General features: G+C 41.5%; 8 protein-coding genes across 15 annotated transcripts; 6 read left to right on the forward strand and 2 right to left on the reverse strand.

Moving 5' to 3' along the window:
* Positions 1-1089: 1089 nt before the first annotated feature.
* On the forward strand, positions 1090-6799 carry map2k2b (mitogen-activated protein kinase kinase 2b). Its single transcript, XM_046409427.1, has 11 exons — positions 1090-1923; positions 2040-2250; positions 2377-2523; positions 3462-3539; positions 3705-3756; positions 4053-4177; positions 4466-4679; positions 5006-5058; positions 5197-5258; positions 5408-5453; positions 5752-6799. Exons 1-11 carry the CDS (start codon positions 1835-1837, stop codon positions 5860-5862), a joined length of 1188 nt encoding a protein of 395 aa, XP_046265383.1. The 5' UTR covers positions 1090-1834; the 3' UTR covers positions 5863-6799.
* A 3921-nt stretch (positions 6800-10720) lies between these two features.
* Positions 10721-35147, forward strand: tcf3a (transcription factor 3a). Of its 6 annotated transcripts, none has more exons than XM_046409422.1 (20): positions 10721-11038; positions 15951-16047; positions 16654-16726; positions 21414-21487; positions 22275-22350; positions 23013-23053; positions 23247-23379; positions 23763-23812; positions 25200-25299; positions 25696-25829; positions 25963-26113; positions 26231-26289; positions 26393-26471; positions 27933-28009; positions 28154-28321; positions 28500-28599; positions 28749-28881; positions 29801-30036; positions 32250-32381; positions 32494-35147. In XM_046409422.1, the coding sequence occupies exons 2-19, from the start codon at positions 15994-15996 to the stop codon at positions 32372-32374; spliced, it is 1863 nt and encodes a 620-aa protein (XP_046265378.1). In that variant the 5' UTR covers positions 10721-11038; positions 15951-15993; the 3' UTR covers positions 32375-32381; positions 32494-35147. The 6 variants fall into 6 exon arrangements, with proteins under 6 accessions (XP_046265378.1, XP_046265380.1, XP_046265375.1 ...); XM_046409419.1 differs by lacking the exon at positions 29801-30036 and adding an exon at positions 31562-31797 and having other exon boundaries at positions 10722-11038; positions 25693-25829; XM_046409423.1 differs by having other exon boundaries at positions 10722-11038; positions 23250-23379; positions 25693-25829.
* Positions 35148-35398: 251 nt separating this feature from the next.
* LOC124069914 (cytochrome b-c1 complex subunit 10) lies at positions 35399-39565 on the forward strand. Its single transcript, XM_046409429.1, has 3 exons — positions 35399-35525; positions 36216-36346; positions 38927-39565. The coding sequence occupies exons 1-2, from the start codon at positions 35476-35478 to the stop codon at positions 36334-36336; spliced, it is 171 nt and encodes a 56-aa protein (XP_046265385.1). The 5' UTR covers positions 35399-35475; the 3' UTR covers positions 36337-36346; positions 38927-39565.
* A 630-nt stretch (positions 39566-40195) lies between these two features.
* Positions 40196-46396, forward strand: mbd3a (methyl-CpG binding domain protein 3a). The gene is made up of 7 exons (XM_046409428.1): positions 40196-40374; positions 41768-41942; positions 43186-43323; positions 43980-44070; positions 44168-44345; positions 45350-45502; positions 45615-46396. The coding sequence occupies exons 1-6, from the start codon at positions 40361-40363 to the stop codon at positions 45495-45497; spliced, it is 744 nt and encodes a 247-aa protein (XP_046265384.1). The 5' UTR covers positions 40196-40360; the 3' UTR covers positions 45498-45502; positions 45615-46396.
* Positions 46397-47048: 652 nt separating this feature from the next.
* Positions 47049-55630, forward strand: LOC124069615 (RNA-binding protein MEX3B-like). Of its 2 annotated transcripts, none has more exons than XM_046408906.1 (4): positions 47049-47617; positions 48168-48740; positions 50397-50638; positions 50803-55630. In XM_046408906.1, the coding sequence occupies exons 2-4, from the start codon at positions 48230-48232 to the stop codon at positions 52018-52020; spliced, it is 1971 nt and encodes a 656-aa protein (XP_046264862.1). In that variant the 5' UTR covers positions 47049-47617; positions 48168-48229; the 3' UTR covers positions 52021-55630. The 2 variants fall into 2 exon arrangements, with proteins under 2 accessions (XP_046264862.1, XP_046264861.1); XM_046408905.1 differs by having other exon boundaries at positions 47050-47617; positions 48165-48740.
* Positions 55631-58115: 2485 nt separating this feature from the next.
* LOC124069813 (protein unc-13 homolog A-like) lies at positions 58116-89435 on the reverse strand. 2 transcript variants are annotated; one of them, XM_046409274.1, is made up of 42 exons: positions 89309-89435; positions 85185-85214; positions 84821-84920; positions 82706-82823; positions 82416-82539; positions 81710-81780; positions 81478-81532; positions 80999-81028; positions 79527-79740; positions 76648-77754; positions 76426-76528; positions 75104-75147; positions 73758-73836; positions 73306-73311; positions 73134-73208; positions 72827-73046; positions 71920-72147; positions 71498-71639; positions 71140-71309; positions 70858-70973; positions 69716-69879; positions 69378-69531; positions 68996-69064; positions 68676-68765; positions 68203-68337; positions 67902-68029; positions 67205-67290; positions 66756-66882; positions 66562-66658; positions 65135-65278; positions 64951-65028; positions 64374-64451; positions 64203-64291; positions 63947-64090; positions 63534-63657; positions 62859-62915; positions 62652-62732; positions 61753-61900; positions 61214-61270; positions 60424-60510; positions 60144-60300; positions 58116-59922 (listed from the first exon to the last, which is right to left on the reverse strand). In XM_046409274.1, the coding sequence occupies exons 1-42, from the start codon at positions 89328-89330 to the stop codon at positions 59634-59636; spliced, it is 5637 nt and encodes a 1878-aa protein (XP_046265230.1). In that variant the 5' UTR covers positions 89331-89435; the 3' UTR covers positions 58116-59633. The 2 variants fall into 2 exon arrangements, with proteins under 2 accessions (XP_046265230.1, XP_046265231.1); XM_046409275.1 differs by lacking the exons at positions 76648-77754; positions 79527-79740; positions 80999-81028; ... (5 more) ...; positions 85185-85214; positions 89309-89435 and adding an exon at positions 75724-75790 and having other exon boundaries at positions 76426-76453.
* Positions 89436-90782: 1347 nt separating this feature from the next.
* Positions 90783-95602, forward strand: LOC124069552 (BTB/POZ domain-containing protein 2-like). The gene is made up of 9 exons (XM_046408793.1): positions 90783-91342; positions 91460-91579; positions 91735-91891; positions 92340-92445; positions 92543-92740; positions 92868-93060; positions 93751-93838; positions 93937-94083; positions 94543-95602. Exons 1-9 carry the CDS (start codon positions 90822-90824, stop codon positions 94702-94704), a joined length of 1692 nt encoding a protein of 563 aa, XP_046264749.1. The 5' UTR covers positions 90783-90821; the 3' UTR covers positions 94705-95602.
* Positions 95603-95994: 392 nt separating this feature from the next.
* On the reverse strand, positions 95995-103004 carry LOC124069551 (elongation factor 2). The gene is made up of 14 exons (XM_046408791.1): positions 102823-103004; positions 101261-101475; positions 100757-100938; positions 100453-100664; positions 100156-100331; positions 99862-99967; positions 99382-99634; positions 99050-99245; positions 98816-98939; positions 98431-98673; positions 97860-98213; positions 97508-97690; positions 97142-97274; positions 95995-96662 (listed from the first exon to the last, which is right to left on the reverse strand). Exons 1-14 carry the CDS (start codon positions 102823-102825, stop codon positions 96469-96471), a joined length of 2574 nt encoding a protein of 857 aa, XP_046264747.1. The 5' UTR covers positions 102826-103004; the 3' UTR covers positions 95995-96468.
* Positions 103005-107402: the final 4398 nt, after the last annotated feature.

Consider the following 107402-nt stretch of genomic DNA (forward strand, 5'->3'; position numbering starts at 1 on the left):
AAATAGAAACCATGTTGCAAATCTGCAGCGTTTCTACAGTTTTGATGCCATCCCTCTCTCTCTTAGTACTTTGGGTTCATTAGAGTACACAAATATAACTACAAAAAAACAGAAAAAAGATACTTGCCCAAATAGATCACGTAGGGACAGATGATACTGCCTATGCATCCAGCTGTAGCGGTGATCCCTAAGCCCATGTTCCTGACCACAGACTGGAACCAGCTGGAGGACCAGGAGTGTGACGCCACAGAGCATCAGTGTGCAGAAGAGGAGACTGGGTCGAGGCACAGTGCCGACCAGCAGCCAAGTGGCTACGTACTATACTTTTCCATATAATTCTCCATATAATTGTATACCATATAACTCATTTGGGCTGCATAATAGTACTCGGAAGTTTGGCAGAGTCAGGCTTCCATTTTCTTCGCCAATTTCAAGAATTTTAAATCTCCCCCTTGGCCTTGGTCCTTCCCAGAAAAAATTACATTTTTCTGACCTATTTTTATAGAGTCATGTATTAAACTGTTGTTGTAATGTCATTGTTACTTTAATTAATATTGTTCATGATGCATATTTACAAGTTTTTAAAGTGTTTTTTTTTTTCAATAAAATAAAAAACTGACAGACACAGAGAAAATATTATTCTGGAATGGAAGCCCTGGTTGATCAAGCATGCCATGAATGTGTGAACTGCAGTCTGCCTGATGGGAAATTGGATGACAGGGTATGTTTACAAAGCAGTGAGCACCACAAGGGCAGTAGATGGGTGTCACTGTCTACACAGGCCGTGACCGCAAATATTGCAAAGATGACCTAATAAATGCTTGGAAGATAAACACACGTGTTGTTTCTGTGGTTAACTTTAAGCAAATAACATAAAAGTAAGTAAATAAAAGTGAGGAGAGTTTAATAATTTTGTAATCCCGTTTACATACCGTTACTTCAACGCAGCTGACTGTCAACATCTCAAAATATCGCGGGACTGATTCTGCAGTTACGCCGGACAGTGCGGAGTGCTCCTGGGCCCCTGTATTGCGCCGCCTCCCCACCTGTGCCGCTCGTACTGGAACCCGGTGTCTGTCTGCAGTACAACATACCTGCCATCGGAAAGACGGACACGGATTTAAAGACACTGCGGCCCCATTAGGCTAGTGTTTCTAGCATAAACAATTGGGTGTGGAACAGTAGTGAGTGCGTTTGCGAAGTCAAACAGTCGCTTGATCTGAGCTAGCGTGGTACTATAGCGCAACAGGAAGCAGCAGATGAAGTTAGCTAGCTAGCTAGCTGAGGTGCTCCTAGTGATGGCTCTGGTTTTGAAAATATTCTGTTTACCGTTACGTTGTAGCTAGCCAGTTCGTCATATATGAAGTATATATATATATATATATATATCTATATTATGAATGTCAGTTATCGTCCTGGCAAGTTTAAGAATCGCCACGTCTCGTCATTTAAAAGAACTAATTTAGCTGATGTCAACTTAACATTAGCTAACTAGCTAACGTTAGCGTTATAATGCCCAACTCCTTTTAAATAATTTGTAGTTATATTCGTTGGACTGTGAAAGAGAGAAGGATCATTTATGCCTGGGTTATATTTACCTACGTTAACTTTTCAACCTAATGACTGTCAGTGACGTAAACTGACAGGAAACGTAAAGTTCATTGATCATTAGTCCTGGTAGCATTTACGGCTAATCATAAATAACTTTACATTTTCAGTCGTTTCCCAGTCCGAAGCATCTACGCTGAGAAAGGCTAAGCTTAATAAATAGTAATTTGTTTTCTGGAGTAAACTGTCTTTTGAAACCCAGCGCGTAGGTTATCCACAAGTTAGCATGGCTCCTAAAAAGAGACCAGTACCCTTAAACATTGCTCCTACCGGCGATGGGTTATCCACTTCTGTCAACTGTGATGTTGCATCTGAGTAAGTCATTATACTAATCACATGAATGTTCCAGCAGACTGTATAGGCAATAAATATGGAAGTAATTTTTCTCATTTGAAAGATGCCTTATCCCTGTTCTATATCCATTTTCTCAGGGCCAATTTAGAAGCACTTAAAAAAATATTAGAAGAATTGGACCTTGATGAACAACAAAAGAAAAGGTTAGAGGCTTTCCTTACCCAGAAGGCCAAGGTGGGCGAGATGAGAGATGATGACTTCCAGCGTATCTGTGAGCTGGGTGCAGGCAATGGAGGCGTCGTCAATAAGGAATGCCACAAACCTTCAGGAATAATCATGGCCAGAAAAGTGAGCTACAAAATTTACACTACTATGTTATTGATGTGAATATGATCAACCTGATTTCATCATGTAGAGTCTGTAATAAGTGGTCATACCATTATACACATATAACAATTCTTTTTTTCTGTTCAGCTAATTCATCTTGAAATCAAACCTGCTATAAGAAACCAGATCATCCGAGAGCTTCAGGTGCTGCATGAGTGTAACTCTCCTTACATTGTGGGCTTCTATGGAGCATTTTACAGTGATGGAGAGATCAGCATCTGTATGGAGCACATGGTGAGAGAATTGGGACGGGCTGATTTTGTGTGTGTGGATGTCTGGTTGTGTTACCAGGTATTTCAGTATTGATCGATTTATCCCCACAGTGAGATTATCTTTTTTGCATATTTCTATCTTGTATGCCCATGCTGGGTAAAAAAGCCTTTAACTGAGTCAGAGTCTTAGTTTGTTTGTTTGTTTTTTTTTACTTTATTTAACATTGAATCAAGGATAAAATCTACATTCTCTGTGGTCTTTCTGTGCGTATGCGTGTCAGTACCATGTTTAATTTAGCTTTTTATAGTAAAGAAGGTTATTGTCAAGCATTATTTGTATGTTATTCTGATTTTTTTGTGTACATTCAAATTAACTGGATTGTGATTGGGTGGCACGGTGGTGCAGTGGTTAGCACTGTCACTTCATAGCAAGAGGACTGCATCCCAGTCTGGGCCCTTCTGTGTGGCGTTTGCATGTTCTCCCTGTGCCTGCGTGGGTTTTCTCCGGGTACTCTGGCTTCCTCCCACAATCCCAAAACGTTAGGTTAATTGGCTACTTTAAATTGCCGCTAGGTGTGCGTGAGAGTGTGTGGTTGTCTGTCTTTGTGTGTTAGCCCTGCGATTGGCTAGTGACCAGTCCAGGGTGTACCCCGCCTCTTGCCCATAGTTAGCTGGGATAGGCTCCAGCTCCCCGCGACCCTGACGGATAAGCGGTATAGAAAATGGATGGATGGATGGATTGTGATTTTATAGTACAATGTAAAGAAAATTCATTGTGGTAATCAGTGATAATCAGACATGTTCTTGAAAAATGTTCCATAAAGGAACCACTTTACTTGCGGAGTAAATATACTCATTGGACATTACAGTAACGGGAAACATGTGATCCTTAGAAAATCTGTTTTACACAGTATGTGCTTTTATGGCTTGTATTCTTTATTGTGTCTTTTTATTATTCAGGATGGTGGATCTCTGGATCAGGTTCTGAAAGAAGCAAAGAGGATCCCTGAAGAGATTCTGGGCAAAGTCAGCATTGCTGTAAGTGTGGTTATTTTCTATATTCTAATATTATCAAACAATGGATTTAATATATACACACACGCCATGGGTCTGGATGGGTTACATGGTTGTTTCTGACTGTTGTTTTCACATCAAGATTATTATAATTATTATTGACGTGTAATTATACCTCTTTTGAAACAGGTTTTGAGAGGCCTTGCCTACCTTAGAGATAAACATCAAATCATGCATAGAGGTACTCATTTCATTAGTTAATTACTGAGTTTTCTATTTCATAACATGGAAATTCATCTTTGTGGCATTAAGAACAATACCAAGGTGCATTGTTGTGTTAGCTTAATTTCTTAAAAAGTGTTTTAACCTCTTCAATGGTCACATTGCCAAAGCTAATAAAAATCTAAATGGTAATCTTTATGTTAATATTAGGGTTGTAGTCAGTACAGTATTTGGATAAAATAGTCCATTTTGACTGTTGCTGTTATTGGTGTCCAGTCAGGTAAAGTTTTTGGGCCATATCCTTTTCACCTGCAGATGTGAAGCCTTCAAACATACTTGTGAACTCGCGTGGAGAGATCAAGTTGTGTGACTTTGGTGTAAGCGGGCAGCTCATAGACTCTATGGCCAATTCCTTTGTTGGGACAAGATCTTATATGTCGGTATGTTGGTCTTCCTTTAAGTATACCACGAAAAAAAAATCAGTTTAGTTCCTCCACATTACTCAAATCTTTTGCCTTTTAGTCTAACTCGACTTGTTTGTTGTGACTATTTAGGTAAAACTTTGATTCATCATTCATTGTAATGTGTAGGCCACAAAGCTTCATTAAATTATTATTAACCCTGACTGCGGCCATTGGATCTTAATCATTTAATTTCAGATTTCATTGAGACAGTTCCGTATTTAAGTTAACGTTAATAGTTGTCTGTTGTGAATGTTTGCTGTGTAGCCTGAGAGACTGCAGGGAACCCATTATTCGGTGCAGTCAGACGTGTGGAGTATGGGATTGTCCCTAGTAGAGCTGTCAATTGGACGCTTCCCCATCCCTCCACCAGACGCTAAAGAACTGGAAGCCATATTTGGATGTCCTATCTTGGATGGTAGTGAGAGAGAGATGCAGAGCACTTCACCCAGACCCAGACCACCGGGAAGACCAGTTAGTGGTGAGAAATTCACTCTTTTTTAACAGTCTTGTTGGATATGAATGGCAGAATTCCACAAAATATTACCTGGGATACCTTTGCTTTGTATCCTGGGTAATAATAAGGGGTAGATTAGTTTCCACTGACTTCTCACTTGAGGAGACTGTTTGCATCAGTTTGTTGGTAGAAATTATATACCTGCCACTGGAATATAATTTGTTGCAAAATAAAATAAATCTCCCATGTGGTCATCAGTGTAATTCAGACTAATATAATTATTACCTGTGTGAAAGTCTTTTCCTTCAAATGTTGCATATAAAACACATTTACCTTGGCTTCTTTTCAAGGTCATGGCCCTGCAATGGCCATCTTTGAACTACTAGACTACATAGTAAATGAGGTAAGAATCTCAGAATTTGTCCAAAGAACTGCTAAAAATTGTAGTATTTACTATAATTCTTGAAAAATCAGACAGGTGTCCCTCTTTGCTGTTGGTGATGTGATCAGATGTTCATTCTGTTGCGTTTTCGTATTTCAGCCCCCTCCCAAACTACCACATGGCATCTTCACCTCTGATTTCCAGGACTTTGTGACAAAGTGGTGAGATAACATTTTAGCCTGAAAACACTACTCAGTTGTCCTTCTCTTTTGTCCTGTCAGATGATATCATAAACATGTAATCCAATGTTTTGTGACCAACCTGATGTACGATAAGCGGTCTCTGAAAGGTTCCACTCTCTTATTTCCAGTCTCATCAAAAATCCAGCAGACAGAGCTGACTTGAAAATGTTGATGGTGAGTGTCCTCAAATAGACTATGTTTTTAATTAACTTTCCACTTTTTTCTTTCAGTGGAAACATGTGCATTATCTGACAGGTTGAAGGTCTAGACCCAAAAGTAGTTTTTGAACAGAAAGAAAAAAAAAACGGCACTGAGATTAAACTCATTTTGTAAGGGCAAGTGTTAAACTTGTACATCCTGTAAAGTCAAAGTCAAGCAGCAGAAAAGTCTCCTCAATTAAATTATTGATTTTTTTCTTTTTTTAATATCCAGTATGTTACCAATATGTGATTGATTGATTGTTTTGTTGCAGAACCACACATTTATCAAGCGGTCTGAGGCAGAGGAAGTAGACTTTGCTGGCTGGCTCTGTAAAACGATGGGACTGAACCAACCTAAAACTCCCACCCGCGCTACAGACTGAAGACACACACTCACACACACAGTATGTACATGTGAAAACATGGAGAAGCTGCTGCCTAGACACTTTGTTTGCCACATCTTCCCTCAGGTGAACTTCTGAAGACTCCATCAATCAATGGGACTCTACAGACATCACATGCTAGGAAAGATACTAAGATACTGTGTATACAGTCTGGCCCTTCTGTGGAAAGTCAGTACACAGGCATTCTGTTATGCATAAATATTCTCTTAAATCAATTACAACTTAGTTTCTGAGAATGTGTATTGGCAATGTAGAGAACATTGGTCATCAATAATTTGTGTTAATTTCAGTTCAGGTTTTGGGGCCATTAAATCTCTTACTGGGAGACTTAACAAAGCTGTAGTTGCTAGATTGGAATCCTGTCATAAATGCTATGAAAGCGATTATGCTTTTGTTCAGTCTCATCCACTATCCTGTAGTTCTACAGAGTACATGCTGTGTCAAAACTGGAAAAGATATCCCTTGAAAGAGAATGAAAAGGAATATAATAGCAGTGTAATTTTATAACACGTCTTTTTGAACTCTGTTTTTCAGTTTTCTTGTCTGAACTTTTCACAAGTGTTCTGACACTCACAGCACGAGTGTGTCAATCTCAGTTATTACAATCATGGTTAAGCATCTGTACGCATGTACAGACAGATACATGTATGAATTTGTTTTTACATGTGTTATGCAAGCACATTGAGAAATGTTAGAATAAGATTATTTTACCAAACGGGTTGGGTTATGTCTGTATGTTAGCAAGAGAATAATTGATGACACTAGGAGGATTTTTTTTTTTTTTTTTTTGAATTTATTGACATGGCTGGTTTCTACAAAATTTGAGATGTCTTGAGGTGAAGCACAATGTTTAAACATTTTAGCATGACCCTCATGTGTAAGCCAAAAATAATAAAAAGTTGCAACCTTTAATGCACCCTCTGCTCTGCTCCCTCTGTATTTTAGGGTTGCTAATTTAAAGCAGCATTCTCAACTTGTTCTGGTACCAATAGCTTCAGGTTAGCTACACTGGGGGAGAGGCTACCTTTATTGGACATACTTGTACTTGAAATTGATCCCTGGACAATACCTGCTGTAACAAGACTGCTTTTATCTCTTGAGCAAGCTGCATCACGACTCATTGAGCAGTCTCATTGCAACCAAATGGTTATTTTTTGGTATTTGCTGCAAACAACAGGACATGGATTTTCCATTTAAATGCATCCTTAATTATGGCCGAATTAGGGCATTTGTCTACTTTCTCTTTAAGTAACAGTTTTAGATGTTTAATGTGGCAACACCATCAAAGGCTTTTCAAACATTGAATGACTGATTCAATGTTTTGCAACATGCAAACCTGATGTCTTCATTTGCCAAAATATCACTTCACTGTCTTTCACTCATTTCACCAGAAGAGGGAAGCATATCAAATGCAATGCACTGAGAACTTGTACAATTACTAAATGAAGTGTGGTACCAGAAATATCAAAACATGTAAACTGCTGAATGTGTGGTGCATTGTGTGCACATTGCTGTGGTCAAGTAATTCATTCTAATACTAACTGAAAGCAAGGACAGAACAGTAAATTCTGAAGTACACACATTTAATTTACAAGCACAATGATTCGTCTGTTTGGCTCATGTGTGGATTGTTAATGAAATGTCTTCCCTTGAATGTCTGTCAACTTCAGGCTGAAAATGTGAGGCCTTGAGCACAGAGAAAGGCGTAGTGTTGCAGCATGTGGGGTGGCTAAGTCTGAGCAATGTCGATGGGAGGGAGACTACTGCAGCAGAAAAACAGCAAAGTCTGCAGTCATTAATATGCAAATATGCAAATGAGAGGGTAATTAAGATTGGGCGTTTGTCAGTGGCTCTTTGATTGCTAATGAATTCAAATCTGCAAGAAAGGAGAAGAGGATGATGAGCTAAAAATGAGGAAAACGAACAGAATGGCATTGTGCTTTTTCTTTCAAAAAATGTGAATGAGCGGTCTGCAGAATGTAAAGGCCATGTTGAACAGAAGAAAACTGAACTTTTCTGTTTTTTAAACTGACATCAAATAAAAAAAATATCAAGGCCCATCAAAACTGCTAAAAAGAAATGCATGAAAATTGCACAAAGCGAGCATGTTAATTCTATTTAAGCGACAACAGAAAGCACAGTATAAAACAGGGGAAACCAGGGCTGTAAGTTTGTGCCAAGACAATTAACCATGTAATTGTCTGAGCATTCAGCGTGGCATTCTGGAGCCACCACAGGAAGGTAGAGAGATTTCTGCTCATTAAAAGTGATGTGACTGACCCCTGTTGAGAGAGAAGCTCAGGTATCTTGGCAGGGTGTGTGTATATGTGTGTGTGTGTGTGGTGGCAGCATGCTTTGCATCACAAGCTGTGTTATTTTCATATTTTTGTCAAACGGGGGGCCTACAGTTCACACACGAGCACACACTGCTGTTATTGCTGTTTCAGTGGTCCCTTGACACTTGTACATCTTCCTCCCTGGCATTTGAAATGAGGATATGTATACAAGGAAAAAAACAAATTAAATGCTAGGAAGAAGTGGGGGAAAGACAGCTGTTCTTGTCACCTTATAGCATAATGACTTTCTCACAGTGCTGCAGTATATTTCACATATTTCAACACTGACCACAACAATCACGTTCTGTGATTCTCCTATCAAAAATACAGATATATTGGATTGATCCTTGTCGGTAGTAATATGAAAAGAGAAAACCCACCACTCTTTTGTTAAATGAGCCCAAGTGGCAGTATAACATCTATACTGAAAGAATTTGGACTGTAAGTACAAACTAATATATTTGGAATGTGGTGTTTGCAGCTGATCCCAGCCCTGCTCTGTTTGGTGTGTGATGAGCGATGGAGTTCATGAGTGTGTTTGTGTGTGAGAGAGGGGGCTGTATTTTTCACAGGAAACAGGAAACCAGAAGTCATAACAGGATGCCCCAGGTTTTCATACTGTACCTGATGCGTGGGTGGCTGCATGGGGGTAACCCATTTACAAAGCAGTACCGTGCTTGTCTAGAAGAAGAAGAGAGAGCCCAGGAAAGAGTGGGTGGAGAGGAGGGTACGCACTTGGGGGTTAGGAAAATGGAGTTCCACTCTAAATATAGATTTTTTAGTGTGTGTGTGTCTCATGCCTTGCCATACAACCTTGATGTTGTTTTACCTCCATGATGTTCGTCCTACTTTTTAAAAGGCAACAAACCAAACATTGTTTGATGTTTCATGTAGAGATGTGATATGATCACTTCCATGGCAAATACGTACGCTTTCTTTCCCAGGTGTGCTGTGGGACCTTCACAAGTGAATCTGTGACACAAGACCAGTTTTGTCATGATGAGGTTGATCTGTTCACACTGACTGAATGCTTCTTGCCCTGTTGAAAAAAAAACAAAACAAAGAGCTGACATTTTCTCTTAGTGCCAAACTCATTTAACTGTGCCTGTCTTTAACAATGTATAGCCTGTGGCACATTATTTTATGCATTTATTTAGTTCTAAAAGGATGAGTTGATAACCAGACTTCAGCCCCACTGTTAATGGCATACAGGTTTGTATTTGAGTTGCATGAGCAATGCATGCTGAGTGTGTGTGTGTGTGTGTGTTTGCCAACCACAAAGTAGATGGCTGAGTTTTCTCGTAAAAGGCCAGCACAGATGTTATTTAGGTTGTTTCCCCTCAAACCAATTGAGATTTTCTTGAGAAAGTCTCAAAACAAGCACTCACATTAACTGCAGTCTTGTTTACATAACCATAAAGGTACAACTCATGCAAAACAGCAGCCAGTCCCTTTTTTGTGAATAACATGCTGGCTCATGCTGTAAACTCAAGTCTTTTCAGGGTTGACAAAAGGAAGTAACTGTAACATTCCATTTTCTGCCACTTTCTTTCTCTCTTCCATACACGGATAAGAAACCCACTTCTGCATTTACATATTTAAAACTATAGGACAAGTTGTGAATACCTAAATATATATCACAGAAGTTAAAATGTCATCATACAAAGAGGTTACTGTGATGGATGTCATGGATGCATTCATTTTAACTATTGGTTGCTTCTTTCTCTTCAAATACACGACAGATTATATTGTAAGACTGCAAATATCATTATACACAAAGGGCATTTTCGAACTACACACGTTTTTCCTCCCTTAACACTAAATTGAAACAGGACAAAATTGTATTGTGAACATGTACATATTATCATACTACATGGATCGTTGTACTTAAGGATTTATTCATAGCAAGGTCATCCCATAAAACGAATGTATTTGGCCATTAGTTTAGACAACATGGCAAATTACAATCCACCTTCAGAGAAACTTTATCACAATGTCTTTGTCATAATTTTCTCCTGTTTACCCATCTCTTTCTCTCTCTCTCTCTCTCACACACACACACACACACACACACACACCACAACATTTTTCGTAGCACAAGCACAAAAACTTATGTGCAAGCAAGCCGTAGGCAAAATGAGGCTACCCTAAAGGTTGATGATGAAACATATTTGGGCGCTCCACTTGCCAATCAAATTTTCGTCGTATCCAATTGGTCCTCCCTCTGATATTATCATTCCATCCTTTACTGGCGTAGTCCCTAGTCTGTTGAGCTTTCCGCTGTCCTCATCCGCTAGTCGACATAGATCCCCGCGAATCGGTACTCCGATTATTTTATGTCTTTTTGACAGTAACAAAACAGTGACATTTGTCGTGTTTAAGATAATCGTCGCCTCAATACAAAGAGCGAAAGCTGTTACGTTCGGTTATTTCGTTTCAATTCAGATTGGACACCGTTGATGTTTCAGCGTCCATGTCCTCCAGTAGGCTCGGGCTGTGCTGCGGAGTGATATTTTGAGTGAACCGACAATGTGGAGGTTGTTAAAATGTCTACTTGGAAAATGAAATGGTTACAATTTCTCTAACGTTAAGAAAACGGGGTAACACAAGAGTTATGGTTTGTGTTAAAAACGCGTTTTTACTCTCGTGACGAAGACAACAACGAGACGAGGCGGCGGAGGAGTGGTTCATATCGCCTTTCCTCATTTTCATCAAGCCCACAGCCCGGACCACGGGGAAGGATCCTATCCCTAACTTTGTTTTTCTCTTTACTCCAGCCGTTGATTACTCCCTGTTGGATGCTACATAATTGAATCCAGGTAAATATGTGGACAAAAACAGATTCATAGCGGGCATATGCATGTCAAACAGAAGTTGTCTGCAACGTTGTTACCGGAGTAACGTTAATGATCAAGTTTTAAGCGCATCGTTTAAGTTGTACCGAGTGCCACAGCCGGGAAAAGCGGGGTCTCAGGTTTTCGTCCCTTCGGCCTGAGCGAGCTTACTGTGTTACGGCTGTGCATTACTACCTCATGTGTGGTAGAAAAGACTCCTTTGTTCACTTCAGTGGGCTATAATGTTACAGCACATTAGCATATTATCAGACCGAGTTAGCCCCCCCCCGGGATTTTGCTGTCTGTCGCACTAATATGCACGGTTTCGAGGTAGTAATGCATGAACGTTAGCCGTTTAAGGCGAACGTAGGCAGCAGTTGTTGATTCGTTTTAGCGTTTGCAAAGTTAACTATAACATTCGAGGTTGTGGCTAATGCTGCAATGTCTTGCGAATGTAATCAAAATATTAGAGTTGCATTAATGTAGCCGAAGCCACTGTACTCAAAAGTCTTAAGCACAAAATTGTGTAATGAAAATACAATTCTAGTTAAAAATTATAACGGGGATAGTACTTTTACGCCCCTCCACCTCTATGATCGACACAAAACACTGTAACAAGCAACAAGACTGCATATGCAACCTTATTTACGCCACCCAGTAATAATGCTAGATATATTTTGAACGACTCTTTGAAGAAGTTTTGGATTTTTGTTCTTCTTTTTTTATTGCGTTATGAACACTAACTGGAACTTTCATGGCCAGAGTCTTTGTGTTCATCAGTGTCCCATTCTCCTGGTCGACCAGAGGGCAGGCAACAGGTTTTCAGGTCCTTTTAAACATCCCGCAGGGTTTTACCCTTCACATGAGGCCTGAAAACACAGGCAGTTGATAACCGATTGTCACTTATTTGACGCCTGGTATGAAAGGTTGTGTGACTATTTCTGCCGTAAAACTTTTCGCCAAATGGTCATGTCGAAGGTGGGGGTGCTCAAGAGAAGCGTATACAACTTCCATTTGTTAGGAGGGGCTAAAACACTTATCCCCCATTTTGACCTCAGCTCAATGATACTGAAATTGCTAGATGAGGTACTTTCATTAGTCGTTACTCTTTGATTGTGTGATATATATATTTTTGAATTATTATTTGTTACCTCTACCGTTACATTGGTTTTCCCCCTTAGACTTGATCTAGTGGTTGCATCATTGCATGCCTTAAGGATCAGATACAGTTTTCACTTTATACATATTGTTGATTTTTGGTGTTGTCTTTATTATGTTGTCACGATTTTACTTGATTATAAAATAAAGCAGTATGCTTACTCATAATATTTCCAGGAGCATATAAATCCTGTGTAAAATAGTATCAATGTTAACATAAACTGTAAATACATTTTAGTTTGATGAATAATGCTTTTGAAGTTGAATAGGTCAATCAACTGAAACGAATTGGCTTTTCCTGTTTTAGTGTATTATTTTAGACTGAAAGTGAATCCTCAGTCATGTCCTGAACAGGATATGGAGTTATTCATGTGGTAGGAGTGAAATCACCTGAGTAAGTAAGTAAAATGTTATTTATATAGCACCTTTTAAAAACCTAGGTTTTGTAAAAGTTTACAAATTCCTTTACAAAAGATTGAGATTAAGAGAACAAAAAGCCAGTACAACACAAACATTACAACAGGCGAACTTAGCATAATAGAAACATAATAGAAGCATCTCAAAATAGTGTACATGACTCAAGCACAAAAACACAAAAAGTCTGGTCTTCAGCTGTGACTTAAAGCACCCAAGAGAGTTTGCTGACCTGGGAGACTTTTCTCCAGCCTGGGATCCAGAACAGCAAACATGCAGTCCCCTTGTGTTTTCAGTCTTGAACATGGAACACCTCGCAGGCCTTGTTTAGAGGACCAAGGGTCGACACAGGTAGCCATTAGTAGACATTTAATATACTCTGGAGCAAGAATATTAAAAGTAATGAATAAGAGCATCTTGAATTGTATCCTGAATCGAATCAGAAGGCTCTTGATGTTGGAACAGTTAGCCTTTCTTCTGTATGTACCTGAAGAATTTGGAACCAGCAACATCAGAAGCCAAAATAACTGAAGGCTGACAGGGTAGAGTGATACTACTGGATTTTACACATGTACAAGTATGGATAGTTTTATCAGCAGTGAACACACTGTCAGAAAGTTTTAGTTTTGCTGGATTACTGCCAGCATTTTCAGCCCATATAAATTGTTTGCTAAGTGTTTTGAATGTGGCATATGTGTGTAATTGGATAAAATGTTGTTGGTTTCATGATTTAGGCTAAATTGCACATCTGTATACATTGAACAGTACAGTCTTACAAGCTAGCTCAGATAAGTTTGCAAGGCTGCAAACTTTCAAGGCATACTTGGTATGAGGTTGACAAAGACTGACCAAACTTTTGTGGCATGAATGTATTTATTTGGATGTTAGCCTGAGGTGGAACTGAGCTTGGATGACTTTTGGCATTAGGAAAAACTACAAAACTTTATGAAACAGGGATGATAAGTTTACAGTCTAGTTCCTTTAGTGTGGTTAAGCGTTACGCCCTTCTCACGGGAGATTGTACCCGCTCGGCCCACGTTACATAGTTCAAGATGAACAGGCTTTCGGGGTGGGGAGTGCAACTTAAAAGGGCTTCTTTTTCCGTATTACAAGTCTGTGTACCATCAAAATAATTTTGAAGCTGATATTTTCAGGCAAAATAGTTGCATAATATTGCTTTAAAGTAATTTTATATTTGTGACAGAGCTCTGCACTCAGTGTTCTCATTTGCCATCACAGCTTCCTAATGTTTTTATTTTGATGTTGAAAATAATTTTACAGTTTTAGCAGTTGATGCACCAGTAATTCAGATAATATTGCAAAAACATTCTATGACAGCCCATTTTCATGGCAATTAACAGAGGGTATAGGGTATGCAAAAGTATTTAAAGTGGAAAAATCTAAAAAATAATGACAACATTTTAAAATCAGAAACTCAAAACTGAGCTCAAAAATGCAGTCTGATTTTCACCTGCTGGTATTTACTGTAGTGATTTTGTACTGCAAAGTGACCATGCTGGTTTGCTTACCACTTGTAAAAATGGTAGTTATTTTGATGATATAAACAAATGGCCTGCATTGAACACTGTCTGTTCGAGAGTCCAGCATGTCATGAAAATACACCTGTGCCAAATCAACTGGCATTATGGACGAATAGTCCTGATGGTGTTGCTACTGCAGTCATCTAAAGTTTAAAACTTTGAAGATTCGTAAGAAATATCCATTTTACCTAACTGTTGGCCCAATTGAGTTGCTGTAAGAAATTATGATGTCCTTCACTCAGCAGATCCTCCAAATTTCAGCTTAATAAATCTCCAGTGTTCATTGACTTTAAGAAAAACAAAAACAAGCTGACGTCACGGTAGAAGAAGTGTGGCAAATTTCAGAATTGTATCTCAGAAACAAAATTTTGACAATATATTCAATTGTATACTCATGTAAACTATTCCAGTCAGTGGAGCAACTTTGAACTTCAGTCTGTCACATGTGGAACTTTGTAAAACTAAATTTTAGACATCTCTGGGTGTTGAATTTTTGGTAGATTGCAGGTCACAGTTTGAAGCCACCTCCATTTGTCCTGTCTCTCTGGATAGCTCAACAAAACTTAACCTTAGTGTCTAAGGATGTGGGTTTGAGCCCTGGGTCATGCAGATTGAAAATCCTGTATCTACTCAGGTGTTGTGCTATGTGAAATTAAGATACTTGAGTTCAGAGTTTAGTTATTTTGGTCTGGGCAGTTCCACCTATGGACGTCAGTTTCACAAAACAGCTGTTTGAACAGGTTGGTTTTTGAGGTAGAGGAAGCTGCCTGTCAGGGTCCTGTCTTAATAATGAGAGCAGTGTGGCCTGTGGCTGAAACATAGTTACCAATGTAAGATGTGGGCTACCAGGGAAGTTTTTAGAGCTGGCTGGATTTTTCAGGACTTGTTCAATACTCAATGTCCTTGAAGTAACGTGCTACTAGAGTTGTAAATTTTATGATGCAGGGGCATTAGTTTTTCAGATTTAAATGTATCATTGAAATATTGAGTGCTTTTGAGTCATCTACCTGAATCATTATCTCCAGTGTAAAAAATGGGAGAACCTGATATTACATTGACTTTGTGGTATTAGTCTAGACTTTTTCTGGAAATGTGTTTATTGTAATACTTCCTGTTTGTAAAAAACAGATTTTTACAGTTCCAGTCTTACTTTCATAGTTTTTGCCATCATGCCTGTTGGTTGTGATAACATTTTATCAGTGTTATTGAAGAGATACGGGGACACAACGCCAACCTCTATAGTAGAAAAGGCATCAAAGGGGTTTAAACAAGTCTCCATTTTAAATAAATTTGAACCATAAATTACTTTGAACTACTTATTTGTAAGTGAAAAAGAAGATTCTTTTAATGTCTAATGGGTCAGAATTTCAATGTTAGCCTTAATTTTAATTTGAACTTGAAAGTGGTTTAGATCATATGTTAAACTGAGCTTGTTACAGCAGCTGGTGAATAACATGTTTTGACAATTAATAGGAATGATAAACAATATGATGAAAAGTAATACAATTTCCTATACTTTATGTGGGCTGTCTCCACTTAGTGACATTAAAGTAAATGCATTGAATTGCATGGGTTATACTGTATATCTACATTTTATCCAAATCCGTGTCACTCTGTCTTTGTTTTGAATTTCGTCAAAACTTTGAATCGTCATTCCAACGATATCGTCACCCTAGACTTTGGTACTATCTGGCGCTTCTCTAGTGTTCCTTTGCTGGTCTGAATAGCTAACGATGTTGCAAATTGGCAAAATATACTCATGTCCTCCTTACCTCTGCTTGTAGTTGCTTGCTGAGACTCACCGGGCCAAGTGAACAGCAGCAGAGAATGGCTGCAGTGGAAACAGACAAGGAACTCAACGACTTGCTGGATTTCAGTGCGGTAAGGTCTCCCTGACATATTACTTCAACATCATAATTGGTTGTTAACAGTTTTCATGTAAGTTCAAATGTGAATGGAAATCAGTGAATGGGTCGGTGGGTCAGGATTTCAGGAATGTAGTTCATTTACATCAGCCACCTTTTACAAGACTGGTTGTGTCAGTTTAATTTTAGCAGAACTCTGTCAAAGCTGGAATTTGTAGATCAGCATGCCAAAACTTTTTTCGTTTGATTGGCCATGACATTTAATGGTGGGCAATGGGCCAAAAGCAAACACTTATTGTCTTAAATTGTTAAAATGCAAAATGGTACAAGGATCTCAAGTTTCCTTATCTGACTGACTTCCTGTGCAAAATATTGCTCTCGCCATCATGCGCAGGTTATAAGAAATAATTAGAGATCTTTTTTTAAAAAAAAACAAACAAACAAACAAAAAAAAGAAAGGGCAATTTATGTTCTAAGCAGCCCTGGTGTAGATTGTTTCATATACATTGTACCTGTTGGCTGGATACAGGATAGAATGGTTTAGATTATAACCTAATGGACCTGAGTAAAGTATAAATGCCCTTGCAGTGGTGTGTTAACAGTTAAATTTCTCCTATTTCAGATGTTTGAGCCTCCAGTTTCAAATGGCAAGAATCGACCGACTACTCTTGCCAGCAGTCAGTTTGGAGGTTCAGGTAAGATGAGAACAAATGTACTTTTTCTCAGTTTTTTTTTATATCTGGCTTTCTGTTCCTTTGCTTCTCAAATATCTGATTCTGTCGATTTAAAATGTTATGACAAAGAAAAGTAGTTTTCACCTTCTCTTTGTTCCTCTCACCTATTGTTGAAATGTCCTTGTTGGTGTATAATGCTCCCTAGTACATCTCCTAACAGTAAAGCATGGCAGTAATGGATTGTTAGAGCTCCTTATCATTTCATTACTCCGCCCCCATCCATTCATGGTGTTCTGAATGGTGACAGAAAAGAAAATTGTTCCTGTTCTCCACTTTTTCTCTAGAACTGGGTTTCAGACCTTAAGTCATTGTAAGCCTGTAGATTGTAGAAATCTTTCCCACATGTTGGGACAGATTGCTAGGTTATTTTATGTCATGTAGATCAGATGTCATCTCATCTGCATTTCTTCACACTGGCCTTGCAAGTGTCCCTTCTCTCGCCTTATCAGCTGTTGCCATTCAGTCACTTAAGGACAATATTAATAATATGTTCTGTTATTTACAGAGTCATATAAGCTCACTACTATGCTCATCTTTGTGTTAACTATAAAGCTGGAGTCAGGAACCTAGTAGCTTAGCTAGCATCAAGACCAGGACCTGAAGGAAATGGCATTCCAAATGCCTTTCCAAATTTCAAAAATATGCGTACCAGCATCTCTAAACCTCAGCAACTTTTATTTCGCATATAACTTTCTAATTCTTTCAGTTTTCACATTTCTGGGTGTATGTCTCATCTCAATCTCAGCCAGAAAACGTATTTCTCAAAATAATATTCCATGTAGCATAAAACCAAACATGTTGTATGAGGATTTCTGAAAAAGACACCTCCACCATGGTTCACATCATTTATGTGTAGTAGTGTTGTGAACAATTTTTTTTTTTGTTTTTCTGGTTATTGAAAGCTGCATAAGAATAGTTTCAAAGAACCTGACTTGGTCAAACTGTATCCCTGCTTTTTTTCCTTTTTTTTGTGGAGCAGCTGCCACGTGTTTTCCTTATAGAGTCAGTTGAATGTCTTTTTTCCCCAGTATGGTTAAGGTTTGGGATATATGGAGTTTAACATATGTGCCTATGGGGAACCTCCCTTTTAAAGCCTTCAGTGATGATAATATCTCTGCTCTGATGGTACAGTATGTGCCTGTTCAATCTCTTTCACTAACTAGTTAAAGTAATTTTCAGTTTACTTTCATTTTTTGGGTCACTGGAAACCGAGAATGCTGCAATCTATTTTTAAAGTTTGGTATGCGCTGAAATGCAGAAGAGGAGGAGTTTCAAATTTGCATTAAATGTGCCATATTCTCACAGATGTGTTAGTCAATTAAAAAAAAAAACAACATCATAAGTAGATTGTTGTTAAATTCACAAGTGGAATTCCAGGCACATGTGGCTGTGTAAATAAATGTATGTAACACATACACACACTGAACTAGTGCATTCACAGCTGTATGTGAACAGCACGCTTGTGTTTGAGAAGTCTCTGGTGACTCACAGGTTAAAACAGCCTGGTCTGTGTTATTGTACATTGTGCAGTATTTCATTAACAGTGTTCACTCTCTTGGGATTTGATCTGACATCATGCTTTGTGTCTGTGTGAGTCACTTTGCCAAGGGAAGGAAGAAGGTGTGTAGACAAAACGACACACTCTCTTATAGGTGCCTGGGGCGGTGTGCCTGTAAAAACCAAGACATGTCTGCAAGTTTGGTCAATGTATGCGGTGGAGTTTTGCTCATGAAGCCAGTGACTCAGGCTGCCTGTCTGTTCCCAGTATCTTTTCCTGTGTAATTATAGACTAGCCATGCTTAAAGGGGCGTCGCATGCTGGGAGGAGAAGTGCATTGGGGTTCACCAGAGAATTTGTCTGATGTTACTCACCCTTTTCTTCATTTTATTTCTTACCAGTCCCGGTAGTCTGTCTGAGAAGTGCACTACTCATGGTTTCCTCATGGTTTTGGCACTTCACAAAGGACCAAAGAGTAATGCAGTGAAAGAAAAAGCAACACATTGCGAACTGAACAAGCTTCAAAGAAAAAAAATGCAATAAGTAGACCTAAGTGGCATCAAGGGTAGGTGGGTATGGGTCCCTTTTCAGGCCTTATTTCTTTATTGTAAAGATTAAAGACAGGTGTTAAAACATCTTGTCTGCATTTTTAATAAGACTGTTTACGGGTATTATAATTATGAAGACAATAGTCTTTGTATGCGTGCATTCTTTTCTGTTAAGTGGGAAAATTAAATTAAAAGTTGGTCACAGAAAAAATCACTGTTGCACTCATACTGAAAAAAATGTTCACATTCTGTGGTCTGTTTTATGTTTAAAGATGATGAAGACTCTTTAAAGGGTTTATATTTCAAGCACAGTAAGGTTACATATTTATCCAACCACAACAAGGTTAACACAAGCAAGACTCAAGACTCAACTACAAATCTGCAAAACAAGAAAACTGTAGGATATTGTTCATTTCAACAACATGTCACTCAGATAAGGTTAAAACATTACAGAAAAATATTAAACTTAGTGTGTCTAGGTGATCCAGATTTAGTATGTTCATAGTCATAGTCATTTTGTTCCTCTGTTTATCATCACATTCCTTAATTAGAAAGACTATGTGTGTCAGTTTACATTAGTTTACTCTTTAATCCCTCTTTGTTCATTGTATGTCCACTCACCCATGTCTTAGACATTTATCCCATATTGTCATTCTTTCAGGTGTGAATATTCACATTAATCCTCCCATTATTTCCTTCACACAGTCCCTTTATTCCTTTAAATTTGTATCCAAATGAGAACCTGAGCACTCAAAAACACCACAGAAAACACTCTCAACAAAACGTATATAACCAGAAAAAATGAGTGATGCACTTAAGGCAGCACAGCAAATACCTCATATTTTTGTGACCAAAATCTTACAGTTAACTCTCATGAGCTGAAAACACTCTGTGAAAGGGTCAGAGTTCCAAGATGAAAATATGGGCAACATTCGAAAACAAGTTCATGGCATTTAACTGTACACAGTGCCATGGATGCAAATTGCTGCATCTTTATCCTGACTGACAGGCACCCGTGGTAGCAACCTGTCAGTTACAATGTAGCCACTCCCTAAAGCATTCCCTGCCCCTGTCGTCTGTTTTACTCTAAAAGGGACCGTAATTTCCAAAACGAACATTATGCTGTCTTGAAGAAGACTTGGATCTCCTGATTGAGAACATAATATCATTAGGAAAATATTTACTGAGGCAATAAATCATTTGAGAAGTAAGCTCTCATAATCTTATATAGAATCAGAAGTAATGCAAGTTACAGGCAGTTGTGCATGGGCTTCACTTTTCAGACCAGGGGGGTTACTTGAATTTCTTGTATACAGTCAATACAATTTATAGCCTTACTGTCCTGCGAAATAGGGGAAGAAATACCACATGTTACTAAATAGCATGGAGTCTTTTTTTTCAGTCATTCTGATATGCTACATGGTTCTGAATCCCATAATGATGTAGGTGTGTGACAGATGAAATGCGACAACTTTGTTTCAGTCGCCCAAAAAATTAATGTACGAATAACGGAATCTAAAATAGACTCTGAATACACAGCTTTTGTGCTTTTCTGTCACTTTCATCATCAAAAAAATATATACTTGTGGCAGTCCACATCCCAACAAAATGTAACGCTGTCATGAACACAAAATATTGAGCTGGAGCTTTTCCTTGTCTGAAACTTGGGAACTGATGACTTACAGCAGAAACAAATGGCTCATGCATTTTCTTTATTGTCTTTGATTGACGTGGAGAGTGACAGTCAGCCATAGAGAGGGGACAAGACATTGTCTCCTTCATCTCTTATTCTGCTGGTGTCGTGCATATAGATCACAGTTGTCACGGCAATCTAGCAGCTCTCGGTGCGCCGGACTCATCATTCTGTTATACTGCTGATCCTGTCATGATTCTAGCCCGCCTATACCCCCTCCCCTCTCCACTCTCCGCTTTTTAATTAGACAACAAAACAAAAAATATGAATATTCATAGAGTCGGGTCTTCATTAATATGCACAATTATGCAAATCAGGACACAATTAAGCTTCAGCTTTCCCCAAGAGATGCTGTGTTGCAGTACGAGAGGAGATTGCGAGAAAGGGGACGGGCAGGAATTTCTGCTTCACCAATCTTTAAAATCACTCCATTCAAACACATTCACCTCTCTGAAAGCTGGTGTGCTCTGGCCTCGGATAACGTGTGTCAGCTATGTAAGATTGAGACCTTGTGTTTGTGTTAAGGCGCATGTGTAGGCTAAATGTGAGAGAATGGATGGAAGATGAATGACTGTTGCCATGGAAAATGTAAAGGAGTGGAGTGGGAGAATGAAGAATGTCGAGGATGATTCTGGGAGCCTCATACTGGGTGTTAATTATTCAAACTTCCTACAGCTCATATCCACACTATGTGACAGCGTTGTCACTATGCTGTCTCTGTGTGAGCTGTGAAGTGAAGTTCTTCAATAGAGGTTACTTCAAGCAGCCTGAAAAACCTGTACCAAAGCAGGTCAATTTCATCATCCTCTGAAGATAGACTTAGTTTTGCAAAGCCTAAGCATAAATCCTTTTTAAAGAGTGTCTCTGCCTTTAATGGTTAACAGGCCTAACTCAGTTCTTTGTCTTCCAGGTATAGATGAGAGGAGTGGGTCCAGTCCCTGGGGTCCAGGAAACCAGAACAGTCCATCTTTCAACCAGGGCAGGGTACGGCTAATCCTCACTTAATAACACGTTGAATCTGACCATGTAAATGCCATGCTATTAAGACGGAATGAAACACAAAATAAGTTCTGGTGATCATGTTATCTATGCACCATTCACACGCAAAGATGATGTATGATATAATAAATTTTTCAACCTGTATTTGTCCACTGACAAGGCACCATTCACTGTCCATTCAGAGGTGAATAGCAAGTTGCCACTTGGATCCATGCCCTTAGTTTAATACATTTGAGTGTTAAGACCAGCTTCAGATTTTAGTGGATTTCCCAAAATAGAGATGGATTACACACTTAAGGAGATGCTTTACAGGTGATCTCTAAGCAGCAGCAATTGTTAGTTTCCATTCACTGATGTTAGTTGTTGGTACTAAACCTCTAGTTTTTGACTTTGTTTTTTAATTTCCTGCATTTCTGGTCAGGTTATATTATTGGCAAAACCCAAGTAAAAACATATGGATGGAAACATACTTATTTTTCCTGTCTGTAAGATGCAAAATATCAGTATATGTGATATGTGGATGTCTAGTTTTTCTGGAGTAACCTGTAGCTGAAGAAACCCAAATTCAACCTTTCATCCCAAAACGGAGCAGTGTCACACCTACTTAAAAACAAGACCTGGCACCAAATTGGATAATCTTGATTGACCCATTCACATGAACAAGGGTTTCTTACTTAACTGGTTAGTTGTGGAAAGGGTGTTAATAATGGTATTTATTTATTTTTATTAGTGTAACTGTGTTTTCCTGATGCCTCTACTGCCTTTCCCTCAGGGTTATGGAGAGGAAGGCCTTTACAATGAACAAGAGGGCATTGCCTCTGCCCCCATGTTTGGACCTGGGATTGTTGGTAAGAGGGTTTACATAGAACTGTACTATTGAAGCATAGACACCACAACTTTCACATCACATTTTTATAAAACAAATGTGTTGCTAATAATAGGACATAATGACAAAACAATGCATTGATTGAAATACACAAGTTTGTATCCGTGGTCTGTGTGACTGAACCAAAACAGTGACTTGTTTGTTTGATAGGACAGTCGTTCACAGGTTAGACATTAATGTATCATTTTAGGGCAAACCATGTTTATGCTTAGGTAGCAATTCGTGAAGGAAGCAGAGCGATCATGGAGAATGTGGAGGAGGGGTTTGTTTGCGTGTTGCATTTTGCCTGTTCAGTGTCGCAGGGGGTTGGGGGGAATGTAAAGGGCACCCATGCACAAACAAAACTCTCCCTTGGGACTATGGTAGCCTATAACCCTCCTCTGTTTAACTGTCATGGGAGGGGACAGAGGTTGGGCACAATTGCTCCTGAACCATTTAAAATGGGCCAATTTGTTGTTGTTTTGCTGTCCGGAGCCATAAATACCAGACATCATCATATACACTCCAACAGCAGATGGGAGGTACCCAAAAGTAGAGGGGAGAATGGACAGATTGTGATTTAACATTGACATAAATGCCAGTTTATTTCAATCATGACCTGCTTTATTTTCCTTTATTTTACAGGAAAGGCTGAACAAGGACAATACTCATCATTTGCAACACAGGTAAATCAGACAGAAAGTCAGGTGTTACAGTATCAGACCTCTCCTCATTCTCTTATGGAGACATTCTGTGTCTGTTTTCTTTTCCTGTTTGTTTTTCAATTGACTTCCTTAATTATTGCTTTTTGGATGTCTTTTCATGCTTTGTGAGTTTGTGCTTTCTCTTTTCGTGCTTTCTTTCTTGTACTGTCTTTAGCAGGGCTTTATGCCCAGTGAGATGCCTATGCCCAGTCCCAGTGCCCTGTCCCCATCTGGCCTGAAGTCCAGCTCCCAGTTTTACCCTTATGAGGGAAGCAACTCTCGCAGGAGACCCGCACAGGATCCCATTGGTAAGATTGTAAAGGAACACAATGTTGAACACAGATTTTGTTTCAGTTCTCTTCTTAGTTCTCTGTATACATTTATCTAAGCCTGTGTACATCATAAATTTTCCTACTGAATTAAAAAAAAAATCATTTCTGTTAAGTTAAAGAGAGTGACGTCTGAGAGCTTTCAATGAGCAAAACCACTGAATAACATCAGACTAAAATACCTTTTGATTAGGCATTAATGATTAGTCACAAAACAGATGGATAGATTGGTTCTGCAGGACTTCAGAAGAACGGGATCTCCATAAATGAATCCTTTCACTGGTGGATTTACTCTGCAATAAGTTAACATCTTTGTGTGTGTACACATGCTTAGTGATCTCACTTTGTCTTCCTTCCCTCAGAATCGCAGCCAAAAAAGATCAGGAAGGTGCCCCCTGGCTTGCCCTCCTCGGTGAGTGTTAGCATCCAGAAACGTTGCAGCCCTGAACCATATCTCAACCCTCGCAGTCTGTCCATGGGAGCCCATGTTTTTGTGTTTCACGGCCCATTTTCACATTCCATTTGGCATCTTAAGCCTCTCCTTGGATTGCAGAGCTGTAGAATAGCTGCAGAACAGGACATCCAGCTCTTACAGCTGTGTATCTGCACCACCGAAATAAAAAAAAGGAAAAAGGGGGGGTAAAAACCACTTATTCACCCAGTCACTCATTTGCAGCATGTATTTATAGTGTGTTGTGTTTGTAGGCCCTTTACTTTATGACCACATTTCTTCCCCTCTGCCAAGTGTACTCGTTAGATCACTGAAGGGAATTCATCCCGGGGTTTGATGGTTCTTACTCCACCTCATTTTTTCCCCTCCTACTCTCGCTCTCTGGGCACCCTATTTCCTCCTCTTCTCTGTTTCTTCCTTTCCCCCCTCCTCTCTACCCCACATCCAACCCCCCGCCTCCTCCCTCTCCTTCCCGCCGCCTCCCTCCCTTTTCTCCTTCTCTCCCTCCCCCATCCCTCTATCCCAGCTGCCAGCGGAGTTGGCTGCCGTCCAGGATTCGGCAGATGGTTCAGTAATTAGGAGTGCATCTCTCCATTCCCTTCTCTCCTCTCCCCTCTTTTCCTCGCGTTTTTCTCTCTGTTTAATCAAATTACAGAAGAAAACTTCAGTCCATTTGGATTTGGAGTTTTGCAGACACAGTTTGATACTTGCTTTTTTGTTTATAATAATTTTGATTGAGAATGATATGGTGTTTCAGAACATTGGTTCCTTTATATCCATTCATGCACCAAATCCAACTGCATCTCCCATTGTGTGGCCAAGTCTCACTGTGGTTAAGTAAAGTAGAGTTTGAATTATGTATCTGTAAAGCATTCTCAATGTGTTCCTGTTTAACGGTAGTATGTAAAATCCCTACAGAGATTGAAGACGGAGCCCAATAAAATCACTGACACTGCGCATTCAATACATAACGCTCAGTGCTTTAGTGTGATGAAATGTTGCAACAGCCTGTTTATTGAATTAAGTAGTAAAACCAGCTAGTAAAAATAGATTCTACATAGACAAGAAAGAAACATATACTTTTAAGAGCTGTGTTTAATCAGGGATTTCATGCATGTACCTTAACTTGGGTCCTATTACTAACATAATTTTCTGCTCACCTTCCTAGTTAAGCACAAGGAAGTTCCCAGAGAATTTCTTTGTATCTCAAAAGCAAAATGCCATATATATTGTATACTTTGTGTCATTCATGCAACAAGTTACATACACAATGCTGTTTGTTTACATTAACACAGCAGTTTCTTTACAAGCACTGAGATGAACTGTTTTGCTCCTTTTTCCTCTCTAGGTATTTCCACCAGTCTCAGGAGAGGGTTTTAACGGGGACAATGCAGGCTACCCAGCCTCCAAGGCAGGAAATGTCTACCCACCTCCATTCTACATGCAGGGTCAGTGAGTTGAAACAAGACTTCAGAACCTCTCCATGTCCATTGTGATGAGTTGAAAAGTTCAGCCTGACTGATAGACTTGCTGTTAAATGTAGGTAAATTTATCACACATACAGATGATAATTACCTGCAGTATTCTTTTATTGCCCATGTGGTTGTGAAATTAGCACCCCACAATATCTTTATGGACGTGTGGATGAACCTGGGTGCTGTAAGCTTATGCCAGTGAACATCCTGTGGTGCCTGGGTGCTGAATAGTGCATTACAGTTGAATGAAGTCATCACAGTAATGTGACGTGTTTCATATGTGGCCTTTATTGTCTTCTCATCATCTCCTGCTGCTGGTTATCAACCACCCCTCCCACTCACCTCTGCCCGGATGCCCCCTGACAGAAGGTCTCCACCCGCCCTCCGATCCATGGGGCTCTGCTAGGTCGATGGTTCAGCCTGGTTATTCTGCCATGCTGGGCAACTCCCCCCATCTGAGCCAGCATGGTCCCTTTTCTGCCATCAACCCCCAAGACAGACTGGTAAGCTTTGCCTTAACACTTTAGATTTTTTATGAAGGCATGATGAGGTCTTTGACACTTTTTGAGTAAGCATCACTGAAGGCTTTACTCTGGTTGTGCATTTAAACCATTGGTCTTGGCCTTTACTTCCAAGAAACGGCAGCCGCTGCCTCTCTCCCCCCAAAACTACCCCCTGCATGGCAGTGAGGTGAATGGGGCTCATCCCGCTGGCCTACACTCTGGCTCCAGCAGCTTCGGAGTCCCCAGCCACACACCCCCTATCGCTGGCACTGACACCATTATGGGTAAATCTTTTATTGTGTTATCTTTCATGTTTCATGTTTTCATGCCATGTTGTCACATAACACAAATGTTAACAAGCATAGGATCTAATTGAAATGATTTCTTTCTTCCCCAAAAAGCCAATCGTGGAGCGGTACCTGGAAGTTCAGGTGATGAGATTGGAAAAGCCCTGGCATCTGTAAGTAGTAATAAAATGCATGACTTCAGATGTTATGTTCTCATTTTTCTGTAGTATAAACATTGCATTTCATTAAATTAAAAACATAAACCTGTGTGTGTAGATCTATCCTTCAGACCCGAACAGTAACGCCTTCCCTCCATCCCCGTCTACTCCCTCTGGCTCTCCGCAAGCTGTGTCAGGTGAGGGAATAGTCTTTTAGTCTGTTTTTTTCCAGGTCAACTGACTGTTTTGTAGTTTTGTTTGTTCTACAAGGGGTCATTGTTGTGTAAGGGGATGATAACATCCTCTCACTAAGACAGAATGGTTCTTTGTGACAGCGTAGCACCATCTATTGGGTTAAAAATGGAAATAAAACATTATGTAAAAAAAAAATCTTTCTTTTTAGTTGGACTGAGTTATCATGACTTCAATATTGTCGGTCAAACATGTTACTTAACATACATTTCATAAATGAGTGTACACAGACTTGTATTTGTCTTCCCATCAGTTGCACTCAGTTTATAATTAGTTAATAATTTCTGTTAATTCAAAGCAAAATTGTATATAAGACTGGGAACAAGCTGCGTATTCATGCAAAAATGTCTCTTATATGAAATATGAGCACAGTTTAAAGTCACCCTTGAAAAATCTGATTTGTGTGAAGAATTTTGAATAACCCAGATTGTTTTGTTTTCCACAAATGTGTCAGAGAATTCACTTGGATCTTTGTCTTATACTGGCACTTAACAAACATAGAACAGAGATCAGGTTGGCTTGCAAGACTATCTTGACATTATGGTCATCTGATTTTGCTGTTAAGCTAGATGTAAGAAATTTCTCCCATACTTGGGAGTACATGTCCGTACTATTCTTGAAATTTCTTTCATTTAACTTACGGTACCCCATCCACAGCTTAACCTCATCGCCTTGATCTTTCAGACACCTCCCCACACATATCATCCAAATATAACTCATGAGAGAGGAAGGGAAAATACAGTAAAAATAAAAAGAGGGTGGGGTCACTTCCCCATTTGTCTCTTCACCACAAATGAGCTCATCACACACTACATACAACAAATACTACTGCTGGCACAAGATGAGTCAAGAAAAAAGGGGGTATAGTCATGAACCCCCCCCCAAAAAAATGACACAAGGAAATGCCTCGTATCAGAAATTCTGGATTTGATTCATGCTTAATATACAAATATACAAATGTATATTTAGATCTACTGTGTCTACATTATGTTGCACATTTGTTTCATATCCGCTGTCACATTAGTTTCACGTCTTTAAAGCACTAAGTGTTTTTCGTTCATAACATTCACGTAATTGTGAATAATGTAAGCATAATTGATAGAGACAATAAAAGCTTCCACTGTGAACAGAAATGACTTCTACATGTGATTGGAGTAAAACAGCAAAAAGTGAGCTTTAATATTATAGTGCCTTTGACTGGGTGTAGACCATATATAGCATTTGACCAAAGTAACTCACAAAATTCAAGAGGAAAGAAGAAGAAGGCCTGAGCTCAAACCCCAGTTGCATCAGTCATCTGCTCCGTAGTGTTTATGAGTAATACATGAAATGCTCATTTCCAGGAGTGCTTCTTACTGACAAACCCAACAGTCACCTCTCCCTGAATGCTTTTTTTTTTTTTTTAGGCTCTGCATCCCAGTGGACTCGGTCTTCTGGCCAGGCCACACCTTCACCCAACTTTGAGGGTGGAATTCAGTCCATGGTGAGTCAGCATGTCTATTTTATTGTTCTTCATGTGAGAGAGGTAACAACAGATTGTTGAAGTAGATCACAGAGGTAAATATAGGAGGCCACAGCTCTTCATAGTTCTTCTGTTATCTCATCATATATTGTTGTTGTCTTTTAGTCAAATAAAATGGAGGACCATCTGGATGAAGCCATCAATGTTCTACAGCGTCATGCCAGTGGACAAGGAAGCCTGGCTGAAATGCACGGTCTGCTCTCCTCTGCCATAGGTTTACCCCCAGGTTTTGCTGGTGCAGCACTTGGAGGGGCCAGTCGCCTGCCAGGACTGGTGAGATTTAAGACAAAGAGCACAGGATATCTGTCCATAAATAACTAGACAGTTTATACATCAAACTGGAAGCTAGACAGTGGTATACAGTGGTATACCCTTTTTATTGCTCATACACTAATACTGCATACTTTGTACATAATTAATAATTGATCATGTTTAATTTGTTGTCATGAAGATCTCCAGTCACCATGAAGACTCTAGTCTGCCCTCTAGTGGAGGACTTTTGCATGGTCATCATGGCCCTGCATCTGTCCAGCCGGGCTCTCAGCCTGCCGGTGAGACTTTCTGTTGCTTTGTACTCCTCTGTTTATTTTTCATGTGAGACAGGGGGCATATACTTTGTCATTATAGGACTATTAAATAACATGCTTTGGCTCTTAATGTATCTTTCAGTATCTTATTTATTCTGTACTCCTCTGTCCAGGCCTGCCCGGTAGCCTAAATCGTTCCAGCATTGTTCATATAAAACGAGAGGAAAAGGAAGATGATGAGAACTGCTCCGTCACCGACAGATCAGAGGATGAGAAAAAAGACATGAAGGCCCGCATTGGAACAAGGTGTCTACCCCCCCCCCCCCCCCCCCCCCCAAAATCCTGTGAAATTTCTACTTAATCTGTGAATGCATGAAATAACATGGTGTATAGTCCTACAGTGATTTAAGTATAATATATGTAAAGAAATACTTATTCATCCTTTCTAGATATGATTCTTTGTTTGTTTCAACAAAAGGCGTACATAAACAAGTCCATTAAGGTCTTAACAGGTAATACTTAATTTTGGAAGATCTTTAATCATATGTTGTTCCTCAGTTTTTTCTTGCTTGGTAAGAGATACTAACCATTTATAAAACTATCCTTTCAGTATCTTCATTGATATCCCATCACCGCATTAAATTGAGAAAGAATTCATTCTGTTATTTAGCCACACCTTTATTTAAATTTATTAATCTGTTTTTACTGAGTTGTTGTAAATGATTGAAGTTGGAGCAGCTTTTGCTTTGTGTTACTCTGTTAGCTTTTAGTCAGATACACATCCAAAGATGATTTGGCTTGGAGAAGTTAGTGCTTCTTGTTTTGGTAGAACTTGAAACATCTTCAGTCATGCTAAAATTCCCTCTTTTCCACCACAAAACCTTTTTCTAGGAATCAAGGATGCTCTTAAACAACTCATGGTTTTTAATCAGTTTCATTTACATAATCTTCATATGTGGTGGAAACAGAACAGAGTTTTAGTTCCTATCTTCCTGGGGATAATGGAGCATTATTCTTGATAGGATTTGGTCAATAACTGACAACTTGCTGGGGCCAAACCCTAATGTAACCCACCCTTTAGTAGTGTATGTAATTGTCAGAGAGTTGCTCCTTTCCATGTGGTGTTAAAATTAGAAGGGAAATTTATAGCACACTGTAATTGGCAAGCATTTTTCAGTAAACTGTACCCATATTGTTGTTTCATTTGCCATTGGCTGTTCACTAGTCTGGACGATGAGGATGACGAAGATCTGCCAGTGGAGATAAAGGCTGAGCGAGAGAAAGTACGGAGGTTGGCAAACAACACCCGCGAGCGGCTACGTGTGCGGGACATCAACGAGGCTTTTAAGGAGCTGGGCCGCATGTGTCAGCTCCATCTGAGCAATGAGAAACCACAGACCAAATTGATCATACTGCAACAGGCCGTTAACGTTATACTGAACCTGGAGCAGCAAGTTCGAGGTCAGTGGGTGTCCAGGGAGGAAGGAAGAGGAGGGGAAGGGCTTTTACAAAATCAATCTCCCAAACGGCTTCACTTCCCAACATCCTGACATGTCCTGCTAGCCATTTAAAATTGCTTTGGGTCGTTTACTCCACATATGGTGGTTGAAGAAATTATGCATGCTTAACACTACTGAATTAAAGTATCATACTTGATGCAGGAGGACACAGGATTAGGAAATGAAGCTGTGTGACTGTTTTTAAGACATGCCCATTCTCCTGTTCAACTTCTCAGGTTTCCGTCCTCTTGTAACACATACAGGACTTGTTCTGATGCAGTATGTGTTGCATTGTCTTACAATTGGCTGTGTGTAAAAATGCTTACATGTCTCTCTGCCTCACTCTTAAATCGGACTAACACATCTTTTTGTGTACTCTCACTTTGCTTTTTTCCACTGTTGCCCCATCATTATTATTATTATGCTTATATTAAACTGTGAAGTCATTTTTAATTTCACATATGTTATTATACTGTAATGTCTCCCACTCATAGTATAATTGTCTGTTCACTGGCACCTTGCATTGGCATGAAAGCAGGGCTGTCTGTTATCAAGAATATTAGTATAAATGTTTTAGCCTTGTTGCACTGTCTTTGTGCTGCATGCCCCAAGCCTTTCAAGCATTAACCTTTTAATTATACCACCCTTTCCATCTCTCCACTCACTTCCCCGTCCTCTGTCATTTTCTTTTTACAGATGGCAGCAGTGACCGCTTCTTCCTCATGTTCTGATAAATACATCTCCTTCTATGATGTATTTAACATGATATGCTCAGTCTCTTCCCTTGGCTTTTTTTTTTTTTTTTTTTTCCTGTGGCTCTTTCTATTTCGGCAGAGGGCGTTGCTTCCTCTCTCCCTTTCTCTATCCCTCCTCATTACTTCTCATCTTGCTGGACAGTCACCATATTCCCTACAACTTCCATCCTGGACCCCAGTGATCCAAAAAAAAAAAAAAGAAAAAGAAAAGGGATAAAAAGTTTGGGTCGGTTAGACTTCAGGACAGATTTATTAGACCTTGTCACTCAGGTCGGCTGTTGTAGCTTAGGCTCCAATATGTTTGTTCTTGGCTCGAAAACATTTCCTCTCACTCTTGCTCACACCCACAACAATTCAATTTTTGACTGACTGAAAATATATCCATTCATTTTTGCAAAGATGTACCATTTTTCATTTAAATTACTTAAAATCTAAGAAAAAAGAACACCTCTCTACTTACTCTCCTGCAACAAAAGCCCCGCTCCACTGGGATCATCTTCAACAATTTCACTGGCCTCATCTTTGGCTAAGAGCTTGAAGTTACCGTCATGCATAAACATACATAAAGGATCAAATATCCAGTCACAGAACACCAGGTTTAACAGAGCATTACAGGTTTAAACCAGTACAATTACAGTGTTAGTGAGAACATGCAGCTTAGGTTCACCAAGGGTTGTGATTTGGGTTTGTTAACCAGCCCCTCCAACCCTCGTCTTCTCCTCCTGGCTGCAGTGTTGTCTCGGTGACTGATGAGAACCTGACTGCCGAGGAGAAGGAGCAGAGGGAGCGTGAGCGCCGACTTGCTAACAACGCTAGGGAGAGGGTACGCGTGCGCGACATTAACGAAGCCTTCAGAGAGCTGGGCAGGATGTGTCAGGTCCACCTGCAGAGTGACAAGGCCCAGACCAAGCTTATCATCCTGCAACAGGCTGTCCAGGTCATACTGGGCCTGGAGAAGCAGGTGCGAGGTAGGTCAGCCAACACAGGAAGGTCTGATCCACATAGACAGCCAACCACTTCTTATCACAGCTTGACAAATGCTGTCAGTCATTCACCTGTAGGAAAGTCTCTTTAATTTTTGTTCTCACTTACTGTGCCTGCCACTATGCCGCTGTGACTTTCTCTTTGCTGTTTGCCTGTCTCGCATTGAGAAATGAAAAAAGGAGAAGAAAGGGAGAATTTGAGGAAGTATATCACTGCTTTTCTGCCAAACGCCTGCAGTTCTCATCCTACTTTTCATTTTCCTGCTTTTCCTGCATTCTCCCCCTCTGTCTATTATTGACCTTTTGTTTGTCCAATAGTCTGCTTTGATGTCTTAAAAGACTTGATGGCAAAGCATAAAGAGGTAATCTCATGAATTTCCTCACTTTCTTCTTTACGGTTTTTAATCTGTGGATATGTCTTTTTTTTTCCCCCAAAGAGCGCAATTTGAACCCAAAGGCTGCCTGCCTCAAGAGGAGAGAGGAGGAAAAAGTTTCAGGTGTGGACCCCCAGATGCAGCTTGGTGGGGGTCACCATGGTCTAGGAGGAGATGGACATATGTAATTCTCAGGTCAGTGCACAAAGTCATTGGGGTTTGTGGTGCTTACACGATAATACAATAAATGCAGATCTTAAGCTTCTTTATGGAAAGATGTTCATTCATTTTCTCCTTTCTTTTCCAGTTCCTGTTGATTGTACAGCCCTTAGAACAAGTGGCCTTAATCTATCAATGTCATGCATCTCAGTGTGTGTTAATCAACTTTTGGAAAGCACACACACACACACACACACACACACCCACACCTACACCTCATTACTGACAAGGCAGGTGGCCACATTCCTGACGATGAATCACAAAATTAACAAGCACACTCTGACAGAACGAGGAAACATTTATTGGTCTTTATATGACAGTACTTTGAACCGAGAACACTGGTTTGGAGACGGAGGACGAGGACGTTCTTATGATCGTGTTTTTGTAAGACATTTTGAAAAATTGCATTACAAGTTGGGAGCAAAACTTGTTTGGATCAAATAAAACATTATGGATCAATTGCTCATATGAGCAGGGTTAAGATTTATATTGTTGGTAATTATTGGCATTCCCGTCTGAAAAGGAGGTCTTACATTCTTCAAAAGCAAAGAGGGACGCCCTGGTTTACATCCTACAATTGAACAAAACTTGTTAAAGCACATGCTTCAAAGAGGCCCAATGCATAGTGTTTGATTGGATAAAAATGTTCTTTATCCTCTCATGTGATGACTGAATTACAGACATGGGGTTTGAAGACATCCAGCCTCTGGCTGTCCAATCAGAGCGCCTACTTCTCTTTTTGATAAGCTGTTAACCCTGGCTGGCTGTAGTTTTTAATTTCTTGTTTTGGCTGTAAAGGTGCCGCAGTCGCCGACTCACACGTGTGGTGGTGTTTGTTTTTTGGTTTTGTTTTTTTTTTTTTTTTGTTAATCTTATCTCTTTTGTGCATCTGTTATTGTCATGGCCATGCAAGTGGAATAGAAAGACTGCCTGAGAGAGACCCAACCACCGACAAAAGTGTGAGCACAGACTCAATACGATACAAATCCAGGATCAACGCGTTGAATCAAATCCCTGCCTTCCCTCCGTGAGGCTGCCGTTGGACTGGAGCTTACAAGTGTGACTTGCACTGCTTGCATCCTTTGCCATCATAAAGTCAGTCGCTCTCAGCCTCAGACTCAACCATGTGGTCAGTTTGTATCTTCTTAACTCAAATACAGCCAGTGTCACATCAGCCATCAAATTACACCTAAGGACAGATACAGCACGGCGAACTCCCCTAACGCAAGCCTCAGAGCAATTTGTGTTGTTGTAAATGACATTTTGCTAGAAGTCAGAAATAACTGAGTATTGAAAGGGATCATGAGTGTTACTGCTACCTTGTGGAGAATTTACTCAATTGCCATTGACTGACTTGTTGTGGTTGTTATTCTGTATTGAACTTTTTTTTGTCCTTTTGAACAATTTGCAAAGCCTGTTGTAAGGATCTTCCTTTTGTAGAATTGATTTATCTTTTTTTTTTTTTTTAACTTTGTAAGATAGTTGTATGAGTTTTGTTTTTATCATTTGGAATGTTTTCTTTCTTTTTTGTTTACATTGTTTAAATGTAAGAGGACTCTCAATTTAGATTCCAGGAACAAAGTGAGGTGTTTTCTTTTGTGCCAGGTGCTTAGAAATGTTAGAAATGACAAAATTATCTGGCTGTAACATCACATGTTGTGATATTGCTCTCTCGTTGTTTTTGAATGCTTGTTTCAACACAATCCTGTCAGGCCAGTTGGAATTGGATCGTTCTGGTGTTTGCAACAGTTTTTCTTAAAATGAAACACAATATTGTTTTCTTTAGCACGGCCCCCCTCCTCCCCCCGATGTCCAGCTCGCTGATGAGCTTGTTGATTAGTTTGAGAAAGGGGCAGCAGGGGTGGTCTGCACTATCTGCAACATAATTCACTGTTTCATTATGATGTGAAGCATATAATTAACGAAAAAGGGTGGCCTTAGTCATTTTCCTGACTTTGGGAGTTTTGATAACGGTTACTCACCAGTGCCTGAATACTTCTCTGCTACATGGTGGACGGTGTTGCATTTGAGGATTTTTAGGTTGTACCTTTTTATAATACAGATGTATATAACATAAATACTTCAGTATCATCTGACAATATAGTTGGACTCATTGACGCTGACCACTGCTGTGTCTGCGTGTCATTAAATTTAAGATGACTAAGTAATAACCTTGTCTACAACTTTGACGCTGAAAATTGTACTTAAAATTTCTCATCATTTGAACTGATTCTGTTAAATATAATTTTGTCCTTGACTGGCATGTGCATTGATATGTATGTACAGCTGTATATGTCCTCATCAGCTTTATCCTTGTAGGCTAATACTGATATGTAACAGTATTGGTTTACCTGTCATTTTGTCGCAAGTCTTGCCCTATGGACTAGCCATAAACATTGTTTTCTTTGTCAGTTACTCTTGCCTTTCTGCAGATGAAACTGGTGTTGTTAAGACATGATAGGTTGCTACTGAAGACTTTAATTTCTGAACATTATAAATATGTCTGCAGTATCCAAGTATCAAAACACGCACCTGATGTTCTTCGTTCAGACCCTTTCTGTCCTCCACAACAGACCTGCTACAGATCTCTCTGTCTTCAATCATGTTTGAGGACAACATCTATGTAGGCTATGTCCTCAAAGTGCCTCCTGTTTCCTATTTTTTATATATAAAGTAGATATTGAGAACTGTTGTGTATATAACAGTAATGTAGCAATAAATGTGCCATTTTTAATAACAAAACCTACGTTTTTCTGTGTCTTTTTTAAAAACTCATAAATGATATCCTTTCTGCATTGCATAGCTGTGAAGGAAATAGTGGTCGATCTTTACAATGTTTAATTATGTGAAATTAAGTTTACCCAGTTAGGACAGATTAAGCCAGTAGTGATAACTTATACTGGCCGGTATGACTGTGCCATAAATGTGTCGCTATGATTCGCTAGGGGGCAGAAAAGAGCAACCGGAAGTACTCTGCGAAGTACCCTTATAGGCAGACAACCAGAAGCGGAAGTCATTCACAGGTTTTAAAGCGGCACGTCTTGTGTTGGCAGCATATATTTCAAATAAGATGATCAGTAAAATAATCGGTGCGAAGTACGTGGCCATTGCCAAATCATGGTAAGATTTTTTTAAATATCGCACTGGTGGTAAAATGCGGCAGTAATTCAGATTTAAAGGTAACAGAATCTTGGTGTGTCCTTAGCTAACATTAGCTGTTAGCTGTAGCCTTGCCGAGGTCATTGCATGGGGACATGCTGACTTTAGCTAGGTTACCTGTCATTTAAACTCCGGTTGATGATGTTAATGTGACAATTTTGAAGAAGTAAACTAAGTAACTATTACTGTTTCCTTAAGACGTTTGTTTCACCATGATAACATAGAAAAATGTGAATATCGCACCCAGTTTTAATGCCTTTAGCCAACTAGCTAGCTGACTGATCTAACTTGTAAGGCTGGAGAAGCAGTTTTCATCTTAGGTTAGGCAGAAAGACATTTAATCCATTAATCATGTAGTCTACGAGAGTCAGGAATAATATCAAATTAATATTCTTAAATATTTACTTGGGCTCACTAACTAACTGACGTTAGCTGATGTTGCTGAACAGGTGATATTTAATGTACATAGACTAATCTCTAACAGTATCAGGATTTGTGTTTAAATTCACTGATATACCGATTTTAGAGTGGATATTTGCTTTGACAGAATCTGTGGGTTGAAAGCCTTTATTAAATCATTTTCATTAAGAGTATATCCACTTTCAATGGAAGAACAATCAGTAAATGTTGACAATATTCTCTACTCCACAGGGTCCCAATTCTGACCGTGTGGGGCGCAACCGGAGGCGTAGCTCTGGTCCACTTCACAGACTGGAGATTGTTTTTAGATTACGTTCCCTACATTAACGGCAAATTCAAGAAGGACGAGTAATGACACTCAGGTTAGTCCAAGAGATGACTACGGAAGTAATAGTGGAGTAGGTGTAGCAGTACTTGATGAATGAGGACAACTGAAGCATTATCACATTTTTTGTTGAGGCCTTTGGCATAGTGATCATAATCACCCTTATTTCCGAGTGTGAACAACACTGCTGTCTATGAAAATGTGGGACTGGCCTGCTCGCTTCCAACCTTTACATGCGTTATATTCTTTCAGTTATCTATTTGTATTAATCAGTCAGATTTGTATTAGTCTATGTCAGATTATCACAAAACAAGATGTTAGTTCCTGAATGACAGACCTCCCTCTAATACTGCAAATTGATTAGATTATGCATTTTTTCCACTGAATGTGATGTAAACTGCTCACCTCAGTCTACCTGCAGTTGTGCATATATGTAAGGCAATGCTTCTGGCTTAACAGCTGAGGACTCATTTGGACTAATTTCTTAGATTTTACTTGATCTTAAGAACATTTCTGTTGGTGAGTTCAATTCAATTCAATTTATAAAAGATGCTGAGCATAACAAACCTTGCTTAAGCAGGTTCTAACTATCCCATTTGTCAGTTACACTCCTTTGATTCATAAATCTCAAATCATCTTAAAATGATGGCACCTACCTTGTGATTTCCCTTTGTGGGGTTTAGTCTGGAACAGCTGTGGACTGAGAGAAAATAAAACTTCAAGGAAGACAAGATCATGATGAAGGAGATTGAAGACAGACAACAGGTATTGCTCAGTGGACTAGATAGGTAGATACTTTATTGATCCCGGGGGAAATTCAAGACTAAAAAATCCAGCTTTGGAGTGTGTCCACGCAGCAGTGAAAAGAAATGGTTTGGAAATTAATTGCTCACACCTTTTAATTGACAATTCCTATTGCATTGTTCATAGATATCTTTCAAAGTTCACCACAGGCTTGTACATATGTGTCCCAAACTGCAATACCCCACATGACCAGCAGGAAAATCACTGATATCAACGCTCCACTGATGTGCATACTATGGTGGCAGTACTGCGAGAGAACATTTGGCAAAATGACACCAAAGAGCAGCTTTCTCACGCAGGCTGTCAAAATAATGGAAACAGGGGCATCCACGGGCAACATTGGATGGAGGTTTTCTATCAGCGATGTATACTGTGAACAAGTATTGTAAAGGCATGACCTGATATTAGCTAATTCATCTGCAGCTGCATTGTTGTACAACAGTTCTTAAACGCACATCACAGCTGCATCATTCCAGGGGATGACATGTTCCTTTATTTCAGTGATCACATCCAGTGTAGGTGTGTTATTCTGAAAGAACTCTGAGACTGTGGACATCACCACACGCACAGTGGTGCTCTGTAAGTTTGTTTTATCCACACTGGATCTGCGGTGAAGAAGACAGATTTGTCTAAAGTAGGACATTTTCCAGAGCATTTTTTTGTAAAACTACACCTAACATTGTAATGAAACGAAAGGTAAAAGGGGTTACAATGAAGTCCATGTGTGTCTTGATCTTGAGACAGCCTGACCTGGTTGATCTTAGCATACAAAAGTGCACTACATGAATAACTCTGATCCGACACTAAAATAATTTCCTTTGCCTGAAAGTGCTGCTTCTGGTAAAGATAGGTAATTCTCTTCACCTGGCTAATAAATGAAATTTTATGTTGGTGTTGTCGGCACACAGCAGGAGACTGGGAAACTGTCAGGACTGAGGAAGATGTTCAGCAATGAAATTCAGAGACAATATGCCAGGTGGTTTCAGGGTGGCCTATTTTAAGACCACATGTAGCAGCCTCTTATAAGACAGGAATGCCTGAAAAACCTCTGACTGCTGTTACTGCATCAGATTTGTCTCCAGTGTTATAAAACATGCCCACGGTGCTCTGACGGGTAACTCTGAGTTCTCCTCATGCGAATCAGCCTGACTTTTTAAAATTTACAAGCAAGTGTATTGAGTAAGGGGAGGGTTGAGCTTCATGCCAAGCGATACATCAAAGATTTGCTTCACACTGACTCAAGCAAACAACACCAGGGCTCTCATTTATAAAACAGACTCAGTCAGTTTTGATCTTGGATGTGACTTGAACCATGTGATAGGAATTATCAATTAAAAGTGTTCACTCGCAGTTATTATTTATGGACACTCTGCATTAATTTGAGACATTAATTTGTGTGCGTGACCCACACACACTCACAAACTGCGTGTCTGGCTTTGTTAATAAACTGTTTAGACCACCCAAAAATATGTGTTTTCTGGCTTCAATCTGACTAAATTTTATTTTGTGTTAGCATTATGTAAGGGGAAGGAAGGTGCCATCAGTCTGAGTTGATTTGAGATTTATAGACCACAGGTGTGGAGGTTAGAAATGGGATTTTAAGGACTATTAGCCCACAATGCCATTTGGCAAAGTTTAGCATTGAACTGAACCCATGTGCAAAGTTTTGTTTGTTTTACATGCTTTCAGGTGAAAAGCTGAAAGATAACATTTTCCCACAGAACTTACTGGCTTTTCATCCAGCTTTGATTTGTTTGTCACAGCAAACCATTTTCTGCTGTCTAACTGATCAACTTTTGCTCTCTCCTGTCAGGTTCGTGTGGTTTTTGTACACAAAGACTTAAATAATGAAAAGGAAGTGCTGCAGCTTGTACCTTGCACTCCGCTTCATCTCCATGCCAGACCACTGGAAGACATCATCTTCATCCTGCAGTCCACATTTAACTGTTCACCATCAGCAGCCTCTTTAAATGAATTGGAGTTTGGCATTTCAGCGTTCCTCAACAAGTGATAATCTGAATGGAAGAAACACGGAAACAGTCGATGAATGGACTTTTCCTTTCACTTTTAGTCTGAGGCCAGATGTTTGTTTTAATCATCAAGTCTCCTGTGTGATGCAGATCAAACCTGATTTTGGAAATGGAAAAATCTGCCCTTCGTGTCATGCTGTAATTGTTTGGAGGAAAATGAGTAAAGTATGTGAGATATATTGAGCTTGTGTGCTATTATTTCACTTGTGGGGTTTAAATGCTGTCTTCCTGCTTACCATATAAAGTCACATTTAAAGTGTATTTGAACCTTGAACGCATACCCATCAGAGGAGTTTGGCTGCAGTTTGCTTGGACTTTATACTTGTTAGATTATTGAGGGACATATTGGTAAAGAACCCTGAATTGTCCCTCATGTGTTGGTATATCATGACTGATAATAAACAAATATATATATATATTGACTGTTTTACTTTCATGTCAAACAACATCAGTGATGAAAACAAACCCTTAAAAGCATCAGAACACAAAATGTATCAACAGAGCAGCCAGACAATTTGAGAGGGATTACAGAGTTTTGTTATAGATATGTGGCTGTTTATTTTGAATTGTGTTTCTGTTACACTTTTTCAAGTGTAACTATAGGCTATGGAGAGCATTGGCACACATCTCATACTTGGTGTAGTTGTAGAAGGATCCCGTAAAATAAAAGTTGTGAGGCAATAATGTAAAGGGACTCATTTAACTTAAGTCCTGGAATAAAATTGTATAAAAAGTACATAGGTCAGTTATAAGCTGTGGTATCTCAAGAAAACGTACTGATGATGCAGAATGGCCTTTAGGCTGATGTTTTAGCTGGTCCAGGTGGTGCTGAGTCAAACTGCAGTGGGCTGATGGCTCTATTGTACTTTTTTTTTATTTACTTCAGTACACGTGCGGACCTTTAGCAAATATACTTTATTCAGACTACTCGTTAAAGTTCCGTTACTCCCGACAACGAGCACAATACAGACCACATAAAACCTGAAGCTTTATCTCCGAACTAGTTTACGGGATTTTGGCGGATGTATTCCCCTAATTACGTTACAAGGCTGGCGGAGTGATTTACAGTCGGAAAGGTCCTAACTAGAGACAGGCAGAAGGGATCGATAACAAACCAGAACAGGCGAAGTATTATGACTGTTGTAATAGGCGGTTAGCTGGCCTCTTAACTTCTACAAGCCGGAACCACAGGCACGAAAATCAAGACATCCAAGACAATGGAAAGAAAAAGGTGGGACTTTTAAATTGTACGTCCGAGGAGTTGTTAAATTGAAAGTTTCTCTGCAGGAAATGCATGCATGCATGCATGCATACGTGCGTGTACAGATGGGAACATTTAGGTAATGAACTTGTCTTGGTTATTTAAACTTAGTTTAATTTTAGCCAAGTGTTGACTTTAGATGGCTTTTAGTTCATTAAGTAGGAAATGTGCAGCCTTGGATAACATTAATTACGCCAGTTGCTGGTACATTGACGCTCCTAGCTCTGCTAGCTTGATTAGCTAGCTAAGTTTCATTGTTTACACACGCTTGACTTACGGTGCGTTGGGCCGGGGCACATTTGCGCCTGTGTAAAAATCTCAGCTGCGGCACAGTAATCTTGTTAAAACTACTGGGTGAATAATATACTGCTTCACGTGTAGCTCACTTATATATCCTCTTGCAAGACCGTGCAGTGATTATTTACATCTATCTCAACATCTCGGTGTGCTTGCAAAGGCAGTCAGTCTGTCATATTAATGTTAGGAAACTGCTGCTCAGAGTGAACAGATAACCACACAGGTGTTTACACTCACTGTGGTTGATTATACCTCTTCTAAAGATTGTGTGGACATGTGCAGATGTGCTGGATTTACATTAGCTCACTGCTTGTCATCACACCTGTTAGGGCGCACAGCTGACACCTTTTGGTGTCTTTTTAAAGTTGACATTTGGCACATGCAGTCAGGTGACCGAAGAAATAGTGATGGAGATCCCGGCTTTTTAAATTGTTTGTTTGTTTATTTATTTTCTGAGGCAGGTCATTTGGCTCAGCTCAGCATCCAAACGGCTCTTCATTTAATACTACTGCTTTGTCTTCTGTTTTCTGGTCTAATTTAGCCAAATTTAGTTTTGACGCATGATTGATGTGTGCATATCACATAAGTTGTTAAATGTAATCATACTAAACCGTATGATTTCCCTGCTATCATAGTTTACTTTATGCTTGATTTAAAAACCTTAAATAATTTGAAACTTCAAACACTATCACACATGTGTATTCAACATTTTAGTCGTACTGACCTATGTTTTGTATTTACTAGCACAGCATGCAGAAGTCTCACCATGTGTAAGTTGTGTCTGGATAATTATAAACACACGTTATAGGATCGTCTTGCTCTTGTAGACAAAGCGAAAAATAAGTTCTCTCTCAGGCTGGAGTCGCTACCCATTGTTCACTTAAAGGAAGAGAGCTTACTTTGCTGATGAACAACACGTCACTACACAGAAAGCCTATCCATCTTTTGAAGAGGTCCAGTTGTTTAGAGAAGCTGTGTTTGGGTGGCCAGAGCCATTACTGCATTAATGGCTCATTTACTGAAGAGATCCAACTTGTGATGATGAGTTTTCTGTTCTTCTTTCCAGTGTAACGTTACCTGTAAAGCGCATTCTCAACAAGCCCCAGATAGTCCGCAGCCTGGGCAGCAGCCTTCACACAAACATGAATCCCAGCCACGGCGCAGCTGGACGCTCTCTCCTGACCAAAGTGCAGCAGCGCAGCAGGCACAAGCATCTCTACGACATCAACCACCAAATCAGGGTGAGACTTTGTCTAGTATTGGTATTTATGAGGTGTACATGACTGTGTGTTGCTGCTTGAAGAAAACAAACCCTAAATAAGATGTACATGGTGCTCCTTCTGTGATCTCTGGATGCTCAAAGATCAGCACACACATTACCGCCCTTGGACTTTGTGTTACTCATGTTCATGTTTGACATCATTGAATCACAGTGGTTTTATTTAGACTTTTTGACCAACAGAACTACTTTGTTTGCCACGTTCCTTTGGGCAAACACTAAATTATGTGTCATGAGACTTTTTTAACAGTGGCTTTCTTTCCCATGTTGTCAAAAAGCTGCAGCTGATGAACTGTCCTGGCAACAGTTTGTTGTGTCTGCAATCACCACTATTAACTCCTGTGACCTACATAGATAATAAACATTTAATAGTTTATCTTAGTGAATTCTAAATGTTGCTTTATGACTCTAGTATATATATAGGCTGTCAGAATATCAGATTTTCACTACTGAATTAATGTGCCCAAGCAAATTCATGATAATGGCATTTTCACAACGTCTGTAGAAAAATAGAAGAATGCTATGTGTGAGATTCATCTCTTCCTTTTATTGCGTGTCTAAGTACGACTGTAGAGAGGTGAAGAGGGAGTCTGTACACTTTCAGTTTTTGCCTAACATTACTACTTACCGCCTAACATCTGCGCAGGATTGTTTACACAATATCATCATATGTGCACTATTAACATGTTATCAGGATTTTATTTTTTTGATATCACAGTTGAAGTCAATACTGATTATGGGACGGCACACCTAATATGCATATATGCATATTACATTCTGCCTGCAACTACATTATAACATATTGTCAGTGAAACTCTGTAGTTACCAAAGAGTTGCCATAGACAAGCTAGTGTAGCATAGCTTTGTTCGTCTCCCACAGACTTCATATGATTGACTGGAAGGCAGTATTTAGTGCCTTTATCAATTTGACATCATTAAAGCCTTTTATCTCTGCTGTTCATCCTAAGGAGAGATTTTTCCCTTCAAGCCATTATTGAATCATAATCATCATTCCACTTCATTATAATGTTTACAATTGTTCCTTCACACTCCATAGATATACATAAGGGCAACAGTACCCCTTGTTTATCCCAGCAACACTAATGATGGAGCAGTCATAAAACTCTGTAGACCTGTACAGTAACTTGTCACAAATGTCATCGGCAAAAAAGTTCAAATCACTCATGTCGTTGTCTCTCTGAAAGGCAAAGCCTGATTTAAACACAACGCTGCCGGTTCGGCAGACAGCATCCATCTTCAAACAACCAGTGACCAAGGTAACAAATCACCCCAACAACAAGGTGAAGACAGACCCGCAGAAGGCCGTGGACCAACCGAAACAAGTAAGTGAGAGGGGAGAAAAAAATGTTCATTTTGTGTTTTAAGGAAACAATAATGTCACCATTCCACCAACTTCATGATGTAGATAATTCAGTAATTTTTAAACACTTTCCCTTATTCAACACCGTAACTCAGGAACACAGAGAGAGAGCGATTGTGAGCATATTTCACATTTTGTCAGATACTGATTTGGTGACACTAATCTTGGGTGTCCACCTGATTGTATAGGCCTTCAGATGTAGATGTAGATAGATAGATGTAGATATATGTATGTTTAGTGCCTACATTTTAGAATTTGTGGCGTGTTTGTTGTCAGAATCAACTTTATTGACAAAGCATGTGAACACATAATCAGGAATTCAACCCTGTTTTTTGTTTCTTTCGATGAACTTACACACTAGTAGACATACAGCAGGAGTCCAGCTCCAGCATATTGGTTTTGTTGATATATTCAGCTTCAGATGATTGTTGCTGCACTGTGAAAATAAAAACTCCTTTGTAAAAATATGTTCCTCAGTGCAAATTTTTGACTGGAAACCATGTCAGGGATATCTATCATTTTGTTCTTTGAAAAAAAAAACACAATTGTAAGCTGCAGCTTGGTTTTAGAGGCATACATCTGGTCTGATTCTAGTTTTTGGTTTCTTCAAATCCTCAGCTGTTCTGGGAGAGGAAGTTGAGCGGGTTAAATGCATTTGATATTGCAGAGGAGCTGGTGAAAACCATGGATCTTCCGAAAGGCTTACAAGGTGAGAGTAATCCAAAAAAATAAGAATGTAATATGATGCAGAGCTGTTATTCTTTTTTAGACGCTTGACTTGTACCTCCCTGTTGTCCTCTGCGTAGGTGTTGGGCCTGCGTGTTCAGATAAAACACTGCTTTCTGCCATCGCCAGTGCCCTGCACACCAGCCCTGCACCTGTCACCGGACAACTCACAGCTGCAGTGGAGAAAAATCCCGGAGTCTGGCTCAACACAGCACAACCTCTCTGCAAAGCCTTCGTAGTGACTGATGATGACATCAGGTAAGATGCTCACACAGCCGTAGTTTCCCCACTGTAGGGTTAATCGAAATAATTAATACCAAAAAGTAAGAAAACACTCACAGTCCAGATTGAGCACAATTTAATTTATTTGATTATTACATATATTATGAGAGCCATTTGAAATTATTATTATTACTATTATTCTTGAATAAGAACAGTTAACCAGAGATGTTAACATTGGTAAGTCTTTTTTTATATACAGCAACATTTGACTGCTAAGACGTGGCACTTCAGTGGAAATGCACTGTAATGGAGTACTGTGTACTGTACAGTCCGACTTCTCCTTTTGTGGAATATTTATCGCTCCCCGTTAATGTTCTTCAGTGTGTTACATGCAAGAATCCATAACCACTGTCCATAAATCTCAGTGCAGCCAGACATCTCACTAATACAACAGCAGCATCCACTTAGCTTAGAAGACATGAAGCTATGTGAAAGGTCCTACCTATATGTTAGTGACCAAAAGCACTAAGGTTGCACCAGAAGAAGAAGAAGAAAATTTTGTTTAATAACTGATTAATGAGCGTGTAATTTGCTCAAGGTGCTGACCCGTGCCGGAAGCGAAGTTTAAGTAAGTTGTGTCCTCTGTCTAAAAAAAGCAGCAAGCTTAAAATGTGCTGGAGTCAATTTGAATATCTACAAGGCTGGTGTTTTTGTCACTACCTCTACTGTAAACCTAACTTTTTTTCAGCAAATTACTGCATACTGTGCCTTTAACTGTAACCCTCCAAGGTGTACATAGTCTGACAAAATTGATTCTGTCTGTGGGTGATGAGCACAGAGACACCACTAAGATACAGAAATCTGCACAGGCACAGAACTTTAGTGGCTGTTAGATGACAATCACATGAAATCGCTGTACATGTTCCACTACTTGTAAGGATGCTTAAACTAAAGCCGTTTCATCATCGCCAAGTCTTAACCACGACAGGTTTGTTTTCATCAGTGTTGTCGTTTATTTTCTTCCCGTCTGCGTCCCTCAGGAAGCAGGAGGACCTGGTACAGAATGTGAGGAGGCGTCTCGAGGAAGCCCTTACAGCTGACATGTTGGCTCATATTGAGGACACCACGGCAGACACGGCAGCCAACAAAGTGGAGAAGGTTGAGCAGGTGGACAAGGAGGAATTATAGCCAAGGTTCATAAAAGTGCAGGACTGGTTCCAGTGTTGCTGAATCCCTTTCTGTTCATCCATTGCCACTGTTACACCCACAAATATGTAACATGTCTCTTTCCTATCTCTCCCACAGGCTTGTTCAACATGAAGTTTGTTGGTAGGCTTTCTTTTTCAAATAATTGGCTCCATAAATGTTTTTAACTTTTAACTGAAATAGATTGTAAAGGCAGACATTCTGCAGATTGTTGTTAATCGAAACAGAGATTGTTTTTTTTTTATACACATGTGACAGTGTAATCCTGTAAGGGTGCTTTGACTTTCAGGTCGTGTTTACATCTACTAATGTTTGGCAGTTACGCATGGTGCTCTATACAATGCAAAGTCAGATTTAACAAATAGCTGTTTGAGCTTAAAGCTAAAAACACAAACCTTATGTATGTGACTGATAAGTGTGTGTGTCTGAATGTATCACTTCATATTGAGAACTTCTTTAAGTGTATTTCTTATTAAATGTTCTACCAGAACATTGTTGCTCTTTTATATTTCATTCTGGCACTGTAGGTAGTTTGTTTATGTTTGGAAAAATAGAAAGGCTGCAGTATGTTTACATGAATATTAAAATTTAGCTTGTGTGATTAAGGGGTTTATAGTTATTTTTCACAATGACTTGAGTTTACATGAAGTTTAATTCATGGTATTTGTAGTGACAAAATGATCAGGATTGTTTTGCCAACTACATTTGAGTTTAGATGGGGAAAAAAGTGTGTACCTTCCAGGAAATACAAAACAAAACAATAACAACAACAACAACAACCCTGATGTACCTCATAACAAGATGTACTGTATGTCATGTACATGATTTGTTATTTGTCTTTGTACCTCTGTGTCTCAAATAAATGCAGCTCTTTTATGACAGGTTTAGAGTGTCATTTATCTTGTCTTTATCATTCATGAATTTAGAGGTTTTAGAAGGTGGATATTGTTTCATATGTTCTAATAGAAAATATGATGGTGATGTGTTTTTGTGGTCCTTCCTTCTTCAAAGGATGGAGGTCCCATTTTTCCAGTCTATCTTCAAACAATACTCGCGTTTCCATATCTGACATGAACTGAATTCTCCTTTTCAAAATCCACAGCATGTGTTGAGCCAAAATCAGTGAGGCTGAAGCTGAATGAAGGTCAGATGAAATTACTCTTCGACTTACTATCCTTTCACCCCAGCTCAGCACTTGAAGACAAAGGAGGGGCCACTGTGGACAGGAGGAACAGCTACAGTGAACAACACGCATCCAGTGTCCAATGTGATACTTTTAAAATTTTAAAGATATTTATATAATTTAAAATGACCCTACAAGTCCTCCATGAATTCTATCCTTTGTTCTTTTATGATTATTATTATTGCTTAAAGAACCCAAATAAATACATACACATACTGCATGCATGAGCATCATTCAACACTATTGGACCAAGCACAACACCTCATTGGTAGCCATGATGAACACACCCAACCGTAGCGCGTTTTTTCTAAAAACATGTATCAATGCGTTAAACAGCCAGGATGCAAAAAAAACAAGCATATACGAGAGGTTAAATAAAATGGTGCCCAGCAGACTAACAGACAATGGCAGTGACAGTAGCAGTGGCTTTGCGTTGATGCTCTCCTCCTGCTGCATGTGGCCTTTGAACCTATTGTTGTGTCGCGGGTGACGTCAGCGCCGTGTGCGGGAGACGGAGCGGCGTGCGCCTGGCGAGACAAAGGCGGCGGATCGACCGGGGTCAGGCAGCAGCGGAGAGCAGAGAATCACTATTTTTTTTAACTAAAAGGTAACTGCTAACCTTGGATTTCGGCTACGGTCTCCTTGACGAAGCGGAGAATGGAGACCTAGTGACACTCCCAGGAATATGCTTTGACTCTCCAGACTGAGAAAAAACAACAGTGCTCTCTTTTCGTTTAAAAACGTTTTTCTCCTACGCCCCCCATTTAGCGTGCTACTTAGCTAACCCGCTAGCTTCTAGCCTTGCACAGCACAGGTCTTCTTCTCCTCCTTCTCCTCCTCCTGCCTGCTTCTTATCTTTCCCCCAGAAAAACTGGGCGACAAGCGAAGAGAGGATCTCGTCGACAAAGACAAAGATAAAGTAAGTTCATGTGAATTTTCGCACTTGTTTAATTTTCAAAAAAAGACAACTCTGCTGTCTTGGAGAAAGAGCACAAGTTCGACTGTCAGAACTGGGCTAACCAGCTAGCTGTGGTGCTCCCAAACAAAGGGGTCGACAACGTGACTGAGTGCCGACTGTGTGGGACTAGCCTGTTAGCTTGGCTGTTGAAGCTAACAGCAGCTTATTTTCCTCTATTATCTACATTTTTTTTAATTCCATTAATACATACGCGAGTGCCAGGAGTTAGTGGCGCAAAGGTTGTTCATGTGCGAGCAGGGGAATACTTTGTTCAGTTGTGTTGAAGCGGGCATGCTTTATCCTGACAAAACAACCAGCCTCCTGGATGGTTTCAGTTGTCAGACAAGGAGCAACAACAGACAAAGCAAGGCGCCCAAATCAACAGTCTTCATGTATGTTGTTGTTTATGAATGAAGACGGTGACTTCATGGTATCAGTCGTCAGCATCGTTTTATGCCATTAATGATAAACTCGTACTTTTTTGTTTATTTTTCCATTTTTGTTTCAGAAGAGGGTGAGCTCACTCCCAACAAACAGGCATCCGTGATCTGATGTGAGATCCACGGAGCGACTATGCCTAGCCCTTTATTCCACCCCGAAATTATGGACCACGACGTGGTGATCAGCAGCCAGCACAGCGGGGTCGGTCTCCCCCGTGAGACAGACCAGGAGTCCCGGGAAGAGGACCACCAAGAGGCGCTTCGTTTCGCCCTGGACCAGCTGTCACTCATGGCCCTTGAGAAGGTGGACTGCGGGGGCGGCAGTGGTAGCGGAGGCGGCGGGCTGGTCGACACGCTGGATGGGACCCAGGGTCCTGGTTCTGAGAGCTGCAACGGTGTGGGCGGAGGGGGTTATGTGGATCTACAGATGCTGGAACATGCCAACGGCTCCCGGGACTCGCCGACTTCCTGCTCTCCATCCCCGGAGTACTACGGCTCGGGCGGGTACCACATGGCCGGCTCGCACGCCATGCTCCATGGGGAACAAAGCTCCGTCCTCTGTAGCAGGAAAAGAAGTGTCAACATGACTGAATGTGTGCCTGTCCCCAGCTCCGAACATGTGGCTGAAATAGTGGGAAGACAAGGTAAGAGCCGACGTTTGTTTGTGTTCCTCTTGTTGGTGAGGAGTTGTTTGGTGTTCATGTTTATGGACAGCTTGTTCAGGCAGCATGCAGCCTGTTGGTTCTTTGTTTGGGTGCCTGCCTGGTGAGAGGAGGGTCCCTGAACTTTTACAGCCTGAGCTTGGTGCTCTGGTTGGGCTGCATTCACAGTTTGCGTGTTCAATGGCAAAATAAGACTATTGCTCAAACTAAAAGCCTTACCTGTTCTGTTTACGTGTGATTTTTTTTTAAACAGTATTTAGACAATGCCTTGACAGAGTGGATAGTGTGGTTGATAAGTAGGAGGGAGGGGGAGGGGTGGGAGAGGGTCAGACAAAGCGGCAGATTGTCGGGAGTCTGGACATGTCTAGCAGCCTGCACCAAACAAAGGAAATATACCGAAATATGCCGCTTTTATGTATCGCACATCTCAACTGGCGGTTTTGAACACCGAGCTCACATTCCCAAGTCATGTACATGTTTATGATATATTATTGTTGGCTTTGCAGAGCAGATTTTAGGCTGAAACGGGGCAGTAGGCGCACAAACACGGGACTGGGCGGTGTTACGCCCTGCACCCATCTCCGTCTGCCGTTGCAGCCTGCTCCCGTATGAGCCGCTATATTTTACACATTTCTAATTTTTTCCTATTTGTATTTTTTTTACCAGTATATGTCTTTTACTTAAAATAGACTCATGTTGTGGGTTTGGTTTGCCCGTCGCAGTCGCGGTAGCGTTACGGCATTGTTCCCTTTGTTTGAAAAAGCCATGCTTTCTGCTTCCCAGAATGACATCACACTCAACGCCCCTGATTGGTCGGCGAAAACCAAGCGTCCGTATTTAAAGAAACAGTACAGAGTTTGACGCTGCCGGAGGAGCATGAATTAACACAGGCAGTGCAGCAGCTATCGGCTCTGTGTTTGGGCAGACCGGCACTTCATGCGTATCATGCATACCTTGTGCTTTTACATGTTATGTGATGTGAAAGAGGCCAGTTAGACAATTGAAGTGCATTAATAAGGCATGGCCTTGCTGTTGAAGATTTTTGAATGTTTTTTGAGGATTTAGTGCCCAACTACACACATGTTGACTCGTTATAAATCTACATATTGAAAAATCTGTTGGACCTGTTTGGCTAGGTAACATATATATTGGTTAATTAGGTAAGCCTGTTGTTGTTTAAATCAATCCTGTCTGATACAGAAGCCCTGCAAAGGTTATAATGGCTCATGCTTTTGTTTAAACTGCTTTTTGTGAGGTGCTGATTCAGGTTTATGACCATTGTAGAGGCTGCAGTTTGTGTTTATGTGTCCACCTCTTATGTCGATTAAGACAACTAATTACTGGAAACGGCAGCATCACAAACTACAGCAAGTTCTATGGACACATTGATTTTAACAGTGAACCATGTAACTTTTATGAAGGTGGGATTTATTACATTATGTGCATTGGTTTTAACAAAGTCTGCTTAATAAACTGTTAACTGAGCATACATTTCAAATGTTTTCATTAGTCTTCTTCTTTGTGTATACAACATAATCGCCGTTGTGTGAATGACTGTTACAAATAAATGTGTTTATATATGTGTTGGTGACATTCATACCATAACACTTAATTTTCATGTGGTTCTGTGTCTTCCAGGCTGTAAGATCAAGGCCTTGCGTGCCAAAACAAATACCTACATAAAGACTCCGGTCAGAGGCGAGGAGCCAGTGTTCATCGTGACAGGACGCAGGGAGGATGTAGAGATGGCCAAACGTGAAATTGTCTCTGCAGCTGAACATTTCTCTATGATCCGAGCATCCCGCTGCAAAGCTGGAGCGCCTGGAGGAGGAGGCTCTCTTCCTGGACCACCACACTTACCAGGACAGACCACCATACAGGTACAGAAACCCACGTGGCATAGTCATCATGCTGTTGTTTTACTCCGTCGGGTTACCATAGACTAAGTGGATGTTATATACATATATATCTGGAACTCTGTTTTCTTTCCTGTAGATTGAAGTCACCCATTTTCAGCCATTAAAACATTTCTCTTCTCATCCAGGTGAGGGTGCCCTACAGAGTAGTCGGTTTAGTTGTTGGACCAAAGGGAGCAACTATCAAGCGCATCCAGCAGCAGACTCATACCTACATCGTGACGCCCAGTCGAGAGAAAGACCCGGTGTTCGAGGTGACTGGCATGCCAGAGAACGTGGATCGAGCGAGAGAGGAGATCGAGACCCACATCACCCTGCGAACTGGAACCTTTGTAGACCTGCAGGGAGACAACGACTTCCACTCCAACGGCACTGATGTCAGTCTAGAAGGCCTGGGCTCCCTGAGCGGAGGGCTTGGGGCGTCTCTGTGGTCCAGGGCTACGGGCCACCACTCTGCACCCCCACCTCCACCGCCCTCCCCACCTCCTCCTATTCCCATGTCCATGCACCACTCCTCCAACCGGAAGATGTCTTCCTCAGTCGCCTATCACACGCACAATGGCGGTATGAGCGCAGACAGCTTCAGCACCACCCGTAAGGCCAACGAGGGAGGCAGCCCCACTAGCCCTTTTAGCACAGGCTCCAGCAGTGCTGGAGGAGGATTCACTTTTGGGGGTGACTCCACCCCAGGGCTACCCTCCTCAGAGGAACTGGGCTTTGAGTTCAGTGCTTCCAACATCTGGGCACCTTTTGTCAATGGTGGAACGGGCAATAAAACAGCCGGCTCCTCCCAGCAGCAGTCACTACGTCGCAACAGCAGTGGCCTCAGCGGTGGCGCCATCACTCCACGATTGTCTCCCACTCTGCCTCAGGACACAGGCGTGGGGCCTCTGGATCATCCACTAGCCCGTCGTGCCCAGAGCGACCCCCTCAGCACTCTCTCCTGGCTACAGTCTGGCAGTGCAGGAGGTGGCTCTTTCTCCGGAGCGTCTAGCTCCAGCTCCGGCGGCTCGTCAACAGGTTACTCCTCTTGCTCGGCCTCCTCCCTGCCCGGCGGCTCACCCACTGACTCTGAGGGGGGCGGCAGCAGCGTGGGCCTCAGCTCTGGGATGCTGAGCCGGCTGAAAGGCGGCTCTGGTCCTGGGGTCACGGGTCTGGTTGGCGTCAGCCCGGGGATCAACAGGGACTGCTTTGTGTGTTTTGAGAGCGAGGTGACAGCAGCCCTGGTGCCTTGTGGTCACAACCTGTTCTGCATGGAGTGCGCTGGGCAAATCTGCCAGTCAGCGGAGCCAGAGTGTCCCGTCTGCCACACCCCCACCACACAGTGCATCCGCATCTTCTCCTAATGCCCTGGCAGAGGGTTTGGAGCGCGAGGTGGATGTGGTGGGTGGTAAGAAGACGACTTGAGTGGGGCACCAGCTGTGGTGGAGGCGATGGAAGGATTCACACTAATAACCTTCACACACACAATGGACCATAATAAATGCATTAATAGAGATGATGATACTATATGGATGTTGATTTATTGCTGATAAAACTGTCAAGGTTAATAATAACAATAATAATAATGACTTATTTTCAGAGTGAAGTTAATTGAAACTGATCTGCAGACAGTTGGGGCTCAGACAGTCTCTCAGTTGTGAACTTATGGAAGGAAACTAGTGTCTTATCTCTCTTCAGGCCTTCATTTTGACCCGGAGCGGCCTGCACTGCTGGCCGCCGGTCTTGTCTCAACATTTCTTCATTCTGGCTTCTTCAGATCTCTGCCTGCTTTCTCTCTCACAGCCTTTCCTTTTGACACTTTTGTACTTAACAGATATTTTTTGATGAACCTGTCAATAAGGCCTGCACTTTTCTACTCCTTATTTTAATGTTCTTGACAGAACTGTTCAAACAAATCCCTCGCTTTATCCTCTACTCTCACTCATGCTGTTGTGACACAAAGCGGCAGGGTGACTATTTTTCTGTAAGCTTGGGATTTTTTTCTAAAGGTCGGCATGTAGTCAGGCACCTAGCGGAACAATACACCCAAGGGACCTCTTAATGATGAATTCCTGTCTCTCGTTGCCACACGAAAATTTGCCATCAGTATGCCAAATGAATGCTATTAATAGACGTCTCTTGATCAAACTCAATAACAAGTTGGATGAATTTGGATGAGCCTCTGCCACATTTCAGATGGGGCTGCTGCAGTGATTCCCATTATTTATCATTTAATAAGTGAGAAATGCACCATCAGTGATCCTGTAGGAATGTGTCTGTACGTTTGGGCTGCCTGACAATCCCTTTACATCTCTCTCTCTCTCTCTCGTGCGCAAGTATGTTTGTGTGTGAATATTGCCCACTGACGCTGTTTGTTACATTGGCGTCATCATGTGTCCTCGCCATGAGAAGGTTTGTGTCCTGCTGCCCCTTAACTCTCAGTCTTATAGGGAAGGCGATGCTCCGATCCATCCACCCACACCAGGACATTTCCCCCTCACGTCTTCTCGTCTGTTACACTTAGATCGTCTCATTTAGCGTTTTCTACTAGTTTTTTGACTGCTGACTGTCAAGTGTGTGGCTGACAGACATATTTTGAAACTCTAGGAAAAGATAGGGCTTTTCTGACGTCACACGTGAATGTTTTGTCCAATAAGGTTAAAGGAGAGATGGCTGCTCCTCCTACACGAAACAATAACAAGGGGCTTGACTTTTGGCCCCTCTAAAAAGGTAAAAAAAAAAAAAAAGAAACAGCTCTTACTGTTTTTTTTTTCTGTTTTGGTCGTTTTGGTCTTCCACCCCACGTTCACAGCAAAGCTGTATGGCACTCTCTCAGATGACACACTGTCATACCCATGTACCGCTGTACTCCTGGCTCAGTGTAGTGCACTATACGGTTAGTTGTTTGAGATTTGTCCGATGTTTCCTAGCATTACTGGGTGACTCTCGATGAGGCGGTTGCAGCCTGTTTTGTGTTAGTGTTTTTGATTTTTTTTTTTTTTAAATTCAATGTGAGTTTGCAGTAACTGCCTCCTTTAGTGTTAATACTCTACGTATGATTTGGGCGATGTCTGCGCGATGATGCGTGGTTGCCGCTGTTGGCCCCTTTTTGAACATACGCGGAATCAGCTCATAGAATGAGACAAGCCATGACAACAGAATTAAAATGACACAGCTAATTCTCAAAGGGCTTCCTCTGACTGCACAGGCACACAATCACATTTTCAGGCTCACACAGTAGGTAGAGTCAACTTATCCTTTATGGCAGCTAGTAGCTAGGTCATCCAGGGCTTCCAAGCACTCTTTTGTGTTCAAATCCCAGCAGCTGCAGAATGTTTTGCTTGTTTGTTTTTGTTTTTTTTTTAAGAAAAATTCCTATTGTTTTCTAATCATCCCTATACAGTCATCACGTGGATCCTGTTCGTCAGAGTGCAGGGTGTTGCAGTCGTAGATTGAACAGATTTAATATTAAGGGAAAAAGGGTAACTTGAGTAAACGGGCAGTTGTTGCTGTGCTTTGGTGCTCCAGCCAGTCTAATGTTAAACTTATTTGCTGTCTGACTGTTTGTTGGCTACTTAGTTGATGAGGACAGTTGCTGTTCTGGTTGAGCGCAGCAGTGCACTAATTCATGTGTCCACAGGGGCAGGAAAAACCTGCCCAGGAGCTGAACTGGTAGTCTTTGTGAAGACTGTCCCATGGTGCTTTGGTGCAACTCCCTACTGAAACACGGTGATGAACGAACCCAGTCGACAACAGGGAGGCCTTTTTTCAGCCCTCCGCTGTGCTGTAGACCTGACGGCTCTGTTCGCACGGTGGTCGAACCCGGCAGCCCATCCACCCCACCGGGCCTCAGTGTCAAACATTTCGTCTTGTACTCGTGCAACACTCAGAACAGACGCAGTCCGTCTGAGCGAACAGATCAGCCGTCACTGTTGTGAGTCTGTTGAGGCCAGTCTTTCAAGCCCTTCAAAGTGTCCCAAGTGGACGTAAAGGAATAAAATGTGTTGATTTGTCAGAGGGGTCTGATGTAAATCCCGGATGTTGCACCGGGATGTTTCTGGCCAATGAGAAAATGTTAGGGTTTAATGTACAGTAGTTTAATTGTTTAAAAAAAAAAGGTACAAATTTTTTTTCAGATTGACTGCTGATTTTTTTTTCTTTTTTTCTCTTTAGTCAAACTTACCCCCTTCCCCCATTTCCTTCCTAAAGGTTTGAAAACAGGGTTTCCTGAGGCATGCTAGCCAGTGACCTCTGACCTTTTTTGTGATTAGAGCGGGGGGATGCAAAGAGAGCCACGCCAGTAAGGGGTGACAGACACCCCTTAAGCCTCAGCTCTCCTACTTTTGCTTTAATTCTCTTTGTATGCAGAACCAAAATGTAAAACGTCAGCAAACTAGGTTTCAGGCCTGACTGCGTGTGTGTATGTGTGTGTGCGTGTGTGTATATACCCTGAATACAATCATTGGGATCTCATTTTCAAAAACGAAATGACTTAATTGAAGATAAGTGTAGTTTCTAAAGAACATGTATCATTATTTGTAAGTTAACCATCTGCATGTCTTCAAGCCACCTGGCATTAGCTAATAATTTTTAAGATTTAAAAACAAAAAAAAACTTTTTACACATTTTATTTTTTACAATTTATTTGCTTACCTAAATATCCCAGACAATAATGTGACCCTTTTTATTACTTCAAATTTATTTTTTATTTTCCATTTTTTTATTTTCCTTATTTCCTGTGTACTACATATAGGCAATTTATAACAAAATGAGAAAATTATTGAAGAAATTTTAAAATTGAAATATATTTTATTTGAAAGTTTATGGACCTTTTAACCGTGAGCCAGAAAAATTGTATAATCATATAATTTGAGCTGACTTGACGGTTATGAGAAATGTATCAAGAGTTTTATTTTTTATGCTTCTTTAATAAAGTCTTGTTTTTGGTTTCATTTTTTTACTGTAAAATAAGAACTTGCTTGCTGTGTCTTTATTTCTTTCCCCTTCGGAGTATGTTTGCAGCAGGCAGGAACAGCTGCATGTTCACCACACGGGGGCAGTATGGACTCACCTGCAGCCGATAAAACCATGAGTAAAGGTGGGGTGTGAAGTCTGCAGTTCACGCGTTTTTTTTTGTGAATTTGAGACCAGATATTAGAAAATTCACAGAACATTTTAATGGGCCTGTTTCTGACATTTGTATAGATTTAAGTTTGGTTTGAGAAGCAGGTAATGTCAGAAGTTCATGTAGCTAAAGTGCCTTTTTAAAAATGTTAAAGCGTCCTAAGTGTGAGTGTACTGCTTTTCTTTATGTGTCATTAAGTACCATTTAGGTGATAGTCTGGTATTATGACCAAACGAGCAGTTTAATGATTTCAGTTTGGATTCGGGGGAAACTGTGGTGGGTGTTTCTCACAATTTCTGATTCTTGTTTTGTTTGTTTTCCCTTTTTCTAAACTGTTGCTAGAACAGAACAATTAGTCTGGACAGCAAATTAACTGGCACCGATAATCATTTTCCAAATAAAACTTCCCAAATGCTGGGATTTGCTGCCTCTTTTGCTTTATAACACAGTTCATATTTATAATTTATATAGTCCAACTGTCTAAGAGAGCAAATAGTTGTTGGTTGCAGGCCCGAATCAAAAGTAGGATGAGCAGCAGCGTGTGCTGCACGCCGTTCTGTTCACCAGACTCGAATTCTTTCAAACTTGATACACCTTTAACAAAGACCCCCTCATTGTTCTGCTGATGCTTTTTTCCCCCTCCTCTGCACTGTCGAGAAGCAGCAAAAATATCTGGTTCAACTTGTGTAAAGCAGAGGAGGGTGATGCCGCCCTCCCCCTGACACAGAGAGGTCAGAGGTCACACAGACAACAGACTGATCTCTTACTGAGGTGGAAGGCCGACTGGTGTATCAATACGACACCCTGTTGGAGGAGCATCTGTTGAAACAACAGGGTTGAATGGGATTTTTTTTAATGAGTGAGCACAAGTTTTTGTAACTTGCTGACTGCAGTATGTTAGATTTATATATTTTGAGGTGTGGTAACTGACAAAAATCAAACTGTGGCAGGATGAGATTCTCAGGTACCACAGGAGGAATAAGAAAGCGGGCATTTAGACTGTGACACAAATGTCCCTTTAATAGGAAGCAGATCACAATCAGGCTGCATTCCAATTCCACTTCATCCTCATTAAAGAACAATCAATAATGATAAGAAACAAATTAGAAACATCCTTAGTAGAAAATTATTCTCTCATGCGAGTTGTGTGTTCACACTACATTCATAAGGGTTACAGATGACATATTCACAAGCCTTAAAAAAACACAGATGACTTATATAGCTTTAAAAAACAAAAACAACAACAAAAAAAGGAAAACAAAGTCACATCAGAGACACGTGCTCGCACGATTAAGTTTCCCATCATGCAATTGCAAGTTGATTCTATTCACAGGGTGGGCATCATTGGTCTCCACAGAGCCGTGTCGGCGTGGATGCATGCATGTGTGTCATCTTACATGTGCCCTTTTGTGCTTGAGCAGAGATGGGTGTGTAGACGTGCATGTAGGTGTTATCAGTGTGTGTGTGTGTGTGTGTGTGTGTGTGTGTGCAGTAGGTGTCTTGTGTGCATACATACATCAAGCAGCCAACTGGATTTTTTTTTTTTCTTTCTGTTGCTTTTCAGCTACAACCTGACATGTCCAGTTTTGTCTGGAGCCCTGGGTTTACTGAGACAACACATACATAAGAATGTAACTGCACTGTGTGTGTTAAATGTGGCAGAAAAGCTCCCTTTAAAAGGCAAGTGCATCCACAGATCAAACATGACCAAACTCATGATCCGTTTCAGGGAAAATTTGATTCCCTTTGATCACGGAAAGGAGAAGAAGAAGAAGACTCTGCCAAGGCTAAATAACATTCAGAAGCTTCGTTTTTGGTAGAATTCAGCAGTTTTCAGTACAGACAACACGTGACAGGCCAGCAGTGACGTCTGGTGTAGCTCCTCACAGCAACAGGAGCGCCCACTTCAGCGTTAATTCACTGTCACTGACATCACTAAGTTTCACAAAGAGACCACAACACAAGCCGGACTGTGACTGTGAGTGTCTGCTCAGCCTCCTTCTTTTTTCCTTTCTTTTTCCAGCGAAAGGTTCATTTACGGCACATGACGAGACTGAAACTAACACTCGACCAACATAAATGCTTGGCGGTGACTCTGATGGCTTCTTTTTTTTTTTTTGAATTAAATAAATAAATAATAATAAATTTGACCTCTCGTTCGTGCAAATTTGGTCCTATTAAAGGCAAAGCACTTTCCTTCTCTCTCATCCAGAATAAGAGAAAAAGCTTACACACTTCCAACAGGAATGAGCATTTTATGTAGTCCATAAATAAAATAAGTTAGTGACTTACACACACAAAAACAAAAAAAAGAAAGAATGAGAAGTTTCCCATCTGGATATTGCAGTTGGTGCTGCTGCACTTATATTGACAGCGCATACATTTTAGGTATGTAGATGCGATATATTGCTCACGATCTCAGAGCCCATTTTGCAGGTGCGACTGTCAGCACACACGCGCACGCACACACACAAAAACAAGAGACACAGCAGCGCTCACAGAGGGGTTTGTTCTTCATAGAAACCACGAGGTTCAGTGAAGACACAAACAAACCCCTATTGCCTTCAAGAGGTGAGTTTGGGTACGTGTGCGGCTCCCCTCGGCTTCACGTGGATTTTATTTTCAGACGTCGTGAACGGGAGCGCGTCTACAGCAGAGCAGGTAGACGAGGGGCACGAGGGGAAACGCTGTGGGTCAATTTGCCAACGAACGCGTGGACAGCATGTGACTGACATCCCAGTTCACCGATCCCGTAGCCCTTTTTGGAGTGAATGTGCGCTCTAGGGGGTGTGGATGTGTTATACACTGGGGTATTGCTCTGTTTGTTGTGATGTGAGGCAGGAAAAGTTTAAAAAAACAAACAAAACAAAAGCACACTGTTGCCACAACTTCCGCTTCTATCAACACATCACATATCAGGCTCAGCATTTCTCCATCATCGGTGTGTTTTCTCCACAATAATGAAGGGTAGACAGGTCATAATTATAAAATCTTATTGTACCGGGGTTATATATGCACCATGCTCACACAGGTAAAGTATTGGAGGCACCCATCTTTCACGGTTACAGCAAAGTGAATCACAGTGTTCCTGGGGTCAACATGCAGGACGTTAGTACATTACAGGACAGACTAGCAGTGATGTTGCCCCTGGACGCTGATCTAAGGTCAGGTTGGTGTGTGTGTGTGTGTGTGTGTGTTTTTTTCTCTTCTTGGATTTATGGGGCGTGAAGGAATCTGATCTTAGATCTGTGCCTGAAATCCAACTTATACAATACAACACATCACACCTGGGGAGGAGGGCGGGGACTACACAGAGCAAACAACAGGGAAGGGTGGAAAAACGACACACAGTCAGGCAGGCAAGCTGACGGACAGACAGACGGACAGAGCATAGCTAGGCAAGAACTGCTCTCCCGAAGACGCAGAGAAGCAAAAGTGCAAAGTGATCGCTCTCAATCTATTCACATGGTTTTGTTGTTGTTCTGCTGCAGGATATCACATGTACAGCATATAAAAGGTTTTTCACTGTGTGAGCGACTGACAAGTGCTTGCTAACGTGAGGCTAACCCTAAATTGAGAGTCGAGCTATTGAGATATTCAGAATTAAATATGATTTTTTTGAAATAAACATATTCCTCCATGTTTGCATTGATAACATTGCAATGGAAATGTTGCATAATGTATGCAGATGTATGTACAATAGAGCATGTGTGTGCTTGTGTATTGCACGTGGTGGTCTGTCTATGTAGGTGTGAGTTCTATATGTGTGCAGAATACTGTGTCTATAGGGGATGTCTGTGGTGTTTTTGTGCACACACGTGTATCCTCCGACACCCCCCCCTCCCCCTCCCCTCAGCTGCGGCCCTCCTCAGCTGAGCGCTGGTCCGACTTGAGCTTGACAAACTCCTTGGCCACGTCGTCGTTGTTGCGCTGGGAGAGGATGCGCAGCACCGTCAGGCCCGTCTCGTCCATGTGGACACGTCTGCCCAGCGGCATCCAGCAGGTGACGCTGCCCTTGCTGGCAATGTCCTTCACCTGCAGCACGGCCATGCCCACCGTGCGGTCCTCTCTGGCAAAGCAGTAGTCCTTGACACACACCTGCAGCTCGTAGCTCTCTGGACCAACCTCAGTGCCCAATGAGCTGAAACAGGAGACAGAATCCATGTCTTAATTCACATCTGTGTGACTTCATATTTTAGTTTAGTTTTTACTGGACTGTCTAAATGAAGTACAAGGCATGCAGCTATTCAACTCATACACATCTTTTTTAAATCTTACTGTCTTCTCTCTAGTTTTTTTTTTTTTTGTGAAATCCCATATGTCCGACATAACCCAAATCCAGCAGAGACGGTGGTTACTCACTACTGGAAGCTTTCGTTGAACTTTGGAGACCAGCTGTTGTTCTTGGACTTGGTGGCGAATTTCCTTTTCTTGTCACTGAGGTGAGGACCGATGATGTAGACTTCCACAAAGGGCCTGAAGCCCTGCGCCTTCCATTTCAGGTCATTAGCAGCCACCACTGGAAGATGCAAATAGGTTATGTTAAAGAAGAGAGGACGGAGGGACAAAACAGGAACTACAGAATGATACCAGAGATTTCAGAAAAATGGGGGCAGTGGTGCAGTCTGGCCCGTTTCCTCACCTTTCACATTGATCTTGTGCTCTCCATTAGGCTGGGGCAAAATATCCACACACATGACCACCTCACCAACTGAATCCACTCCAGACGCTGTGAAAGACACACACACACACACACAGTAAGTGGTTGATTCCATGTGTGTGTTTGCTCTGAGCCCATTTGTCTCTCGCTTTGTAGCACAGCTGAGATGTATGACTTGAAGAATTAGGATGCATCAGCAGACTGGGAACTAAATTTAAACACGCAGAAGATACAGACACACACACACACACACTCAGGTTCTCTGTAATAATCAGATGAGCAGGTCTTGGCTGGGTAAAGCAGGTTTTGTGCCAGCTCTAATGCTGAGCAAATGGCAAACTGTAATGCAGCAATGCTTGGTAATTCGTTCTTAACACTCTCTTGATGTTGAAGGCGGGGGAGATGAAACTGAAAAAACTCCAGACTGCAATACAAGTTTCCTTTTCATCAGTAGACTCTGCATGACTTGGGTTTTTTTATTCATCATGCCTTGCACATCCTACGCTTTCCTTAAACTCAAGTAACTGCAGTTCTTGCATTGAAGTTCTCACCAGATCTGCTGCTCAAATTTCTGTGTGTACTTCACATATATAACAAGCTACATGTGTAACAGTCCTGTGTAGAAATCTTACATTTCCTCAAACGGCCGATAGAAAAGGGGTTCAAAGAGGAAAGCAAAAAGGCACAGAAACAGGACGAAGCAGAGAGAGTCGTGCTGCAGTGGGTTGCTCTGGGGGACATGCAGGTTTTACATAATACAGATGACACGTACGTTTCTCTGGTGGTGTGTCTTCATTGGCCGTGTACCTGATCCCTTTCCCTCCATGGACTGAGAGGAAACGAGAAGAAGTCAGCAAAGAAAGTTTTCATTAGTACCACATGGGGGAAGTATGTATACAACTTCATAAATCCTGCAAATGAAAGAGTAGCGGCTAATGGTTTAAGTAGCTCCACAAAAATGGTGTCCTTGACATTAATGACAAGATATTGAAAAGTATTTCATGTTGAATGAAATCCATTTAAAGGCCTGTAACATTATACTGTACGCAATTAAAACCAGTAAATGCAAATAGTAGTTTTTCTATTGCTGGAACTGCTAATGTACTTCACCAAAGCAATGAATGAAACATTTTCTGCTAAGGCTGTCAGCAGTCTTAATCTCATAATCCCATTTAATTCCATAAGCTGCAGTGACGGAAAGAATAAGCAGCGGAGCTCTTTGGGAGTAACTGAAAGCGTTTTTGTGTGAAATTGTCTGAACCTGCTGTGTGACAGTGTGTCAGTGTGTACTGCTGCTGTTTGAAGTTGTACCCTGAGCGTTCTGTGAGAGGACAAACTTCCTGATGAGCTTGTCTGTAGCCTGGGTGTACAGAGACAAGGCGTAGCGCAGAGACTGCAGGTCTGGACTCTTCTCCAAGAATGTTTTCTTCAGGCCCACCCCGCCAGCGTGGAAGTATTGCTGCGTTAAAAGGCAGGAGGAGACTCAGAGAGACAGAGGGTAGGACTCACCGAGAGCTCTAAGTGGCACAAAGTGTGACAAAACTGTTTAGTATGGAACAACCCTGTCAGCCCCGAAGCCCGAAACTCAAACAACTCTAAACCCGCACTAACTGCAGTTGCAGTGGTGTGCAGTACAGTACAGAATTTAAACTACATTCTGACATTCAAGACATTCAAATTCTGTTGACGTTTCTGATGTTCAAAGTTACACGTTTCTGCTTAGTATCTGAGGACAAGTGTAAGTGATTGCATAATTCTTTGATTTATAGAAATAAGAAAGAACAAAAAGATTTATACAGCATGTGTCACCCTGACGTAAGCTAAGCATAAATGACGATAACAAAAGCTTCAAAAATTATGTATCTGTCTCAGGCAAATTGCTGGGTGATTTTGGACTCATGTACAGTATTTTGCCAAACGAAATTCCAGTGTCAGCTACAGACTCTTCTTCGTCTTCTCAAAGTTAAAGTCTGAATGTCCGCTGATCATTCCCTTTTATGATTTGATTTCTGTGGCTTTAAAAAAATAAATATATTTCCAAAGTCTGAAATATCTGAGTTTTGTTCAGAGCAAGTTGGAATTTTGTTTTAGCATTTCCTTTTGCAGAGCAAGCACAGACCACTTAAATATTGTAAAAAGTAAAAATCCAGAGCAGCGATTTCCTTCTCTGCCAGCAGTTCTGCTTGTGTAACAAACACACCATATAATACCTTAATAGTGTCGAGTGCCAGCTCTATTACTGCACACTGCTTAGGAGTCAAAGCTTTGGCCTCCTCTCGCCCCATGTGCTCCTGCAGGACAGTTTAAACAAAGAAGTCAGTCTATATCACAATTCATTGCTTGAATGCAGCCCATAGTTGAAATATTAAAAATTTGTCTGTAGTTTTATTGTTGTTGCTGCCGTCTGTTTTCATCACCTTGAGCTTGGACAGCTGGCCCAACTCCTTAGCAGCGTTGAAGATCATCTGAGTGCCCTGTCATGGAGAGACAGACAGGTGAGTGAGCACATTGTTACGGAGGTATGCTGCTGAGGAAGATTTGCAGAGTGAGGGGTGAGTTCAGTGAGAACAGACAGCTGCAGAAATGAGCTTGCATGGTGGGGAAGGAGAGTAAAACTACAAATTCTGTGCTAATTTGATATGTTGTAAATAACCATTCACAATAAAGGTTCATCCTGGGAGAGAAAGAAGGTTTAAGTGCTTCAGGTGTACAGTCAGTAAGCAGGTAATGCTTGTCTCTGGTGCACCGTGCTGTCATTTAAGTCAAGTTTTGATGCACTGATGCTCTCATATCCACATAGAAGAAGACAGAATGTAAAAACAGATGACAAAGGCTAAAGGTTGTGGTGTTAAGACTCGAAAGACCTGAAAATCAAGTGTTTCTTCATGCTTACAGAGGCCGCACGCACGCACACACACACACATACACACACATACTTACAATAACCTAAGAAAAGAAGGAAGGGAGAGAGAATGGGGTAATGGCAGGACAGATGGGTTAATGTACAGTCACAATGGAAACCAGCAATGAAAAGCAAAAAACTGTTTGAAAAAAGGTGAAAAAAATGAAATTATCTTTTCATTGTTATATACCGTTTGGTCAGTAAGCGTTGGAAGAACAATTGTTTTTTCCATCGTGTTCATTACTAGTTTCCACAGCTCCTTCAGGACTCTCTTCAGGACTGTCTTCTCACAGATCTTAGCGAACAGCGACAGGCTGAAACACACAACCACAAAGACACACAACGTGAAGGCAAAACATACATTTTCATTTATTTACAGAGTGTGTGTGTTTGTTAAGGCCAAAGCAAGTTCATTCATAACGGTATAAACATGTATAATGTTTGAAATTTTCTAACCCCAGCATCAAAACAAAACTTTCTCACTGGCTTAGTTTGAGGAATTATATTAAAATATTCTCATTCAATTAATACAACATTAACTGCTGCCTCACGATGAAGATGTATACTGTAAAATCAGTCAATCAATCAATATTCCTGATTTACTTGCTGTCCAGGAAGTCCATGATAGGCTGCAGGACGTTGTCGGCCTCCTGGACCACACTGCCATTGGCCGGGACTGTTTGACCTTTGACCTGGGCTAGGATATCTCCCATTTGCCTCACATTGTCCTCGATCTGGGGCTGGAAACTGCATCACCACACAAAAAGGAACAGCATGTAAACAGACTCTGGAATCGGCTGGACAAACCAGTTGCAGCACTTTCTAGCTGGACATCTGGGAATCAAGCAGATACGCCCACCTGACAGCAAAGATGCGGCTGAGGTCATCCATGACATTGTTGAGTTTGTTCTGCAGCTCCTTGAGGAAGTCACTAGCCTCCACATTGAGCTGGCAGAAGACAGAATGGGATGAATACAAGAGCTGGCATGTTAGTTCAATCACGACAGTAACACCATATATAGAAACTCACATCTTTGCCTCCCATGGCCTCAAACATCTTCTCCAGCTGAACTCTGAGCTGCTGGATGTTATTGATGATGATACATGGCTGAGGGGAGAAAGAGAAAAATCATTACACACACACACACACTTTTCTCTCCCTCTCTCTTTCCTCTGTCTGCTTCCAGCATTTTATTGTAATCAATCAAGGTTAGTCCTCCTAACTTTTTTTATTGCTTCTTTGGCAAAAACACTCTTTGGTGATGCAGGGCAGGACAACCAGGAGCTTTAGCAATTATGGCTCATCTGGGGGCTCCTGGTCTCTCTGGGAGTGCAGGCCACGTTTCACAGAGCCTACACCACATTCAGCTAATTACACAGCCCTAATTCACTCGGCTATCGCACTGATGAACAGTTTATTCTGCTGAAACTGATCAACCTAATCGCATACACCAAACTGTGTACATCTTAAAACCAAGTCTTGACTGAGCTCAAATTAAACTATTTAATCAGTCACTGCTGTTTACTCTGCTGACACAAATCTCCATCTGGTACCTTGTTGGACCGAGCACTCCTTTCATGTCCTCTACTTTAAAACAAGCACCTACCACTTTCTCCTTCTTGACATGATTTGGAAAGTCTTTTGCAATGATGTCAGCATAGGACAGCAGGACGTTGCCGATAGTCTAAAAGAAACAAAACAAAACAATGTATTAAGTGGACAGGTACAGTAGGAAATATACAACACTCAGGTAAATACATTCTGCGCGTGTGTCAGCAAGTAAAAGTCACCTTGGCGAATCTCTTCATGTAGTTTCCAACGATCTGAGGGTCGGGACACTCCAGTTTGCGGATGATTTCAAAGCTCTGATTGAGCTGAGAGAACACATCCACCACGGAGCATGAGAACAAAGCGTGCTCTGATGTGACCTGGAACTGGAGAGTGAGAAGAAAGAACCGGATGAGGGGGAGAAGTATGAGGAGTTGTTCGGAGGCGACGCTGATGCTGCAGCACAATAATCTGGCTAACATTGAACAGGGGGAGTTTGATTCCTCCACGGGCAGAGAGGGGGAGGCATCATAGGAGGGAGGGTAGTGCATCATAGACAACGAAACTGACCCCTCTTCAGCTGCATGTAACTGCAACCAAATGATTTGTGAAGGGATTCCTCTGAATCCATTTGGATGAGAGCCACGGAGGCGATCACAGGGTTATGATGGGGAGCAGGGCCCTCATTAACAGCCTGGCCATTAGTGAATAGTGTTATGGTATGTGACTGGAAGTGAGGACTGCTGTTTCGCTGACGCAGGGAAGCAGAGGCTGCTTCTGGCGACAGTAATTGGACCCAAAGGATTCCTGACATATGAGCTGGGAGAATCTTCAGCTGCTTTGTATTGACCCTCTTGCTGTGAGGACAGTGCAGTGAGACTGAGAGCACAAGATGCTGCATGGTATGTGCATGTGTGTCTGTGTATGTGTGTGCACATCAACTTGTGCTGTAGTTTTTGGTTTTTTTTTTTGCATTTGGTATTGAGTGATTATTGATTGCCTTGAGGTGTTCAACTCGCTCTTCTCATTCCAGAATGTGCTGAGTCAGGAGAGATAATGTGAACTGCTGAAAACTGAAATTTGCATGAGAAATGCATGAATACATTTTTCGAGGTGGGTGGGGGCTGCATGTAGGAGGTCAGATTTAAGCTTTCATGCCGTATTTTATTACTGTCTCAGCAGAAAGCGATTGTCGAATTTTAGTCCAACTTTTTCACATGGCTGCCGGCTTTCTTCTTTCCAGCACACTTTGCTGTACAGACTTCACACAAGTTGTTAAAGGAGTGGTTCTACATTTTGGGAAAATGATTATTTACATTTGTTCTTGGGGTTAGACGAGAAAACTGACAGTGTCTGTGTGGTGAATATGAAGCTAGCACCACCAGCCTGTTAGCTTAGTATGGCACAATGACGAGAAACCGACTCCAGGAAGTCATTGCATCCTACCAAGAAACAGCCTGGCATGACTGGGGCAATAAAACAGCTGAAATCAGGCGCCTGAAACTAAACACCAAAAGCTATTGATATTACTATTGGCGTCTTGTATTTGGAGATTGTGTTTTAAAGTAGAAACATTAGCAACAGACTGTGGTTTCATTTGTGACAACACCCATTATTTCGGTAGTATGCTAGAATTTTACACATGAAGGACGCAGATGAAAGCAGTTACCCCGTCTTTTTTGTCCCTCTCCAGGGCTCCATGTAGAAAATCTCTGGACACTTCTTCATTCTCATCCAACCACATGATGACGAATGGCTCAAACCAGCTGCAGAGGAAGAGATCGAGCAGGGACAAAATGAGCCTCTGTGCCACAGTGGAAAATGTCGGAGGAAAGGTGTGGATCCTGTTTATTAGATACTTACGCTGGATATTCGGGTACGTGCTTCTGGAAAGTGGGCAGGTCCTTGCAGTACTCATTATACAACCACTTCACCTTGAAGTGCAAGTTCATATAATCTGCACTTTTGCACAAGCGGTTCTTCTCATGTTCTGAATATTAAAGAGAATGAAAGTACAAGGAAAGTCAGACTTCACCTTTCCATGTCAGTATAAACCAAACAGCTCTGATTTGTCAGGGGAAGGGACTCAGGACCTCTGTGGTCACCGGGAATGGGAGGGTGGTATTTGGTCAGCAATGTTTAGGTGGGTGGTTTTTGTCAAAGAACGTCCTCACGATTGCCAACATTGCATTATAATCATGAGGTTCCATTTAGTCCCTTCACCTGTCAGCTGTTTTAATGCTGTGGCTGATCGGTTTAGTTTACACATCAAAACAGAAAAACACCCATGACACAAACACATAAAAACGTACCCTCCATGGCGTATTTCATATCTTGTGCAAACATATTCCACATGACCTCAGCGCTGATCTTGCCCACGTTCAGTTCCTGGGGAAACCTGTAAGAGGCAGCACTCGGGCATAAATGCATCTCCAGTAATGGTCCTCTATTATTCAACCGGATGATAACCCAGGCTCAATTTTATGTAACTCCCATCAGTGTGTATATTTTTAGCTGCCACAGAAAGAAAAATGTACCACCGAAGTACTGAATATAAAAGTAGTAAAGTAGTAGTAATGGAAAAAGTAGCATGAGATGCAAATCCAAACTACCTGAAGCCACCAAAGCAGAATGACTTCACTGTATACACAAAGGGTGAGGGTCAGTTGTCGTTACAAGTACAAATATACACAGTTTGTCAGTGTTGTTGTCAATTTTTTGCATTTGGATGCTTCTGCTTGTCACAGTTTGACATCCTTACATATTGTAAGTATATCTTGATTTTGCAGTTCAGAATTAAGAGGACACATCTTGTGGCTTCAAAACAAACAAAGACTGTTTGTTTGGCCTCTTTTTATTTCTCTTACTACTCAGACACACCCCTACCCATATTACGTTTTATCCAACAAGTCCCATAAAGCTGTTAACCTTTGAATTTTTTTTTCTCAAACCGCCCTTAAAATATGTGCTGCCTCTGAGCACTAAATTTGAGGATATTATAAGACTCACTGATTAAGGCAAGGAGTGTAGGAATTTTTGTCTTCCTCTATGATGGAAACAATGAGGGTGATGAGTTTGGACCAGAAGTCCAGGTTTTTGATGCTGGGACCCTGCTCATCTGGAGGGACCGCCTTTGACTGAAGAAAGAAAGAGAGAGAGATTATGGATTCCTATCTTAGCAGCTGCAACCATCAAGAAGTTCTTTATAGTGAGAGCACAGCAGCAGCACTAAAGAGCAGGAATACACTTAACGGCATCATCTGCAAACACACACACACACGCACACACACACACACACACACACACTTACAGGGTCTGTCTGATATTCTCTGTTGTAGAGGTCGTGGCAGTTGTTGAAAATGTACTCGTAGGTGGAGTTGAGACAGGCTTTCACGCAGTCCTTCACCACCTGGCTCGCCCTGGGGGGACTCTGTAGCTCCTGGACCTGAACACCAGTGTTACAAAACATTTGGTTCAATCACCTCAAAGAGTTGTTAGATACACACAAAGTGTCAGCAGGAGGTTATCTCGGTGGAAATTTAACCATAAACTCACTCAGCTGAACTAATTGCACCATTAACACCCTGACACACAGAAGTTTCATGATATTAGCTTCAGTTTGGATAGGGTAATGTTAAGTTTACGCCTCAGGCTGTTTTAGAAAGTACTGGAAATTTCAGAAAGTACTGGAAATTTGTGCCACATTTATTTGGGAGTTTAGTGCGTTTTCTGAAGAAAAGAAAAGACAAGAAAAGAAGAAATCCTTCTTTTATCGATCCTTACCTTCATTCGGAAGAATGTGATGCTAGTCAAGAGATCGACTGTGGACTTGAGGTCTTGTAGTCTTTCAGGACTACTGGCTGGGAAGTTATTCTGAAAGTACATTCACAAGCAAAGAGACAATCATAAATGATACAAAATGTTCACCCATGTTCAAATATTTCCTCTTTCTTCAAGTTGTCAGTAAAAGGAAACAAATGTTAGCAGTGACTGTTTCAAACACGTAGCATTTTAATCCGAGTCCCAAACACTGGACCAACATGCCCATACATGTACACACAGAACATTTTACATTTGTTATGACAGAGAGAAGCGGTCAGTACCCGGTACATGGACAGGTCGATCCTCAGGGAGTTGTGCAGCTGATCCAGCAGTTTGACAAACCTCTCCTTCTACACAGGAAAAGACACACAAACAGAACAAAACACTCAGAAACACACCGCAGCTCTAAGATGACTTGTTACCATTTGAGTACACAAACCCGAGGCCAGAGCTGATGAGGCTCAGCTTATTGGATGTGTGCAGAAGTGGGCAGGGCCACATTAAACTGACTTTCATCTACAGGCCCAGAGGGACAGAGAGCTAGTCATTTCAAAGGTGTCTTTTAAAAGTGATATTCAGTTTGACTATAAGGCCTCTTGCAGTACATAATCACATATATGAAGATGAAACAAAACATTCCAAAAGTACTTCTCCGGGACTCACTCCAAAGTTTGATGCAGCAAATCTGTCCGAGGCAGAAACATTGTTGGAGGACTGGGTGGTGTGGGCGTAGTAAGCGTTGATGTTGGCAAGCAGGGTGCTCATCACGGCTGGCACTCCAGGGCACATGTACTTAGATGACAAGCAGGCAAAGTGTCTGCGGGGTGGATGTGGCAAAAAGAACTTTTAGTGTATTTACTTTTTTCTGACACCCAAAAAATAATTAAATAAGCTTATGATGTAACTGGACATATCAAAAAAGCTAATGAGACTGTGGTGGTAAATGGAATATAATTTAACTTTCAAAGTTAAACATTCAGACTAATGGTTGAGAGACTGACGTCATGGCCTGATAGATGGACTCTACTCCGTATCTCATGGCAAACTCGTCCACTATCTCCTGAGCAGTCTCCTCAAAGTACACCTTCCAGGCATCATCGCCTTTGGCATCGGGGATCTTTACAACACCGCCATTCTGCATCTCAGTGGTGTACTGGAACAGATGCTGAACAAAGACAAAGCACAGGTACATATGTTTTTACATCTCAGGTTATAATTATTATCATCAGTTTTAACTTAAAGCAGTTTAAGGACTGAATATAGAATATTATTTTTAAAAAATGCAAATTGTAAAACAACAAATACATCCAATCAGCTCGGTAAAAAAGTCAAAACCACAAAGGTCAATGCAAAAGGCCTTAGATCGAAGCATTGATGCTTGGACAGCCAGAAGCCTTAATTACATCACATGAGAGCCCGAACAAAAAGACACACATTTGTGTCTAACTGTGCAAATCCTTTTGTATGATAGGAAGACTTAAAAATGAACTGGTTTTCTTTTCTAAAATGCAAATCCAGTTGGTCGAGAGAAAGGTAACTGATACCACTGGTTCAAATTGAAGTAGATTTAATTTCACATACCTCAGACATGTAATGCAACACAATCTTTTGCTGCTTTTTTCTGTGATGTAGAAAAATGTCAAACTAAAAATCCACTAAACATCCAGTTTAACTTTTAACTTTGAGGTTCATCATATGAACACAGCCGACTGTCAAAGCAGTTTCCCAGTGTTTCAATAATTTCAGTATAGCCCTTATAAACCTGCAGTGTAACAGGATTATATATCAGACTGTGAAGTAGTCATGAGTCTCATATGCAGTAGGTCCATATCCCCCCATAACAGCAAAAATTGCTCAATAATTCCACACAATTATTAATGATGTTAACTGATAAACCAATATGATAAACCTAATGCTGGCAATTTAATATTTTATAAAAAGGTGGCAAATATCCCAGGGTATGAAAGCAGAAACAAAGAATTTACAAGGTGATTGACTGTGTTAATGTGAAACTGAGAGTCAAATTGACTGGAACTAATAAACTCACAATAGCAGGGGTTGTTCTCTTGCATATTTAATGTTTTATTTCAAGTGCAAATAATCGCATCAACATTTGGAAGATTTCCACCAGATGTTCACAGACCTCATGAAGACAGGTGTACTGGACATGGTAAGGAGCAACCGTCTCCTCTCCTTTGATCTCCACACTTATGTGCATCCGTATGGCTCCTGACACAGCAGACTTATCAGTTCTCTTGTCTGTCAAACAAAAGTAAGACATACATGCCTCCTCAGTCTGCTGAAATCTGTTCAATCTACAAGAGACAAGCACCTCAATTATCTGTTTCGTGTTCTGTTATCTCTGCGCGACTTGCTACTCCTGTCATCCTCTAATTCTCCTTTTCTCTTATCGTTGAAAACTCACCCAGGTTGTACCAGACGTCCATCTCCCCACTCAGAGTCCGGACTTCGATGATGGTTTGACCCAGGAAGTCATCGCTTTCGCGTTTGAACCTCTGTTTTACACGTGACTTGATGTCGTCATCTTCGTCCCACACTCGAACCTTGATGCGGTCAGACGAGTTGTGGCATTCGCTGGATGAGGCGAAGACAGAAATTGTCAGAAAAAGGAAGTAGTCACAACTATGATGCAGAGGAACAAATAGCCAGTTTATGTAAGTGTCTCAAAATCATCATCTCTGTCATATCACTCTAAATTTGTGACATAAAATTACATATCAGTCTTGGAAATCATTAGAGAAAAAACTTTGCACTGTACTCACAAGTGGAAGTTTTCTTCCCAGACAGGGTTGAGGTTGCCGTAAATCGTCTTTGTTCTCTTCTTGGTCTTACCAACTTGAACAGTCACATAAGGATCACTGGAGCCTGTTTTGTCTTTAGCCTGCAGGCCCTGAGCACATACCACTGAGGAAGAGACAAGAGACATGGAGACATTTAAACAAAGACAAAGACAGCTTCTGATAAGACATATTTTAGTGTAACAGTCAGGCCTTATTTTATACTGACATTTTATTAAGTAATAGCAAAAGAAAACAGCAGCACTAATGCCAATAACCATGTACATCACACACGTAAATTATGTGCAGGGTGTCAGTTTTATTTAAATAATGCAAAATCAAAAAAATGAGCTTTATAATCTGCACAGCATATGACGCCTTCTTTCCTTCAGCCACACAGTGCTCACCAGTAATGCTGATTTTTGCTGACCATTTGGAGGTCCCATCAAGCACACTCTGCTTGATCTGTTTCATGTGCATGCTGTGTGTTGCTTTGTCGAGACTGAACACTTCCTGGATTTGTTCAAAGATTTCTGGTTTGTTCCTCTCTCTGATCTTCATGCGGTCCTTCAGGACCATGATAATGTTCTGAGTTCGGTCCTCGGCACCGTGCTTGGAGCTCTTCTCTGCAGCTCCTGATAAGATAAGACATATGAAGAGAGGGATGCAGGAAGAATAGTTAATAATGAAAAATACATTCAAGGCAATACAGCCCATAGGGTAGCATCTTATTTCTTGTTTCTGCCCAATGCATGTCTTTAAAGCTGAGGTCCAAGTTAACATAGCATCAGGATAAATCTTTGACATTTCCTAGCCAGGAATCAAAGCCCAAACCTCCCAATTTTAGGGCAGAAATGGTTTCCACTTAGCCACTTCTCTGGTCAGGAAGAAAAAAACAATCAGAGAGTAAAACACCAACAGATGTTTCTGGCATCAAGATCTTTCAAGACTCTTTGGAGACAGCAGAACACTGAATTATGCATTGCAATGGCTGACTCAAAATCAGTATGAGAATTGGATAAGTCACCCCTTGTGGAGCTGAACTAGACAAAGCAGCACAGATGCAAAGGCTATGGGTGGAAGAGAGAGAGGAGAGCAGCAGGGGTATGACAGCACATTACTCAGGAGATAAACTGGAAAGGAAGAGGGAGGAGAATGGGAGAGTGGATAGAGGACAAGAATAATGAGATGTCAATCGAGCAGGAGGATACAGAGGAGGAGCTAAAATAGGTTTTGTGAGCGGCTGTGCGCACACATACTAAGATAAAAATAGATGCATATGTTTAAAAGTGCATGTGATGCTGCGGTTCTTACGCTGCAGACAGTCAGCATTGAGCAGGTCCTGGCACTTCTCGTGGCATTTGACGCCACACTCAGAGCAGCGCATTCCTTGGCGGGCGATACCCCAAAGCAGCCCCTCGCATTCGTAGCAGTAGGTGGGGGTGGTGGCCGTCCACACCTCGAAGTTGTGCGGAGTAGTGGAGGAGATGGGGTAGATCAGGGCCTGCAGTGTCTTTTTATAAACATGAATTTTCTGCAAAGGGTGTGAAGAGGAGAAACGTTTAGTTTGACGCCAGTGATTAAAGACTGGAAGATCCTGAACTGAGGTGAGGAAACTCACCAACTCTTCATTGCCAAGAGTGGTGGAAGCCATGGCGGAGGTGATTCCAGCCTTACGAGAGTTCTGCACCAGAGACTGGAAACACAAGGGCAAACAGACATGTCTGAGTGGGAGCCACACCGTAGACTTCAGATTTATGTTTGATTTATTTAAGCGATAAACAAGTACTCACCATTGCCTGATGAGGCCAGGTAGTGATGAAACAGAGAAGGAAAAAGACCAAAGTGTAAAATATTCAGGCATGAATATCTTTTTCAAACAATGAGCCTTACAAGCCTTCATAATGCACTGTGTGTATGTGTGAGAGCCACAGTGACAGGTATGCCCTAACCCCTAGAAGAGAACAGTGCAACTACACTGATTAATGACTGTAATTACATCAACAACACAGATATACAAGCATTCAATTCATCAACAAATGAAGCATATGACCCAGCTGTGGAAGGGGCAACAGTCAGAAAGCAACATGAGTAGCCTTTATGAATATATTTACTTTGTATAACAGGAAAAAAGGAATACTGGGAAGGAGAGAAACAATGTTTTGATGTTTGCAGTGTTAGGAATATCCAGAGAACTTTGCAAAATTGGTGTACAGTATATTAAGCTTGAATGTGTGTTTCTCACCAGATCTCTGACAAGAGGAATGGCTTTCCTCTTGCGAAGATCAGGCATGCTGTCAATACTGTAGAGCGCACCTCCCATTCTGAATAAGAAAAGTATGTACCATTATACATTCATATATGCAGTGTATATATGTGTGCTCATCAATATTTAATATAGACACAATGACTCTATCACCAGAATTTCTGGTTACGCTCTGATAAGGCCACATGAATTATTTTGTCATACACACATGACCTCATGCATGAAATTTATGGGAAATTCATTCATTCATTCACCTCATGAACTATTGGAAATGTATAAGGATTAACTGAAGTATTTCAATCATCACGGAGTTATTAATGATGTTCACATCTTCTTCAGAGGAAAGTCTGCAGCTAAAGGGACAGGCCAAGCTGACCAGTCAAAGCAGTGCATGTGTATTCTGTTGAATTCCAGGTGTTGTATTCATGGTTAACTAAGCATTACCTCTTCATTACTGCGTCATGTCTGTGGACCTTCGCGTAAACAAGAGTATCCTGATCCACGGTTAGTACAGATGAATAACATATGGTTAACGGATTAACCATTTGCTGCTTAAGCATATATGACACATAATTTCTTTCCTAAGTAAATAATTGAAATTGTTCATCATGATAACAACACCTGAAATTAAACATAACATGTGTTGTGACCGCTGTGTCTCTTTAACTGTAGTCTTATACATGAAGAAAACATGAACATGAATGAATGTGTGTTTTTACACACACCCTTACCATACTCTTACCCTTGCCCTTACCATTTCATGTACCCTTACCATAAGGCGTTAGGAAATTTCTTACTACGAAATCTTCTTTTGTTACTATGGGAGTCCCTCTATAAGTGTTTCTAATGCCACTTCAGTCAAGGACTTTACTGGAGACTTTAATTACGCAGACTGCCTCATCTCAAACAGTGGCAATGACACTCCACACACCTGGGTATAATTATTGGGTTTCTATTTGGCTAACTTTGCACTTCTTCAGTATGCAGCCTCAGTTCCACTCTGAGGTTTGCCTCATCCACAAATGACTTGCCAACTAAGTCAGGGCTGCCCACTGCTGTTCAATACTCACTGGCCAAATGCCATGAGCTGAATAAGCCTGTGGATCAGAATGAAAAAGAAAGACAGATTCCTGGGCCTAAAGAAGAGCATTTTCAATCTAAAGCAGTGGTGACAGCTTTCCACAATGATCTGAGGATAATTTAAATTGAGTTTAAATTCTAGAGCTATTGCTTCAGCTGGACTAATGCACTGTGTGATATACTGTATAACGTGTTTCACGTTAAGATAAAGCACATCACTTGAGGACCTGACAGCAGACACTCACCCTCCTTTACCAAACCAGAGCGAGTTGGAGGTTTCTCCTCGAGCCTGAAAGAGACAAATAAGGGATGTCAGAAGAAGATACAATCAACTTTATCCCTGCAGTGTTTTCCAGCATTCATGGACTATATGAATGCTGGAATTCTTATATTGTATGAATGCTGAATCACTACATTTTTATCTGATCATGGAACTGCTTTTTTAGGCTCAAAACATCTAAAATCCCATCTCACGTGTGTGCTACTGCTTTAGTGTTGAAAGTAAAAACGGGGCCAGTAAAACCTTGGATATAGAGCTGTTGTTCAAAGATCTTTCAAAGAAATCTGCCAAGACATATGATCCATAGACAAGCATAATAATCAGTTATTCAATAAACTACAGAATACAGAAACTGATAACTATGCAAACGCTTTGCCTAAATTTTGAAATGATAAATGTTTGTTGGAGAATCTGATGCTTATTATCAGACTGGGTGACGACAACAGAAAAATCAGACTGTTGTGAAGATGAATAAGTGGAGTGAAGGTGGCTGTCTACAGACGAGGAGTGAGTGAGGAGTTCAACAAGACATTTGTTGCAGGCCTTTCCTTCTTTCTCTCAAGCTACAGATTGGGTTGTACCTACCTGTCAGCATGCTCCAATGATGGCCGAGCAAAGTGCATGTGAGTGTCACTATGGCAATGACATGAAACTGGAAAGAAAACAAAGTGGGTCGGCACAAACAAATAAACGAACAAACAAAAAAAAAAGACAAAAGAAGGGAAGCCAAATGTACAAAAACGTGACATACATCAACATAAACATCAAAGCAAGTGATTAATTCTCTGCACAACTGAATTCAAACGTAATGAATAGCAACGCAATACGTGAACAAAATATGCAAGTGAAAACTGATCAAGCAAAACTTAATGTGTACAGTTAAATCAAGCAGTTTTGTCAAAGAATGGTGTGGTGCTGCACCCAAACTAAAATAAAATGTTTGCTATCTGTCGAGCCATCAGTCTCTTTGTATTAAGTAAACCAAAAGGAAAAAACCACAGAATATGAAACAATTTAGGTCTGCTTTCTGGTGTCTCGCAAAAAGCACCATCAAAATAGAACTCAAAAACTTGCCACATGTACCCTGTCTTTGCACATAAATAATGCACTGCATATGCATTTTTCAAAGACTTGGTAGACACTTTTAGAGTGTCTTGAACTCAGGTATATCTTTTAGATTACAGGGTAGAGCTGAGTCAGGCCTACAGCTCAGGGACTTGGATTTGGCTGCTGTGGAGAACTGGACTGGAATGTCAAACCAGAGTTGGAATAAATGTGCAATCTTACCTCCCGAAGCTGTTCTAGGACTTTATTGTAGAGCCTCAGCCAGTTTTCTTTTGCTCTGATTGCTGGATCCACTGGCTCCCTGGGCTCCTCTATAACTGGAAAACTAAAACAGAAAACAAAATCTTTTTATTCTTCAGCTGATACATTTCTTGGATTGGTGAGTAAATGTCTTATTTCTCTTCTAGTTCACTGGTCTGACAACTTTTTAACCCTCACTCTTACCTCTCAGGTGGCATCTCTTTTTCCTCTTCTGGGGTTGGTGGCTTGCTTGCTTCAAAATGCTCCTCTGTCTCCTCCATAGGGAGCTTCTCCTCTGGCTGAGCCGGGGGTGTCCGGGCCTCCTTCTCATCAGTCAACATCAGTCCTTCTTCTAGCAATGGCTCTTCCTCCAGCTGGAGAGCCTGATCCTCAGGGGCAGCAAACTGAGCGGTGACAGGACCACTGAGATGGGAATGAGGCTGCTCAGAGGATGGGGTCTGTTGAGAGGAAGGTCCCATGGCAGTGGAAGGAGGCTGGGAGGCTGAGTTAGCCATGGTGGCTGGGTGGGATGGAGGGACGGCACTGGCTGCAGCAGACTGGTGTTGTTGAGATGCAGATGAGGCTGGAGGGTGAGACTGGGCAGGCTGGGCGGTGGGAACAGAAGACAGGAAAGTAGAGGCCAAGCCTGTGACTGCAGCCGTTAGAGGTTTGGCCATAGAGAAGAAGGAGGTGGCAGACGGGGCCGGCTGGGGCTGAGGCTGTGCTTGGGGCTGGAGCTGTTTAGGTGCCTGGGCTGTTGGTTGACCAGAAGGGGGCTGTGCTGATGGGCCCGTGCCAGGAGGATGAGACTGATTGGATGTTTGATTTGGGGGTTGTGTAGGGGGCTGCTGTTGGTGTAAAGAGGGCTGTTTCTCGAGAGGAGGTCTGGAGCTGGGTACATCAAGAGTTTTGGGGGCAGTTGACGTTGGGGTGGGGGTGAATGGAGGCTCCATGTCCTCACTGAGGGTCCCATCCAAATTGTACAAATCCTCATCATCATACATCATCTCCTCATCCTCATAGAGGCCCTCCTCTTCTCCCTCATACAGTTCTCCGTCATCTTCCTCATACAGAGCCACTTCCTCTCCTCCATCTTTGCTGTAGCCGCCCTCATCACTGAACGCCCCCTGGGTCTCATCAGGGTCCCAGTCCGGAGAGCCTTTACTGTAGCTAACCGAGGAGTGGCAGGAGTGGTAGGAGTCGTTCTCATCGTAAGGGTCCCTCTCTCCATACTCACCACCATAGTCCTCTTCGCTCAGCTGACTGCTGCACCGACTCAACTCTGCAGAGGAGGCATAGCTCCCCGAGGGACTGAAGAGAGGGAGGAGAAGAGAAGAGAATATAGAAACAGACTTAAACTGCAAGACCATAACACGCTAATTGTCCAAATATTTAACACCAATACAGTTTTACAATGAACACAAATGCACTTTCACGGAGGTTAGTATTGCATGTATACATGTTCACAGATATAATGAATGGTTTACCCTCACCATAATCTCAAAAATGCTGACAGAGCATTTTATTAAAGCGCTTTATGGCCTGTACACTTTGTACTCTATCGGGCAGCCTTTCTAAACACCTTTTTTATACGTCAGGGGCTGGCGAGGAATAATGCTGATGGCTAATCGATGAAAAGCACTGGGGATAACAAGAGTACGGTACAAGCAGCGAGAAATAGAGCAAAAGTAAAGGTGAGAGGCCTCCAGAAAGCTGACAAAAGAAAAAGAACAAGCATCCAGAAACGCAACAAATAGGGAAAAAGTATTAATACTCCTTGATGAATGGGGCTATTAACAACAGAACAGAGGCACAGAGAGGGAAGGGGGATGAATTGGGGGTGGGGGTGGTGGTGTTGTGGGGGGCGGGGGGGGGGGGGCAAGTGAAGACAGGAAGGGAGTGGTGAGCACATAGAGACCAAATAGCAAGAGAGAGTGCAGGGAGAGAGTGAGTGTAGACAGCTGAGAGGGAGGAGATTAAGAAGAATGGGTGGGAGTGCACCAAGTATGCCCTGTCCAATACACTCACAGTGGCAGCTAATCTTATGTGCAATATTGATCATTGGATTGCCAGTTGAATAATTCATAAAGCAAGAGGTAAAATGCATAATTTCATTCTCACTGAGTGAGAAATAAGTCAGTAAAAGATGAGAAATGGAGCAGTATAGTAAACAATGCTGAAAAACAAATAGAGCTTACACGCATGCTCTCTGCATGACAGGATTTCAACACTCATTGACTAAAAGGCCTTTTTCACTGAGGATGTTTTCGCACACTGCAGTCGCCAAAGCACAGGTGTGAATAATAGGCGTACAGTTAAACCAAACCTCACTACTAACACTAACAAAGTCTAGAATTAACTTTGCCTCTCAGTTTAATAATGATCTGAATGCTGTTAAAGCCCCAACATCATTACCATTATTACATTTAGTGCTCCAAAAATTAGTTCATTAATTGGTTAATTAATCCATGGAAAATTAACTGACATTAATTTGCTAATACTTTTAGTAATGCACTGATCATTTGAAGCTTAACACAGCAAAATGCTAAATGCTAAAACATAGCATAATAGAAGTACACAAGAAGATAAATAAAGTCAGCAATCTGACTCAATGTCATGTCAGCGATATCTATCTAAAGTTAAGTATAAGTATAAGCTAGGGATCATACCAGACCAAGTAAGGCTAAAGCATTTAATTGCTTATGAATTTATGTTTCATTTGTGAAAGGAAGATTGTGTTATTTATTTCTATATATGTTGAGTCTTGCATGACATAAACTATTTCTTAAAAGGTTTACTATGCATGATTTCCCTGAAAAAAAAGTAAACTAAACTTGCTTATGTCCCACTAGCAGTGTGTGTGGCAATGTTTGTATGTGCAGAGACCCACTACCATGTGAGAACTGGTGCATTTTTCTGTTTGATTTGGATAGTTGGTGGTTGGACACAAAAATCCCAAACCACCTTGTGCACTGGGAAAATTCATAAAAGAAAGAAGAAAGAAAGAAAGAAAAAAGAATCCAAAAATGAATTGATAAACAAAATAATCATTACTTTCTAATTACACTGAAGCAGACACACACCTGACAGTCCTCTGATTGTGGTACTCAAGGTCGTGGCTGTTGCCAGAACGCGGGTAAGAGAAGCTTCTGGAGCTGCGGTGCTGGTGGCTGATGGGATACTGGTGCACAGACGCGTTGGGCTGTGATGTGCTGTAGTAGGGAGGGGGGATGCTATTACTGGTTTCACTGCGATAGTCGCTGTCCCTGTCGTCCACAGCACTGTCTGGGTCTTCATCTACTCAGAGGGACATAGCAGGAGAAAAAGATGAATTAGTCTTGTTGGTGGTGGTGTCCTCATAAATGGGAGGAAAAGAGAAAGTTCTAGATTTTCAGAACATAAAAGCAAGAGAAAAGAAGATTACGAAAGTGATGATCCCAATATACGGCTTGTCATGTGGCACAGAGATAAGAGGCTCTAATCAGCACATAACTAATCTTTTAGTACTATGTTAATTACAGATAATACAGACATGAGGCCAGCCTTCCACTACTGAACTCCTGTAAGACCTACAGAGGTCACTCAGAGTGCATCCATACATTAAGCACGTGATGAACACCATCAGCGGCTTCATTCTCATTCTCATCATGATAATTGAACATAAATCCAATCCTGCTCACTAAAGAGATGCTTTATTTTTATGTGGTGTCCATATATCAGAGATTAACATCCTACAGGGAAGTGACAAGAGACTTGAACAGAGTCAAAAACAAAACCAGCATCTATTAATCATTCATCACTATCCATCATCGACTCTCGCAGGTGACTGCTGCACCACTTACACCGTCATCTTCATCTGCCTGGGCGCGTAAACACTAATTAGAGGCATCAGACTTTGTTTCTCACTTCAGCCGTGTCTCCACATGTCTCTCTCTGTCTCGCTCACTTCGCCAGCTCACCATCTCTCGTTACCCCCTGCTCTTTCCTTTTCCTCTGAGTGAGCAGGGATGAGATGAATCGCTGCAGTTGTGTGGGTGAGTCTGACAGATACTTATATAAGACCATCTGCTAATCACGGCAAGGAAGAAAGAAATAGACAGAGAGGCAGAGATACAGGTTTTTTGCATACATGCAGTGTGGACAGTGCAGTCCTAAAGCACTTGGACGGTGACATATTTCCCATTATTCTGGTTGGTGGCAGACATCACAGAGAGGAATAAACCTTAGCAAATAAAAATATATCTATGCGCATGACTATTTACCAGTAAAGGTAAAAGACAAGCTAATTTTTTTATTGGTAATTTGGATGAACTGGCCCTTTAAAGTTATGACATTGAGCTTTATGGGCATCTGAAGGTCACCAGCGGGACTCATAGCTCATTTCATCCATATTCCCAAGTTATGAGCACTGCAGCAGGACAAAGCTGAGAATCAGCACTTCAGACTCACTCAGTTACAATCTCATGTGATGGATTGCAGAAACAAAACAATGACAAAAATGTGACCTTTCAGACACTTGCACTGTATGTACAGTATGTAATGCATATACACTTACTTTGTTGGTCTCCCCATAGACTCCAGTTACCTGCAATAAGAAGAGGAGGGTGTCATTATTGATTATGACTTACACTGGTATCCAAATATAAACATGCATTCATGCCATGAACTGTTCAATGTTCCCAGATGGAGCCGATGAATGGAAAGTGAGCACAGAGGGGAGTGCTGAGCCTCCAAGTCTTTCCACCTGCGCCAGACAGACAGCTGGCTCAGCAGGATAGGCAGACCGGGCGAGTAGTCGAAGCACAGCGACATCCTGGAGGCGCTCGCCTCTGAGCATCTGATACCGCTATTGATCCTTTACAGTGCAGAAATCTAGGCCATTTACCACCTCACACAGCACACACAGCAAGCCATGTGTGGTTACATGAATAGTGCGCACACTAGAGGAATCAAATTACAACTCAACAGCTAAATGCGTCGTTCTCTTGCTCAACATAAACAAATGACTGGTTTGAACAGTGATCGGTCACTTACAGCACTGGGTTCCTGGTACACGGAGAGGGCGTTCCTGCTCCTCCTGGTAGGAATACTGGGATCACATAAATGAAAAACGTGAACGAATAGGGAAGAGTTAAGACTCTATGCAGGAAGAAGAGAAAATGGAACATTATCTTGTTACGTGTGATTCCCTTAATTAATCATGTTGACACGTCTCTAAAATCTGAGCATATTCTGGGGTATTAAATCTACCAGGGTGACAGCTTACATCTTGGTCCCTCATGGCGTTGAGCTGCTCCAGTTTTTTGGCCCAGTATCGTGCCTCATCCTCAGGGATATCTGAAAACAACAGGCCACACAAACTCAGTCCACAAAAAACAACCCTAGTGGAGCCCCACCTTCACAAGCTGCTAAAACAAAGCTTCCACTCTTTTTGTTATAATACCACCCAAACAATGACAAAGTAAGCTAAAACAATCCATTGCAAATAATGTTTGAACTTGGTCTGTTTTTAAGAACATTTGCAGAACTGCATATCTGTTGTCCTGTTCAGAGCACAGTGACTTTGAACACTGGCCTTTTACAGCATGAAAAGCCAAAGCCTTATAAATAGGTCAGCTGCACAAACTGAGGTGTCAGGTGCACAATATTGACTGGAGGAAGAGGAAACAGTAGGAAAATGACACCCAATCAATGTTAAGAGGAAGCTTGATCATTGAGCAGGAAAGGACACAAACACTCTCCCTGACACCCTGACAGCCTTAAAATAAATAGATCAGGTTAATTAATCAGTCAGAGAGATTACTGGTGTTCAAATATCACTGTTTGCTGTGAAAATATACACACAGACATCATTTATTCAAGACATCTTCTCCTTCCCTCAAGGGGTTGATGATTTCCTTTAGTTTCCTCTTCTCATCTTCTCCCGCCCCTTGACAGTATCTGATTTTCTGATGTGAATGTAGATTCCTCACCAAGAGGCAGTTCAAAGCGTGTGTCGAGCAGCACCAGGTGGAGAGTGGGATCTTTGGTGCCACAGATCTCATTATCAGTCATGATGACCTGAGAATCCAGTGTGAGCCACTCTCCTGGACCCTCCTGTGTACACAAAGACAGAAAGACAGTTCGCAATTGACACACAAATAATACAATGAAGACAAGTCAATCCCTGAGTGAGTGAGTCCCTGAAGTGTACTGCAGCTGAGTACTGAGTGTTCAGTGTACAGCATTTCTCAAGTGGTGGTGGTGGCGGTTAGCGGCAAACCTCATTTGACTGTCGGATGCTACGGAGGGGAATCCACACAGTGCCCACCATGGTGTCCCAGATTAACCCTTTGTTCCACACCTCCACTGTCAGACCCAGGTCCAATCGGTTAATCTCACTGGACAGAAAGAAAGACAGGAAATTTCAAACACAGTTGTGGAATGTAATTGAGTACATTTATTCAATTATTATACTACACAACACTTTTGAGGCACTTGTATTTTACTTGATCAGGTCCATTTCATGCTACTTTTTCCTTTTATTCCACCACATTTCAGGAGGAAATGTTGTACTTTTTACTCCACTACATTTATTTGACAGCTCCAGTTACTAGTTAATTTATTATTATTTTACATAAAAGAACACAAAATAAGCTCATATAACTAAAATAAAAGAAATGATTAGATTAAAGGTTAAAGTAAGATTAAATACAGATTAATAAGATTAAACCAGTAGTTAACAGTTCTGTCAGAGAGCGATTTCCCTTCTAAACATCTCAGAGAGTTTCGCTTTATCAGCGGTTCAAGATAAAACAAGTAACTTTATCCAGTATGTTAAAAAACAGCAAAGATTATAGAAAAGTCCAAGAACTGAACACAATTTTTTTTTAGAGCAGAATGTTCTTTCTTTCTTTCTCCTTATTTATTTCTATTTATTTTGTGAACCTTCGGAGAGGGGTCGGATCCCTACGATTTTGGAACCGCTGGACAAAACCACTGAAGTGTACATAAAGTTATTAAAATCTTCACCTCAGTCAGCTACAACAATAAAATAACACTTACACATTGTGGCATCTGTATTAACCAAACTAAATGCCATTTATGATAATATATCAATCACAGGGGCCATTCCTCTGCATTATGAGCACTTTTATTTCGATACTTACAATACATATTGCTGACAATACTTCTACTTAAGTGGGAGTTTGAATGAAGTAAGTCAAGAATCTGAACAGTTCTCAGTGCTAAACACACATAGCAGCTCATACACACACAAGATGCACAGTAATTACTTGTGGGTTTCACTGTGACAAATACATGACACGTCTCCGCAAGAGAAAGCCTGAGAGAATCCAACATAAAACATTGACAAGTCAGCAGGACGGAGGGTGGGGAATGACTAAGGGGATGGAGGAGAAGAGTGTGAAGAAGGCAGTGGAGGAGGTGATTGTATCACATGCCTGGAGGGAGAAAGTGGAAACTTTAATTAAGAAGTAGGAGGACAGGATTTCCCATCTCAGTGGTGACTCCTTTTAAGAAACAGGCCTCTTTGATTCATGGCAGTGACTGAGGGGGCACAGTCATTTAAAGGAAATTTGAAGGAGGGGATGAGGCTCTCTCCGCAGCCCAAACATTACATAACACAGTTTCACTGATGCAACCCCAGTACAATGCTCAACGCCTCCGAACATCACACAAATGCACAGGACTCCGCAGTCAGGCTGCCTGCTGCATCCCACATGCTAAACGATTCCCACCATTCAACACCCATATGCTCCTACACTGTCAATATGACACCAGCTCTCACTGCGTGTCAAATACTGCATGCATAATATATGTTTTACATAATTCTTTAGTGGTTGGAACGAGCTATCATTCCAATATTTATTGAAGCACGAGCTCAAACAAGCTAATTGAATGGGAAATGCTGCTGATGATGTCTAGAGAGCACAGATACAAGGATAGCTAAGAGGGTGTATGGGGGGAGAGTAAAGTAGAAATTGGGGGGGGGGGGGGGGGGGGTTGAGTAGATGAAGATCAAGGAGCCACATTTAGAAGAAGCGACAGAGGAAAGAAAAGAGGGGCTGGGACAGAGCCAAGGTTGAGAATGAGGATGAGAGGGGCAGAGGCGTCGAGGGAGAGCAGATGAAAAAAGGGAGTTGTTGGAGGCGGATGTGCCGATGCAGAGAGGAAGAGGATAAAGGACACTTGGGATGTAAGAGTGAAAAAGAGGGGAGTGAGAAGTTTGAAAGAAAGCAAGAGATGAAACACACACACACACACACACACACAAAGGCACTCAAGCAGCTGAAGTGGAGAGTAGATGAGAGGAAGAAAGCAGAGGAAAAAGTGAGGGAGAGGAGAGAGTTTTGTCTGAAGATGATGAAGGACTCACAACATGAAGTCTTGCTCCCAGCTGGGCAAGTTGCCCCTTACAGCAATGGTTGTGCTCTTCACATTTTGTACTTTTAGAGTCACATAAGTGTTGAACTTCTCTGTGAGGGAAAAAGGGATGAAGACATAGATGCGTTACAATGACACACTTCTGTATTAGAAAATAATAATGTTATCTCTATAGAAGTTATATAGATATAGATGTTATATTCAACAGAGCAAAGAGACTTGCCATGCCTTCAAGTCTACTGATGGCTGCAGCATGTAATGTGCTCGCAGCCTGCTTAAAGATTTATATCACATAACAGCAAGTCTCTCTCCCTGTGTGATCTACCTCTTTCTATTTCCAGGCTCTCAGGTCTTACCTTGGGGTCCATCCAGCTTGGCTTTCTTCACTGTGGAAACACAGAGAGGGACAAAGTCACACACAGGAGTACCATCTGTTTTCACTTCTGAACACTCCTGCCTCCTCTGTTCTGCCTTTTACACACCGAACAGGCAGCAAGAGGATGCTTGTGATAAATTAAAACACAGTCTGTGAGTTTTAATGAAACACGTACTACATGAAATTTGTTCACACTCACATACAACATGAGTGTGGACACAGGAAATTTAAACTGCAGCTATGCAGATTTGGACAAAGTGTTCAGATCTTTTGGCCAAAAGGTGCAGACGTGTTGGCAAAACACCTAAACACACAGCGCTTGGAAAACATGGGAGGTTTTCCAGCTACACTTCATCAGTGTGGGATATAGAACATAAAGTATAGCAAGCCCAAACAGAAAAAGCCACACAGCACAGAGTAAACAATGATCAAAATACATTTTATTGAATATTATTGAAATTCCTCTTGAAGAAGAGGTGTAAAATCAAGTCTAAAACCATTTCATTTTTCTGAATTTTATGATTGAACATATCATAACGCAAGAGCCCAGTCATACATATTAACTTTAGGAAGGTCTTTATAGTACAAGCATTCAAATGGAAAACTCCCACCTACATCAAACAACGTATGTGAAGATTTTTCAGCCAGGCTCTACCTCTGCAGCACCGTTTTACCAGCTTTGACGTAACTCACACATGCATTTTTAATGCTCTACTACCCGCTGCTCACCACACACACACACACACACACACACACAGCATGCTAAGATCCCCACACCACACTGCAAGTGCATGCATGTCACACACATAAGTCGGTACAAATAAAATGCAAACACAAGCTCAATACGCTGTGTAAATGAAACCTCCAACTTTATCACCCCTTGAGAAACGCGCCGTGAACACAAACTCGTGGTTTATCTCCAGGTATTCTCCACAGACCCTCCACACCAGAAGCAGTCGCTATAGTAACCACCACAAAAGGAAAAAGTTGATGGGCAAATGCCCTGAGTCAGCAAGGCACTTTTGTTGTTTCTCACCTAAATCCGCAGCTTAAGTGCCACGCTATTACATCAGCACACACACGCACACATTCAACTGCAGTGACTCACCCACATACACCTGCAGCTATGATAGAAAATATTAACCTCTGTTAACATTCATACCTCGGCAACCTTAATGTCAACTTAATGTCAAACACATGCAATATACATGTAAGCACATACATCTGTGTGCTTGCATTTTACTGGGCAAAACTCTGCTATGGGTCAGATTTCTGTAAATGTTAAGAGAAGATGAAATAATTCAATACACTGCCGTGAAGACAGGAAAGAAACTGAGCTACGTTCTCAGCAGTCGTTTCACATTGTTTAGGTGGACCACATCAGAGCCTGCTGCTCGCTGTGTTTTACTGTCAGCACTAAAACAGCCCTGGAAATATATCAGTACATGAGGAGGATCAATAAAAAAGGAAATGGATTTTCAACAGTGGAAAGCTGAAGCTTAATAATAGCACACATTCATAAATCTCTCTGACAGGCTGAATTATGATGGGAAATGCCCACAAGCCCCACAAACAATATTTTGTCACGACTGCATGTATCTAAGCAGACAGGACTATCCCCAACACACACATACAAATGCTGTACATGTAAGTGCCTGTAACTCACACCCAATAAGTCTGAGAAGGGCTGTAACATTAGATCAATCGGCTGAAATGTAGGTTATGGGTGAGTAGCCTAGATTCAGAAAACAAGGTCAAAGACATAACCATCTATCACCACCTGAACCACCGGAATAAATGACTTAAAGGACATAACAAATCAAAGTCTGCTTGTTTTTTTTTTCTTTAATCAAAGGATGCACAGTATAATCTCAAAGACCCAGCAGTAAATTTTATGCACCCCCCCCCCTTTCTGAGTAGATTCTTCATTCAGGAAGTACCTCTGACACAGCAAACTCTGACTTATGGGAACTAAGCCGATTGCCAAGAAAACAGAGACCCAACAGGGAATCGAGCAAACCCTTCAGCTTGAACTGTCAAGGAATGTATAATAGGGAGTGGATAAGCTGAGTTCAGCCATCTACTGACAAAATGAGGGCTGACATGATGCAGACAGACAGCGTCTTATTCTGAAGGATGCACACAGACATGCAGTAGTCCTTGCAACCGCTGACACTCCCAAATTTAGTGTCCAAATCAAGACAGCGAGAAAACTGGACTTGAAAGTCTGTGGAATATCTGCAGGAAGATTGCAGGAAGTTTTTCAGAGTTAATCTGTGTCTGAATTCTGCTTTGTCTGCAGATGCTCCAAAGAAATGCTACCTTTTCAAGAAGCACAAAGTACTGTGGAGGCCAGAAATAGCTCCAGTCAGGTACGCATGAATGATGTAACAGGAACAGAAAGAGGGCTCCCTGCCAAGTCTCGTAGTCTAAGACACTGACAGCCGCAGCCAGTGTTTATGAATGAATAACACTCAGGGTCCTAATGACACCTGGGACTGACTCAGAGCAGGGACAGTCAGTGGGTGGACCTGGCTGGACAGGATGAGGTGGGGTAGCATCCATAATGAGCCTGACTTATAGATTGTGACTTTGAAACCCCCTTACTTTCCTTCTGTGCCCATGTTCATCTTTGACAAAAATCTACAATTAAAACATAACTCTACACTCTCATTAACTGACCAGTGGTGGATCAGATCTAGAGTTTAAAGGACTAGATGATTAACTCCTTGACAAAAATAATAACAGGGTTAAGTTTATTAGGGCTAATAATCTGTTTTGATAATCAATATAAAAGTCAATTTTTCAAGCACAAATGACAAATACAGGTTAGGGATTGTTTGAGAAAACAAGAAATTTTAAGACTTTAGTCTTTCTTATCACCCAGTTATAGTTTCTATGAAACCGTTAGTTGTTTGGTCCAAAAAATGAATCACAATATCTTAAAATAAGGTGTCATCTACAGTCCTGAACTGAAAGATATATTCACTTTAGTGTAAAAATGTAAGTATAAAAATCGTTTCAGCACTAATTATGATGTTTTACTGTACCATTTTCTTACATCTTACAAACCAACAGTTGATTGATTGATATATAATTTAATTCACAATCGGTGAGGACAAACTGCACAATCAAGCCTTAATAACTGTCATTTCTGTTTGCTTCGGTTTAACACAACACTGTCACAATCTGAGAAATTTGTTTTGTTATTAAGCTGATTCAACTCATATCTGTTCAGCAAAAACCTAATATAGAAGGAAACCACAAAGTGTGTCTCACAGCGTCTCTCTCTCTCTCTTAGCTTGGGCTGCATTCCCCCGATTATATACTGGAAGCTGGAACCTGATGCTATTTTATGAGCAATCACGGCAGATGCTTATTTCATTGCACTGAGAGGCAGCAGTGTCAGCATCAGGTGCTTTCAGGAAGTCTGGTAGGTGGAGGTGACGCATCGCTTCACAGAAAACGTTGAGGAGTGACGAGCATCTTTCGACTGCGAGTATTCCCTCACGACTACAGCGGAGCGGCAGAGCGGAGGCGGCAGCGGCGCGCAAGCGGCGCGAAAGCGGCAGGGGCTTTTCCTCGTCCTCCTCTGACTGCCCACGCATGAATGAACAGAGTGAATGACACACACACACACACACACATACACAGAAACCGCAACAGTACTCGCCAAGGGAAGAAACAGCGGTTCTCCTCCTCCGTGTAGACATTTATAGAAACTCAGAGAGCCTGTGAATGTTTGTTGGTGTTAACAGTCACGATTGGGCTAGCTTGTAACAATATTTTATCTTTGCTTTCAGGTAACTCGTCAATACAAAGCACCTTTATTTCAGGCAAAAGACTAAATTAAGCACACGTCATTCAGCACCAGTTTCGTTAAAAGTATCCCAATGACATCTCCTACTATACGTAAACGTGCTGTGTGATTTAATGACTGATCAGCACAAACCCTGCGCTTCCCGGGCTACACATACTTTTCTACGGAGCTGATGGTCCGCAGGCTCTGTCAAGACAACTGGTGCGGCTAAACACTGAGCAAGTGATTCTCCAATAATATCAAACGTAGAGGGTTTTAATTGCCCCTATAATGTCTTCTCTTACCTCCCACACATAGCAGGGACATCTCTGATAGCGGCGTGAGCGTCCCCGGCTGTCCTCTACTGAGTGCTCCGCGATTTGTTTGGTCAGTCCGTTTGCCTCTTGGTTACAAAAAAAAAAAAAAAAAAAAAAAAAAAACAGTACTGAAAACCGCCAAACCTTTACCCTAAATGGTGCCGGAAACCAAGGAGCATCATCTCAGAAGCGTCTCGTCTCTTTCTCTGTGAGGCTGTTGCTCTTTTGGCAGGACAGGATACACAGGAGTGATTTCCTCGCCCCCCCCCCACCCCTCTTCTTCCTCCTCTGCATTGCCTCAGCTCTCCTCCGCTGCTCCTCCTGCGCGCACAGCCATCTTGTTTCAGCAGCAGCACCCTCCGCGCGAGGACAGTTCCCCCGCGCCGCGCCGCCCTGACGTCACGGTTGATGAGTAGCAGGCAGAGGGGCAGCGGTGGGGCGGGAGGCGGGGGTCACTAGATTAATACCGTCTTGGCCAGCGTAATGCACTCGGTGATTCATTCATTGTTTTCAACGTTACAGAGCATTTTAGTTAAAAAGTTGTAACTTTATAGACGTTTTATCATTTCCCTTCTTTAATGCACAGTCATAGACGTGGGCACGACTCCATTCCATCAATTTACATCGTAACTCCCTTTCAACTAACAAGTTTGAAATCAAGACATAATGCCCAGGGCAGCAGACTTAATGGATCACAATCCTTGACTTGATCTCATTCTTCTTGGTATATAGCCTTGATAATAATAATAAAAAAGGATAATTATATAGCCTGACATATCATCATGAGGAAGCATGTGACATTTATATTCTGGAAGGATGGCCCATCTGATACTGGTGCACTGTTGGCTGCCTTTGCAGTTTAACAAAAACAGATGGTCTTTGATAATTTGCTTAATATAGCCTAACCACATGCTCCACACTTTCTTTTGTTGAAGTGTTTTTGATGTGTTGTATTTTTAAAAGACTTGCCAGCTTTATTCCGTCCTGTTTCATTTTAGTGACATCCTATTAAGTTAACTAAAATAGCCGACTGTGCATCAAAGAATTAGCTGTTGGCTTTTATTATTAGATTTAGAAATCACTTACAGTCAGATAATAACTGTAATACCCGGTACTGGACTACATCTGGGAGTACAATATCTGTGTGATTTCCTTTTTCCCGTTTTGTATTGTTGAGGGGAGCCTAACAACTAGGGATACCTTACTGTAATTGTTGTGCACAGGACAATTAAAAAACTCGATCTGATGACCCCATGTGTGGGCTCAGACCAAAGCAGCTGATTTGCTATTACCCCAAGAAGTCTGAGTTTTAGTTGTAAGCCATCATAAACAGACGCCTCGCAGCTAAATTCTGCTATGAGAGGGAAATTGACCTCCTGAACAGCGTCTTGTAGTAATGATAACATACGCAAGGGAGCAGCAAAGCACAGCTTTGACTGTAGGACTACTGGAAATACAAAGAGCGAAGAAGTGCGTTGTTTACGCCTACACTGGGTCCAAGATGGCTGCTGGAGACAACAGCGGCAGGCCTCCTTGCCTTAATTTCTCCGGTCCGGGTCCTTTGGGAAACAGCCAGCCCAGCAACAGCGTATTCTCCATGCCAGCATCCAACGGCGGAGCGGTCGGTGCATCCGGGGGAGCACAGGGAGCAGCGAGGCGTCCCAACCCGCAGCTGGGGCCTGGCGGGGGAGACAGCAACGGTGTTTCGACCGGAGCTCAGCCGACTGCGCAGAACTCCCTGCAGCAGTCCGCTGCGGCAGGTGCTGCGGCAGCTGGAGCTATGGCCACTCCGGCGTCCAACATGGCAACCACTGCGGCGTCAAACGCGTCCCAGGCGGCAGCACCGACCGCCACTCCGGCAGCTGCGTCTGTGCTAGTGTACCGAGAGCCAGTATACAACTGGCAGGCGACGAAGAGCACAGTCAAGGAGAGATTTGCTTTCCTCTTCAACAACGAAGTGCTCAGTGACGTTCATTTTCTAGTAGGCAAAGGAATGGGGGTCCAGAGGATACCTGCGCACAGGTAAGTTAAGAGGATAAACTGCAACATAAGAATTAAAACATTGACTAGCTCACTCTGAAGAGAAAAGCGGAAAGACTTAACCTCGCTGTTTTTTTTTCTGACTGTCGACACTGTCAGGTTTGTTCTGGCTGTGGGGAGCGCAGTGTTTGATGCCATGTTTAACGGTGGGATGGCGACGACCTCAACGGAAATCGAGCTTCCTGATGTGGAACCAGCTGCCTTTCTGGCCCTTCTTAAGTATGTCCCGTGCTACAATTAAACTCATAAGATACAATCTTAAACCTTATTTTAATGCATTCATGATAGCTTAATTAGGCAACACAAGCAAATATTTGAAATATATGTCACAGTAAAAGTGGGATGTATCGTATAATTTGTTTGGCTTTCTTCAGGTTTCTGTACTCTGATGAGGTCCAGATCGGGCCTGAGACGGTGATGACCACACTTTATACGGCTAAGAAGTACGCAGTGCCAGCACTGGAGGCTCACTGCGTGGAGTTCCTCAAGAAGAACCTGAGAGCAGACAATGCTTTCATGCTGCTCACACAGGTTTGCTCAACCTAACTACGAATGTTGACCAGATTTTGTATGTGATTTGATACGCAGGTCTGATGTCTTGCAACCAAATTTGCGTCAGTTCATTTGGTGGAAAACTGCAGCTTCTTATTCTTAGTTTGGATGCATATGAAGTCCTTGTTTTAAATAGGGAAAAACTGTCAGTTTGTCATTTATTCTATTTTATTTATTTATATTTTTTTTAAAAAAGGGGAATTGGCAAAATATTTTTTTTTTTTGTAATTTAACAAAAGAAACCCAAGTTCTTGAATGTTACACGCTGTATAAATGTGATTCTGATTTAATCCAAAACTGTTCTGTTAAACAACAAGTAAACAGAAAAAGATTAATAGCCTTACCAGGCGCTTGATGCCAGTTTTCAGTGCTTGTAGTATGGTAGTAAAAATGTGTTCTTTGAACTGGGGTGTGTTCCTTGTTTCAGGCACGGTTGTTTGATGAGCCTCAGCTTGCCAGCCTCTGTCTTGAAAACATAGATAAGAACACCGGAGATGCTCTCGCCGCTGAAGGCTTCACAGACATAGATTTGGGTAATGTCCGTTTGTGAAAGTTGTCATTATTGCCACGTGCCGTATTTCAAACTAACACCCGAACTGACCATTGATATGTCATCTCTCTTTCTGTTAGATACATTGGTGGCGGTGTTGGAGAGGGATACTCTTGGGGTGAGGGAGGTGCGTTTGTTTGGTGCTGCTGTGCGTTGGGCAGAGGCAGAGGCTCACAGGCAGCAACTACAGCCAACACCTGAGAACAAACGCAAAGTCCTGGGCAAAGCTCTCACACTCATCCGCTTCCCTCTCATGACCATTGAGGAGTTTGCTGCAGGTGAACAGAAATCCACTAAAACTAACACTGTAGCTGTATTGACACATTTTCTTTTCCTGCTCTGGTGCACACATCTTGTGCTGCAGACCCTGATCCTTGTCCTTGGGTCTTGTTTTCGTCCCATCAGGTCCAGCCCAGTCCAGCATTTTGACTGACAGAGAGGTGGTGAGTCTCTTTCTCCACTTCACAGTAAACCCAAAGCCTCGTGTGGACTTCATTGACCGACCTCGCTGCTGCCTCCGCGGGAAGGAGTGCAGCATCACGCGTTTTGGACAGGTGGAGAGCCGCTGGGGTTACAGTGGGACAAGCGACCGCATACGGTGAGTGAGGAGCAGAGTATTTCAAGAATTTAATCACAGCCTTACACCTTTCTACAAAAATAGACTCAAGGCATATTATTTAAATACAATCAGTTATTTAATAAATACTCTTGTGATGATTTATAAACTGAAAATGGCCTATGATTTTTGTCCACTGAGAGAACTACAGTGTAGTCAGCAACAGTCCACTGCCAGAGTTTAACCTGAGAAAGAAAATCAAGCAGCACCACTGTTTTGATGTAGATTAACATCACCCAAACTTAAATTCAGAGATTAATGGCACATTTTTAGTGAGTAAGAGCAGCCAATAAAACAGCTAACGCAACCATACCCTTCATATATTGTGTAATGTAAAGCCAAGACAAACTTTACCTTAAAAACATCTGTTGTCCTGCTATCATCACAGGACAGAATAGTTACTTGTCAGATTCTGGGTTGACAAAATAGTTAGAAGCCACGATGGATTAGCACTGTAGTCAATAATAAATATTTTTCACAGGTTTAGCTAATAACATTAAAGATGGACTGTGGATTATTAGTATTATGCATGCTGGTTCAAAGAGACTGAAACATCTTAAAGCTTGTTAGTCATAGCTATGCTAACACCACATATTCTACAAACAGCTTCACATGGTTATACAGTCATATCCTCTTATCTTGATATATGTCTGTGTTTGTTTTTCTCCTCAGGTTTTCAGTAAACAGAAGGATTTTTGTGGTTGGGTTTGGTCTCTATGGTTCTATACACGGACCCACAGACTACCAAGTTAATATACAGGTGGGGACCCAGGTCTTTCAGAACTTACATGTCTGGTTCCACTTTGTGCTGTAGGCATGCTGCATAACAACTGTGTTGTATTTGCTCTCTCAATGCAGATCATTCACACAGACAGTAACACAGTGTTGGGCCAGAATGATACAGGCTTCAGCTGTGATGGGTCAGCCAATACCTTCAGAGTCATGTTCAAAGAACCAGTGGAGATATTACCCAACGTCAACTACACTGCCTGTGCTACACTGAAGGTCTGTGGTGTGTTGGTTGTAATGCCAGTAGGGTATTACAACAAGGGATAACTTTATTTTGAAACTGATCTTGAATCTACTTACCAGAGAAACTGGACAGAATTGTTTTGTGTCCCACACTAAGCAAGCATATCAATCGAGTGATGGAGCTAACTAGGTTGCTATGCTGATTAAAGAATTACTTCACATGGCTCTTCGTCTATGAGAAACTCATAGGCTATTCCAAGTTTGTATACAGTGTGCACAGCATCTCCCAAATAGAGAATAAAAGATGGTAATTTAAGTCATGGGCCATGATTGCAAGTTTTTTAAAAAAAAAAATCCAGTTTTGTACAGCATTCTAATTGCCAAAAATCTAACTTAGATTCAATTCATTCTGGCAGAAGACAAAGATATCCTGTCTCTCAGAATGCAGTGTTGATTTCACCAGTGTATACATCCTCTCGGTCTTTCTTACAGGGTCCAGACTCTCATTATGGTACCAAAGGGATGCGGAAGGTAACGCACGAGTCATCATCCACTGGCACAAAGACATGTTTCACCTTCTGCTATGCAGCGGGCAACAACAACGGCACTTCTGTAGAGGACGGACAGATTCCTGAGGTCATCTTTTACACATAGTCGGTTCTGACATAGCAACAATCTTCCATCAAATGTGACAACCTGACACCAGCGTGAGGCCACACCTCAGCAGCCATAATGGGGACTTATCTCTCAGACATACCATTCCCTCCATATAGTGCACTACTGTTGACTGCACGGAAGGCCAGTTAGCTGTTAAGCGATGTAGGTCACTACATGGGGTGTAAGTTGTCATCTGAGATGCTGTCTCTCTTTTTTTTAGTGGCTTCCTTTATCCCCTTGTGTTGTAGTGATGCCAGGCTCTGAATCAGACATGACTGTAACCGACTCCACAAGGGAAGGAGAGAGAGAGGGAGGGAGAGGGGAGCGATGTCACTGCTGTGGATTGGCAGCATAAGGCTTAACACTGAATTCTTTTTAAGCTGTACAATTCCCCTTCCTTTGCTCTGCAGCATTAGTGTAAAGGAGAGTCACAACTGTATGAATGTACAGTTTATCAGATTTGCCAAGACTGGTTCCTCAGCACAGACCAGCATTTCTTTCCACATCAGCTGTAAGTTTCATAGACCCATAGATTTCATAGGCTTTATCGACTCTTGGCAAATTTGATCCAATCTTAATATTAATCTTAATAACATGATTATGATAATAAATTTTCAGGCTTTGACATACAGTACAATCTGTGATATCTTGTGTCCTTGCTTGGTAGTTGCCTATACCCAAGATACCTTGCACTTCTCGGCCTTGCATATGTTCATTTGGTTGTTCTATGGATGCACACTAACTCTTCAGATGTTTCTTTTTAGCTTTGTTTTAAAAAGTGTGAGTGGAAGAGCTTCTTGGTGCAGAAGTTAAAGGGTTGTATATTTAAGTGGCATTTATTAACATTATATATGTAACTTGAAATAACTATTGATTAAAGAGTGGGGAAAATGTATTGTGGTGTTTGTTTCTTTGGAAAAGAACCCAATCTGAGATGAGAGGGTCAAAAAATTCTTTCGTCTGTCAGTTGAATATAAGGCAAGGCTGAAGCCAGCAGCCAGTTAGCAAATGTAACATGTGTCTATCACCAGTTAGACAGAGTCTGACACTGTAGGACAGAGGTCGGCTGGCTACAATACTTAAGATTAGTTTCCTCATTTTCAGTCGTTATGCTAAACTAAGCTAAGCTAAGTTATCCAGTGACAGCCATAGGTTATATTCACCAGACAGATGTGGTATAGAGCTTCTCATTTAACTTGCTGACACAAAGCAATAAATTTTATTTCCCAAACCTGCTGAACTGTACCCTTAAGCTGACTAGCAAAATACCAGAATTCCATTAGTCAGTTATTTTCATCATGAGTTTTATTAATTACATCCACTGAACAAATGTCCAATCCAGTAAGTTTGACTTACATAACACTATTATGGTTTCCATGGTTTGTGTCTGGCCATGAGCCATTTAAATATCCTATGCATTATTGCAGCAGTATCACAGTGCACTGTACAGGCCCATCCTTGCAGATGAGGTGGTGGTGGTGGTGGGTAGATGTGGAGAAATAGAAGGAACGAAATACAACTGCTTTGATCCAATTGTTCCCCAAAACCCTCGCCCTAGGCACTTGGTGTACTGTAGCTGTGAAATGAAAAAAAGCATTGTTGCTTATACTAGCCTACAACAAAAGCTTAAGCTTTGTTTCTGCTCTGACTCAAAGTCAAAATAATTTGTGTGATGTATCTTTAAGCCTGTGCAAAGATTTTAAAGTGCCCATGGGGTAGGGTTTAGAGATTGATTTGGTATTTTATACTCCGGGTCAGTGTTTACAGTTTGTCCAGGTAGTTGTCGAGGGCAGGAATGCCCTCTTTCAGACCCTTGCGTTTCCTAATTTCAGCGACAACCTGGAAGGGTCTAGAGGCGGGGTCATGGGGGTCTCCCTGGAGAATCTGCCAGTGGTCAAACACACACTGAGGAAAGGCCTGGCCTCCAGTGTTACTGCGCAGATCAGCTGTGAACCCTGCAGGGAATAAAGAATAGGAAATTCATGCCCAGCTCTCCAGTGGCCCTGAGACTAATGCTAATCTATGAAAGTGCGTAATTAACTTGGAATGGAATTAGTGAACATTTTTAACCTTTGAGCATGAAGTAGTTCTGTACCCTCTGTAAAAATAAATTTCAGCCATCCTTATAAAAATGTGTATAACTGAGCTGTGGAAGAACATTTCCAATGTCTATGAATTAAAAACCCTGATAGAGCTTCATATACACATGCTTCCAGCTGAATCTTTAGACCTTTCTAGTAATTTCTCCTTCACCCAGTGCTTTCAAATCATCAAGTCTACCCAGTAGTGATCCTCTAAATTTACTCAACTGGACCAAATGAATTAAAAAAGCAACTTATTCTAAAACTAAAAACGTGGCACTGAAAAGCATTACATTTAGGTCAAGCTATCGGATATGTAGAGGACTGCTAGAATATTTATCACAGCAACTCACCAAAGGACTCGTTGACAGGGAGGTAGGCTTTCACCACAAACATGGGAGTGCCCATCACTTGGGATTCCTCAAACACGTGACCTCGTTTCCTGTTCAACACCCCATAAATGCCACCGACCACCTGCTCGGGGCACTGCACAGATGAAAGGCACAAAACTGATGATGAATGAAGTGGCATGGAGATAATAAAAAATCCCAAGATGGCACAGTCATAAAAGACTACCGGTAATTAGAAAACTTGAAGTCATGTTTTCTTCTATTGTGAACTTAAGTTTCTTAAAGGTTGCACTTGACTTTAAGGTCTTGTTATGAGGATTTATTTTGGAAGAAAGATGCCCCCACACGAATGTGCGCACACACACACACCTGTATCTCCACCAAGTACACAGGCTCCATGAGTCGGGGCTGAGCAGTGAGCTGGCAGGCGTACAGGACCCTACGAGCTGTGGGAATAATCTGTCCTCCGCCACGGTGGATGGCGTCTGCATGTAGAGTCACGTCATGAATGTCAAAGCGAATTGCGCGCATGTTCTCCTCACACAGAGCCCCCTGCAGGACGAAGACAGACACTGAAGGCTGATTCTCAGGATTATATAGCACAAGTACATACTAAATACATATATATAACATCACAAACACAGATCAAATAACTTAAACAATGATTAGACCGAACTACCAATTTATAATACACTTGTGGTCAAAGTTAACAGTTGCCCACCTCTTTAGTTGCCCACTGGAAACCGGCCACCACGCTGTCCTTGATCTCGTTGAGGTACTGAACACCTTTTGTCATGTCTATCAGCAGGTTGGCTCCAGTCCCGTCTGGGCCAAAGCACCAGATCTTCCTGGCTTCTGTCACCTCCCACTCGTACTTGTCGGCGAGATAGCGTGCACGAGCCTTCAGCTCCTGTCGAGCGGTGACCTCCCCCTTTTCGATGTCTTCAGCCAGACCGTCGGGGAAGGGGCGACACTTCATGAAGAGACGATTGTGCTTGTTGGGGGACTTTGACAGACACATCTGGTCTGATTCTTCCATCACTGTCTCTCTGTAAGACACGACTGGGTCTGATTTCTGGAAAAAGACGAAGGATGAGACAGTAGAGTAAAGGAAAAATTAAGAATTCCATTTCTTTTCAACACCATACCCTTTGGAAGATTTTTTTTGGCGGCAAACACTGAACAAACAAGTGCACTCATTTGTCTTAAATCATCATTCCTAATTTCTTTATAATTTAGCTCTGCACAAGAAACTTGTCCTGCACCTAGCCAGCATCTCATAGAAAAATCACCTTCAGTGGAATGCAGGCGTGGTCCTCCTCCAGGTCCTTCAGGCAGATCTCCAGGTGCAGCTCTCCTGCTCCAGCGATGATGTGCTCCCCGGACTCCTCGATGATGCACTGCACCATGGGGTCAGACTTGGCCAGACGCTTCAGCCCTTCCACCAGCTTGGGCAGGTCAGCAGGGTTCTTGGCCTCCACGGCAACTCTGACCACAGGGCTCACACTGAACTTCATCACTCTCATGTTGTGGGCCTGTGGACAGAGCCGTCAAGCTAAAAGGCTTGTTCTTTTTGTGTTGTTGTAACAGAAAGTAATGTGCCAACATAAAGCATTAACTTGGTATGAATAACTTGCATCCGCAGTTTTTGAATGACAAAAAAAAGCAATACACTACTTGTTCATAGGTGGTAATGGTCCCTGTCTTAACCAGGAACTGGTCTACTCCAACAAGACCCACAATGTTGCCACATGGGACATCTTCAATAGGCTCCACATACCGACCCATCATCAGAATGGTTCTGGTAGGAGATAGAAGGACATGGTTAAAATGTATGTATGTAGAGCTTGTGTTCTTTGTTCTCTCTCATCTCAGGCCTCTGTGTGGTGGTTTCTACATAAACATGCTCACCTCTGGATGGGTTTAATGTAAAGATCCTCCTTCTTTCCTGGGGTGAAGTTTGGCCCCATGATGCGAACCTTCAGTCCAGTGGACACACAGCCAGAAAACACACGGCCGAAGGCGTAGAAACGACCCTTGTCGCTGGTTGGGACCATCTTGGAAATGTACATCATCAGAGGTGCCTTGGGATCACAGTTCTTAATACCTGAGGAGACAGCAGAGTCAGTAAGTAATGCAGCAGTTAACCAGTAAATATAGTATAGCCAAAATAAAGCTTATAAATTAGGTAATTATTTTAGGAAAACACATCAGGTGTGGTGCTGTGAACATGTTACACTGACCCATGGCAGCCTCGTCATCTCCCGGCCCCTCATAAAGCAGCTCACAGCGATATTTCTGTGCAGTGACGGGTGAGGGCAGGTGGATGGTGATCATCTGGAGCAAAGCCTCTCCAGCAGGAAGCCAACGGCGCATCACAGCCTTCAGCAGAGGCTTCCCCTCTTTCTCCTTGTCCTCCGAGTCTAATTTGACATCCAGCTTCTCAATTAGTTTGGCTGTCTCGTCCTTCTTGAAATTCATGATGGCATCAAACACCTTGAAGGACAGTGAGAGAGGGCAAAAAGTACTCAGACTCAAATTTTTCTTATGAAAATTAAACAAGAATGGTGAAAACTGGGTGCAGACTGTGTGTCAGCCTATTCATCGGTGTGTATCATCCCGGTTGTATGTATGGTATTGTATTTTTAGGTCAGAAATATTCAACTCTTACATGCAGGTGCTTTAAATACGTTTTTAACAAACTTTTTTTTCCCTCAATTCACCTTAAAGATGGGGTCCAGAACAAGCTGGCAGAAGGTGCGGGGAAGCTTCTGGCCATCAGGACCGACGGCAGTCTTACTGAACTTGCCAGCACTTGGGTCAAAATATCTGTGTACAGAAGTTATTGCATAACATCACAGAACTCAAATGACATGCTGTGTTAATTGTGCAATCTGTGCAAGAAAACTTTTAAAGAGCAGCATAACACCAGCTGAAAATCTTTGGTTGTTACTCGCTACTCTTTAATATAAGGTATTTTTTTAGATATTTCTGCCTGACTATGACATCATGTTTACCTGTCTCCCCACAGTTTCTTCATCATGTCCTCCACTTTCTTACACCTCTCTGCTGCTCCCAGCTGAGCATGTCCTTTTGTAAACTTAGCCACATACATCTCAGCAAACTGCTTCAAGGTGAAAGCCCAGCCATGGAGGCCAGAGCCAAACCCAACTGTACCGATAACAGGGTCAATCTGGGGGGAGGAAAAAAAGTTCAGCTTTTTCTGAAATCAGCTGTGCTAAATATATAGAAACATTTGCCAGCCATTTTAGCCCATCTGTGCATCTAGAGGGGTCTCTGAGCCTCTATCTCACCATGATGTTCCCCATGGGTCCCCCCTCATCCTCTCCATAGGTGGAGATAATGACGTTGACATTCTCCACGATACGCTGAAAGGTCTGAAAGAGCTCATCTGTCTCCAGTTGGAGCTCAAGTAGGGCGCGGTCCATCTTGTTCATCATCAGAACCGGCTTGATGCGCTCAGCGATGGCCTGCCGCAGTACAGTCTCAGTCTGCACACACACACCTGTCAGAGAAGACAGGTAAGTCTGGGTGGAAAGAGAGAGTATGTATGTGTGTGTGTACCTAGGATGAGGAAGCAAGGATGTCAGCCATTACCTGAGACACAGTCCACAACCACCAGGGCTCCATCTGTTACCCTGAGGGCAGCTGTGACCTCTGAGGAGAAGTCAACATGACCCGGAGAGTCAATCAGGTTGATGAGGAAGCCGTTACCATCTTTACTCTGTTTGATAAACGCCAGGTCGTTTTCCCCAAGCTCATAGTACATAGAGATGGCCCTGAATAACAGAGAGGTGAAAGGAAAAGGCTGGGGACATTTTCACTGTTTGCTTACCGCTAACACCTCATCATTAAAATAAATGTAAAAGTAAAGGATGGGTAAAGAGTCAGCACAGTACTGGATTCCAATAAGCCAAATACTCCTCTAACTTAAATGAGGCAGACATGGTGGGCACCAACATTCCCGCTCAAAAGCAAGACTCGACTTATAAATCGACTGCTTATTTAGTCATGAATAATTTCTGCAACAGAAAAATCTTTAATATCTTGCCCAAATAACACAGAGCTGTGTCTAAATGTGGTGTTCTCTTCACCACACACGTTGATTTGATGGTGATGCAGCGCTCCTGCTCATCCTTGCGGGTGTCTGTGAAGCGGGTCTCTCCGGCACGGGACGAAGCAATGATCCCCGCTTTGGACACGAGCGAGTCAGTCAGAGTGGACTTCCCATGATCCACGTGGGCAATCACAGACATGTTCCTGATGTTGGACTTCTTGTCCATGATGGCCCGGATCTGATCCACCGTGAAGTTCACCTGGTGGTGAGATCGAGGTGCAGTGTGGGTTTTCATTCATTGCACTCATTTAACACCCAGCAGAGGTTTATTTTGTTTATCACATGTGTCCATTTGTTAATGTCCCAGATTTCATTCCAAGTCAAGTTATAAAAAGAAAGACATGTTGGAAACTGAATCCATCAGCCTGGCTAGGAGACAGGAATGCGGGCACTGCATGAAGACTTTACCTTCTGGTTTCAAACCAAGCAACAGATCAGGAATGACTGAGTCACCACTCATGCTGCAGCTGAATGGACTGAGCTGTGCCATTTCACTATCACAAGGGAGCACAGTGTCTTAATTTTATACATTACATTCCCCTTAAACTTCTCAGCATCATGGGGAAATGCATGTGAGACTGTATCTGTTACAGACTAATAACAATCAATCAATTTTAATGTGTACAACCACTTAATTTAAAAAATATTTCAGGCACTGCAATCCTTTGAGATCACAACTAAGATACGAGTGAGGCCTACTATTCAGTTAGAGCCATTAATAAAACAGGCCTTTCTAGATGATGAAGACTTATGATGTTTGTAACACAGCGTGGTAGGGAAGTACAGTCATTTTTTCACTGGAGATCTTTGTGGGTCTCAGTATTATGAATTTACTTGTTACTCTGTTATTTTTTTAAAAAAGGATTTAGCACCATTAACAGTAACTAACATGTTAAACACATTCAGCCACCATAATAATTCTAAAATATATATTGGGACCAGACATTCACAAAGACAGTCAAATCTTGTATTTAAAAAGCCCCATACATTATAAGCCATTACGGATTCACCATTCACAGCATTAAACTGAAATGCAGCTCTGTGCGTCGGTGACGGCTCAACTCATATGTAATAATACATGCCGTCGCCTGTTAGTGGGGTTATGACGTAATCTCGTCCGAATCCAAATTTCACTTAACGACAGGATTCACCACATTAGTGTCATTAGTGTCGGGCTTTCTATGGCACAGTATGTCAGCACGGTCTCTGCAGCCATGCGACAGGAGCAGCTTGATATTAACGGCTTTGCTGTGAACGTCACGGTGAGGCAGAGCGGGCCGTGCGGGCCACAGCCCTGCAGCTTCATCAACCGGCTGCTGCGTATGTCGGCGAAGAGCACACACTGAACCTTTATATGATCACAAAACGCCACCAAACATCGACATCCGTCTCATACACACACCTGTCATCGCGGCTTGTTGCACCGAAACCTTCATAACTGCAGCTACGCAGAGGTTAAAAGCGCCTGACAGCCCGCTTTACTCCTATTTAAAAAACAGATTAAATGTAAGACACTAATGTCAGCATAAGACGCGCATCCACTCACCATTTTGTCTGCGGGGTCGTCGGTCTCTGCGTGTGAGGGTTTATTGCTGTGAACACTGCCTTTGCGGACAGGCAGTCCCGGCCGTGACAGGAGAGACGCTGCTGCTGCTGCTGCTGCTGTTGGTGCTGCCGTGTAGCGGTGCAGGACAGGGGCTGCAACAGCAGGGGGCGCTGCTTGTCCAGCGCCCTGGTGTCATATCAAATTTCTGTGCTTGTGCGTTTGCTGGTCGTTAAGTGGTGTGCGCAGCCTGTGCTTGAGTATGTTGGAAATTCGGTTGTCTGCTGTATGTAAAGCTGTGATAAAACTTCTTAGCTGGGCAAAGTGGGATCAGAAACAACATAATGTATGTCACTTTCTCGTGGGTTCAGCTCTTTAGAGACAAAAGCTGGTATTCACAGGGCTCCTGATGTGTGAGACTCCATCTCTGGCAATATGTCACCCTAATCCTTCATATGCTCATCTATTATTAATAAAAATCACATTCTGAATATCAGATGAACGCTATTTTGTAAGGAAAAGGTTAAGTCATTAACATTTTGTCTCTAAACTGAGTGCAATAAAACATCACATTTTGCTTGTGATTTTAATTTGTTTTTAAATAGACTGAATTGACTGACTGGCTGAATTTTCTGACTTTAGCGTCAACATGCAGTCATACAGTGTGACCAGGGCTTTAACTCTTTACTACTCTTTTTTAACTGCAAATACTTCTATACTTTAATGACATTATATTCGGAATACACAGACAGCTTTATAGCTTCCATTCTTCTGGAAAAGCTTTCCACATGAACTTGGAGTGTGGAAATGTGGGAATATTTGCCCATCCATGCAGCTTCCATTTGTGAGGTCAGGCACTGATATCGGACCAAAAGGCCTGGCTCACAATCTCTGTTCCAGTTCATCCCAAAGGTGTTTGATGGGGTTGAGGTCAGGACTCTGTGTGGACCATGTCTTTATGGACTTTGGACTTTGATTTGTGCACTGGGGCTCAGTCATGCTGGAATAGAAAAGGACCTTCCCCAAACTGTTGCCATAAAGTTAGAAGCATAGCATTGTCCAAAATATTAAAGCCCAACCCCTGAAAAACAGCCCATCCCAATACTTTTGTCCATATAGTGTACATGTAGGTGATATGGAGCAGTGGTCTGAAGGTAACCTCTCCTACCTCGTTGTTCTTCTTCTGCTTCTTCCTTCCAAAGCTCTCCCTCTGTCTCCCCTTCTCTCTGCGCCGGTGAAGGTCAACCTCCAGCTAAGTTTGTTCTTCATGTTGAATTTAAATGCAATTTTTGTTATTGGATTGGACTAAACTGGGTTAAATTTATGCAAACTGAATTTATGAGAATTGCTTTGAATTTTTTGAACAGAATTTACAGGGCAGAGAAGCATCTGGCATACCCTGCTGGAGGAGACAAAAATTAATTAATGGATAGATTGAATTTATTTAATTTGAATGCTTTGAATTGAATTCATTCGAAATGCATGAACTGAAATGGTTGACATGGACCTGAATATTTTATCTTATTTATATTAACATGGATTGCATTAAAGGACCATGCTCTGGTGAGAATCATGTCGTCAGTGCTGCAAAGCAGTATCATTACAATACTTTAACATTACTTTTGTTGATATAATGAAGAAGGAACAGGAGGAGATGACTGATGTTTAATACAGGTTTCATGGTCTATAGTGGCATATACCTTCATAAAACTGCAAAGTTGAAACGAGGTGTCATTATCTATTTATATGTTTTGTAGATTCAGGAAGAACCTGCTGAGATCAGCAACTCAGCACTGATTTTCATCACTGAGGACAAGACAAAGTGAAATGATGCCCGTAGTCGTATCTTGGTGTTCAAACAAATTCACTTACACTCATAAATTCTACATAAATATAGAAAATGTGTCACTTCAAAATTTAACATAGTGGAAGGATGATTAACTGTTAAAATGCAGACAGTTTTAATGTTATTTGGTTGCATTTGCTACTTTTCCTTGCTTTATATTGCTGCATGTCTTATGAGAAAGATGTTGAATGTGTGTGGTGAAGCATAAGCTGTACCCTTTCAGGATGACGTAGCAGTTTTCCACCAGCAGAGGGCAAAGCAGGACAAAGCAGGTGCTGAAATGAGAATGAAATGATGGGGAAGTAAAAAGGTGTTGTATCTGTGCTTTTGTCAGTGTGTTCATATGACCATGCATACATGTATGCAGTGGGTAATGAGATGTTTCCTATTACCCCAATGGATTCAATTTAACAAGCTCATAGGAGAAATACACTCATGTATTAAAAATGGACTTTTCTAGTTTGTAACATAACAGACACACAATGGGCCCTCGTGAGGGCAGATGGGTACCTGACTAATTGACGTATGTTCCACTACAATAAATTGTGTAATGGTAGAACACTTTTTACATCAATGGACAAGACTTCATGACTTCCTATTTCTCATGGGAGAAATTTAGAAAAAGCATGTCAGTTATTTTCATTATTTTCCATGAAATTGTCCTGGTGAATTTACAAGGAGGATAAAACCACAGAGCTAACTAATGTATACTGGAGGGGGATGTCCAAAAAGCAGCAAAATGTATTTTTCATGATGTGGCAACCCTAAATATGCAATTAATACCTTTTTTAAACGGTGAAAAAACCCATTTACTACAATCTTCTGTAAAGTATGTCTTATTAGAAAGTGATACTGTCCTTTTTTGTCTCCACACGCCAACTAAAATTAAATTTAGACAGAAAAAAAAGGCTATAAAAAGTTTATTAATGTGGACAACCTCTAGGAACACAAGGAAGGCATGATATTAAAATTTCTGGTGAGAGCCAGAATGATTCCTTCATTCGACAGACACTGATATTCTTCGTTTCACTGCAGCATAACTGTGCACTGTGTCATGTTTCCGCCAGTGGAATCAACCTAATAAAACATTGATGCTTGGTGCAAATGCAGTCTCTTTTTAGGGCTGTAGTCACTCAAGGAGATGAACACTGATCACCTCATGTCAAAAATGGTTCTTGTTGTATGGCATGACATTTTTCTTGATTTTATTTTTATAGGCCACAGCTGGTGTCTCCTTGAAGCTCCCCCTCCTAGGATTTTGACTGTTGAGTGAAAACAAGCTTTTGTAAACACCCAAAGAGGAGAAATCTGCTCCCGTCATTCATCACAGAAAGGTTTTAGAAATGCATAGAATTTGCTTCCAACTTTAACAGAAAAAAACTAGTTAATATCATATATCACACTGCTATACATTGGGCATGATTTAAATAATGGTTGCTATACTGGTGACGTACTTGTAACCAATACAGATGATATATCTTGTACTTGCCCTTTTATGAACCCTACAGAAACAGACCTGAATTTGGATTTACAGGTCAAGCTCTTAAAAGAAAAGTGAGAAGTGACCGTAAAACTAAGTGACTGAAAATATTCCCAGTTGTATCTTCTACACAAGTCCCTGAACCAAACTTACGGGGTTACGGACAAACTTTCGGACAGGGAGGTTGTATTTCTTGTTCATGCTGTTAAAGAATGACAGGAAATAAATACAAGTGCAACACATTGTGTTACTCCTCTTAATCTTCACTTCTTGCAGCTGAATTAAGGGGTTTACTATCTAAACAGTGTTTCAAATCTCAGCAACCAACTTCACTCCTCCCAGCACGCAATTGCTATTATTTCTTCTATTTTTGACACACTGGTAATTTCCCACAAGCTGCACGTATTGAATCATTTTGTGCTCATCACTGTTATCACTGAGCTCCAGATAAGAGCCGTCCAACATGCATGTCACGACTGGCGGAGTGATAACGCAGTATGCTTAGAGCACACTCCCTGCTTCTTATCTTGCCTATGGATATCGTATATCTGGGTTCACCTCAGTAGCTCTAACCTCTCTTTACCCACCAGGTCTCTTTTCACAGTTCAACCTAGTATTTTTAACAAGTGTCTTTTCAATTTCATACCTTCTTGGCAAGAAAATGAGACTGTGAGTTGCACTATGCGCAGGTGGAATAAAGCACTGAAGGAGAATTCAACAGCTCAACTGTGATTTCATGGTACATTTAATGTTATTTTGTGAATCACTTCCAGGGACATTGAATATTTATGTAGCCTTTCCATTAATTCTATACCTATGAGTAGATGTAACTCTTCTTGACCCTTAGTAACAGCGTGATACCATACGCAATAACACAGCAGTTATCTGTGCTCTGCAACCTTTTCTTGGTATCAAGAGATGTGCTGAAAAATGTCCTGGTTGATAATATCTGCATGTACTTTAAAACTCTTATCTGAAGCCAGAGTGACAATAAAGATAGCGGGGCTCCATGTGCAGTTAGTGTTATTGCAGTACTGATAATACTGGGCTCTTGATCAGTTGATTTTAATGCAACAAATACACTTAAGGGGCAAGAGCTTGAAAGACTGAGGGATAGTCACCAGATTGGGTTTGCACAGGGGCCTCACTGTGTGAATTATTTTCCTTTTATGAAATAGCAATGACTCCATCAGGTCTGGTTCTTCATAAATCAGTGAAACCATAGCTCACACTGGCCACCTCCACAAGAATTTAAAT

The sequence above is a fragment of the Scatophagus argus genome, chromosome 13 (assembly GCF_020382885.2).
Source record: "Scatophagus argus isolate fScaArg1 chromosome 13, fScaArg1.pri, whole genome shotgun sequence".
Taxonomy (NCBI): domain Eukaryota; kingdom Metazoa; phylum Chordata; class Actinopteri; family Scatophagidae; genus Scatophagus; species Scatophagus argus.

Excerpts from the sequence above, each read along its gene's own strand:
- map2k2b (XM_046409427.1), top strand. The coding sequence starts at position 1,835 with ATGGCTCCTAAAAAGAGACCAGTACCCTTAAACATTGCTCCTACCGGC. Across the intron at positions 4,680-5,005 it reads ACCGGGAAGACCAGTTAGTG|GTCATGGCCCTGCAATGGCC; the intron begins GTGAGAAATTCA and ends CTTCTTTTCAAG. Across the intron at positions 5,259-5,407 it reads CAGGACTTTGTGACAAAGTG|TCTCATCAAAAATCCAGCAG; the intron begins GTGAGATAACAT and ends TCTTATTTCCAG.
- tcf3a (XM_046409419.1), top strand. The coding sequence starts at position 15,994 with ATGGCTGCAGTGGAAACAGACAAGGAACTCAACGACTTGCTGGATTTC. Across the intron at positions 25,300-25,692 it reads ACCTCCATTCTACATGCAGG|AAGGTCTCCACCCGCCCTCC; the intron begins GTCAGTGAGTTG and ends GCCCCCTGACAG. Across the intron at positions 26,290-26,392 it reads TTGGAAAAGCCCTGGCATCT|ATCTATCCTTCAGACCCGAA; the intron begins GTAAGTAGTAAT and ends CTGTGTGTGTAG.
- LOC124069914 (XM_046409429.1), top strand. The coding sequence starts at position 35,476 with ATGATCAGTAAAATAATCGGTGCGAAGTACGTGGCCATTGCCAAATCA. Across the intron at positions 35,526-36,215 it reads GTGGCCATTGCCAAATCATG|GGTCCCAATTCTGACCGTGT; the intron begins GTAAGATTTTTT and ends TCTACTCCACAG.
- mbd3a (XM_046409428.1), top strand. Across the intron at positions 44,071-44,167 it reads TCTTCCGAAAGGCTTACAAG|GTGTTGGGCCTGCGTGTTCA; the intron begins GTGAGAGTAATC and ends TCCTCTGCGTAG. Across the intron at positions 44,346-45,349 it reads GTGACTGATGATGACATCAG|GAAGCAGGAGGACCTGGTAC; the intron begins GTAAGATGCTCA and ends TGCGTCCCTCAG.
- LOC124069615 (XM_046408906.1), top strand. The coding sequence starts at position 48,230 with ATGCCTAGCCCTTTATTCCACCCCGAAATTATGGACCACGACGTGGTG. Across the intron at positions 48,741-50,396 it reads TGAAATAGTGGGAAGACAAG|GCTGTAAGATCAAGGCCTTG; the intron begins GTAAGAGCCGAC and ends TGTGTCTTCCAG. Across the intron at positions 50,639-50,802 it reads CAGGACAGACCACCATACAG|GTGAGGGTGCCCTACAGAGT; the intron begins GTACAGAAACCC and ends CTTCTCATCCAG.
- LOC124069813 (XM_046409274.1), bottom strand. The coding sequence starts at position 89,330 with ATGTCCCTGCTATGTGTGGGAG. Across the intron at positions 75,148-76,425 it reads TCCTAGAACAGCTTCGGGAG|GCTCGAGGAGAAACCTCCAA; the intron begins GTAAGATTGCAC and ends TGTCTCTTTCAG. Across the intron at positions 64,091-64,202 it reads AGCCGCATCTTTGCTGTCAG|TTTCCAGCCCCAGATCGAGG; the intron begins GTGGGCGTATCT and ends GTGGTGATGCAG.
- LOC124069552 (XM_046408793.1), top strand. The coding sequence starts at position 90,822 with ATGGCTGCTGGAGACAACAGCGGCAGGCCTCCTTGCCTTAATTTCTCC. Across the intron at positions 92,741-92,867 it reads CATTGAGGAGTTTGCTGCAG|GTCCAGCCCAGTCCAGCATT; the intron begins GTGAACAGAAAT and ends TCGTCCCATCAG. Across the intron at positions 94,084-94,542 it reads CTGCCTGTGCTACACTGAAG|GGTCCAGACTCTCATTATGG; the intron begins GTCTGTGGTGTG and ends TCTTTCTTACAG.
- LOC124069551 (XM_046408791.1), bottom strand. Across the intron at positions 98,674-98,815 it reads CCATTACCACCTATGAACAA|GCCCACAACATGAGAGTGAT; the intron begins GTAGTGTATTGC and ends CTCTGTCCACAG. Across the intron at positions 96,663-97,141 it reads CCCTGTCAACGAGTCCTTTG|GGTTCACAGCTGATCTGCGC; the intron begins GTGAGTTGCTGT and ends TATTCCCTGCAG.